General features: G+C 35.3%; 3 protein-coding genes across 4 annotated transcripts; all 3 read left to right on the top strand.

Annotated features, from left to right (window-relative positions):
• The first annotated feature begins 43,965 nt into the window (after nucleotides 1-43,965).
• Nucleotides 43,966-61,152, top strand: LOC131409670 (sulfotransferase 1E1-like). Its single transcript, XM_058547218.1, has 7 exons — nucleotides 43,966-44,116; nucleotides 45,944-46,069; nucleotides 46,872-46,969; nucleotides 50,824-50,950; nucleotides 52,577-52,671; nucleotides 58,704-58,884; nucleotides 61,040-61,152. Exons 1-7 carry the CDS (start codon nucleotides 43,966-43,968, stop codon nucleotides 61,150-61,152), a joined length of 891 nt encoding a protein of 296 aa, XP_058403201.1.
• A 7,017-nt stretch (nucleotides 61,153-68,169) lies between these two features.
• Nucleotides 68,170-101,778, top strand: LOC131409253 (sulfotransferase 1 family member D1-like). Its single transcript, XM_058546338.1, is given in 8 exon segments — nucleotides 68,170-68,248; nucleotides 82,752-82,910; nucleotides 85,777-85,902; nucleotides 86,734-86,831; nucleotides 92,334-92,460; nucleotides 95,537-95,631; nucleotides 98,936-99,114; nucleotides 101,442-101,778. Coding segments are annotated over 8 exon segments (978 nt in total). The 3' UTR covers nucleotides 101,557-101,778.
• Nucleotides 101,779-117,598: 15,820 nt separating this feature from the next.
• Nucleotides 117,599-137,163, top strand: SULT1B1 (sulfotransferase family 1B member 1). 2 transcript variants are annotated; one of them, XM_058547216.1, is made up of 8 exons: nucleotides 117,599-119,072; nucleotides 122,179-122,328; nucleotides 122,611-122,739; nucleotides 125,938-126,035; nucleotides 127,756-127,882; nucleotides 128,727-128,821; nucleotides 132,192-132,372; nucleotides 135,440-137,163. In XM_058547216.1, the coding sequence occupies exons 2-8, from the start codon at nucleotides 122,181-122,183 to the stop codon at nucleotides 135,550-135,552; spliced, it is 891 nt and encodes a 296-aa protein (XP_058403199.1). In that variant the 5' UTR covers nucleotides 117,599-119,072; nucleotides 122,179-122,180; the 3' UTR covers nucleotides 135,553-137,163. The 2 variants fall into 2 exon arrangements, with proteins under 2 accessions (XP_058403199.1, XP_058403198.1); XM_058547215.1 differs by having other exon boundaries at nucleotides 122,145-122,328.
• The last annotated feature ends 7,016 nt before the right edge of the window (nucleotides 137,164-144,179 follow it).

Below are 144,179 nucleotides of genomic sequence, written 5' to 3'. Positions count from 1 at the left end.
GATATATATGTAATTTCTGAGTCTATAAGTATTCATATTATAAAAAATACAAGTTTACATCAATACCTACAATTCCAAACCAAGACCTCAAGGATACTATCTAGCATTTTCATTTTCCAAATTTTTAAATTAGCTTCCATTATCCTTAATATACTTATTGTTTGCTTAATTCTGCTGTCACCGAAGTGTAACCAATCTCATGATCATGATGCTACCTGTTCTGCTCGGCCACCTACTTGACCCCTGTCCTCACTGCCACTTTCTCATCCCCCAGGCATGTTATTGAATGCTAGACTCCATAACTCTTTAGCCCTTAGTAATGCTACCACTTCCAAGGGAAAGAAAGGGAAAGGAAAAGGAAGAGGAATTTGCACTTGCTTCTAAGTTCTTCAGGGTTCAATTAACAACACAGGGGTTATTGAGCCTTTCCCTCTCCCATCACATCTTTTTCTGGCACCTGATAGCCGACTTTATCTATCCAAACCCCAAAGGCTCTCAAAAGCTCTGCTCAGCTCTCAGTCACCTTCCATGAAATCAGAAAATTCCCTCATGGGAAGAGCAGGGTTCAATTCTCTAGATTTCTTTTTCTTCTGGATTTTGACCAGACTGTTTTATAATTTTCTCATTAGTTCGTCAAAGTAAAATAAGCCCAAGAGAAATAAAAGGAAAGAAATGATAAAAATTAAAATCAGAAATAAATAAAATTGAATACAGGAAAACAATAGAGAAAATTAATGAAACCAAAAGCTAGTTCTTAAAATTATCAATAAAATTAATAAAATTGATAATTCTCTAGAGAGAATGACAGGGATGAAAAGATACAAGATATAAATCGCCCATATCAGGAATAAAAACAAGAGACATCACCATGGATTATATAGCCAATAAAAGAATAATAATGAAATTCTATACCCAATTTTATGCTTATAAATTTGACAACTTAGGAAAAAAATAAACCAATTACTTGAAAACAATAAACTTTCAAAAATTATACAAGACGAAATAGATAACCTGAATAGTCATGTAACCATTAAAAATTGAATTTTTAATTAAAATGCTCTTGAAAAATAAATGCCCATTCATAGAAGGCTTCAGTGTAGAATTTTACCAAACATTTAAAGAAAAGTTAAGACCAATTTTACGCAATCTCTTCCAGGATATAAAAGAGGAGAGAATATTTTCCAACTCATATTATGAAACCAGTATTACCCTGGTACCAAAACAAAGATTGTAGAATAAGAGAAACCACAGACAAATATCTCTCATGGATTTAGACACAAAAATCCTCAACTAAAGTATTAGCAAATTGAATCCAACAATATATGAAAAGAATTACACTCTATGACTAACTGGAATTTATTTCAGTTATGTGAGACTGTTTCAACATTTGAAAATCAATCAGTATAGTTCACCATATTAATAAGCTAAAGAAGAATTATCATATGATCATATCAATTGATTCAGGGAAAGCATTTAATACAATTCAATGCCCACTAATGATAAAAACTCTGCAATTTGGGAATAGAGGGGTACTACATCAACTTGATAGAGAATATCTGCAAAAAGTCTATAGCCAACACCATGCTTAATTGTGAAAGACCGAATTCTTTCACTTTATATCAGGAATAAGGCTAGAATGCCTGCTCTCATCACTCTTGTTAAACCTAGTAATGGAAGTTCTGGCCACTGCAATAGGGCAAGAAGAAGAAATAAAGGCACACAGATTGTGAAAGAGGAAATAAAGTTGCTATGTTACAAGTACACTCAGGAATCCTGTGGACATTTCTTTCTGGCAGAGAAAGGAGGTCATCCGTCAATGGTTACAATGAAATTGAGGCCTCCTTTCAACAGTGATGTAAGTCAAAGATCTTGGAATTTAATTCTCCAGTCCTAATCAGGCCTCCAGCTGATTGAAACCCCAACCAACAATTTGACTGTAACCTTGTGAGAGACTCTAAGCCAGAACTACACTGCTAAGTCATTCTCATATTCCTAACCTTCAGAAACTGTGTGAGATAATAAATGTTTGTTGCTTAAGGTATACCATTTTAGTGTAATTTGTTACATGGCAATATACAGTTAATCCAATATGGAGCTGGATATTGCAGATACTAAGTGTATCTCTCCAGAGAATACACATCAATTACAAAGAGGGATATGGTGACATTAAGATGTACAAAGCTGTCAGACTCCAGCTTGACCAAGTATCCAAGGATAACATTTATTTTGTCTCTCTCCAACCCCAATAAAATTAAATCCATGAAGGTAGGAAACTTGCTTCATTCACTAGTCAATACAAAGTGCATAGAACAGAGATTTGTATACAGTAGGTACTCACGAATATTTGATAAAGGAATGAATGAATGTCCACCCAGGTGCATATGTACATCTCTGTTATTAGCAAGAGTTTAAAAAAGAAATTCCTTTCTCATTTACCAAAAAAATTTATTTTTCATTTATATCAACTCTTGAAACAATTGAACATTAATTTTTAACTGAATTATCCAGTACTTTCATCCAAAACTTTGAATATCAAGACCAAATTTGCCTATAAAGGGATAGATATACTGTACATGTTTTAGAACAACTACTCATAGGAAAAATATTAAACCAGTCTCCAACTTAGCAGCTATCTTAGGGAAGGTCTGTGAAAAGTGATCGTGTTAATCAGCTTTACTAAAAACCAAAACAATCTCAAATCTCTCATTACCTACAACAACAAAGGTTATTCCTTGTTCATGTTACTTTTAGACTGCCACACAGTTCCAGTCTTTGGACAGGCTGTGACTCTGATACATGTGTTTTTCATTCTGGGACTCAGGCTGAATGAGCAGTCCCTTTGTGGGACACATTCATTCTCAAGGCAAACAAAAAAAAGAACAAGAAATCCATTGTAAAATACAATGTCTCTTAAAGCATCATTTGTGTGTCCTCACTTCTGCTCACATTTAATTGGCCGAAGATACCATGACCAAGTCCAAAGTTATTGGGCAAAAAAGTGTACTCCTTTCACAGGCAAAGTGGAGGTCAGTAAATATTTGCCAACATTAATGTCAACTCCCATGGTCTTCTCTTACCTTTTTATAGCCTTTCATAATCAGAACTGTTAGCCTCTATCTGATCTCCTGCAGGAAGAATTGCATTATCAAGAGTCCAAGCGCTTCCCAGCTTCACTCTTAACCCCCTGCCACCCCTAAAACTCAGTCAGTTATTCATTCTCTTGTTATGAAAATGCTGGTCATCACATAGTACTCACATTAAGGCCTCTGAGATTCCCAATATTTGGTCCAAGGTGTCAGAATCATTTGACACTCCCGGGCTATGGAAAAAACATCAAATTGATTCACATCTTAATGATTATCCACCATCCATACTGCCAAAGCTAGTGTAGTTATGAGAAACTGGAGATCTGTGCTTTGAGACATCTTGCCCTTAGGTTCTATCTTGTAATATCCAGGGTAGTGTTGATGAAATCTACTGATACCTACTGTGATATCCTCCTTCAAAAATTCATAGTCTTGTACTAGGTATAATCTATTCTTTAAAAATGTCTTTCCATCTTGATTTATGTCTCTTTTTGCTGTGTGGATAGTCACACCTATGAATATATATGTATATGCATAAATACACATAGGTTCTACAAATCTGTGAAATTTATTCTAGGGAATATTTATTTATAAAATGTGTCCCGATAGGAAAATATTTAAATATTGTTCATCAATCAAATTGGCAATGCTTTTTAGGAAAACAATAATTAGGGTTTGGTTAGAGTGTGCCCTCTGAAAAATAAGACAAGTTTACTCTGCTGGATATCTTTAGTTTATCCCTCCACATTCACTCCCCACCTTTTTCCATCCTGTTCTTTACCCTTGGAGGCCGATGTGTATGGATTATATTAACAGTATTCTGGGCCTTCTGGTTTCTACTTGGCAGGAGATCTGAGGGAGGGAGGAGAGTGGTCAACTTAAGTGGGTGGCATCCTTCAATCAAATTAACTGGAAGGGTCTTATCATTTAATTCCCTTGTTTTCATTATGGCACATTTTCCTCGGCTATATCTAGTGACCCTAAAGCCTGAATCCCTGTATTGCAATTTTTCCAGGACATAAATCTCAGTCTCCTGAAGAGGGAAGACATGGGGGCAGGCTAAGAGCCTGAGGATCATTTTCTAGTTGCAAGGCATGTGGGGAGACAAACTAGGAATACTTTTCCCTTGTTTTTCAGACTAATCTATAAAAGTATCTAATTGCCTCCAGTTGTTTTCCCTTTCCGTAACTCTATAGCAGCATGATGTTCAGGTTGTTTCTCCGTTTGTTCCCTGAAGCAGACTTGAAGAAAAAGTCTTAATCTAGATTTTCCCATTGGATTCGAAGATAATATTTGTTTGGGATGTTTACAGAGGATGATAATATAAAATATTTACATCTTCATAGTTTGTTGAATGAGAGGTTTTCACTTCAAATTCCATTATTGTACAGATCCATAAACTGACTGATTTAAAAAACTTTGCCCTTTGTCATCATTATGCTTTCAGGACCTAGAGACAAAAAGGAACCACGTCATAGAAAATATTTCGGTCACATGGAAAATGACAAGAGTCTCAAGCCAGATTTTTCTATTTTGAAACAGATATTTTTGCTGCAGTCGACACTATTACCAGCTGACTAATAAAGGTGGTATACCAACCTTCTTCTGGATAGACATCATTTAAGATGCGGAATATACTCCAACTTCCTTGGGCTGCATTTCTTTTTTCCTTTGCCCCTACGCAGAGAATATATTGTTGCATGTCTAACTTGCCCATGCAGTTCTAGAGGAGCAGATAAACCAACAGTTAGTGAGAGTTTCTAATGGGAGCCCTGAAGCCATGAAACAGCATCTGTGTTATGCTTGGCTTTGAAGGTGGAAATCAGAAGCATATGTAAAGGGCCTTCATTTACTGTAGGTGATAATTTGATGGCACTAATTCCAGATGCTAAACTCAGTAGATTTTCATGGGCTTTTTATTTCATTTTTCTGCCACCATGAGCAAGAACAAAAAGCCTTCTCTTAAGCCTTTAATGATTAAAACAAGAATAGACTCTGTACTGCTAAGTCATCAACCTCATTCAGCTCTACAGGCTTCATCTTTTGCCTTCCTAACACGTAAGACATATTATCTTGGTTGACTGAAATGACATGCAGAGTGGAACTTCCATTAATCATTAATCACTGTGGAAACAAAATCTAGGCCTACAGTTCCTCAAGACAGACATCTGGTAAAGGATTTATCAAGTGTGTCATTAAAGTGCCCATGTTTTGTATAAAACTAAATGCAACAATTGAAAAATTAGAGAATAAGAAATGGAAAATTGTAGTATGGATGTTTTTGCCATAAAAGGGGAAATACCAGGGAATTCTTAGGTCCAGATTTCCTATCATGAATTCACAGGATTATTTTTCACATTTAAAATTGTGCTGAAGTAACTTACTCTACTAAGTTTAGGTTCATAAGGTTAAAAGTAATTTTAAAGGCTACTAGTCTCTCACTTTCTCAGTATTTCTTTTTATTTCCAAGGAATATTCTTGCATGGTCCACTGCTAGTTTGAGTTCTTAAAACATTTGTGTGTGGGAATATGAAAATCAGATCTAGGCAAAGATACAGTTTTCTCAAGTCTAGTTACGTATACTTCTCAAGATTCACAAAGACAATATTATATAGATGCTAGATAAATACTTCTCCATTGACGACTGCTTTATTTCCTTGTTCAAAAATATTTTGACTGGTATATGGCGTATTTTTCACCACAATATATATGTGATCATTTTTATCATTAAATTAGAGAACCACTACAGTAATGTGTTCTTCAAATTTCTGGAAATGTATTACTTCCTAAAGAGTTTTGTAACAAGATTTAAGCTATTTTACTTTTTTCATATGCACCCTCTTTTTGTCATTTTAATGAATAACTACTTCAGTATGGTCTCATACCTCTCTTTGTCTTTTACCTTGAGTTTATTACCAAAGCAATATTCTAAAAATCTCACTTTAGCATAAAAAGTCCTGATAAATTGAGTCAACGTGATATTGTTTATTATAGCAATGAGAATATTTAACAACAAATGAAAACACCTAATACATTTGAAATCCAAATATTTTAAATTAAAACAATTATAGTAAGTCAGATTAATCTATTAAGACTAATGCCTGTGACCAGTCAATACAAATTTTTCTCCAATGGATTAATGTTTCACAATTACTATTTATTTAAAAAAGATCTGAATATTTTTCTCAGATACTTGAAAATTTAAATATTTGAAATTTATAAGCTACTGTTCTGAAAATGTTCCAAAATTACACTTCTATTTTTATGATATGCAGATTTGTTAGCTATCAACATGTATAAAACTATACTAGACTTTAAAATCACTACATCTGCTACCTAAAATGGGGATAATATAGTTGAAGTCTTATACTATCGTATGATAATATAAATTTCTGGATATATTGAAAAAGGTTTTATCTGATTAAAAAAAAAAACAGTTCATTTTGGGCCACATGATTCATTTAGTATTTCATGTGGTCTAGAGTATTTAGAGAGTTTTTTCCAATATCAATTAGATTCTTTGTTCTCCTTGGAATTTTAGCCAATTAATATCTTTGTTCATTGCATCTAAGAGCAACTTCGTCTTGTGTTTTGAAACTTGATGCAAGTAACCGTAAAAGAGTCTTTGAAATTGATTTCAAAAGTTGATAAGAAGTAGCTTTCAAAAGCCTTTATAAATTTGCAGGATACTTTCACAGACCTGTAGTCAGGCAGCAGAGGACTTGTAGCCAGGCCCATTTAAATGGTTCCAGTCTAATATAGGCAAGTGGATAAAGCAGGAAGTTACCTACTTCGCTGAAGAGTGGAAGGGAAGCTTTATTAAGCCTCATAATATGCACATCTCATCCCATCTCATATAACTCCATCTCAAGAATAGATTTTAGAGAGGAAAAAGAGTAGAGATAACTTTAATCTTTCCTAGAGAAGAGAAATTCATTGTTTGGGAAAAGGTTTTGTGATAAAGGTTCTGATATTGCTCAGTCAATTTTCTTTAGGTCTGATTTAGCCCACCATGGATCACTTTGCCCTTGAAAATGTTGATTTAAGGTGAACCCTAGCTCTAGTATTCTCAAGTTAGCAAAATATATCAATGCTCTTAGCCTATATAATTATCATTATTTCTCAAAGACACTGAATTTTGTATCCTATCCTCAGAAGAAGCTCAGGCTATAGAAGTTACCGTATGTGTACAAGTTGTAGATGGGCAAGGAAGAAGGAAATACATTTTAAAGGAGAATAAGAAAATACCTCTGTTAATAAAAGTACTCATATTGGTTTAAAAATCAAAACTGAATATATTTTTTTATATTTGTATATGTGTATGTATGTGTGTGTATGTTGCAGGAGATCAGAATTTGCCACCCCAAAATGTGTCTCTTTGGTTTGATTGTTTATAAGAACAAAAGACTCAGAAAGAAACTTTGCCTAAAAGAATTTAAAATAGAGAGCCTAAATTGCCTAAAAGGATTTAAAACAGAAGGCCTGTGCCGGGAAGGAGTTATCACCCCAGATAACTCTAGGTGTGGTAGATAGGAAGGCATCTAGCCAGGCCTATTTGATCAAAGTTCTTTCTAGGGTGCCATATCTATAGATGGCCCAATAAACGTTTGTTTACCAAATCCTGCCTTTCCATCTCCAGGTGAATTGCCTTCCTCGCCTTTGAAATCCCAAACCACTGCCCCTAACATTCTCCTTTGTCTTTAGCTGAAGATAGTATCTAAGATGGTGGCTTCAACCATTTTGGTGGGTTACTCAATTTTCCTGGGTCTTTCCCATGTTTACTTAATATAAAATTTGTTTGATTATCTCCTGTTATTCTGTTTCATGTCAATTTAATTCTTAGAGCAGCTAAAGGAACCTAGAGGGTAGAAGAATATTATTCCTCCCCTACAATTCAAAGGCTGAAAGAAAACCTAGGAAACTATTTGATTTAGCTATGAGTTAAAAGCCATGAATATTTTAAATCAAAGGCAAGTTAATCCTATCATCTTATACTCTTTATGATCAAGTTATAATTTTTAAGATAATACAGTCTTGGATTGAATATCAATTGAGCGAGAGAAAAAATATGTGTAGGAGGTATTGAGATAGGGTTGAACAATTTGAATCTTGGTATTTTCTGAGCTAGCCTGAGAAAAAACTAAGAAATCTTCTCATTTCCTCTTTTGGTAGCCTTTTTCTTCTTTATAGAGCATTGTCATCTCGTATTTCTTCACGTCCACATATCTTTTTATATATGTCTTAAACCCTTATGCTATCCTCAGTTGTCCTGATCTCTCTGTTTCTTTCCCTTCTTTCGAAGTGTCCTGAGATCAGAATGTGTCTTTTCTCCACTTTTCCAACCTCGATCTTCCCCAGTAATTTCCCACAGATATCTATCTACTAAATTAAGTAAAATGTCCTTAGTTAGGCAAAAGAGGCCCTTGCAATAAGCTTCCATTTATCTCTCAAACCCTATATCCTACTTAGTATTTTGTATTCTATTATACAGTACTGATTGTTGTTCTAAGAAAATGCCATTAATCGTTTTATTTCTACATTTGTCCATTGTGTTGTCTTTGGCTGTAATTACTTTTCCACTCTTCTTGGCCTGCTACAGTTCTACCCATCTTCCAAGGCCACTTCCAGTTTATTTTTTCACAAAAGCTTTTGCAATGTATGTCTTATTCCTATAACTCCCAGAACTCTGTTTTTTATTTCTGTTCTTGTTTTATACTTTTATATAGCAAAATATTTATGTAATTCACCTATATCTTCATTTATTAATTCATTCATTGATTATGGAGTAAATTGTAGTGCTAGGCAAAGTGAAGTTAAATGAATGTATCATGGATTATTTGTTGAACGTGGAATGGTTTAAAAATTATTCTTTAAGTCCTCTTATCAAAATTCTAAATAAAATAGACACCATAGGTAATCAGGCTGGAAACCTATATCTAAGTTATTTTGTTTTTCCTTTCAGTATGTTAGGGTGCCTGATATGACCATGTACAAGATTGTGGGGAGAAGAAGAATCATCCTGGCTTATTCTTCCTGATCTATGAGGGTATCCAACAGGTGAGAGTAATCCCTAAAACAAGAGAGAAAAAGACAGGAACCAGCAAAGGATTTTCCAAAAGTAAGAATAGAAACTGAATTCAATTTAGCTACTTGGTGAAACAGCGGAACCTGAAGCTACGAGCTGGGGAGGTGGAAGCTCTTCGACTTACAGAGTCTATAGTTTGAAGACTCTAGAGCAAGAAGCAAGAAGCAAGACCCAGAGCAAGAGGAAAGAGGTCAACATACATTACACATTAAAGTTTAATCAGATGCTTAAGGGATTGCAATTTCTACAGACATAGGCCAACAGACCAAATCCTCCAAAGGAAATCGAAACCAGCTGCATTATGCTCCTTCATCATATAGTCATAAGATTCTGTAACCAATAGGCCTCTTCACAAGGCTTTGACTCCAAGACTGAAGCTATTTTCTTTTAGGAATCCTCAGTCAGAACAAAGCTTTCCGTATTTTTTTTTTTTGGCTGGATGGATTCCGGTACCTGTAAAATTTATACTGGAAAATCTTCTTTGGTACATGATGATGAGTAAGGCAGTAGAGGTGAAAAACATCTACTGATTCAGTATTCTACCTGCTAAGCAATTCAATAATTATTCTTGTAAAAGTGGTTTTCTAAAAGACGTAGAGTAGTTCCTAGTTTATTGACTCCCTGATAAATCAGACTTTTATCTCTTTTTCTAAGATCCAAACCACAAATTGTTAAAATTTATGTAGTTCCTAGAAAAGGACATTTAAAGCAAAATTACAGATACAAGTATCCACAGCACTTCATTCAAGGTGATGAAAGATAATACACTGCCAAATTATACAACACTAGACTCTTTTGCACTGGACCATAAAGTTTTCCAATTTATGAGAAAGGGTGAGTTCTCATGTGTGACATTGATGCCACAGAGAAAGGAGCAATGCTAAGAAGGATTGCTTAATGTTATGTAAATTATTGGTAGAACAAGGAATTAGGAAACAATTTCAATATTATTTTGTATTTGCCTTAACATACAAAGTAATACTTAATTCTAGTCATATTCAGTACTTTTTTTTTTTGGTGAGGAAGATTGGCTCTGAGCTAACATCTGTGGCCCTCTTCTATTTTGTATGTGGGATGCAGCCACAGCATGGCTTGATGAGCTGTGTGTCGTTCCATACCCAGGATTCAAACCTGCAAACCCCAGGCCGCCGAAGCGGAGTACACAAACTCACCCACTACACCACTGGGCCAGCCTCTCATTTCAGTGCTTTTTAAAAACTGCATAAGACATTCTTAGACATAAGTGAAGGTGGACTTCACTCAGAGTGAAAGAGAGAAGGAAGACATAACTAATAAACAAGCAAATCACTTAAAAAGCAAATCACTTAAATGTGTCTTTAATGATAATTTCTAACAGCAATCTCAGAAGATTGGAAGAATCACTACCCCGTGGCTCAAAATGAAAGGTTTGATATGGACTATGTGGGAAAGATCCACACTGAAATTCTGAATTGATATTTGAAAAACCATGTTTTTATATCTTCTTAATATTCAGGTCCATGTTTTTGCCAACTATAAAGCTTAATTTCTTTCCTATATTTGAGCAGATTTTGCATTCTTTAGAACTCTTTTTTCCAAATATGTTATGGTCACTGAGGATTTAAAAGATTTGAATACATAATTTAGAATCTTCTCTTTAGATCTTTGGTATTAAAAGAATCACTTCTAATTCAGCTGAAGTTTAGCACAGAATTCCAGTCTCAGTATGGAGACTACAGAGGAAGATTTTTAATGTGGATTAGCACACTTCTGAAGTTAATGGAGAGGGATGTACTCACACAGTGAGTAAAGAAAAGGCTTTTCTGAGGAATAATCTTAAAATGAGCAAAAAAATTTAAAACTCTCTTCTCTACAACCCTATGAGATTTGGTTCAAGAAGTGATGGGAATGACATTGTAGACAACAATCTTTTATCTGAAATAGATCAAGGATAGAGAGAGTGAAAACATTTACTCTTCCTGTCTGCAATTCCTTTGTACTTTACCATTATGTTTAACGCCACTTCCTGGTAGTGTTATTATGATGTGAACTCCTTGAAAGTAAGATCTCCTTCTGATCTAACTATGAGTGCTCAGTGACTAACATAACATTGGCACTTACACGATGCTAAGAAATTGTTGTCGAATTGATTTTTAAATAATTATTTGAATTTCATCTTAAATGAGAGAAATGCATTCACTCTTACAGAACTTAAGAAAACAGCAGAAAATTAACAGCATTGACTATCTTTAAACTTTCTTATCATCTTTGATTTTTATTGTGCTCTAAGCCAGAAATTCAAAAATGAAATAATGTTGATAGTCAATGTAGCTACAGATATTGATAGGTGCCAGGAGAGAGCAGCATGATTCTGTTCTGCCAGTGACAAAGATATTCACATTGACCCAATTGTATTCAGGCTCTTCTGAGTCCTCTGCTAGACTAGGCCTGATCTTAGGCTTCATCTCTGTGTTTGTAGAGTCCAGTTTGGGCAAGAATCTTGCTAAGCCAGTTAAGCCAGAATCCCCCATGCTCAAGATCTGACCAAATTCTTCATCCCCTATCATTCCACGAGTAATATCTGATCACCCTGCCCTACCTTCAGAAAGAATCTTGTTAAGTCAATTTCACAAAGAATTATACCCTACCTTCTTAGTAATATTCCATCCATTGACAACTCCTCCCCTTCCCAATCTGCTCCTCGGCTATAAATCCCCACATTTCCTTGCTGTATTGGGAGCTGAGCCCAGTCTCTCTCCTCTACTGAAAAACTCCTATTGCAGTCATCCTTGTACACATTGCAGTAGTGCTGAATAAAGTCTGCTTTACTGTCTTAAACAAATGTCATGAATAATTTTTTCTACAACACTAACATATTTTAAAGCCTCAGAAAATTCTGGGGTTGACCAGACGGTACAAAGTCTTCAACAGTAAACTACTCTACTTCTTTATATAGAAATGTACCATACAGATAGACAAATAATTCAAAAAATTTAAAGATATAGTTTTTACATTCATAGAGCTAATATTTGTACAATTAATAATTGGCCTTTTCTTTTTGTATTGAAATTACCTCCATTTTGTTCAAACCCTTCCCAGATGGTGAGACTGAAATTAGAGACTTAAATATCAAAAATTTGAAAGTACTTATACGTATTTGTTTATATGCCTTCTTTTTCTACAATATATTTGAGGCTATTTAAATATATATATATACACACAGATGGCAAAAGAACAAAAATTAATTAGTGAGTGATTATTTCTAGGAAATGTAAAAAAGCTTACTTTTCATTTCATCTGTTACAATATTTTTGGTTTGTATTTTTTTGTACAATGACTATGCATGTCTTTATTAATTAAACATAATTGTGGGGAAAATGATTAAGATATTTTGTGTCATCTTGTTTGCTTGAGTTGAGGTTAGGTAAATCTGAAGTAAAGAAGGGAAAAGAATAAGGGCAGGAAGAATACTCACTGGTGATCACTTAGTAACCACCATGGAAGTTCTACATTCTGAAGGTAAAAGGCTCTTTCTGAAATACAACTATCAGTACAAGAGCTTGCAATTAATCAAGAAACTACCTGTTAGAAGAGATAATGGAGAAAACCAACAATTCACAAAAGCAACAGTAATAAAAGGAACAACAATAACAGCCACGAAGATGAAACACCCCTCTCCATACAGCTGGATTCCTGGGAGATTTACATGAAGAAAATTACAAAACCTACAGAAGGGTGCAAACTGAGACTTGAGTAATTGCAAGATTCTATGATTTTACATAGGAAGACTCAAATTCAAACATTGAACAATTCTTCCTAAGTTAGTTAATAAAACAGAAGCAATAAAAATACAGTGTTTGTTTTATATTTTAGCAAGGAATGTCATGACCTATACAATTCTAAGGAAAGTCGTATAGAAAAATCAACAAAAATGGCATGCTTAAGCTCTTGCAAGGTGGCGTCTTCTCCAGGTCTCACTGGGCTGTAGCAAAACCCTTTTTCCTCATCCCTTCAGGCCAGGAGTAGTGATAGCTTCCCACTGAAGCCATTTCTAGGTGCCTCGTTATTCCTTATCAGTTCCTCAATTTTCCCTACATCTTTAGAAATAATCTCTTCATTGAACTATTTTCATCCAAATTATCTTGAGTGGAATTATATTCTTGCTTAGCTCTGATCCAATTTTTTTAGTGATAGTAAATTGACTTTTTTTTGTTAAAGATTTTTCAATTTAGGGTTAAATTTGTGTTGATGAGTTTATGCTGGATGAGAACAAATCAAGCTATTGAGAAAATATTTTAATTTGGTAATAAGTGAGTAGGTCTTGATTTCCATTTAAGGGAATTCATTACTAAAGCAGCACAGGATGTAACTTATGCTGGTTTCATCAATAAAATACACTCCTTGCATGGATGCGTGAATAATACTTACAATCTCTCCTTTACATTTCATCTTATTCTGATTCAATTTTCCCTTCTAAAAATAAAAGAATAAATAATTGAAGCAGTTTATGTTATAGAAATATACAGCTTCTGAAACTAGACAAAGAGTTTTTCTGTGAGAGTACACATGGATCCTAAGTACAGGAGTGCTGTCTTCAGAAAGACATGGGAAACCAAAAAAAAAAAGCTACCAGGAATTTATCTTTTTCTGCTCTTTTCTTCTCTACCTGCTTGTCTCCTTTTTTTCCTCAATTCGCCACGTAAATGGATTTTGTTGCTCTGGTGCCCTAATTGCATTGCATGTTCAAGGGGCCAACTCAAAGTCATGTAGATCCTCTAGGTTCAGATTTCCCACTCATAATCTGGTTTGCCTCACCTGGGAGAATGTCTGCTTCCTACTTGATCATCTGTGGCCAAAGGGAAAGGCTTATTTTTACAAAATTGACTCATGAAGTTCTAAGCATGGAGACTTCAGAATATTATTTTTAATTGAAAACATATTCTAAAAGAGGTTTTTTCCTTCCAAATGTTGTGATAATCTTTTTGAATACATAATTTCATATAATCTTCCAGAAACTCTATGAGGAAGTTACTATTTATAGATAAAGCCCCAGAAGGTAAAATAAGTTACTCAAGGTCACAATGATTAAGTGTCAGAACAAGGATTTAAATTCAGGTCTGCCTTAAGTCTACAGTAAGAGCTCTAAACTTCCATCATACTGCTGTACAGAGACTTGGCTCAGTGGAAAGTATTCTATGAGGAGATAAAATAATTCAGTCTGGGTACATAGCACTTTGATGGTCTGCCTTAATCCAAGGGTAACATTTCAAATATCCAGCAGAACAGATACAATTCACTCCCTTCAAACAATTCTTCATATATATTGCTTACCATAACCCAGCTTTTGATAAGTACGGGATAGCAGAGAACTCAAAGTTACTATCTCTGGCAAGTTACACCTAATTTGTTCTTTCCTACTGGAGCAAGATGCAGAGGCAAACATGGGGCAGAGGAAACAGGATGTTCTGAAGAACTAGCAAAGAGGGAACATGATGCTCTTCATATCTCCTCATATCTCTGCACTAACTCATTTTTTTCAGCCAATGATCATTTCACACATATTAAAACAATGTGTGTGGTGTTTTGCGGTTTAAAACAATTTTAGTATTTTCCCCATTCCACATAGTAAGAAGAGATAAGCGTTATTATCTTTTATATTAGGCAATAGTAGCTAAAATAATTACCCTGCATGGCTCAGTTCATAATACGCAGATCAGCAGCCTCGCTATCAGATCTATTCTCATTCACTATCCTGTGCTGTTAGTACTCTGTGGAGGGCACCGTGACCTTCAAGGGGAACAGATAACTACCTTTGATTCCTCCTTTCAGTGTATTTGCAATTTTGTGACATTGCTAACAATGTTGAACTTTACCTGAGCCCCGCATTCATAGAAAACAGTGAAGGTTAAAGGAATCCTTTCACATTTTGTCTTCTGGAAAAGGCTTACTGCAAAGAAACACCGTTCCCTATATGACTTACATAAGACTCATGGATATCCCCCTGTTTACCTGTGTCAAGACCAGACACAGACCCTCCAAACTCTCAGTCTTTGTCTTGTAAATGATTAGTTGAACTGTCTGTCCCACTGACTAATGGGAACAAAATACTTGTTTATTAAACTTTGGTCAAGATTCTCTCTTTCGGGGCCGGCCTGGTGGCGCAGCAGTTAAGTGTGCGTGCTCTGCTCCGGCGGCCCAAGGTTTGCAGATTCGGATCCTGGGCATGCACCTATGCACTGCTTGTCAAGCCATGCTGTGGCAGCATCTCATATAAGGTAGAGGAAGATGAACACGGATGTTAGCCCAGGGCCAATCTTCCTCAGCAAAAAAAAAAAAAAAAGTTAGTAATATCAGATATAGTATAAACACTGGAGCTAGATCTTTCCATCATAATAGATTGCTTTAAAACTTTCCAATCTGTACCTTAAAAGGGAGAAACTCACCAAAGCAACCTGTATGTACTAGAAAGAGGAAGTTGGCCACGTGCCCAACAACTGGACTGATTTTTCTGTGCAGCAATGGAATGTGCTCACTGTAAAAGAACATTGCTATCTGAGGCCCATTCAGACGTGGGTTGGAAAAACAAACATACTATTAGGAAAATCTTAAATGGCATTTTGTGATTAATAGAAAGAGTTTTGCAATCAGGTTCTAATCTATCTTATAGAATTGGGAGGGAGTAAGATATTAGGGTAGGTAAAAAGGTAAGACAATCTACAAATTGATTATTGTAGCAATTATATAGGGTTTAAATGTTATGAGAATTAAGCAAGGAGATATAAGGTTAGGTATACAGGCCTGGTCTGGAGTCTTGGGACAGCTGTCTACAACAGATGCCATCTTCTTCTCATCCTGGTTTGGAGATATTCACATTGGCCGGTGGAAGTCAGGTGTCAGACAGGGAGTTGAAACCCACTCAGGTGGAGAAGCCTGCTATCTGGAGATCAGAAAGAGTTTCCTCAGTTTTTGTTGCTTTTTCTGAAAAGTAACTTAAGATCAGTTAGAGGTTCACAGGAATACTCTTGGGTGGAAATATTGGCCATAGTCCTTCATGGCCAACCGATGTTTGGATGATTCAGTCCTTCCCCTTCCTCTTGTTTGCGAAAGGCATTACCTGTTTGAGAATTATCAAGGAGATGAGGAAGGTCCTGACTTGAAATGGGTACTATTTTTACTCATGAGTGGTTTATACAAGGTTTAACTCCTTTTAATTTTACTGAAGAATTTATAACCAAAAGGACTTCATAGGGCCCATTCCACTTAAGTTGTAGTTGATCCTCAGGGTGTTGATTCTTCCAAGTCTTAAGGAGGACCCAATCCCCCAGGATTATGCAATGCAGGGGAATGTCTGCAGGAAACATTAATCAGCTAGAAGCATATTTATGAATAGCAGATATAGTAGCACCTAGAGATTGTACACATTTTATAGCATCTAATTCTTTTATAGTATGATGTTTTTCAAGATTGCAATACTACTTAGTCTTAAGGAAGGTTCTCCCATATAGCATTTCACAGGGGCTCAACTGTAGCTTACTTCTGGGGATACCCTAAGCAGGGCAACTGGCAAGACATTATTCCACGTTAAGTTGGTTTCCTGACATATTTTAGCAATTGTTTTCTTTAGAGTATGATTCATCTTTTCAGTCTTTGCTATAGAGTGAGGTCTCCACGGAGCATGTAACTTCCACTGTATTCTGAGCGCTCCAGGCAGTTCTTGTGTTACTTTGGCTATGAAAGCTCCTCTGTTGTTGCTTTGCATTGAAAGAGGCAGCCCAAAATGAGAGAATTTCTTTTAGTAAAGCTTTTATTACTTCAGAAGCATTTTCTGTCCTGCATGGAAGGCTTCAACCCATCCTGTGAAGCTGTTCACAAATACCAGCAAATATCTATAATTTCCCATGGCTCTTGGCATAACACTAAAGTCTATTTGCCAATCATCTCCTTGTTCTGTCCCTCAAGTTTTCATCCCTTTGATTATCAGTGGTGGCCCAGTTTTGGGATTATTTCTGGCAGAAATCTAACAGTTTTGTACTACATTTTGGATAGTCCTTTGCATTTGTGGACCAACAATAAGCTTTTGTAGCCAGTGATAGGCTGCATCTCTCCCGTAATTTGTTTCTTGATGTTGATGAGCAATGATTTTTTCCATCAAGTGCTTGGGTATAAGCACTTGTCCTTGTTCATTATAAATCCAGCCTCTTTTAGTTGTTTGGTACTGATCCCCATCTAAGCCTTGCAAGTCCATACGAAATCCCCATTTGTCTGCTCTGTCTAAATTCATTTCTGAATACCGAGGCTTAAACAGGGACAGATCCACACTCAGGATGAATGCTAAGGTTTTAGGATTTGGGTTTTTGGTTCTGGCTGCCTGCTTTGCAGCCTGATCAGACAAATTGTTTCCTTTAGCTATATAACTATCAGTCTTTTGGTGGCCCAGGCAATGTACTGTGGCCACTTCTTCCTACATCATGATAGAATCTAATAAGTCCAGTATTTCTTCCATATGTTTAATCTCTTTCCTTCCTGATGTTAATAGATCTCTCTCTTTCCATATAGCCCCATGTGCACGCACAATAGAGAAAGCATACTTAGAATCAGTATAAATAGTTACCCTTCTCTTAGCTGTAAGATGCAAAGCTCTCCTGGGGACTTTGAGTCCTGCTTTCTGGGCAGACATAACTGGAGGGGGACTTGGCTTCTAGGACTTTCTGAAGAGTCACTACCACATACCCAGCCTTTCCTAGTCCATGGCCCATGAAGCTGCTCCCATAAATAAATATTTCTATGTCTGGATTTTCCAAAGATTGGTCAGTCAGATTGGGTCTGCTAGAATGAACTTCTTCAATTATTTTTATACAATCATGGAAAAGTTCTCTTGTCATAGTGCAGAGCAGAGTGGCTAAGTTTAGCATGGATACCACCTTTAATTTTACATTCAAGTTGTCCAGTAGTATGGCCTGACATTTGCCCAGTCTCCCTGAAGTAAGCCAATATCCACCATTTTGTTCAAGTAGAGGTAGCACGCAGTGTGGAGTGTGCACAATAGTAGATTTACCCAGGGCAAGTTTTTCAGCCTCTTGTAAATGGTCACAGGTCACAGCTACAACTTGGGGGCAAACTGGCCACCCTTGGGTTATAACATCCAACTGTTTGAAAAAATAAGCTACTAGCCTTCTGGAAGCACCTAAATTCTGAATTAGCACCCCAAGGCTTACACTGTATCATTCATGTACAAAAAGGTTAAACGGCTTTCTAATGTCTGGGACACCAACTGCTGGGGCTGTTAAAAGTTTTTCCTTGAAAGCCTTATGGCATTCTGCAGTCCAGTTTAATGGTTCATTGTCATTTCCTATGAGACCCTCATATGGGGGCTGGCCATGAGTCCAAAGTTAGGAATACAAATATGACAAAATCCAGCCATTCTTAAAACTTCTCCCAGTTGTTTTGTGGTGGGGACAGCCACCCTGGCTAATGCCTCCCTTTGATCTGGCAGTAAGTTTCTTTGTCCTTTTGATAACTCAAATCCTAGGTATTTTACAGTTGGTTGAGAAATTTGTGCCATTCTCTTAGAGACTTTATATCCCCATTCTGCCAGAAAGTTTAAAGTACGGATTGTATTTTGGTCTGAAGCTTCCTTAGTTTTACTAGCGATCAATATATCATCCATATATTGAGTAAGACTCCCTTACTTAACTGAAGACCCCTTAAGTCCTTGGCTAAGGCTTCCCCAAAGATGGTGGGAGCATTTTTAAATCCTTATGGAAGTATCATCCAACAATATTGTCTTTGGGTCATCCCCTTCAAAGGCAAACAATTCCTGGGACTCAGGACTTAGGGATATGGAGTAAAAGGCATACTTTAAATCCAGAACTGTAAACCAGCAGAAGTCTCCAGATAAAGCTGCAAGCAAAGGATAAGGATTTGGTACCATTGGATGTATATCTTCTATAATTTGGTTAATGGCTCTCAAGTCCTGTACAAAATGACAGTCTCCAGTCCTGGGTTTTTGTATTGGCAGAATGGGGGTGTTAAATGGAGATTGACAAGGTCAGATTGACATTTAAGAAAGGTGGCTATCAGAGGCTTTATACCCTCTCTCGTATGTCTCCTTAAAGGGTATTGTTTCAAATTTGGAGTCTTGGCACTTGGGTGGAGTTTTAGTCTATTGGATCAGCTGTCTTGTCTCTCCCCACCCTCCCATCAGCCCAAACATCTGCTCTTACCTTTTATAGAATTTTTTCGGGGACTTCTGATTGAGCCTCGTGTCCCAGGTGCAACAGTGCTGCTTGGCAGGCACAGGCTTGATCTGGGAGGACTGTAATGTCTACATTTTCTGGTTAAAAGGTCACTTGGGCATTTAATTTTGTTAGTAGGTCTCATCCCAACAACGGAATAGGGGACTCGGGCATATATAGAAAACTGTGGTTTAGACATGTTTTCCCTATGTAACATTCGAGTGGTTTTAGGAAAGGCTTATGAGAGATTTCCCCGGATACACCAGTAATAGATGTATAGATGTGGTCTTGGGGGAGAGGGGGCCTTATCTGGTATTTAGTACAGAATAAGTAGCTCCAGTGTCAATTAGAACATCCATAAGTTTCTTTCCCACTGCTGTTGTTACCCAGGGTTCCTTGTGGGTAACGTTGATGGAGCTGGTGATGTCTGGAGGAGCACCCGGGCCCCATGATGCTTGGTCACTGTCAGTAAATTGGGGCATTTGGTGTTTAGGCACATTGGTTTCTTCCCTCAACTTCCAAGAATGGTTGGGACATTCCTTTTGTCAATGGTCTTCCTGCTTACAGTAAGCACATTGTCACGGCCCCAGGGTTGAGTGTCCATTGCAGTTATCAGATGGGGGCCCCGGGGTCTTATCCATGGCTGTCTTTTCTCATTGGCCTTGGTGGATAGTGACTGAGGGCTGTGGCAAGTAGGGCAGCTTGCTTTTGTACCTTCCGCTGTTTTTGTTTCTCTTGTTTCTGGTTGTGGCTATTAAACACTTTGAAAGCAATCTCAACAAACTGTGACATGGACATCCCTAATTACCCTTCCAATTTTTGCAATTTTCTGCTTATATTAGGGGCACTCTGTCTGATAAAAGTCATATTGATCAGCCTCATATTATCTGGATGCTCTGGGTCAATGTCAGTATAATTTCTGAAGGCTTCAAAGACTCTCTTGTGAAAGGTCAAAGGATTTTATTTTGGCCCTTGTTGTACCTTCTGAACCTTATTTAGGCTCTTCAGTTTTGGGACACCCCTCTGTCTTCCAGTTATTAAACATGCTGTATAATGGCTTAACCTTGCCTGGCCTCTGGGGTCATTGGGGTCCCAGTCTGGCCCAACTCCAGGTATGGCCTGTGTCACTGGAGCTCTGATTGAATTTTTAGGTTGTAACTCATGAAGTCTCTTGGCCTCCTGATGAGCTTTGTCCAGTACCATCCTATGCTCCTTGAAGGTGAGGAGGATGTTCATAATGGCCTGAATGTTGACCCAGTTGAGTCATGAGGAGCAAAGATGGATGTAAATAAACTTTCCATCATTTGGGGATCATCTCGATAAGTAGGCATGTTGTTTTTCCAGTTGTATAAATCTGAAGTTGAAAAGAGGGTATGCAGATACAAAATCCTCTGGGCTGGCTTTAGTCATCAAGTTCTGCAGGGACTTGTCAGCGGGAATTGCCCTGCCTGAGGTGGAGCATTCCATAGGTCAAATTGTGTACCCTGAGAGGTATGAGGAGGGGAGACCATTTCTGTCTGACCATTAGGTAAAGAAGGGTACAAAGCCTAGCCAGCAGCTTCAGAGGGGTCATTATTTCATTCCTTGTCATCTCCAACCACACCCCTGGCATATGGTGGAGGTGCTGTAGGGGACAGAAAATGAGGAAAGACAAGGTCATCATCTGACAAATTCTGGGAGAACAAGTTTTTTCTGTGTATTCTCCCTCTGAACCATGATCTTGCAACATTTTTCCAAATTCTTATGTTGAAGTAAATACATAAAAGACTACACATAAGGAATCTCATCCCATTTTTTTTTTCTCTTTTACAGAATAGGTCTAATAGTAAGATGATATTACGTTCAGAGACCCGTTCTGGGGCTACACTTCATCTGATCCCAATGAGTATCATTTTCTTTTTCTTCATGGGCTTATAACTGAATGTTGCCCAATTTTGAAGAATGCATCCTAGTGGGCTACATTCTGGCGTACCATTTTTGTTTCTCATTTTAGGAGGGGTTTATCAAGGCGGCTGCATCAAGGCCTTTCTTGGGAATAGTGTTTAAGGTTTGATAGTGTGTTTCTGGGAACAGCTCCCCCAAGAATAACCAAGGGGTCAGTGTTTTCCCTACATATTCTGACACCCACAAAATTCAGATGAGTAAACCGCAGATGAGCTGCTGTTGCCAGCTGCTTTACTATGAATAACAAGGGCCCAATAAGATATGTTCTTCAGGAGGGTGTCCTCTGAGGCAACTGCATATCATGGATAGATGCCCTCACACTTTTGTAAAATCCAGTTACCTGGGAATGTCCCAAAGGACCAGAGGGAAGAGTGCCTCTTTTCTTCAGAGTCAGAAGACTCTCGTAGAGTTAATTTCTAAAGGGAGTTTACGTGGTCACTGAGAAACTCAGCCCCCAAAGAGCCAATTCAAGTTAGATGAACATTAACACACAATACAATTCTACATATGACATACACCAGAATACTAGCTAGTTTGCCAGGAGTAGCTCAGAACCAGTGCCAGTAGCTACTCAGAACCAGATTGCCAGGAGGTGCCCAAAACCAGAAGCAACTGCACAAGTGAACCTTTTGTCCTGCCCTTAATTATCTTGGGTGGTTCAAGCCCATGGTTTGGGACTCAGCCTGCCACTATTCTCCAGAATACAAGCCAAACTTATATTTTCAGGAAATCAAACCAAAGAGGCAAGGTAAAGGACAGTTGCTTTCTTAAAGTTATTCACCAAGAGCCCAGAGACGTCTTGATCCAGAAGCTGTTTCTTCTCCCAAAGGGGAAAAATAATGCCTTGGGACATGAGTGCCACAGCAGGAAACAGGAATCTGATCAGCTGAGCCACTAGACAAAATTGTCCAGGTGACCACTTAGGTTTGACAGAGAGACCCTGCCCTCCACCGGGTGCTCCAGAGCCTCAGGTGGATGTTCACAGGACCTAGTCCCTTCACGGTTGCCTAAAATTGTTACTGAGCAAGGGCTCATCACCCCATCCACATAAATAGCCAATTATTACAGCTCCAGCCTTTGGGAAAAGAAAAATAGCTTTATTGCAAGATCAATCTGCATGGAGACAGAAGGCATGTGATCTCAGATCTGTCTCCCTGATTCAGGACTTTGGGACAAATTTAAGAGGTTAGGGAAAACTGGCTGGCACGTGGAAATGCTGGTGGGGCAGGTTTTGATTGAAGGGCTTTAAGTATTCATGGTAAAGTTTTAAACATTTATAGTAAGGTGGGGAAGGGGTTTTAACATCGGATCTTCCTGGATGATGGACCCTTCACCTCTGATGAGAGTCCAACTTTCAAGTAAGTTCTGGTCATGTCCTGGCCCTTTGGTTCTTTGGGAAGGAGAATCTTTAGTTTTACAGTCATTTCAGGACAAGATTTCCTCTTCTGTACATGTTCTGCCTATGTGACTTGGAAAATTTTCTGAAAAACAATTCGTAGTCACTCTGCTGGTAAGAGATGAGGTCAGTTCAAACTGGTCCTGGTGGGCCCATGATTACGAGCTGAGTTCAAGAAGATTTACTTTTACTAAGGTGAAATAAAGATGCTGAGTTTTGTAAATCATTTTAAAACTTCTGACATTCAAAATATCTGGCATTTCAAAGTACCTATATGCTCAAATAAATGCTCATAAAAAGGTAATGATTATGTCTTTCTTTTCTGATAAGACTCCCAGGGATTTTCATGAGTGAGAGAAAACTGTAGTCACTTTTACCTATTTAGGCAAATAGACTGTTAAAAACTAAAGCTATATAGATGCCTTAACATGCAGTCAGACTCCTGGTTTCAGCCCTGACATATAAAAAGCGTGTAAATAGTCACTCCCATCCTCACAACAAGAAAAAAACTAAACTAGAAATCAATAATTCTTCTTAGATTGATCAGAAAAAATGAGGTGACAGGGCAAACTGAGGCCCCCAAAATTGGATAGAGGGGAGAATACATAGAAAGAGCCAATGAGAGTGAAGCCACTGGAGCCAGAACCTGGTAGGAACAGTTAAATGGTAATCGATGAAATATTGGAGGCTGAGTGTGCAATAGAGTAAGAGTTAAAAACTCTTGGGGACCCAGTCTTAGAGAGTCCCATAATTTTGTGCGTTTTGCTTCCAAGGTTCTTATCAGGTTATCACTAATGTAGAAAAATCCTCTTGTGCTTCAAGCAGGGGGAGGCAGAAAAATAACCATTTAAAAATAAACCTAGAGTGTTCTCCACAACAAAAGCCTACTCACTAAGGAGAAAGACCTTACCAGACACTTATCTGACTTGGGGAAGGGAAATACCCAACTACAGCCCCCTCTGGCCTTACTGTTTCATAAAAGGTGGGGGAGACAGAGGAGACAAAACAAGGACACTAGAGGAAATTGAAGTCTGTGACACTATAGCTACAGCAAATATTAACCACAGCCTAATTCTTAGTAAGATAATATCGAAAATTTGATAGTACCTAATGCTGGCCAGGATGTGGAGCAACAGTAACTCGCATTCAATGCTGGTGGGAAAGCAAAATGGTACAGACACCGAGGCAGTTTCTTACAAAGCTAAACATCATTTTACTATACAATGCAGCAATTCCACTCATAAGTATTTACCCAAATGAGGTGAAAACTTATGTCCACACAAAAACCTGCACATGAATGTTAATAGAGGTTTTATTCATAATTGCAAAAATTGGAAGCACGTCCTTCAATATCTGAATGGATAAAGAAACTCTGGGACATTCAGACAATAGGTTATTATTCAGCAATAGAAAGAAATGAGCTATCAGGCCACCAAAAGACATAGAGGAATCTTGAATATATATTGCTAAGTCAAAGAAGCCAATCTGTAAAGTCTACACATTCTGGAATCTGACATTCTGGAAAAGGAAAAACTATAGAGACTAGAAAAGGATCAGTGGTTGTCAGGAGTTCAGAGGAGGGGAGGCAGGATGAATAGATAAAGCACAAGAGATTTTTAGGGAAGTAAAACTATTCTATATAATACCATAATGGTGGATGCATGATATTATGCATTTGTCAACACCCATAAACTGAACAATACAAAAAGTGGACCTTTGTGTAAACTATGTGCATTATTTAATATTTAGTATATCAATATTGGTTCCTTAATTCTAACAAATGTACCACACTAATGCAATATGTTAACAACGAGGGGAAACTGTACATCTCTATACTATCTGCTCAATTATTTTGTAAACCCAAAACTGTTCTAGAAAATAAAGTCTACTATGACAAACAAACAAAAACACATTCAGTCACACTGCCAATTATTTTTTCAATTTAATATTGAAATCTTGTTCATTTATGAAATAGATACTAGGATCCTCAAACTCAACCCAAAAGGAGTAAGCGTGTCATAGAGAAGGAAAAGAAAAACCTCAATGGTAACAAATAGGGGCAGCCATTGTCTTGGGAACACTTGTCACATGGACATGCCAGTCTCATTTTTGTATTCAATATTTTGGAGTATGAGAGCAGTGTGATATCAGATCTGCCCAAATTCTGAGTCAAGATAAACATTTTAAAAATAGATGCTTAGCTGGGATTTTTTTTCTAGGTTGAGTGGACAAAGGAGGAAAGGTTAGACCACAGACTCAAACATTTTATAACTTCGTTTGTACTCATTGCTTATGGAGAAGGATGAAGGTTAAGGGGGCCATTTTGTATATTGTTTTTATTTTTATCAGCAAGTGAATCTTCATCATTTGGAAGATTTTCTGAAGCTAAATGTTGCCAGCACCACATGATTTAGAAGCAATTGCAACATCTCTGCAGCCATTGCTTACAAGTGAAAGATAAGAGAGATGGCCTAAAGGTTAAAGCTCTATTCAGATGAGCTTGTGCTCATATCCTGACTTTTGGATGAAAGGCTATTTTTGGTAAACAGCAAAGGAAGCCTCCAAGATCCTTATCATTGAAAAGTAATGATAAAAAAATTAAGGTAAGCTATGCAACAGTGTTGAAAATTACATTCCATGTTAAATTTGTACATTTAACAATTAAATGTTTTAATACACTTTCTATTTAACTCAAATTAAAAAACAAAATGACTGACTACATAAAACCAAATAATATCAAATCTAAATTTGAACACCTAGTTACCACTGTTGTACCTTGATTTTCTATCATGAAACACCCCATTTCTCAGAAAGCATTTAACTACTCTCTCTTATCTTGGGTAGGGCTGGATATTAATGCCTTTGATAACTAAGAGCTATAAGTCCCTTAACTTAAACAGTCTGTGCTTTCCTCGAGACCTGGTTTAGTAGTTCCAAATTGTGACACCTTTTCTGTGCAAGGAACAACTCTTTCAAGGAGCAAATCATTTCTGTCACAGTTATGGGCATATGAGGCAATTTGACTAGATTCACAGACTGACTCTCCACAACACCAAAATATCCTCCCTTTTCTGAAGCTTGTATCCCAAGTGAGTACATTTCTGCTAAAACATTCTTTGACTTGTTCAGCTTAAAAATCTTGGCATCGTCCTTTACTTTCCTCTCCCACTGATTCCCAAATCCTGTCGGCCCTATGGCTACTTGTTACCAAATCCATCGCTGTCATTTTTGTGCAAGTCAGCCTGGTCCACTGCCTGGATAGCTGCAAAAGATCCCAACTGTGCTGTCTGCTTCTCCTCTCACCCCCACCTCCAACCTCACTTTGGTTTTCCACGTAGTCACCGGAGTAAATCTTTTAAAATAGAATTCAAATCTCTCCGTCCTCTGCTCAGATCCCTGTGATGAGTACTCCCAGAATAGCCAAAGAAGTTCTGCTAGGTTGGGAACGCCTCCGTCGTCTGGCTTCCCTTGTCTCTTACTTCATCTCCTCCTATTTACCCCTTTTTCTCCTCCACCTACAGTCACTTTCTTGTTCTTCCCCAACCACACTTGGCAAGCCCTTGTCTAGGAACATTTGTACTTGCTGTGATGCTTTTCTGGAATGCTCTTTCCCAAAATATCTTTATGGCTCACTCACTTATCTTATTCAGATCTCTGTTCAAAGGCTACCTCCTCAGAAAGAACTTTCTTATCTACCATATTGAAATAAACTACTCTCCCTCCTACCACCCTGCTTTAGGTTTTAGACAGTAATGATAATCACTAAGTGGCTTTCTAAATGTTTCACTTGTTTGTTTTGTTTACAGTCTCTCTCATTCCAATAGATTGTGGGGATTTAGGTCTATTGTTATCTACTGCTGTACCTTGGTGACTACTGGGTCCTCAATACATATTGTGGAATGAATGAAGAAAAACTAATTCCCTGAATTTGTGTTCTGAAAATGATGAGATTTAAAAAAAAAAAAAAAACTGTTAAGAGGCAGCCACCTTCAACCTTGCCACAAAAGCATTACTCTCAATGAAATGAATATTTGTGCTGCGATAAGTTTTTAATACCTACAGTTGTTCACATTACCTGAAAGTAAACATGAAATTTCTAGAGCGGAGATCAGAGGTATTAATACTTATAGTGATAACCCTACCGATTCCTCTTTGCCCTAATTCTTTCTCTTTCTGAAGCAATGTGATAAGATCCAGATAGACAGACCTACAAGTACAAAGGCAGTTTTTGCTCTACAGGAGAGGAACCCCAAAGATATGAATTTGGGAGTTTATATACCTGTTGCCCTCTTCCAGTCCTGAGAGACAAAGAGAAGCTTAGTCTCTCTAATCTAAACAAATTATAATTGGGAAATGAAGGAAAGGGCATCACTGTTCTTATCCTTTGAACATAAATAATTGTCTCCAGAGGGAAATAGGCCAAGTTCCTCCAGCTTTGAAGTCCAGGAAAGTTTCCTGCATTCCAGATTTTATTCCCTTTGAAATGTAAACACACACCTCCAGGAGAGAAAATTTCAGTTCTCACTATCTATTCAGCCATCTTTCTGTTTCTGAATCTTGTTTATTAGCCTAGGTCCCAGATTTCTTTGTTCAGAAAGCCTGAACCATACAATAATATAAATATATTTTCTCTACAGGCCTTCAGTCCAGTCATCTTTTTATCTAGTTTAGTCATCTTTTATCTATGATCTTTTCATCTATGGAGTATTTCTATTCTTTCTTCTCTACAAGTTGTTTTCAATTTCCCAAGTAATACACTAATACACACACACACAGGTACACAAATCCTACACCATCACATTGTATAAATTCAAACAATTAAGTAAAGCAAAGTTACTGTTTGGTGCCACCCAATTTCATATCCTTTTTCAGAGATGCTTCCAGATCAATTTGTAAGCATTTGTCTGTATGTATACATATACATATATTAAGAAATACATTTTTTTGTTTTGTTCATTTTAGATTGAGGAGATCACACTCATGAATTGTTTTTTCCCCAGTTGTCACTCAAGAGTATGTTAGAGATCATTTTATATCAGCATATAAACATCATTATTTTTAAGTACTATATGATTAGATGTCTTGTATCTGTTCTTCTCTCTAATTAGTGAAACCAGCAAACGGTTAGCCATCCATGATTAAGTAACTAGGAACTAAATTTATTTTCCTTTTTGCAGTTACTGATTGTAGCTTTTAGTTGTTCCCTTGCCCATTGTTAACTGTGCTGTTTAGGCAAAATGTTATCTGACTCCCACTAGATAACATCTCCCTGAAGCCTGGGTCACCATGGTAATGGGTAGTTGAGCTGGTTTTTTCTTGTTTGGTTTTTTTTTTTTTTGTGAGAAAGACCTGCCCTGAGCTAACATCTAATGCCAATCCTCCTCTTTTTTGCTGAGGGAGACTGGCCCTGGGCTAACATCTGTACCCATCTTCCTCTATTTTATAGAGGACACCGCCACAGCATGGCTTGCCAAGCAGTGCGTCTGTGCGCGCCCGGGATCTGAACCAGCAAACCCCCAGCCGCCGCAGCGGAGCGCGAGCACTTAACTGCTTGCGCCACCGGACCGGCCCCCTAGAAGTATATATAATTAAAGAAATTTCTGTAAAAAATATACAGCTCCTGATACTAGACACACAGTTTTCCCGTGAGAGTACTGTTAGATCCTAAGAGCAGGGGAGCAGCCTTCAGATGGCACTGGAGACTGAAGAGAAAAGCTGCCAGGAATTAATCTTTTTCTCACATCTGTTTTTTTCCTCTCTCCCTGTGTGGCTTCCTCTACTCTTCAATTTGCAATGCAGATGCAATTTGGCTACTCTGGTGCCCTAATGGAATTGCATGTTCAAGAGACCAACCCAAAATGATCTAGAACCTCTAGTTCAGATTTCCCACTCATAATCTGATTCACTCTGCCTAGGGAAATGCCTACTATGTCCTTAATCATCTGTGGCCAAAGGGAAAGGGTCACTTTTACAAAATTGACTGTTGAAGTTCTAAGCCTGGAGAGTTCAGATCATCATTTTTAGCTGGAAACATACTCTAAAAGAGGCTTATTATCCCCAAATATTGTGACAATCTTTTCGAATATATAGTTTCAAATAATCTTCCAGAAGCCCTATGAAGAAGTTAATATATGAACTCCATTTATAGATAAAGCCCAAGAAGGTTAAATAAACTGCTCAAGTCACAATGATTAAGTAACAGAACTGGGATTTAAATTCAGGTCTGCCCTAAGCCTAGAGTCAGAGCTCTAAACCACTCCATCACACTGCTCCTTTTATCTTAAATATTTTTAAGCAGTTAGAGGGAAAGTCAAAGTTTCTTCCTGACTCCTTGTTCTTTAAAATAATTAAGCCAAAGAGGCACATCTTGGGGTAGCATATCCTGTTCCCATCCACTTCCATATGATAAATGTGAAGATCACAAATAAATATACATAAACTGGGCAGGACATAGTAGCTGTTCTATAAATTTCACTATGTCTTCTTATTGTCAATGTCAATTGACTATGTCAATTATTGTCAATGTTGCTGCTGCAGATGCATGAGTTAAGAACGAGCCTAGTCACTAGATACAGGTTAACAAGGTACCCATAATAAGGCAGACTTACTATGAAATAAATATACTATTAATATTTTTTAAAAATAGTTTTTAATTTGCCAAAGATTGGGAGTAGAGAGTTTAGGAAGAGGTAAAATGAGAAAACTTGATCCTGCATATTGGTATCATCTTTGAGAACTAGATCCACTGAGGAGGGAAGGAATCAAAACCGTAAGGGAAAAATGTGGTTTCACAATCTTCCTGGCAGCTGATACGTGCTTGAACTCAAGGAAAAAATCCTCACAAAATAAATGAAACCACAGAAAATAAAATCATAATGTGAGGATTTTCAAAAGTATTTACAAAATTATCAGTGCCACTTTTTAAAGTATAGAAATACTACACTAATTATGTGCTGATCCATGCAGTAAAAGAATACATATGATAGTCTATTCTACATGTAGTTTATTACTTTCAAATACACAAGGTTGTTAAAATAATTAGATAAGGCTAATTTGGAACTAACAGTACAATTTATAGGCCAACAACTCCTGTGTTGAGCTTTAAAGCTAACTGTAACAATTGAATAGCAGGAATATACCTGATAGGAATGATAATTAAAAGATAAAGTACTAAATTTGGCATTGACAAAATCTGAATTCAAGAAGATTTACTTTTACTAAGATGAAATAAAGATGATGACTTTTGTAATTCATTTAAAAATTCCTGAGAAAGCATCTGGCATTTCAAAATACCCATATGCTCAAATAAATGCTAATAAAAAGTTAATGCTTATCTTTCTGATAAGACTTCTAGGGATTTTCTTGAGTGAGCGAAGACTGTAGACACTTCTTTTCTTAAGGTTATAGAATATTACAAAGTAAAGCTACATAGATGCATTAATGTGCAGTCAGAAATTTGGTTTGAATACTCATTGGTTTATTGATCCTTCTTCTCCCAGAGATAGTCATCTTTTTTCCTTCTCTCTTTTTTTTGTCATTTGTCATAAAAAGAAAAAAACATAGGGCAAGATGCAGGCATCTCTATAAGCCTATTGTCCTGGCTGGTCCTGCTGTAAACTTTATGTGGGTTAATATGCATATGGTGTAAAAGCAGTTGCCAAAGGGGACCTTGGAAGCCAAAGAGCTTGGCAATTTGGTGGGCACCAGTGGAGCAGTTAAGAGCCATTAGGGCACTTGCCAAGTCAGGAAGACCATTGTGATAAGATAACTGGGTCAGAGAATGGGGTATGTGGCACAAGTCCCCTGCCAAACCTCAAGAAAATTTCTGTGTAATGAGGTATTTTATAAAACATACACAATCCCCCACCCCATGGCACATCCTTCTTAGGTAGTTTGACTTCGAAAATGGAAGACTTAACTAAAGCTGTTAATGTGCATAGAAGATGAGGTTTTTTCTTTTGTCTTGTTCTATGTCAGGAGAGCTTGGCCTTGTGAACTCTCTGGTCTCTCCCATTGGGAGGATGCATGTACCAGTGTGCATCTTGGCAGCCAGTCAAATAGATTAGAGTTCTGAGATGCACTTTCTTTGTCTGGCTTTATTAGCTCTCAGGAGAATTTGTCATAAGGGGCCCCAGTTTCTTTCATAAAGGGCCTTTGTCATCTCAACTTCCATTACTTGTTAATGCCGGCACTATGCCCTCCTTACTGCTTGTGCAACAAAGACCTTTGCTTTTTTAGACTATTTTTGGGAGTGAACTTTCTGGATCTTGTGAGAGCTGCTTCTTCTGCACTCTTTTTTGGGGACACCTCTTGCATCCATGGTTAAGCCATAAAAGGCTTTTTTGCTTGAATCAGTATTAAGATCCTACTCCTCAATGATTGTACGATGGGCCACTTAAATTAAAAATATTTCTAAATTGGAAAAATTTTTAGACAGTTCTCATAAACAGCTATTTTATTGGTACTTATAGAAAGACTAAATTAAAAAAAGGAAATATAAAGAAATAACAACTAGCCTCAAGAACCTAATTAAATTTGGAGTCTCAGCTTCCTCTTATGGTCTTAGAGATGCTTATGAAAGCATCAAGCTGAGGGAAAGTCAAGGGACTCTTCCACCAGGTAAAAATTTTTAAAGGGATTTTTAGGAAATAAAGTAGATAAAACAAATATTAAAAGGGGAAACAAAGAGGAATCAGAAAGGGAAGAGTCACAAGACTTAGCCTGGCAGGATGGAAATCTTAAGATAGTTATTAAACAAAATGGAATAAATAAAATGGACATTAATGGGGTTAGAACAAAAGTTTGATACAGCACTGCCTGAAGTTGGTGGGCCAAAGAGACTCCTTTCTGGTCCCCCAGCATTAAAGGGCCTAAAACAAGTCTGCTCTATTTAAAAAGCCAGAAGACAGAGATCCAACAAAAAAAACCTGTTCTTGAGACAACAGTTAGTCCACTTAACCAAGGTAAAGATTAACAAAACGGCCAGGATCCCTTGGCTAGGCCTCTCTCTGGCAACTCTAAAAGCCTTTTGCACTGAAATGAGTGAAATAACCAGGAAATGGAAAAGAGAAATTTCCAAGACTCCCCGATGCAGGAACCCTACAAGCTGTGATACCAAAACCCTATTGGTGGGACTCTGACTCAGGTTACAATTAGATTTTAAAAAACTGGAATATCAGTCAAAAGGTAAGGGTTAATAAAATTATAAAGGTTAGAAGTTTTGAGCTAATATTACATGAAGAGGTTATATCAACTTTGTCTGAGTGTTTTTTATTTTTTTGAAAATGGGTGTTTCATCTGGCTGAGAATGCTTCCCTTACCCAATGTTGTAAGACTAAGACTTGTTGATGAAGTCCTAATAGAAGCTTTGATTAGACGTATGTGAGTTGATGAAATTAAGATAAAATTTTGTAGGAAAATTGGTATACTTAAATGGGATTTATATGAAGTGTTTGTATCTCTTTTGCATAATTGTATTATAAATTGTATTGTGGGGCTAGACATTGTGTCTCACTGGGGAATATTTTCCCTGATACTGTAAAATACTCTATAAATCTGCCCTTGAGACAATGTTAATTAAACATAGTAAAGGGAAGTCAATAGGGTTGCCTGAGCCCACATAGTATGAGATAAAAACTAGAGGCTAATATGAGGTGCTAATAAAAAAGCTAACAAAAGCCTCCCCAAGGTAAATTGGTCTAGTGTTAAATTGTGTACTTAGAAAGAGGGCCTTTGTTAAATGCTTTGTGCAGACTTTTTAAAGGTATGATACATTGTCCTCAAGTTTCAGAACATAAAAATCTTTTGATTTACTTCTTAGTTAAAAATTTTCCCTGATATAAAGAGGCAAATTAAAGAAAATGTAATTAAATGAACACATCAGCCTTTTGATATCATTTAGGCTAAAAATATTTGAGAAATGTAAAGCAACTATCTTTGTCTTACAAAAAGGGGGAGAAAATATTTAAAAGTTAAAAAAAAAATCTTAAATGTCCTCTTCACAAATATTAGTAAAAAAATTTAGCAAGTGAACTAAGATTGGAACTCTTTCCAATTGCTAAAACAAAATTTGGACCCAACTCTACTTTTATAAACTAGTGAGTTTTGTATTGACCTGATTCATAGCAAAAATTTATCAGAAGCTATAAGGGGTACATCGATGTCTGTGCATTCATGTATGTCTATATATATATATACATATGTTGTAAATGTGAGATAGTTTTCTACCTCTGGATGGTGTGGCCCAAAATTAAGAGCTATATTTAATTGGGTTAAAGTAAGCATTTATATAAATTATTTCCAAATGTAATAGAAACTAACCCAAATGTTTTTGAAGTTAACATGATATGAAATAATCTTTGGTAAATAAAAGCTTATTTAAGTTTGTTGGTTTGATTGAAATAGCCATGTCCTCAGAGTTATCAGCATTGGATGTGTTGCAGACATGCAGCCTGGGTTTACTAGTCAAATAAGCTCATGTTATATCTCTTACAAATTTGTGAGCAAAATAATAGCTTAGAATGATAGCTGATTTTGTCTAATGTCTCCTAAAGTTTTTGTAGGGAATATAAACATAACTATTGGAAACAAGTAAACTAAACGGCTGTAAGCAAGATAAAAATTTTGGGGTGAAATTTTTAACAATAATTATATGTTATGGTATATGTACTTAAAATAATTTCCAACACTTTTGGTGACTTGAAACTTCAGAATTTTATTAAATTAAGTTAAATGAAAAAAATTGTTGAATAACTAGGTAATTTCCAAATAAGATAAAATATTAGACATTAATTATTGAATATAAGTTTATCTATTTTTGGCTTCTTATTACAGAGAACCCAAAAGATATTTGGGTCTGTTAGTAAACACAACTTATGATTTATTAAAAGATTGTACTATGAAGTAAAATGTTTCTAAAAATTATACAAAGTGTGTATAAACTTGCCAAGCCACAGAATGTTAATGTAAAAGACAGTTTATAATTACTTACTTCTTAGTTCACTAAAAGTTGTCTATAAGGGTTAAGAATTCTAATTAACATAAATGATTAAAGCTACTAAAACTAATAAAGGAAACATCTTTTTATTCAAAGAAAGTGAGATGTATATTTTCAGTAAAAAAAAAAGAGGTACAAAAGGTTTATGGAAGAGGAACTCTAAAAAAAGAGTGCTGTTCATGGTCAAGTTAGCTAAGTTTGAAATGAATTTAATTAAGTAAATGAGTTTTAATATCAAAAGTAAGCTGGTGCAAAATTAGAATTTTGTTTTCTCTCTCTTAAAAGGATAATTAAACTTTTAGCCTACTCTTGATAAGGAAATTATAAAAGGTTTTTCTTTATCTTTGAGTAAATCTACATGAAACACAGAAATTCTATGTTTTGTGAAAATAATTTCCTATGTTCAAAAAGGCTGAGGTTTCTTTATTAGGAAAACTAAGGTCCTTTTTTTTTTAACTGTTTAACTCTCTGTTTGCATTTTACATTTTCTGTTGTCACTTTGGTTAAATGGATAACTAAGTATTGTTTCATAAGGACCTATGATATTGTATGGGTAAATGTTATTGATATAACTGTTTTAAAAATTAAAAATCATCCTTAAAATTCTGATCTGTTCTGGTTATCAGTCATAATTCCAGTTAGTATCTTAAAATATTGTATGTCACAAAAGTAACAATTTCTTTGTGAATTGCCGTTTTTGTCTCTTGTCATTTACAGATAGTTTTGTTTTACTCTACTTTTGCAAATGCTTCATCTTCAGAGACATTCATGAAAAAGACTCTGACATTTACTCTAGAATAAAAGATTCTGATAAACTTTCAGATCATAAAACTGGACTGGGTAAGAAATTACAGAACTCTAAGACAGAAACTGATGACTTTGTGAAACTGCTAACAGAAGACCAAGATCAAGAGTTGATTGCATGGGACTGAATGAACTGATGAGAATGACTATAATTTTTATGACTTTTGCTTGAAATATTGCTGATTTTTTAATATTTTGTTTTTCCAGATTTAAGAAAAACTTTTTCTCTTAAGTTAGCTATGGCTTATAAGAATTTGGTAAATTATACTTTTGTAAGCAGAATTAAAACATTTATCTTTTTCTCCCTACCTGATTCCTTCAGAATATGGAAACTCTTAGTGTGTGAGTATTGTTATTTTCATGGCTACATAGTTATTTGCATAAGTTCAATAAGAATCAGTTCTCCTTACAACAAGACACAATTGAAAACATTGGTTATATTACCAAAGCTTTGACCGAAATGTCATATTTGAGAGAAACAAACAGACATAGACTCAGATATGACCAAACAGCCTTAGGGAACAAAGATTGAATTTATGAAGCAAATAAAGCCACTTGGAAATATTGATGTGGTACCTTGCTTACAGTGTTCTCAGCAACCTTACCTTGTGAGTAAAGAAGTTCACTTCCCTAGCAGGTGCAAAAAAGACTCAGGATATTTTAGGGACTTCGAGAAGAGAGGAATTCACCTACATCTAAGGTATTGCAGGCAGAGTCTGATGACAAGTCCTTGGCTTGGATTTTGTGTCCTTGGGAGGCCTATAAAGTCCAATCTGAGATTCCTTATGAAAAGTTACAGCAAATTGGATTTAAAAGAGCCTATAGGATTGATTGCTATTCTTGCTGTACTTATGTAAATAACTGGGCCAAGTTTATTAAAACTAGACTTATCTTGGAAACCAGTTAGTCTTAATTTGGCTATCTTTGGTAAAAGTGAGGGTGATTTTAGAGAGAAAAATTATGTTTCTGTAGAAACTATAAAACAAAATTGTGGACATTAGATTCTAGTTCTATTAATTGTCTTGGAGGTTTTTGTTTCCTACGTATAAACTGGATTGGAACCTGAATTCTTCTGGTCTCTTGAACTATCTTGCTACAAATCTCCAAACTAACTTTTTCAATTTTTTCCATGCTTTTCATTTGGTATCACTGAGAACAGAAACACTCTTTTTCTTGAGGCCCTGCAAACTGAAGCTAGATAATTTAATACAAACTTGAGAGAGATCATCATGACAGCCCATGTTTAGACAATCTTCATGTCTGTTGCTGCAACAGGCACTCAAAAAGATACCTGAACACCCAATGACATCATCAGAGACATTTCAAACTGCACAGATGCTTCAAAACTGACATCGAGAAATCTTCTTGACTGGCTGTCCCCTGGACTCAGAAACTGGTTTATAATTTGCTCCAATGATTAACCTTGTTTTTCTTTTGTTTTCATAGAAATGCCTCTTATTAAATACCTGATTGCTTGCTTACACACTATAGGCCTACATTTAGGAGTGACCTACATCACTGTCTTCTGAAATGAATTTAGTGGACTGATCTATTAGGACTAAGAGACATGTTCAATGAGATGGAACAATCTACCAATATAGCTTCTCGACTGTTTAACTTCTTGAAGTTTCAAAGGTAGGATCAGAATTTGCCACCCCAAAATGTATCTCTTTGGTTTAATTATTTTTAAGAACAAAAGACTCTGAAAGAAACTGACCTTCCCCCTAACTGCCTAAAAGAATTTAAGATAGAAGGCCTGTTCCAGGAAGGAGCTAATACCAAAATATAACTATAGTATAATATAAACTAGGTGTGGTAGACAGGAAAGCACTAGCAAGCTCATTTTTATCAAAGTTCTTTCTTGGGTCTCATTGTCTATAGATGTCCCAAACCACTACCCTCAACCTCTTTTGTCCTTAGCTGAAGATGGTATTTGAGGTAGTGGCTTCTGCCATTTTGGTGAGTTAGATTTCCTGGGTTTCTCTTAACAAATGTTATTAAAGTCTGTTTGATTTTCTCCTGTTATTCTGTCTTATGTCAATTTAATTCTTAGATCAGCCAGAAGGACCTAGAGGGTAGAGGAATAGTTCTTCCTCCCCTACAAAAGCAGCATGATATCAGATCAACCCAAATTCCAAGAGTCAATATAAACATTTTAAAAATAGGTGCTTACCTGGATATTTTTTTCTGGTTGAGTGTACAAAGGAGGAGAGGTCAGAATATGGACTCAGGGTCCGGCCCAGTGGTATAGTGGTTAAGTGCACACACTCTGCTTCAGCGGCCCAGGATTTACAGGTTCAGATCCTGGTCACACACTGACACACTGCTTGTCAAGCCATGCCGTGGCAACATCCCATATAAAACAGAGGAAGATGGGCACAGATGTTAGCCCAGGGCCAATCTTCCTCAGCAAAAAGAGGAGGATTGGCATTGGATGTTAGCTCAGGGCTAATCTTCCTCACATACATACAAAAAAAAGAATATGGACTCAAACATTTTATAACTTCCTTTGTACTCATTGCTCATAGACAAAGATGAAGGTTAAGGTGGTCATTTTGCTTATTGTTTTTATTTTATTAGCAAGTGAATCCTCATCATTTGGAAGATTTTCTGAGGCTAACTGTGTTTTGAACTTTGCTGGTTGCCAGTATCACACTATTTAGAAGCATTTGTGGCATCCCTGGGGTCAATTGCTTGCCAGTGAAAGACAAGAGAGATGGCCTGAAGCGTAAACCTGTTCAGACGAGCTTGAGCTCATATCTTGACTTTTTGGATGAAAGAATATTTTTGGTAAACAATACAAAAGGCCTCACAGAACCTTATCATTAGAAAATAATAATAAAAAAATTAAAGTAAGCTATGTAACAGCATTAAAAATTACAGTCCATATTAAATTTGTATATTTAATGATTAAATGTTTTTAACACATTCTATTTAACTCAAATAAATACAAAAAATAAAAAGTCTGACTACTTAAAACCAAATAACATAAAATATAAATTTGAGTCCCTGGTTACTCCTGCTCTACCTTGATTTTCTATCATGAAAAGCTCCATACTCAGAAACCACTTTGCTATTCTCTTTCACTTTGGGTAGGGCTGGATATTACTGCCTTCAAAAATTAACAATAATAGATCTCTTAACTTCTTATCTTTCTTGAAGAGATTAGCCATTTTCAGTCAGTCAGTATGTATTCAATGCCCAGCCTTCTAGCTGCCATGCAGTGTGCTAACTACAGACTAAAGCCTTGTTTTTAAGCTATATACATTGTTATGAGGATATTGAATGAGAAAATTTTAGTTACAGCACAGTGGAAGACTATGCCCTAACTAGGAGAAAGTACAGGGTTTGAAGGTCACTCGAGGGGATAGTCAGTCTTGCAAGAGTCAGGGAAGGCCTTTCAAAGGAAGCACAATCTAATTAGAATTGAGAAACAAATGAGAACTAATCAGTTCTAACTAGGTTAGAGATATTGATGGTGATGGTGGGGTGACAGCAAGAGAGAATTTTCTCAACTTAAGACAGAGAGGGTGTAGAGACATGAAAAGAAGAAAGGTGGAGGATTCATGGGTTCCACAAATCCTTAGCCTTTTATTTTTCTCATTCTCTTATCTGAGTTTCAATGGTGCCAATGGTGAACTTTACCTGGAAATTCCACACTATATCATGAAGAATGTGTTTGGGGGCATAAAGAAGTGAGAGTTTTAAAATCATAATCCAAAGGTAAGTGGTGTTTGCATTTTTTCTTCAGCAGTCATCTGTTTTTGATTTTCAGGAAACCTTAAGAGTTAAAGGCAAGGATTTTAAATAGAAGGTGTTTTCCACTTGACTTGTTAGGACACAACCACATGCGGCAAAGCCTTCTTGGACAGGTCTCAGTAAACTGAGCCAGGTCTCCTGATCCAGGGTCCTTGCTGCCCTTCTGTTTCTTCCCTGTCATTTTCTTCTCTCCTCTCACTCCTCTAGCAAGTTTATTCTCTTGAAGGTATCCTCACCCATTTTATTATTCATCAGTGACTAAGGGACTCTCCCTTTCTAAGCTCTCTTATATTTTGCTCCAAACCTCTTCTCCCTCATTGTCCCCTGAGCTTCCTCTCCTTATCTCTTCTCAACACACTGATAGCTGTTGGCAAATTTAGGAATTTGATTAGGAGCCAATAATGAAAATAACAGCAGAGGCTTTCGACATCTTTGTAAGAATGAGCATGACTCTGTGTTGCTAAACATATCCGCAGGTATGTACCCATATTTGTTTTACTCCATTCCATCACAGGCTCCAGAAAGCCACGCCCCTCAGATTAATCTCCACCTCCTTCTCTGAATTCAGAATAAAACTCACCAGAAACATTCCAAATGCACAGGTGGCTCTTATACTTGTTTGCAGTTTACAACCTGAGTGGGAATTTGAAGAAAACTAAACCGGATCACCCAGTTTCTTTCACAGGATCATCTGGACAGGTTGAATTTTTATCATTATTGTTGATATTAATATTTAAATTATAGATATAAGAAATATAGAGTGCAAATTGTATATCATAAAGCTGTTATAAGAGGAAATACAGAGAGAATAAAGTCTTTATCAATACTTTGTAACTTTAGTTACTTAATAATGTAAAGCATTTAAAGCCCTTTTAAATCACTTGTTTGTCATTAAAAATAATATCTTGCATTTATATAGTGCTTTGCTGTTTAAAGAATGTTAACATAAATTGACAATATGATAGCTGCTTGTAAATCCTGCATGCTGGGCATGTTCTCCACTTTACTGATGAGGAAACAAGGCAAGCAGGGTGGAAAGAGTGAGAGTGTAGACTGGCTTCTAGGCTGGTGTTCGCTTTTGTAAAATATATCGGGAGCAGTCTATACCACCAGGGGCCTTGCGAGTATTACTGTTACTTTTACATGAGAGACATCAGGTAAACAAGAGCAAAAATCCAAGTGCTATTGACAGGGAGGTCATTGACAGCATAGTCCCTATTTTATTGAAGACTCCTTAGTAGAAACTAGAGAGTCCAGAGGGATTTGATTTAACAATTAAACTTAATGATTATTTGTGAGCCTCTACCGTGTGACACAGTGCTGAGGCCTGGGATAGAAAGATGCACAAAATGATGTTCTCTGCTTTCAGCTGGTTTATCCAAATCCAGGTAAGTCCAAGACAGTGAGGACTAAATGAGCCCTATGCATCTTTACTCACATGGTATCCCGGCACTTAACACGGTGCCTGGGAACAAGGTAGGCACTCACCTAGAGAGTATTTGCTGGATGAAAGGCAAAATTGGCAGTGGAGTAGGAGAGAATGGAGAAAGATAGAGAAAAAAGGAAAGGAAGAAGAAATAAAGAGAAAAAAAAAGAAGAAAAAAATATTTGTTAATTCAATTGAATTTATGAATCACAGGTTTAAGAATTTTTTGTTGGTGTTTCCAGACAACAGTCACCCATACACTCAGGAAATGAAATTAACAATTTCTAACTGAAATGCATCTTTTGAGAAAGAAGAGAGCAGCTAAAGTGTGAATCTATACATGTGATATGAGATAATTTACCAAAAGAAGTTAAAGAAAGAGACTTTACCATATGCCACCTCGCTTAACTCTGAGATCGAAATTGACCTTGAAGGGGCAGCCAGAAGTCAGCCAACTGTTTAATGATAAATCAGCTACTCCTAATTGACTTTAAACCAATTCTTACAAACTTGCCAGAACATCAAGAAAGTTGTACTGAATTAAAAAAATCAGTAGTCAGGGCAAGTGATGCCTTTCATACACCTTGCTTCTAGTGAAAGATCTATTTTCTGAGAACAAGGAGAAAGTTTGGGGAACAAGCTAATTTATTAACAAGACTGATTTCTAATCAAAATCTCATAATTTTGGTGAGATTACATCCGATACACCTGAGAGGGAGGTTTAGAAAGTGTTGAGTTGGTCCTTAGGGACTGGAATTCTTTTCCATTTTGGTAAGAACATCCATGACTAGTGTGGTCTGTGGTTTCCAACACACATGTTAAGACATTCTTTTGTTAAAAACAAACAAACAAATTAAAAACTCTCTCATTGTGCCTCCCTTCTGGTCTGCAATCTGGGGCCAAAATCAATGAATGTCATGCTGGGTTGTCCCAGAGAACCTTAGAGAAACAAACAAACAGGAGCAGAAGTCTTATTGGACATGTGTACATTTTACCATCTCCAGTGAGAACACAGATTATTGACTATGTTTCCCCAGATACTTTTATATTTATGAAATTCACTTTTTGGAATTTTTGAGGATAAATATTTTCCTTCTTTGAACAGAAATATTGCTGTATAATGCATACTCTTACTGAGACAGTGCAAACTGTCTGGTTCCTCTACATTATCATGTAGACTTGGCATAATAACAATATAAGCTCACATTTATTAAGCATTTATAATTGCCAGGCTTATCCTCTCATTTACATCCCAATAATTGTCTTTTATAAGAATTATAATTATTCTCATCCTCAATTTGTAGATGAGAAAGTGGAGCTCAGTTGAGCTAAAAGAATTTGCCAAAATCATACAACTTCAAATAGCAGAGCTAGAATTTATACCAAAGTGGGCTACTATAGACCCCATACTCTTAAAAACTATATTGTCTGCCTTGTACACATTAATTATATAAATTAATATGAATTATAAACTTTTAACCCATATGTATTTCTCATTATATGTGCACATTTAAATATTTAGGTAACCATATCAATTGTCAAATGTGCAAAAATTTGACACATTTGATTACATGGACAGTAAACTTCTTTACAACACCATTAAAAAATTAAAAGATAACTGGTAATATAAGACAGAAAAACTACTAGTATCTTCAACATATAAATCAATAATAAATTACTGGCTGTAAATCAGTCGGGAAAAAGCAACACTCCTGATGGGCAAAGAGGATCAAAAGGACTAAAATAGCCGATAAACTTAAAAGGCATGAAAACATGCATGAAAAATTACAAAATATCTGTGAAATAACATAAATAAATATATTTTTAATTATGAAAGATTGCATTAAACAATTTCCAGTTCTAGTGTGGATGTGAGAATATAGGCAATTTCATATTCTGTGGACACAGGTACAATCTTCAGTGACTTGTTAAAAAAATATTTATCAATACCTTACACGTGCATACATTTTATTTTGGCTGTTCTATTGTCGCTGCAAGGATAAGTGTGAAAACATATATGCTCAAAGGCACTCATTGCAGTGCTACTTATATCAAAAAAAATTTGAGAAAAAAAGAATTTCCATCAATAAAGAATTGTATCAACTATGTTCCATCCATAATATGGACTGCTATGTGTCATTTATAAGAATAAAGACAGAATTTACATATCAACACCAAAGTATGTTCACATTATATATTTCAGCGAAAAAATATAGGAAAAATGAATGTAAAATGTGAAACAAGTTAAATTACATACACAAGTGTATAGATTTTACATACATTTAAATATTTGGAAGCATAAATAGAATACTGTTAGGAATGATTGTCTCTTGAGAGTAGAATAAAGAGGGCATTTTCATTTTCTCTATGTTGTTTAACTGTTCCGACAGTTATCTGTCAAAAATAAGGATGTTTGTATGTACGTGTTCACACGTATGCATAAATGTGTGCATATTTATCCTTTCTTAAGATAAATATGGTTTCTCAAGAAGTCTGGAGCAGACAAAGTTAACCTAATTGATAATGTGTGCTTTTCACCGAATTTTATTACATATAAATAAGATTTTAAAATAAAACTAGTCAAGTCTGGCACAAAGTAAGTGCCTAGTAAATAACATCCATTTTTATTCTTCTGATGGTTGTAGAAAGAGGAGAAATGCACTTTTTACAAGAAGACCAGTTGGAAGGCTATTTTCATGTTCAATCAACAGTTGGAGAGGTTCTGAACTAGGTCAGTGGCCATAAAAATAGAGAAGAGAGGAAAATAATGGAGAAGGAACCAATGGGATTTAGTTCCACACGATGGTGAGGGAGAGTTAGGAGGCAACATCTGAAAGTTTTCATCTGTAATGTGCCACCTAAAAAATACAGTGGGGAAGACACTACCAGAAGAAGCCTTCTGTATAAGTCAATGGTCTAATTATTTGATTTGATTTGTACGACACTTATCTTCCTAAAATTTTACTGTCAGATATTTCTTCCTTTGGGTTACAGTATCTACTAATTTCATTTGATTAACTCTACGAATCCTTATTTAACTACATTCAATTAAATTTAATTTAATATAAGTTAATACTAATTTAATTCTACTAATTTGTTACAGTATCTACTAATTTCATTTCCTCTCTTTGGAGCATCTATCAGGGATTGGTATTGTGTGTATTAAAGGACACACATTAGGTGGCTAAAAGAACTATTGCCTCCAAGAGGCTCCTGTTATAATACAAATTCTCTGAAAAAGACAATAAAAGCCACAGTAGTCACAAATGTGTGAGAGTATCACAGCTTACCAGACAGCATTTTCGGCAAGGATGAATAAAAGGGAGATCTAGAAAGGCTAATATCAAAGAAGGACAAAATTTGTTGAGATGCTTTATCACAAACTCAGAATGGGGTAAGTTTGGGGAAAAAAAGGTAGTGAAAGAAGTTGAAAGCCAATGAAGGAAAGCTTGCTTAATTAAAAATTCCTGAACTTGAAATGGGTTGTCACGGGATTGGGAGTTGAATTATCAAGTGATAACTATCTTGTTTACCTTTACAATTTTCAGACAAATCACTCAATGGAAGTGTCCACTACTTTATTGATCAAGTGAGAGAGAGAAGTAAAGGAAATGCCAGATGTCACAGAAGAACCTTCTGTACTCAAGAATCTGTGTCTTAGATACATCCATTACAGTGTTATTAATTCCATCCTCTTAAGAATACACTCACCAAGCATTTGAATTTTTTTCAGTAAACGAAATATAGTTAGGAACTAAGGAAGCTCTAACTTTGAGATCTGGCAATAGCTATCAAATGTGGCCATCAGTTTTTATTGTTATTTAATGTATACATAATTAATCAGTGATTCTTTGTCAAAATATTGTTGTGTTTCTGAACCTCTTAGTCTTTTTATATGCCACATCAATTCTGACAGAGAAATTGAAGGCTCTGTTTTCATTCATCATAGAATTTATTATGTATAAATATGATAATATAAATGTATCACATTTTGTACATAGTTTCAAATTTACTTTGTAGTATCTTGTACTTTCTTATTCTTTTATATGTTAGACTTATCTCCTTAATAGGAATAGAAACTCTTAAAGCATCAGGACTATGATAGATACTTTAATACGCCTTTACCCTAAATGCTCAACAGCTGAGAAATGCTAGACTCTCAAGATAACCTCATTTATACAGAGCTATATATAATATATATAACTCCAATATACAACATGGAAAACATAGCTTTTTTCTTTCAGTGTGCCACTTTATGATGGATTCTTCCAAACTTGACCATTCTGCATACTTTGGCAGAATCCATGGAATTCTAATGTATAAACCTTTTATTGAATTTTGGGATGACGTGGAGGCATTCGAGGCAAGACCAGATGACATTGTCATTGCCGCCTATCCCAAATCTGGTAAGTCTCCTTGTTATGTAAAACTTGTTCCCTTTTCACCTAAAATGGCAAACCCACCTTGAATGCTAAATATTAAGCTGTTTGCTTCTTCCACACTCATTCTCCATATTAAATAAATACATATGTAGTAGTTTTAATCCAGACATAGAAAAAGTGTTGTAGTATAGCTCTAGCCTAAGACCACAATCTGTACCTATAACTTGAGTAGCACATTGACAAATGGATATTGTTGGCCACTTCAGAAAATTATGTAACATAGATGGATGAATATAGAACCATAACTAAAACTTGAAACTATCAACTCTGTTTACCTTATGTCACTATCACGATTATTATATAAACAGAGTATGAGCAATTTTCACAGATTTAAAAAACTGTCTTCAACTGACTAGTTCCACTTCAAGTCCATCTGCCAAACTCCATTTTTAAGCAACATCTTTTTTCCTGAGGTTAGCTTAACTGTATATCATACTTCCGGTGTCTTACAATCATAGATCTTTAGAAATTAGAAAGGTCCAATCCAGACTACTCTATCTGGTTGTGCCATTTAGCACTTAAATTTCTCAAACACTGCATATACCCTTGGCTACTCTGACTCGGAAGCTGTTCCTCCACTTCTTTTCCCTGTCTGGGTCGGTGTCAGCATGACCAGTCATCTGCAGGGAAACCTGAGAACTCTTCCAGATTCAATTCCTCTTGGTTCTTCGTTTCCCATGTTCAATCAATCAAAATGTTTTGCCCATTTAGTCTCATAGATATGTCTCACAATCAGTCTCTGACAGGTCTCTTGTCTCCCTTCCTATTGACCCCCTCAGGCCATTGTTTTATTTACTCTTCCACTAGAAAAATTCTTCCAAAACATAACCCTGGTAATCTTGCTCTTTTGTCTAAAGTATGTCAATGCCTTTCTAAAAATTTTAGAAAACAACCCAAACTCTTTAGAATGAACTACAAGGCATTTTATCCTTGCCCTCTGCTTGCGCCTATAGCCTTATCCCCAAACATCTCTTCAGGTAGACTCTTTAAGCTTTATAATCTATTTGCAATTCTTTTCCTCAGAACTATACTATTCTTAAATATCTGACCTTTGATTTAAAAAAAAAGACATTTCTTCTTCCTGGTAGAATCCTTCTCTATCTCACAAATTTGGAGAACTTGTGCTAGTAATTTGTAAAATCTAAGCTCAGTTATGTTCTCTTGATATTTCTGTTTGGAATGCAGAACAGCATTCCAGCAGCAACAGCGCACTGAGTTAAATGGTCCTCCTTTGCAGTCCCTTAGATCCCTGTGCCTACCTGTATTATAAAATCTTAAGAATTAAGAAGTGTTGTAATCATTGAGCATTGTTTCTGACTCTTCAAAAGACCTTAGGGCAAAACCACCATAGGGCAAGGACCAGTTTATTCTTTTCTGTTTCCTCTGAACTGGGGCTCAAATTGAGGCATAAGAAGCTATATCAGTAAAGTCTGTAGTTGAAAGCATGCTTGAGTGTATCCACTATTATTCAAGTCTCCTTACTTTTAGATGTAAAAATTTAGATCAAAAACTGTTAACAGCTTGCACAATGTCACAATTCATCATGGACAAATTTGGACTCGTACCACAGGTGTGTCTTACCATAATATTCATCCTTATTTATCGAGACTATTTTGGGGTCCTATAAGATTAAATATTAGAGGAAATATTTCTTGAGTCCTTGGGTTATTCTGACATCTTTCAAATAATATTGTATTGATTTCTTCCTACTTTATCCAGCTACAAATCCACCACTCCTGTCATCAGCCCTGCACGGTCAGTGGGAGACTCAGGTTTCTTTAACTTTTACAGGCATAACCTGGGTTAGTGAAATCATAGACATGATCCATAAAGAGGGTGATGTGGAAAAGTGCAAAGAAGATGCCATTTTTAATCGAGTACCTTACCTGGAATGCAGAAAAGACGGAGTAATGAATGGTAATGTTAAAGTTGATTTAAAAAGCTATCTATGTATATTTTAAGTTGTGGGTGTACATGGTGCCAAGAAAGAGACTGTAAGCAAGAGTGGCAATTAGTATTATGTCTTCTACACAGTAAAGCATGTAAATTTAAATTTAAATCTTGACAGGGTTTATGTTATAGGATGTGTCTGGAATACAGTAAATAAGAATGGCACTTATATGCCTTCAGCAGAGCCTAGTAACATGTGACCATTTATTTCTCTATGGGATGAATATGATAATACTTTAAAAACTAGGAAAATATCCATGACATTTTCAAGGACGTACGCAAAAGGGTATTTGTCATAGATTCTTTTAATGTTGTGAAAAATTGGAAACAATATAAATGTTAACCAACAAAAGAATTGTTAAAAGTGATATAATAACACTATGAAACCATTAAAATTTTTAGAATGTCACGTTTCTTGAGATTGTGGTTTGAGTATAATATATTAAGAAAAAAGGCAATTAGATGATATTAAAAATTTCATCTGCGTGTGTGGCATTTGAATGGCTGTGATTCTGGGCACATAGATATATTTATATAGAAACTTGCTTCCAAAATGTTAATAATGATTTTTCCAAAGTGGTGAGATTTTATTTGATCTTATTTTTTCTGTATACTTTTCTGCATCTAAACTTCTGTCATAGTGAGTATGTATTATTACTATGAATACAATACAGAATCTTAAATTTACTTTTATTTTTAAAATATTTATAAAATCCACACAGATATTTATAATTTTCAGTTGTCTAACCTTGAATTTTCTAAAACTAAGGAATAAAACAACTAAAACAGATGGCATCTCCTAGAAGAGTGAAGACTCATCTGTCACCTGAACTTCTTCCAGCCTCATTTTGGGAAAAGAACTGTAAGGTAACCAGAACCAAGTATTCTCAGAACATCATCCAACTCAAAGAAATTTTAGAATGATCACGTCAGGTAACATCCTAACTGCACATTATACACATGTTTAATTATTCTTTCATTGAATCTATAGACACTTAAATGTGGATTATAGTATAGTCAGAGAGTCTAGATTTCAATTCCAACTCTAGAGGTAATTCTGGAAAAACAAGTAAACTCTCTAACTTGCAGTTTCCTCGTCTATAAAAGAAGGATGGTAATACAATCTTCATCTTGTTGTTGCAAGGATTAAATGAAATAATGCTTGTAACATGCTTTATATAATTCCTATCATATTGTAAACGCTCAATAAATAGTAGCTACATTTGTATTTCTTATTATTACTGATTGTATTCAATATACTCCTTTTGCAAACTATTGTGCTTGGCATTGTGAGGAATGCAAATGAATTAGACAGGGACCAATCAGACAAGTATCTCATAATAATTATTTACCGAATGCCTATTATTTGTCAGCAACATAACAATTAACAAGACACATCCAATCCTTGTCTTCATGGACACATGGGCCACTGGGAGAAAGGGACAAATAAAAATAACAATGAAGGAGGTGCCATAGATCAAGTAAGAGAAGAATTCTAGCCCAGACATTGAGGGCAGGGAAGACATCCAGAAGAAAGTAACATCTCAGCTTATTTTTGATGGATGCATAGGAGTTAGTCTATACAATCTCAGATGCAACCCCAGGGGGGATCTGAAACCAGTTCAGTTTAGCTGGGAGGTTGAGTGTATATATTGGCTGGATGAGTGAAGAGAGAGGAGCTGTGTTTGATTACAACAGACACTGAATCCAAGTTAAGGAATTTGGACTTATTTGATGATAATGAGGAGTTAGTGACATATTAAGCTGCTTATTGACGTGATCAGTTTTGCTTTTTAGAAAGAATGATACATGTAACCCTAAAGTAAAGGCAAAACATTGTCTTGGACCAATGATGGTGTTCCTCAAGACCTTTATAGCATTTTTAGGGCACGCTATGACTCACACTACACCTAAGAGACATTAAAGTACTATGTGCAGCCATTGCTAACAAAAAAGGGGGTTTATCACAGTCATGAAACATTTTCGTTTTGTACTCTGATGTTACATGGTGTATTTGACATTTTCTGAGGAACCATCGTCCAAAATTCTGAAGATTCCAATGTTTCTTATTTGTTTGTTTTGTTTTTATCATAAGCAATCCTAGATAGACCACATACATCCTGATGAAATCCATACATAAGTATGGATTTACATACCTAAAGTAAATACCATTTACTCATTAGTAAATACCATTCATGTATTTTACAGGACATGTGTCAATGCTGTTTTTTCAAGAAATTGGACCAAGTCACCTTATTTCCTTTGGAGAATAGGTAGTAGCCTTGGTACCCCTTTACTTCCAAAACAAAATTAAATACTATACATTTACATATTCTCAGTCCTCACAAAACTGGTTATCATCTCAGAGATCATCAAAGAGTAGAAAAACAGTCAGATGGATTCATGTCCTGAGTATTTCCAAGGTGATTCACTAAGGGACAAGAAGACAGATGGACTGAGATTATTAGTAAGAGTGTGCTTGGAGTGGTGGGCCAGAAACTATAAGTGATAAAAAAGAAGAAATTGCAAAAAAAAAAAAAAAAAGGAAAAGCCTAATAGATGAGGAAGAAGTGAGGCCCATAGATTTGAGGTCTTGGATTGTTTGCAGGAGAGGTTTATTGGGAATAATTGATAAGGAAGAAGAGAGGAGCAGGATTTTCTTGGAAGAAAACATGATGCTCCAGGATAAGGCTTCAAAAGTGAAACCTTTAGGGTACTGACAAGATTTGCAATTTGATTATAAAAGTGTTTGGCTGAAGTAAACTAGAGATAATAATCAATGAGTACAAGAACCTAGAAAATCAGATGGATCTTGCATACAGATACTAAAATTACAGAAGATGATGACAGGATTTGGAATGGAGAGTAATACTATGAGGCAAGTGTTCAAATCTTCTATTAAAACCAGGGAATGACCACAAGCTTAGAAATTCATCTGGGAGACGTATGGGTTGAGTATCACAGGAACAGGGGTCTTTCAAGTGTTGGATTTTTAAGATGGATTATGATTCCAAGTGAATTGTGGGTAAACTAGCAACTTTGACTTGCGAGAGCTGCAGGGAAAGTCATATCGTCAAGAAAGACCTAGATTTTCCTCGAAGGCAGGGAGTGCATGTGTCGTAAGAAGTTTGGGATACAGAATAGGATCTGCCAAAATGGAGATAAGATAAACTAATGGGAGTTTAGGGGAACAGGGATTGCTTTTGCTCCCTGCTATTTGGAAGAATAAAAATCTTCATGGAAGACCTGGAGTCAACCTTTAAATATGGATAGTATTATGAGATGCAGAGAATATTCAGGACAGAGAGAATAGCGTGAAGAAATACAAGGGATGAAAATTCTGAAGTAAATTCATGAATATATTAGCAAAGAATTCCATTCAGCTAATAGGCAAAAAGAACCAGGGAGAGTTGCAAATAAGATTAGAAAAATTCAACATGGCTAATTATAGCTTTGATAAGAACAGAAATATCATTTTCATTCTGTAAGAATTAGAAGTTTTTACAGCAGGACCTTAAAAACGAGAGCCATACTTTTTAGAGTAAACTGGAATATTTCTTTAAAATTGTTTGAAAATGTCAAGACTTGAGAAAGAGAAGTTAGTGAGCCTAGTCGTATCCAGTAAACAGTGGAGAAGTGAGAGCAGCCTTCTCTGATGGCATCGTTGCTGTGCCTGTGGCCAGAATGGAAAACCACTGGGATATCGGAGTTTACTTTTGCAGGTCTTTTCCTGCAACATTGACTACTAGACCTAAAGGAGACCATACAGACCTGACCCAACTCACTTGTTTAGTAGGTAAAAATCCTAAGTCCAAAATGATTGGTGCTTTACACAATATGATAGTACTTCTTAGTGATAGGACCAGCAACTAAAATCAAGGCCTCCTGATTGCTAATTTATTGGTGTTTCCTCTGTGTGTTAAACGGAAACTCAGCAAGGTGTTGGTGAAGATTACATTTTCACTGAGATTCATGTGCATTTACATAGACTCTCATAAACATTTTTCTTTCTGTAAGATTGGGAGTGAGGAAACAGCAGGACATTTTTTCTTTAGTATGCAGGATAGTGGTATAGTGTAAATACCAGAGGACTTTATTATTGACTGAATGATTTACCAAATCATTTACTCTCATTGATTTATTCTCAATGATGTATTCTGACTCAGCTTCAGTTTAGTTTCCTCATTTATAAATTGGGGATAATAACCTATCTGGTCCAATTTATATCAGTGGAACCTGTGACACTCAAATGAAGTGTTACACGCGAAAATAGCATAAAAATGAAAAGTGGTAACTAACATTGAACAACACCACAGAAGATGCTTTTATGTCAGGTTATTGAATACTTTTTTCTTTATAATTTTATATATTTTATATGCTGTCTACAATAAATATGTATTATTAGAGCTGAAAACATAATTATTTCCTTTTTTTTCATAATTTTATTTATTTATTTATTTTTTCCCCCAACGCCCCAGTAGATAGTTGTATGTCATAGCTGCACATCCTTCTAGTTGCTGTATGTGGGATGCGGCCTCAGCATGGCCCGAGAGGCGGTACGTCGGTGCGTGCCCGGGATCTGAACCCCGGGCCGCCAGCAGCAGAGCGCGCGCGCTTAACCGCTAAGCCATGGGGCCGGCCCTAATTATTTCCTTTTTAAATCTTGATGAGACTATGTTTCAAAAAATTAAGTGATTTGATATATGATTTCATCCTCCTAGATGATCTATCTTTGCCGGAATGCCAAGGATGTGGTGGTTTCTTTTTATTATTTCTTTCTAATGGTAGATGGGCATCCACATCCTGGATCTTTTCAAGAGTTTGCGGAGAAATTCATGGATGGACAAGGTGAGAACAGCTTCTTTTCTTTAAATTCTTTCAGGGTAAATGATACAAGACGAATGGAATCTCTGAGCAAAAATACTTGTTGTCTGTCCTGGTCTAGTTCTTTCCCTGATGCTCAATTAAAACACAGAAGTTCTCAAAGCCCTTGAACTTTACAGCAAGCATAGGTTTTCTGGATGTGGATGGCAAATGGCAAAAACTGGACACTCTAGTTCAATGCCTACAAATAAATACATAATTGTGTTTGAGGATTGGAAGTAATGATTTTCCTCTCTGAGACTAAAACTCAGTGTCCAATTCTCTCTCTTCTCTCTTTTTATTAGAAAAGAATTTCACAGCACGTTATTACAACTCCATTTAACAAGGGGGATAGGGAAGAGAGACAGACAATGCCTATTTGTTTCTATGAAAAATTTCAGGTGCTGCATGGGACCAGAATTCACAAAGAAGTTTGAATATATAACAAGTTCTTACTCATTCTACCCAGTGTACAGTCTGAATCATTCAACTAGATTTTTCAGAACATTACAGAGTTACTTGAGCAGAAATTCTTGGAAATGTTGCCTTTTTATTTAACTCCAGACTAAAGCATTTAGACTTGAGGAAGAAATGGTTCAGAGAGTCTATTATTAACTAAAGAAGGCCACTCTGATCTTGTGGTAATAATTGTAAGGAAAATTGATAATAATGCCATTTCTATGTCTATATAAGATAATTTGACTCAACAAAAGTAGGATATATGTGCTTTATGAGTGCTATGTTGGAAAAATTTATGCTAAATCATCATGAATAAATTATATTCCTCAAGATCATCAAAACCCACATTGTAAGGCAGAGAAAGATAAGGTTGCGCCTCTAGAAAATCGGTGAATAAGACCACTATAAATATCATTATATAACTTTTTCTGTAAAAAAAAAATTGTCAATAAGTTCAAAGAACAGAAGAGATACAAATTTATTTAATACAAAGCAGAATACTTTGACTCACACATTATTATGTTATTCTGTCAGCTTTTTATTGGGTGAAACACTTGAACATACATGAGAGAAGAGAAAGGAAGAGACAGCGCTTGGTCAGATCACATCATCTCCAAAATCTTCTAATTTTTTAGAGTGAGAATGACACCAAGGGTTTCTAACAGAATACCCATTACCACATAAACTGCAGGTAGTTTAGTAAAAAATTGTATAGTTACTAGCTTCAGTTGCCAAAGCTAGTTTGTAAATGGTAAATCTGAGATTTGGACTGAATTCTAATGATAGGAAAGTTAATAGATTTCACACACACACACACACACACATACATACACACACACACTGACATACACACCAGTTTCAAAAATGAGCTCTGAATCAAACTGATGGGAAGGGGACTTCCTTCACTTTTTCCCTGTGTCATAAACCATGTCATAATGATGAAAGTTGAGAATATGTTCCTGTAACTGGATTATTTAACATAGTTTGCCTCTCTTGCTGCATAGAAATTTGTTCAAGTGTGTGGGTAATACCTAGTTTTCATTCTATGATCATTTATTTCTATGTATTGTTGCTACTTTTGTGTGAACACTCATTTTCAAGCTATAGAAGGATGATACCATGCCTGTACATTGTTTTTATCTCTAATTTTAGTTCCTTACGGTTCCTGGTATAAACATGCAAAATCTTGGTGGGAAAAGAGAAAGAATCCACATGTGCTATTTCTTTTCTATGAAGACATGCAGGAGGTAAGAAATAGAAAACATATGGGCAACTTAGCAATTTCTAAAATGTTAACATTTGACGACATTCTAGATCCAAAAATCTGCCTTTAAAGAAATGATGAAGCCCCCTCCAAAAGTTACAGTAATCCAGATACTTTAGCACAGATTTGAAGCTAGTAAATAAAACTCTTATTGTGAATTAATACATTTCAACTCAAGTCTCAAAAAATTACCAAACATAAAATTTGAAAGAACTTGAGTTCATAAAATAATTAAACATAACAACAACAACAAACACACACACACACACACAGGCACATACAAACAAGGAATCACGATGGGCAAGAAGAGTCAACTGAACTCTATATTTATAGATGTTGGAATTATCAGAGAAGAACCGTAAAATAACTATGCTTAACACATTTAAGGAAATAAAAGAAGAAATAAAAAATTTTTACAAAGAAACAAGATATGCAAATTTGAAAAAATTAGCAAAATAGAATTTCTAAAATAGTAAGAAATTAAAATTAGAAAATCAAGAGATGGTTTGCATAATAAATAAGACGTGGCTAAATAGTAAATTAGTGATGTAGAAGATGGAGCTGAAGAAATTTCATAAAATGTACCACATGAGATAAATAGACTACTTTGAAAAGAGATTAGTGGATATGTAGTATAGAGTGATAAGGTCCCACATATATTGACTTAAATTTCCAGAAGGAAAGAGTAAAGAGAATGCTGGAACTGCAATACGCAAAAGTATAATGGCCTCAAAATTTCCTCATAATTTAGTTTTTCTCCAGCTTCATTAGTAATCAGAGTCATTCAAAATAAAAATCACTATGAGTTGTCATTTCACACCCACCAGACTGAAAACAATTAAAAAGTCTGACAGTAATAAACGTTAGTCAGGATGTGGATCAGTGAGAAGTAACACACTGAGTTAAAAATACAAAAAAGAGAGCAAAAAAATACAAAATTATGGAAGCAGCTTGTCATTATTTAGGAAGGGCAAACTTAACACCTAGGAATTCTACTAGTAGCTATATATTCTTGAGAAACTCTGGCTGTGTACATTATATTATATGTACAACAGTCTTCATAGCAGCATTCTCTATAATCATAAAAATTGGAACCAACCCAAATATACATAGACTCAAGAATCAATATATGATGTATATTATTGTTACACAATTACATATTATATCGAAATGAAAAAGAGTAAAGTTCAAATATGCACATCAATTGGGTAAAACCAAACTATATATTGTCTAGGGATACATACTTAAGTTTGAAAAGTATAAAGTAAAGCACAATTTGATTAGATCAATTTCAGTATAGCAGGGTGCTTTTTGTTGTTAATGTTGTTGATTGCGGGAATTGAAATGGAGAGTTAAAGGAATATAGTTAGAAACTTGCAAATGGAAGAAATCAACAAACTTTGAATGTTCTCTTCTGTAAGGTGGATAGTAGGTAATGGGTGCTGTGTTCATTTTTATTCTTTAAAGCACATATGTACACATAACAAATAATTTTTAAAAGATAGCCAAAATACTGGTTCTCTTCATTAAGAGAGGAGAAATGTCCTCTCAATTCTCATTCTTTTTATTTGTTTGTTTGTTTTTGGTGAGGAAGATTGGCCTTGAGCTAACATCTGTGCCAATCTTCCTCTATTTTGTATGTGGGATGCCGCCATAGCATGGCTTGATGAGCAATGTGTAGGTACATGCCCGGGATGTGAACCCATGAACCCCAGGTCCCTGAAGCAGAGCGCACAAACTTAAATACTATGCCACCAGGCAGGCCCTCAATTCTCATTCTTTATTAGCACCAGGAAAGCAATTTATATCCATGTCTTGTTCACATTTTTGCACAATTATTAAAATTCATGTTGCAGTAATTTTATAATTGTTTTGGTGAGGACATTTAAAATAAAATAGTTAATGATGTTTTAGAAATTAAACTATAATTTATTTATAGAATTTTCACTGGACGAATCTGAATGAGAAGCAGCCACAATCTGTAGTTTATTATATTACCTAACATTGTTCTGTAACTAGAATATTGAAGACTGTAAATTTAAAAGGCACGCAAACAAAATTCATTAGTTAATTTAACCGTCTCACTCCCTCAAATTGTCCATGTCCATTTACTCCCTATTTTGGTTGATAATGGCCATGTTCAGGTTCCCTCTAGAGTTCAATCAATAAGGAGCCTAGCAATGAATAAATTAATTTTCTCTTGTGTCTACAATGTATCAAGTAGAAAGAGAATAATGCATATTAATGTTGTATGTAGGAAGACATCATCATGGTGGCGTGAGAGGATCCTTTTGTCCCTCTCCTTCCACCTACAGTAAAACATCCACGACCCGACAAAGGCTACATTGCACAACACACTAGGATACCAGAAAGATCCACACATTGGTACATACAAAGGCGGGTGAATTGGAGAACATAGAAGAGGCTAAATGGTGGAACAGCGGAGTCAGAACCCAGGATCCTGTATCCCTGGCCACAGCAGCTGAGCCAGCCAGCCTCATTCCCAGAGAATTCAGTGGGCAGCAGCAGAGGCACGTGTGTCATTCTAGCTGGTCAGCCAGGGAGACACCTGCGACAGGAAGTGGAACAACAGAAGAGTCAGAGCCCCATGATCACAGCCCTCAGTCTTGGCTCAGAGCCTGATAACAGTGGTGGAGGTGCACACAAGACTTCTACACCCCAATGGCAGCTGCACCTGTGACCAGGAGATAACAAGCAAAAGCTGAAATGGTGCCCCATGTACCAGGCTCCCTCCCAAACCCTCCCTGTCCTACCACAGTAGTGAAACCCCGGATCCAGGTGACCTGGATGCTGCTGAGACATCAGCCATCCTTGAGCCCCAGTGGCAAAGCCGGCAACTGCAGCAACACCAGCAATAGCAAGGCATCAGTGACCCCCAAAAGTGCAGGTGGCTAGGAAGAGAGTACTGGTGACACCCCAAATAGAGGCTGTGCAGGGTGGAATATGAAGATTCTCAAATATGGCCAGAGGTAGCTCAGGTAAGAGAAACTAAAAGCTAGCACTATAGTGTCACCTACTGAAAAACAAATGAAAGACTTCTAATCTCCTAGCAGTTGAAAAGTTTGAATCAAAAGAAAGCAATACCTAAATAAAAAACGTGTATGCTACAGCAAATGTGACCTCAGAGGAATTAACTCAGCGAGCAACACAAAATCCACAGTACATGGCATTACAGAAAGAAAACGATTCTCCAGAAACCAAACATAAAATCATGGAAGACTGGGATCTAACTGATAAAGAATTCAAAATAACTGTCATGAAGAAACTCAACAAGGTATAAGAAAACTGAGAAAGGCAGTTCAATGAGCTCAGGAATAAAATCAATGAACAGAAGAAATACTTTACCAAAGAGATTGAAACTTTAAATAAAGTACCAAACAAATTCTGGAACTGAGCAACGAATAAATGAGATGAAGAATGTATCAGAAAGCATCAGAAATGGAGCATATTATATGGAAGAGAGAATTAGCAAGCTCAAAGACAGAAACCTGGAAATGATGCAGTCAGAAGATGAGCGGGAACTAAGACTTAAAAAAAATGTAGAAATTCTATGAGACTTATCTCACTCCATTAGAAAGGGCAACACATAAGGGTAATAGGTATCCCTGAAGGAAAAGAGATAGAGAATGGAGCAGAGAGCTTAGTTAAAGAAATAATAGGGCCGGCCCTGTGGCTTAGTGGTTAAGTGCGCACGCTCCACTGCTGGTGGCCCGGGTTCGGATCCCAGGTGTGCACCGACACACCTCTTCTCTGGCCATGCTGAGGCCGCGTCCCACATACAGCAACTAGAAGGATGTGCAGCTATGACATACAACTATCTGCTGGGGCTTTGTGGGAAAAAAATAAATAAATAAAATTAAAAAAAAAAATAAATAAATAAAAGAAATAATAGCTGAGAACTTCCCAAACCTGGGGAAGGAACTGGATATAAAAATCCATGAAGGTGATATAGCACTTAATTATCTCAACACAAAAATACTTTCTCCAAGATACATGATAATAAAACTGTGAAATATAAATGACAAGGAAATAATATTAAAAGAAGCCAGGGAGAAAAAGAAAATAATCTAGAAAGGAATACTCATTAGGCTATCAGCAGATTTCTCAGCAGGAACCCTACAAGCCAGGAGAGAGTGGAAAGATACATTTAAAATGTCGAAAGACAAAAACTGTTAGCCAAGAATAGTTTATCCAGCTAAGCTATCTTGCAGGTATGGAAAAATAAAGTCTTTCCCAGACAAACAAGAGCTGAAGGAGTTCACCACTAGAATGGCCTTGCAAGAAATGTTAAAAGGAGTCCTCCTATCTGAAAGAAAAAGGCAAGGGTATACAAAGCTTTGAGTGAGGTGTTAAATAGATAGACAGAATCAGAAAACAGCAAATCTGTATCAGAATTGTATAGTACACACTTACTTATAAAATACAAGTTAAAAGGAAAGAAGATTAATACTTACCCTTGTCAAATTCTTCCCAAAAAATTGAAGAGAAGAGGATGCTCCCTAACTCATTTTACAAGGCCAACATTACCCTGATATCAAAACCAGATAAGAATTATACAAAAAAAGAAAATTATAGGCCAATATCACTGATAAACATAGATGCAAAAATCCTCAACAGAACATTAGAAAATTGAATACAATGATACGTTAAAAGGAATCCTACACCACAATCAAGTGAGATTTATTCCAGGGATGCAAGGATGGTTCAACATCCACAAATCAATCATTGTGATACACCACATTAACAAAATGAAGAATAAAAATTATGTGATCATCTCAATAGATGTAGAGAAAGTATATGACAAGATTGAGCATCCATTTATGATAAAAACTCTCAATAAAATGGGCATACAAAGAAGTACTTCAACATAATAAAGACCATATATGACAAACACATAGCAAACATCAAACAGCGAAAAAAGTCAGAGAAAGACAAATACCATATGATTTCATTCATATGTGGAAGATACACAAGCAAAAATAAACACGTATTACAGAGAACAGATTGATGGTTACCAGGAGGAAGCGGGTGGGGGGAGGGCAAAAGGGGTAAAGGGGCACATGTGTATGGTGATAGATGGCAACTAAACTTTTGGTGGGGAACACAAAGATGTACACTTAAAATTTATGTAATGTTGTAAATCAATGTTACCTCAATTAAAAAAGTTATATGTAGAGTAATGATCTTTTTTCTGGAAGACAGACAATAAAATTAATAAATTTATGAGAATAAAGATATGGCACAGTAGATTTATATGGGAATGAAAATTGGGAATAAAAATAGGGTCATGTAATCAAATTGGAATAATCAAGGAAATCAATGCAAAGAAGGTGATACTTAAGCTGAGGTCTGACAGACAAGCTGTAATTTGTAGGACAGAGAATTTGAGAACAGCATTCTGTGTAGAGGGAACTACATATCAGAATAAGCATTATAGTTGGTATTGTGAATAGTTGCACCGAACGATTTAGCTGGATTATAGGATACACTATTGGAGTGACATAGATATGAGGATCTTTGTAGCTATGGTTCACATGCATCTGATGTTCTATGTTGAGTATTTGCTTTTTGGAGGCACATTTTCTTAATCTTTCTGGTTCCTTTGCTTCTTACTAGTTACATCAATAAATTAGGAGAAAAATGAAAGCTGTCTGCATATTTTCAACCCCAAACTTGATTTGTCACTGGGGACTGTAGTTGTTCAATGTGTATATTCATATTCACAGATTATATTTATTGAGCATATACTATGCATCAAGGACTACAAAGTGTATTTTATAAACATAAGATCCTTTCTTGTTCTAACAATCTTCGAAGTATCTTTTATGTGCATTTTATGGATGAGGAAAATTATACTTAGAGACGTGTAATTCAAATATCAGTGGGTGAAAAAAGAGAAAAATTTTCCTTTCTCTCTCTCCTTTTTTTTTTAAATCCAAATAGTAATGTATTCAATTTTAGTAATTGAGTCTTCAAAATATTTTTTCTCCCTAGGATATCAAAAGAGAGGTGATAAAATTGATACAATTTCTGGGAAAGAAGCCATCGGAGGAGCTTGTGGACAAGATTGTACAACATACTTCATTCCAGGAGATGAAGAACAATCCATCCACCAATTACACAATACTACCAGACGAAGTCATGAACCAAAAAATATCTCCCTTCATGAGAAAAGGTGAGATAGTCATGTCATTTGCCTCTATTGTTAGAGGAATTTGCAAGTAGAAATAGTTACAGGCAAACATCCATTGAGATCTGTTCATGCCTGTGGACCCAGCTTGTTTTCTTCAGAGCTGTTTCACATTTGAGCACTCTTTTTATTGAGTTAACAGTTCTGCAAAGGCACAGAACATTAGTACTACTACTACTGCTAATAATGAATTGTTATTACTTGTTGATTATTTAATATATGCAGCACATTATATTAAGAATGACCAGCAGCCACCGCAACCTGAGCACCGGCACTGATGCTACACTCTACTAGCTACCATTTACTAAGCCTCTGTGCCTTGGTGCTGCACCATGTACATTATATAAATATAGATAATTATAAAATTCTAATTTTCTTTAAATTCTAATCAGAGACTCAGGAGAAAATTCCTATTATTATGTCATTTCGAGATGAGGAAACAAGCTTAGAACACTTAGCTTTTCCTTGACCAAGCAGCAGACACTTTTCAAGACTAAGTGAAAAATGTCCAAACTCATCAAATTGTACACATTAAATATGCACAGTAGTTTGTATATCAATTATATCTCAATAAACCTGTTGCAAAAAAAGACTAAGTTTCAAAACACCCAGTGGCAAATATAGGTCTGTTTCGCAAAAATATCGAAGTACAATGAGGTGATGTTCTCCTAGGAGGAGGCAGGGTCTGATGAGGTATAACCGGTTTATAAATCCAAAGGCATGGAGCATATGCAGAGTATTGGGACATCCAGGCTTACTGATATGTGAAGCAGAGATAGAACAAAGAAAATCTTGTTCTTTGAACCAAATTGTCAGTGGGAGGGTCAGGGATTTTGAAATAATAGGAGTAACAAACCTGACACTGGGCGAAAATAGGGAGCCCCTGAACAAAGAGTTAACATGCAGATTATATTTTAGTTATTTACTCCTCAGATTATCTCAGTCTCCTTTTCTATAATGTCCACACATTTTTTTTTTTTTTTTCCTGAGGAAGAGTCACTCTGAGCCAACATCTGTTGCCAATCTTCCTCCTTTTGCTTGAGGAAGATTCACCCTGAGCTAACATCTGTGCCAATCTTCCTCTATTTTGTATGTGGGTTGCCCCCACATCATGGCCACTGATGAGTGGTGTAGGCCCATGCCTGGGAACTGAACCCGTGCCGCCAAAGCAAAGCAGGCCGAACTTAACCACTAGGCCACAGGGCCAGCCTCTCCACACATATTTTGAAGATGAAACAATAAACTTAAAATAATTGTCATGCTTGTAAAGGGCTGCTAACTGCTATATGCTCAGAGTCTATCCAATCCTCAGGACACACATTTTCTCTCTTCTGCGTTTTGGATTATTTCATTGGGAAAGCTGAGAGCTCCTTGAGCTAAGGAGGCAAGTGAACTGCTAACTAATTTAAAGTACAGAGTGACTGCCTTCTGACCAGTGGAGGGTTGAATGTGATGGAAAGCAAAAGATATTAGCACAGGCGGGAAACACTGAGGAGCTTCTAGCTTCTCTGTCAGGGGCAGCAGAAATGGAAGGAGGCAATGGATATGAAGGAAGTCTGAGTATGTATAAGGAATTAGATGTTGTGGTTGAGGCAGACCTTCAAATTTATGCCTCAGATACCTGGTGTTGTGATTAGCCAGATTATGGAAAATTTCACCAAGAAAACACAATTTGGTGGGGAAGAAAATGAATTTATTTTTGAACTAGTTGAATTTGAGATACTTGGATGGAATTCAGGTGGCAATGTCATGTAGACCGTTGGATATGGAGCCATAAGTCTGGATTTAAGTGTTATCAGCATGAAGATGATATTTAATATTTTGGAAGTGAGTAAAACATGGATCTCATCTTAGAAGCCCCAACATTTTAGAGGAAATTGGAGAAGAAAAATTAAGTGAAGTATAGTATGTGGAAAGAGTCAGAGAAAGAAATTTGCTTTGTTTTTGTTTTTTAACAATTAGAATAAATCCTTCTTTGCAAGCTCAAATATAAATATCGTTTATGATATACATTTTATTTCTATAATTGAAGATTACAAGAATAAAATTTGATTAGGTTAACGAAAGTGATGAATATTAGAAAACTTCATGATTCTGGCTGGAAGACATTGTATTTACTATTTTTATTCTTCTGTTACAGGGATTGTAGGAGATTGGAAGAATCACTTTACAGTAGCCTTGAATGAGAAATTTGACACACACTACGAGGAGGAAATGAAGGGGTCTACACTGAATTTACGAACTGAGATCTAATGAGGGATTTCTTAACATATCTGAGACGAAAGCTTTCTTCTAATCATTCCTCATCATTTTCATATTTTAGATTGGTAGAGAAGGAGTCATGTGAATGATTATGGTCAGATTCACATGGTTTTTGAGATCTTCAAATAAGAAGTAGGAAGAATTTTTTCCCTGCTATCATCTTTTTTATTTTGTTTTCTTTCTTTTTCTTCTTCTTTTTTTTAAATATGACACGAATCTATAATCTACAGCAATGGTGTAGGAACACACAGATAGTTCAAGTTGTTAAAGACTCATTAAAAATATTCAAGCACTTCAAATTCTTTATTTTTGTGGTTACTTTTTTTTATTTAGTAGTACATCAAATATATACATACACATACTTATACATATATGCATAAATGTATATACGTATTAATAACTGCACATGGACTTTGAAAACCTTAAAAGAGAAACTAAAGGGTAAAAAACTTAAGGAACATAACTATACTTATAATTTCCTTCTTAATTTTCTTTCACTTTTTGAAAAGTGGCTTAATTTAGAATTTATCTTAGCTTTATGTCAATTTTGGGGATGACAAAACTGATTTCAAGATGTTTATAAATAATCTCAATAAGTGTAATTTATGCTTGAATGTCTTCAGCTAATTTGAAACATTTAAGCTCTAGAGTTCCTTCTGTTCGATATACAATATAATACATGTAAACTAAAGTTTTAAAAAATAATATTTACCTGTAAAACAAAATAAAAACAAAAATAAAAGAAGAAGAATTATTCTTCTTTATTTACACAATGTTGTTTTGGCTTATGTCTCCTATGTTTTGTATTCTATTGATTTTTTCTTTCTATGCTATGTTTACTGTAGCAATCAATGCTTCTTTTCTGCAAATCAGAAGACAAACAGGATCCTGAAAAATTCACTAGGGTCTTAACAGACTATTGCATTCTTAATTCCTAAAGTAAAAAGTCAAATCTAGGGAGAAGTTGATGTGATTTGTTTTCTTACTCTTTACAAAAAGGTCTAGGGATTTCTCAGCACCCTGTTTAATAATTATAATTTTTCAGAATCAGTTATTTTTTTTTTAAAGTGTAACATAGTTATGCATTATACGAAAATTGGAAGAGTCTTGAAAACGGTTAAGACTTCGTTGGGGTGAGGATGGGAAGCAGAATCTCAAGCTCTGAAGGCAACAATTGTTATTTACTTTTTCAACACTCACTTTGTCATTTTTTTTGATTTAACATTATAATGTATAATAACAGCTTTTTAATTTTATACTTTGTAAAACTCATAGTTGATGTGGCCCACATATAACTAAACAAGAATAAATCGAGGTAGCTTTCTGACTTTGGTACTTAGTAAACAAACATATTCGAAGTTGGCCTGACTAAAATTTGGACCAATCACTTTTCCCCATAGCTTGTCCAGAAATTTCTGTAACTTCCTTGGAGAAGGAAGGGAGCTGGGATCTAGCTTAAAATTCAAATACAATTTCAAACCCTCTGTGATTCTCTGGCATCTTCCCTGAGCTGGGCTTAAGTCTGTGTGGGCTGGAGGCAATGAGGGCCTTGGACAGCATCATGTGGTGGGGTACGCAGGAGTAGCCACTGTAGCTTTGGTTCTGTGCTGTCAGGAAAGCTAGAGATTTCTGGTTACCTTAGTGTTTAAGATTCCCCAATAATTACACATCTAGAACAATGCCTTTAGGACAAATGCTAGATACTTAGCAGCACTCAAAGGCTTATTAACTTACTGATTGATGGATAGCATGTTAAGACTAGAAAGTGCTCAGTAAGCATTTATTTGTGAGGGTTGTAATTGCACAGAATTTGAACCATGCAATAGAGTTCCTTTATATGACTAAAATATCTGAGAATTCAATTTGGACAACAAAATAAATAAAATAATGTTGGATTATAAACCCATCGTATAAAAGAAATATTCATGAATTCATGCTGATAAAAATCAATGACTGAATAAATTATTAAGAGGGAAGAATATATAAATATCTCATACAGAAGAATTCCAAAGAAATATGTATAACTCCCCATTCCATCCCTTACGTGTGGGATTCACATAGCGCTTTCCTTCTAAAGAGTATGGAAAGGGTGACAGGTAGGGTGAGGAGGGAAGAGTGACTTTACAGTGGAGAAACTTGGCAAACACTATCTTAGCCAGGTGATCACGTTAACATCTTCAGTGATGAGACATGGTAATAGAAAATACCCTTGATATTGATGATAATGGCTCTTTACCTCTCAGTTCTTTCTCCCAAAAACCTATAACCATTGCATAACCAGGGAAAAAACACCAAATAAACCCAAATGGAATGAAAATCTACAAAATACCTCACCAGTACTCCTCAGTTTTGTCAAGGTCATCAAAAATAGGGAAAATCTGAGAAACTGTCACAGTAGAGAGGAATCTAAAGAGAAATGACCCTTCAAAGTAATGTGGCACCCTGGATGTGACCCTGGGACAGAAAAAGGAATTAGATAAAAACTCATAAAATTCTAATAAAGTATGGACTTTCATTAATAATAAGTGTTAACATTGGTTCATTAGTATGTAACAAATGTACCATCAGAGTGTAAGAACTTAATAATATGGGAAAATGGATGCTGAACATACAGAAATTCTTTGTAATATTCTTGCAATGATTGTTTTTCTGTAAACGGCCAGATACTAAACATTTCCAACTTTACCAACTATATGGTCACTGTTGCAACTATTCAACTCTGTCATTGTAGCTTGAAAACAGCCACAGAAAACAACGTAGAAAGGAATGAGCACATAAATTTTTTAAAATATAATTGTATTTACAAAAACAAATGGAAATGTAGATTTGGCCTGAGGGTTGTAGTTTGCCAGCCCCTCCTCTAGATAATAATTTTTCTTTCTTCCATTTTTAAAATGTAGAGATGTCTTTCATTTTTAGAAAGCCTATGAATGCTCCAAAAGATATGTTTTATCCAGAACTTAATTACTCTTTGTTGGTTGTCTTTCAGAATATCTAGACAGCCACATTGCTAGAAGGAAGTGTCTTATAGCTTATATCAAGTGTCTCCTATAGGAGATGAGTGTTGGAAGTCAAAATCTTTATCTAGGATTAATCTGTACCTCAAATGAAACATCACATTTTTTCATTCAAGTACTAGAGTAAGAATTGGTACTACAGGGATTTCCTATCCCCTTTAATCATAAATAAAAGAAAAATAGCTCCTCTACCACCAACAACAAATGTGTATCTCTTTCCTTCAATTCTGAATTTTCTCTTACAACAGATGAACAGTCTTCGATATCTGTGTAATGCCAACCTCTCTACATGTGCACTGAATACTTCAACTGTCGTCTACTCTAGCAACGGATACTTCTCCGTATCTTCATTTTTTTCTCTTCCCAAATGATCAATTCCCATCAGCAAATACATCATGATATCTCACAACTTAAAACAAAGCAAAACAAATCTTTGAGTCAAATCTCCTCTAGATATTCCTGCATTTTCTCTGTTCTCTTTTACATTAGAAGTCATTCAAGACTTGTCTCGACTCACTGTATCCAATTTTTCACTTTACTCTTTTCCTACTGTATCGTTTTCTGAATTAGTTTTATTAAATTATTTTATTAAATAAGTATAAGTACAAGAACATATATGTTCATACACAAAAGTATGTGTATACGTATATGATATGAAGAATAAGCACAAAAGAAACACCACTGTACCACCATCAACCTAAGAAATGGAGTATTATCCCTACCAGTGAAGTACCTCTGTGCTTCTTCTCAGTCCCATCTCTTTACATATCCTGCCTACAGGTAACATAATCACTACCCTGAATTTTGTATTTATAATTCCCTGGATTTCCCTCTTAGATTAACACATTTACTTGTTTACTCACACAGTTTATTCCTTTCATTGGCATGTCTTAATCACATATAAAGACAATCATATGTAATGTGTTCTTTTGTGACTTACTTTTATCCTGGCTCAAGGTTATGTTTCTAAAATTTACTTATGTTGATTTTTGAAGCTTTGGAACATTTATTTGCACTACATTTATAAGACTATATTTGTTTGTTCCTTTTAATGTTGATAGATATTTGAGTAGCAGAAAAATTTCTATTATAGGCAATGAAACTATGACAATTCATGTACGTATGTTCTGAAGAAAATGCCCAAGAGTTTCTCTACATACAAGTCAAAGTACTGGGTTGTCACGTCAGTGCATTTTCAATTTTCTTGATGTATAAGACTATATTTGTTTATTCATTTTAATGTTGAAGGCTGTCGAGAGGTAGAAAATTTTCTTTTATAAGCCACGATACTTTGAATATTCATGTACAAGTGTTGAAGAAAATGTCCAAGAGTTTCTCTATATACAAGTCAAATTACTGGGTTGTGAGGTCTGTGAATTTTGAATTTTCTTGATATTGTCTTATTTTTCACATAGATGATAACACTTATTATTGTCATATTTTTAATATTTGCTATCTTGGGTATAAAATTGCATCTCACTATGGCAGTTTTATTTTATATTCCTCTAACTAATAATGGCTTGCTCCAGAACACAAGTTGAAGGAGCAAACTATACATCAGACATGACTGGTGTCATGGGACAGGTAAATGAGGTGGCAGGACAATGAGTTCTCAAAGCTTTGTACAGAAGTCAGATCTATCATTTTTATTCACATTTATTGGCCTGAGCTTGTGATATATCCAAGTGTGATGTCAATGGGATGGGGAGATACAATCTTCCATAAGATGAGGCAGGGACTATTGGAGAACAATATCGTAGTTAATTCATGTTGTCTTGTCTTATGCTTGGTTATTTTTTATTGCATGTTGGAGATTGTATTTGAAAATCTGTTTCTAGACATAATTTAAAGCCTGTGACAATGTTTTCTTCTTCCAGGGAAAAATATTCATTTATTACTGCCATATGTTGAAGGAAACTACTGGAAATTAGAACCTCTTAATCAATTTTTAGGGATTAAGATGATTCAAACATTTAAAAAATGGTCTATTTCCAATTTACTCTTACTTCTTTTTAATAATAATTTATTATAAAATAATCTCAAACTTAGAGAACTTGTAATAGTAGTACAAAATATCCTGTATCTGCTTCACCCATTTTCCCCAATTGTTAGCATTACATCATAATTATTCTCTCTCTCTATTTATATATATACATACACACGTGCATATACATATATACACACATTCACATTCATTCATTATCATTATTCTTCTTCTGAGCCATCTGAGATCAAGCTGTAGATATAATCATTCTTAAAACATACCAGTGTGTATTTCTCCAAAATAAGGCACATTCTTACGTAACCACAACTACCCAAATCAGAAAATCAGCATTGATATAATACTACTATCCAACTCATCTATCACAATCATATTCACCACAACTATTTCATCAAAAGCTTTTTGTTTTTTCCTTCTGGTCCAGAATCCTGTCAGAGATTATATGTTGCATTTAATTGTCATATCGTTTTGTTTCCTTCAATCTCTACCATTACTCAGCATTTTCTGTGTCTCATGATTTTTGCAGTTTTAGAGTATAAACTTCTAATTTTGTAGAATGTCTTTCAACCCCGCCCACCTGCCCATCTCAACAGTCAGGACATACATTCCAGGCAGGGATAGAACAGAAAAGATGTTGTGGCTCTGTCAGTGCACCACATCAAAGGGCATGGACTATCGGCCTGTTCCGCCACTGGTGGGTGCTGCCAGACTTGATCACTTGGTTAAATTGGTGCCTGCGCCGTTTCTCTACCACAATGTTACCTTTTTAATCTTCGTAATTAATTGATATTTTGTGGTGAGATAATCTGAGAATATAACCCACTCCCCTGCATTTAACACCCATTGATCATTTAGCCTGAATTTTTCAGCATTAAAATGGTTGCCATTCTATCAATGGTTTTTATTTCTATCATTCTTAATTTATTAAATAGCATTATATTATAAGAAAGAACTTTTCTTTCCCCATCATTTATTCATTTATATCAATATGAATGCATGACTTTCTATTTAATTCAAAAGCTATATATATCCTATCATAACTTATTTTGATACTTAAATTATCCCAGATGGCCAATGGGAGTTCTGTCAAATTAACTCTATGTTTTTTTTCACATTCCCCTATCACCTTTTGAGAAATTCTTGATTTTCTGATTTATTGTATATTTTCCTTGCCTCACCCCTGGAGCCAGCTATTTTTCTAAGATTTTTGAGTTTCTTTAGTAGAGGATAACATTTAGAAATCAGGACCTGAGCACTTTGTGTGCTCATTGTTACTAGGCTATCATCATTGCTTCCAGCCATCTTAGTGCACGGTTATCCCACACTTTGTTTCTCAATATTTCACAATAGATGATGATGATGATGATAGATAGATAGATAGATAGACAGATAGATAGATAGATAGATGAGATAAATAGATATAGACAGATTTATGTAGATCTCCATCTATAGATATATATGTAATTTCTGAATAATAATAATAATTTTTCTAGAATGTAAATCTCCTTCTCCTGCAAGGGAAAGAAAGGAGGCATGCTAAGCTCCTGGGGATCATATTCTGGTTAAAATGAAATTAAAATGAAATGTTGAAATCACATTTCATTAATTCAGAGAACCACTACCGTAATGTGTTCTTCAAATTTCTGGCATGTGGGGAGACAAACTAGGAATACTTGTGCCTTGTTTTTCTGACTAATCTGTAAAAGTACCTAATTGCCTCCAATTGTTTTGCCTCCCTGTACCTCTATAGCAGCATGATGCTCAGGTTCTCTCAGTTTCTTCCCTGAAGCAGACTTCAAGAAAAAATCTTAATCTATATTTTCCCATTTGATTCAAAGAAAATATTTGTTTGGGATGTTTACAGAGGACAATAAAATAAAATATTTATGTCTTCATATTTTGTTGAATGATAGGTTTTCACTTCAAATTCCATTCTTTTTCAGATCGAAAAACTGACCCATTTAAAAAACTTGGCCCTTTGTCAGCATTATGATTTCAGGACCTAGAGACAAGAAGGAACCAAGTCGTAGAAAACACTTTGGTCATACGGAAAATGAGAAGATCTCAAGTAAGATTTTTCTGTTTTGAAACAGACGTTTTTACTACAGTCACCACTATTACCAGCTGGCTAATAAAGTTTATTTACAGACCTGCCTCTGGATGGTACAGGCATCATTTAAGATGCAGAATATGCTCCAACTATTTTTGGCTGCATTTCTTTTTCTCTTTGCTCCTATGCAGAGAATATATTATTGTATGTCTAACTTGCCCATGCAGTTCTAGAGGAGCAGATAAATCAACTGTTAGTGAGGGTTTCTAATAGGAGCCCTGGAGCCATGACACAGCATCTGTGTTATGCTTGGTTTTTACAGTGGAAATCAGAAGCAACAGTAAAAGTAAAGTGAAGGGCCTTAATTAACTATATGTGATAATATGATGGCACTAATTCCAGATGCTAAGCTTAGTAGATTTCCATGGGCTCTTTGTTTCATTCTGTCTACCACCACAAGTGATAACAGAAAGCCTTTTCTTAAGCCTTTAATCCTTAAAAGAACAACAGACGTTGTACAGTTAAATCATCACCCTCATACAGCTCTTTAGACTTCATCTTTTGCCTTCCTAACACGTAGGACATATTATCTTGGGGGACTGAAACAACATAGAGAGTGGAACTTGCATTAACCCATTACCATGGAAACAAAATCTGGACGTCCAGTTCCTCAAGACAGTCAGCTGGTAAGTGATTTATCAAGTCTGTCTGTAAAGTGCCTATGTTTTGTATAAAACTAAATGCAGCAATTGAAAAATGAGAGAATGAGAAATGGATAATTCTAGTATGGATGTTTTTGCCATAAAAGGGGAAATATTGGGGAATTCTTAGGTCCAGATTTCCTATCATAAATTCACAGGATTATTTTTCACATTTAATATTGTGGTGAGGTAGTCTACTAATTTTAGGTTCATAAGGCTAAAAATAATTTTAAAGGCTATTAGTCTTTCACCTTCTCAGTATTTGTATTTACTTCAAAGGAATACTTTTGTATGGTCCACCGCTACTTTGAGTTCTTAAAAAATCTGAGTGTGGGAATATGAAAATCACATCTAGGCAAAGATAATGTTTTCACAAGTCTAATTTTGTATACTTCTCAGGATTCACAAAGACAATATTATATAGATGCTAGAAAAATGCATTTTCCATTGATGACCGCTTTATTTCCTTTTTCAAAAGTACTTTGACTGGTACGTGGCATATTTTTCATCACAATATATATGTCATCTTTTTTTATCATTAAATCAGAGAACCACTATGGTGATGTGTTCTTCAAATTTCTGGAAATGTATTACTTTCTAAAGGGTTTTAAACAAGATTTGAACTATTTTACTTTTTTCACATACACCCTCCTATTGTCACTTTAATGAACAACCACTTCAGTATGGTCTGTTATACATCCCTTTGTCTTTTACCTTGGGTTTATTACCAAAGCCATATTTTAAAAACCCCCCTCCAGCATAAAAAGTCCTTATAAATGAGGAGTCATGTGATGTCATTGTTTATTGTAGTAATGAGAATATTTAACATTATATTTTAACAAACAATGGAAAAGGCTTAATATATTTTCAATCCAAACATTTTAAATCAGAACAATTCTAGTAAGTCCAATTAATCTATTTAGGTTAACGCCCGTGACCAGTCAATGCAAGTTTTTTCCCAACAAATTAATACTTCACAATTACTATTTTTTAAAAAAAGATCTAAATATTTTTCTCTGATACATGAAAATTTAAATATTTGAAATTTCTAAGCCAATGTTCGGAAAATGTTCCAAAATTATATTTTTATTTTTAATGATATGTAGATTTATTAGCTATCAGCATGTATAATTTTTATTTATTTAATTTTCCCCCCAAAGCCCCAGTAGATAGTTGTATGTCATAGTTGCACATCCTTCTAGTTGCTGTATGTGGGACCGGCCTCAGCATGGCCGGAGAAGCGGTGCGTGGGTGCGCGCCCAGGATCCGAACCCGGGCGGCCAGCAGCGTAGCGCTCGCGCTTAACTGCTAAGCCACCGGCGGGCCTGCTATCAGCATGTATAAAACTATACTGGACTTTAAAATCACTATCTCCCCAGCTTAAAATGGGGATTAAATAGCTGAATTCTTATTCTATAATATGATAATCTAAATTTCCAGATGTACTGAAAGAGGTTTTTAGGTGATTAAAAAAAACAGTTCATTTTGGGTCACAAGATTCATTTACTATTTCATGATGGCTTAGAGTATTTAGAGGGTGTTTTTCAACATCAATTAGATTATTTGTTCTCCCTGGAATTTTACCCAATTTATATCTTTCTTCATTGCCTCTAAGAGCAACTTCCTCTTGCGTGCTAAAACTTGGTACAAATAACCGTGACAGAGTCTTTGAAATTGATTTCAAAGGAAGTAGCTTTCAAAAGTGTTTATAAATTTGCAGAATACTTTCACAGACCTATAGTCAGACAGCAGAGGACTTGTGACCAGGCAGATCTAAAATGTTCCAGTCTAAGATATGCAAGTGGGATAAAGCAGGAAGTTAGGTACTTCCCTGAAGAATTGAAGGGAAGCTTTATTAAGCCTCATAATGTACACATCTCATCCCTTCTCATATAACTCCATCCTGAGAACAGATTTTAGAGAGGAATAAGAATGAAAATAACATTAATCTTTCCTAGAGAAGATAAATTCATTGTTTGGGAATAGGTTTGATGATAAGGGATCTGACATTGCTCAATTTTCTTTAGGTCTAATTTAGCCCACCGTGGATCACTTTGCCCTTGGAACTGTGGATTTAAGGCTAACCCTAGCTCTAGTATTCTCAAGTTAAGAGAAATTATCAATGCTTTTAGCCTATATAAATATCATTGTTTCTCAAAGACACCGAGTTTTGTATGCTATCCTCAAAAGAAACTCATGCTATAAAAGTTACAGTATACATAGAAGTTGTAGATGGGCAAGAAAGAAGGAAATATATTTTAAAAGAGTATAATGAAATGCCTGTTAATAAAAGTATTCATATTGGTTTAAAAATCAAAACTGAATAAATATATTTTTATATATGTATATATGTACGTTTATATATGTACATTTCCATATGTGTATACATACCCATATATATATGGATTTTTTAAAGGATGAGCTGAGAAACAGATAACAGATATGGGCCTCCTGAAAAAAATTACTAATACTGTTGTCTTATAATATAGGATTCAAAACAAAAAGGATTATGTTGTAGAAAGGTGAATCTATAATAGTAAATATTGTATTCCATAATAAATACAAGACAATCAAAATGTTATACTTCAAATAACATACTTTCAAAGTAAAAAGAAAACTCATATGCTGTGTGTTAAATGTTTTGGGAGAAATTGGTAGAAACATATGTGCAGAGGGAGATTTTACACAATATTAATCTATCCAACATATTAAATTTTCAAAAAGATTTTCAAGATTTAAAAATATATTGATATTGAATTGATTTGTATGTGCATATATATAAATACATGTATTTATGCTCATACTACCAATGAGTAATATAACTGCAACAAAATGATATTTACTGGCACCGGAAAACCACAATCAAATCTAAAATGTAGAATTTATGTTTGCATTCTCTAGACCAGAAAATTAACATAGAGAACCTAATTAAAAATTGTTGTAATATGCAATTGATTAAATATTTAAAGCCAAACCATGTTTTCTTTAAAATAATCTATTGGGTCGACAGTCATCATATAATTAAATACAAATCATGTAGTAAATAATAAAAACTGAAAATATTAAAATCTCTGAGATTTTGCTGAAGCTGTGATCTTTGGCAAATTCAAAACTTAAACGCTTTCATATCAGGTTAATAAAAAGAAAAGTGATCTAATTATTCAACTGAAAAAAAAAAGGAGCAGGATGATCTCCAAAATCTATAAAACTGATGATGATTTTTTTTTAATGACATCTGTGTTGTTTGACTTTGGGAAATGTTCATAACATCTTGAAGCCTCAGTTTCTTTTTCTGTAAGATAGGGGTAACTAAAATCCATCTCAGAAATTGCTATAAGGCTAAATTATTACTATAGTTATTTTTGTTGTTTATATTTTATTATTGTTTGAAGTACTTTACTCATTTAATTCTCACAACTATCCAATGCAATGGGACATAAAATATATATAATAATTCCCATTTTACAGATGAGGACATTATTGCAAAGAAAATTTACATGAATTATGCAAAATCACACTTGAAGAGTTCTTTTGAAAACTTGGTCCCAATCCATAGATGCTCCATAAATGTTTTTTTCTCCACTTATCTACCCTTGCAGACTCTTGATTTTATAAAATAGGGGAAACTTTTCCTCAACCTGTCTTACAACCAACTCTGTAGGATATTGTCTGTTTCTCAATATCCTACTTAAAACCTCAGGTAAAATCATACAACACCATGGTGACAGGAAAAGGAAATCATTAAAGAAAGAAACGAAGACAAAATAAAGTTAAAGAAACCCGAAAACCCACATGTACAAACACACAGATACACAATTATGTTTTTAATGAAGATACATGTTATCCCATTTCTAACATGTATTTCGTTTTGGCTGACATACAAACAAGACCTATTATAAAACAGAGTTGTTTGTGCTTTCAGGAACTGAGATGATGATCTCATCAAGCTCTTTCATTGCTATGATAATACAAAGCTGTTTTCTGGATTTTATTAGGCCCCAGGGCTCCAGAATATAGAAGAGCGTAATTAACTCTTCACCATCAAATATCTTTGTTAAAAGACCCTGACAGTAAACAAATACCTGACAGCAAATGGCATTCAGTACTTCCTGACTATGTAAAATTAATTCCCTGAGGATATCAAATAATAAGGTGTATTTAACTTTAGAATATCTGTATGAGATGGAAGAGATAAGTAAGTGCAATTATCTCCACTTAAAGGCTAGAGTTGCCAAGCACTTACAGAGTTAATGACTTGCTCAAGTCTGATTTTAAGGCAAAGCTTACATATGAAAATTTAGACCCATTATCTCTTTCTGTGGAACTGAGTGAAGGATAGAGAATAGTTCTCTAAGTGAAGGAGAATGCATTTTTCTTCTGATTTGAGGCAGTGTTGAAATTTAACGAGAGTGAACTTCGAGATTCTGTTGGTATAAATGGTGGTAACATGATAATTTTAGTGATACTTAAGCTATATTGAGCAATTTGTACATGCCAGAGAGCATGTTCCATCTTTATATGCATTAAATTATTTCATTTATGAGCTTATAACAATAACAACGATTCTATGAATTGGATACTATCTGCTAGGATGATCAAAAAAAAGTTCACTTGTCCAAATCTTCATAGTTGCTAAGTTTTACATTTTTCTAACAGTGGCCTTTCCAGCAACAAAGCTAAGTGCTCTTACCATTAGATGTGTTACTTCTGGTAGTGCTCAGGGCAAGCTACCCCAGGAAGCACCACTCTGGTATGCGGATTATTTGGAGCTGAAGACAATAAGGACTCAGAGAACTCAGGAAGAATATTTGAGTTTCCCCTCCCAAACTGCCTAAAGAATTTAAAACAAAAGATCTGTTTCAGGAAGGAGTTATTATCATGACTGTCATAAAGATAATGTAGGATAGAGGTTACAATAGAAAAGGCACCAACAAGCCCATCTTATCGGAAGTTCTGTCTCTCTGGCCACATACTCTGGATGTCCCTGCGAGGACTTACCAGACAATCACTTACAAGGGAAGTCTCCATTTGTAAAGGTATATCTCCCTCTCTGTATTGGGAAGAGGAGGGTTGACCTCATTTCTAGAGACTTATCAATGTGGAAGGTGAGGCCTTAAAACTGCATAATAAACTTACTCTTATCTACAGTGCTTTAGTGATAATCTCCTATAACTGACACCCCCACCCCCAACATCCTCCTTGTCTTTGGTTAGACATGGTATTTAAGACGAGAATTTCTGCTATTGTGTGGAGAAACGCAGTGTCCCTGCTTTCTCCCATGTATACATGTTATTAAACTTGGTATTATTTTCTCCTGCTAACCTGTCTTGTTAATTATTTGGCCAGCCATAAGAACCTTAAGGAAAAGGGCAGAGGGAGATTCTTCCTCTTCCCCTGACACTTCCCAGGATATGCAACTTGATTTTACCATTTATAATTACAAGATTTGTGTAGTGGGGCAAGTTTCATAAACTATGAAAATTTCTAATTATAATATGAATTTTAAAGCTATTATTATTAAGTTGAAGTGGAAATATATGATGGAAATTATAGTGCCTATATGTTCATAAGTATTAATCTTCACAGCCCGTGACTTAATGTTGATCCATGTTGTTTTAGTCAATGAAATTTGATAATCTTGATATAAACTAAGATTGTTTATAACATACAGTGTATGGGAAAAGAACATGGTCTCACTTCTAGGTATACAACAAATAAAGATATAAACAAAAAACAACAGTCAAAAGCCATGCAATTGGATCATTTATTGCATAGATAAACTGTCAAAGGTCACGTGAAAAATACAGAGTAGTATTTGTATTACTTTTGAGTTTTCATAAGTGAGAAGCTTCTATAAATACGGACTTTGAGTTTATATAAAAGTAAAGCAGCATTTTAATCAGTAGTATCCTAATGGAATTTTTCAGCAATAAAAGAGTGTTCTATTAAACAGTTCATTCCTTTTTTGTTTCTACTGTCGCAACTTAAAGCATATGGTTTGGTCTTCAGAGAATATTAATTTTACTTAGAATTGTATAATGTTAGAGGTGAAACAAACTAGAGTGATCTTTTTGTACATTTCCTATATATTTTTAGACAGGTAAAACGTGGCTCAGAAATCCAGGTAAGTCGCTCAGGTTTATACTCTGGTTTGCGGAAAAGCAGTACTCAAATGCCTCTCTTCAGGTTCCCAATGCTGTGCTTAGAAGACCCCCATAAATACAGCATTCCTATGGTTAAAATATTTTATCTTTTACATATTTAAAAAGGAACTAATAGAATTTGTCCTGTTTAGGTCAAGGATCTGTTGAATATCAAAATGTCACTTTCTGGGAGAATAATGTATTAACTAATATCAGTTTAATATTCAGTTTTTTATGATTAAGGCATATCATATCCTTAGGTCCAGTATTTCAATATTTTAACTCACTAATGGACTTGAGAGTCAATAGTTTTGCTCAGGTAAACATGGACTAACATTGACTTTCATCAGCATGAAGAATTTTAAATTGTTTCCAAAGGTTTATAGTGAATCTCCAGCGGAAGTTATTTTGCAATGGACATTTTCAGAGAAGTAAACAAAAGAGGACTTAAGGGAAGCAATCATCTTCTTTCAACATTTCCTGAACTTTTACCAACATAATTTTTCTCACATAGTAAGTTATACGCAACTTCAGGATATTACCTTTTTAATGATTTTTTGGCTCTGATTCTTAATTTTAGGATTAAGCTTATTTAAAGCTCTCAGGGGGCCGGCCCCGTGGCTTAGCGGTTAAGTGCACGCGCTCCGCTACTGGCGGCCCTAGTTCGGATCCTGGGCGCGCACCGACGCACCGCTTCTCCGGCCAGGCTGAGGCCACGTCCCACATAGAGCAACTAGAAGGATGTGCAACTATGACATACAACTATCTACTGGGGCTTTGGGGGAAAAAAAGCAGGAGGATTGGCAATGGATGTTAGCTCAGAGCCGGTCTTCCTCAGCAAAAAGAGGAGGATTAGCACGGATGTCAGCTCAGGGCTGATCTTCCTCACAAAAAAACAAAAGCTCTCAGGAGTATAAAGGTAAGTTAAATTTGACTACATTTCTTCCATGAATACTTTTGTTTGGGGTTTTTTAGGAGTCATAATGCTAATTTAGAATATTGAACTCATGCAAAATTTGAATCAGAACCAAGAAATATTAAAATACACTGATGTGATTAGTTCACCTTCAAGGTATGATCTGTAATAACCAAATATTGGCAAAAACAGATATTCCAAAAAACTGTGTATAAATTAAATTATTTCATTTATAGTTTTCACTCATGAAACAGGTTAAAAATGTACAATTTTTCCCTTTAGAAACAGTTACAAATAAAATTTTATATAATCAGGTAAAATATATGAGTATTAGATGAAGATAAATATTATTAAAACAAGTCGTTAATGTGATTCAGTTTTTCTGAAAGTCATTGCATATGCACTTTAGTAGATTAAATTTCCATATATTTATAAGGTACTTTAGTGTGTGCGATATAGAGCAAAACTCTATCTTTTGTACCTAGAATTTTCTTCTGTATCTCTAATTAGCCAAACTTCATGGTCAAAATCAAATCACACCACCAGTGCTGCAGATGTACTGAATACCTCACCATAATTTACCACTTCTCTTATGTCATCATGTGTTAAGATTGATCTCTTCAATGTTTATATTTAGAAGGGAATATAGAATAGTGATTAAGGTTGCCGGTCCTGTAGTCAAACCATCTGGGTTCAAATCCAGTCCTTCCACTTACTGACAGTGTGACCTGGGCAAATTACTTAAGCTTTCTCTATGTTAATTTCCCCCCTGGTAAAATGAGGATAATAGGACTTAACATAGAAGATTTTTTTTAATGAAAATTAAATAACTGAAATCAGAGTTGGCTCTGTGGCAGTGGAAGCTAGAACTGGAGGGTGGAGGAAAGATTTTACATCTCCCACAGCCCATCAGCCAGAATTTGGTCACATGCTTCCAATCTAACTGCAAGAGTGATGGAAAAATGGTCTGCTCAGAAAGAGGTAAAGGTGTTTTCCTAAAGGTGTGAAGCATTTCCTCTGCCCCAGCCCCTGTCTATCACCAGTGCCTGGGATAGTGTTTGGTATCCAGTAATTCCCAGAAAATAATATTAAAAAAAATCAGAATTTGTTACTTAGGAAGAGGGAGAAAAATGTCTGTGAAATTTTTAAATTTTACACTTCTTATGCTTTATTTTCACAGGCAGATATCCATGAAAATTAGCAAATATTAGCGGGAAATATTGCAGTACCAATACAATTGAATAATAGTACAAATGTTGTCATAAATTTACTTTGGAGGTGTAACAAACACAAGAATCATCTTAATATTACCTACTGGTAGTGAATCTCAATTTGGTAAAAGCAAAAAAAAAAAAAAAAACCCACTAATATCTAATTATATACTCCTTCCCAGTGATGCTCAAGAATATCCTAGAACCACTTGCATATCATCATCCTCGTATGTTAGAAGAGAACTACTGTTGAAACTGTGCATAACGGTGGGTCAGAGGACAACCCTGTTCTGGTGGAGACTAGCCAGAAACCTAGTACATCCCAGACACTCTTAATTATCCAGAAATAACCCTGTAACTTCTAGTTTCTTACCATAGAATTTGGCAATGTATTCACATGCTTTTCCTTACTTTCTGCACTCCAGGCACCCAGGCCTTATTTCTCTCTCCCATCTTATGGTCTTTGCACATACTATTTCCTGGCTAGAAAGCTCTCTTCCCAATCGACTCTTACTCAATCCTCAGGGGAAATATTTCTAAGCCACTTGACTCTGTTAATTTCTCTCTATTTATGGCTATACCTCTGCTTCATACCACTTACCACCACCGAAAATTTTAATTTATTGGTATTGTTTGATCAGTATCTATCTTTCCCAGTTACTTCTAAGCACCATGAAGATAGCCGCAAGTTTTTTCCCTTATTATATTCTCCAGGGCACAGTATGTGCCAGATATTAAATAGTAGCATTCAAAGAATATTTTTGAATTAATTAATTTGTTTTGATTTCACAACATTGTCCTTTATGTCAGTATACATGAATGTAGTGAAAAAAAAAACACAACAAAACAGATAACAAGAACAACAACAACATCACCTGGTTCTAGAAAACAAATGAACAAGAAAACCTAGTAGCTAGCCAAAGACTTGCTATACATTTTGCCTTTTGCTCTCTGATGTACTTGACACAGTGGAAAACCTGGATGGCTGGGAAGGCTGTTACTATTTCACCTGCGAGAAAGGCTAACCTTTGCAAAAGCTGCAAGGTTGAGACTAGATCTGTTAATATTAAGTGAGGCAAGGGTAGTGAGAATCTGGTAAACAATAATGGTCTGAATATATATTGAAAGAATTTCTCAAAACCTTTTCCCAGGAAGATTACATAATCTCTTCTAGAAATCCTCCATCAGCATAAGTACAGGTAATGTAAGTGGTCATGTTACAAAGTACAAAGAGCCTGAAACTCCTAGGATGAATTGAAAAACAGGTCAGTTTTGATGGGGCAGGCACGGGGCAGGGTTGAGAAGGGATGGTCAAAATCTCGCTGGATGAAAGGGATGATTAGGCATATGTGTGTGGAGATGGATTGTAATTAGTATTTGGGTGGTAAACGTGATGTAATCTATGCAGAAATAGAAGTATAATGATATACACCTGAAATTTATACAATGTTATAAACTAATGTTACTGGAATAAAAAAAATTATGATTATTCTACTAGGCATAATAATGGTATTGTGATTATGAAGGAAAATGTGTTCAGATTTTTAGGGATACAAACTTAAGTATTTAGGAGTGAAATGTCATGATGTCTGTAACTTGAAAATATTTCAACAGTAAAAAAAAATAGATGAAGCAGATACGTAGCAAATTGTTAACAACTGCCAAATCTAGGTGATGGATATGTGGGTGTCCGTTATACTAATCTACCACTTTTCTGTATACATGAAAAATTTGTATAATAAAAATTAGAAATAAAAGGAAAAAAAGATAAAAAAAATCTTACTAGGCTTTTACGTATTGATTTCAGAAGTGCTGATTACATACTCTGCAGCAATAATACCCTAAACCATTTCTCATTTTGATAGTTTTTAAGGTATTAGAGAAAAACAAAAAATAATTAAAGAACTTGATTTGTAATAAAGAAGCCTGAGTTTTAGTATCAGCCTGCCCACTATTTCTTGTGGAAGGAACAAGCTTTGGGTAACTGGGAAGAAACATGGTAAAGCAATTGGAAAGCTGAGATGAAGTTTAATAGAAATACAAAAAAAAAAGAAAGGCAGTGAACAAGATATGAGAAATATAGGTAGTTGCTCAAAGATTAGCTACTTTGAAAAGTTAATCTATGGGGAAAGCAATCAGATCATGAATTAAATTTAACAAGTATTAAATTTTTTTTTCTCTATATGGCTACTCCTCCCAAAATCTTACTTTGGAAAGGGGGAGAGGATAAAAAGGTTAGGGGAACATGAAAGTATCTGAAGGCTATCGTATAAATTTATCGACTTTCTGTGTTACAAAGCTGAGTTACTTAGGCTAAAGTTCCAAATCTTTTATGAAATTTTTGTATTGTAAAATGAATTGGATTTTAATCAGAAAATAATTGTTAAATACATTGTTCGAACCATACCTTTTGCAAACAAGTGCAAATGCATTTAATTTGAGGAATTAGTATTGTTTTCTTTTTTTATTGAGGTATAACAGACATATAACATTATAACATTATATTAACTTCAGATATACAACATAATGATTTGATATTTGTATATATTACAAAACGATCATCACAATAAATCTAGTTAACATCCATCACCATACATAATTACAGTTTTATTTCTTGTAATGAGAACTTTCAAGATTTTTCTCTCACTAACTTTCAAATATGCAACACAGTATTATTAACTATAGTCACCATGCTGTACATTACATTCCAATTACTTATTTATCTTATAACTGAAAATTTGTACCTTTGACTCCCTTCACCCATTTTACCCATCCCCCCACACCCTGCCCCTGGCAACAATCAATCGGTTCTCTGTATCTCATTTTTCGTGGTTTGTTTTTTTCTTTTAGATTCCATAAGTAAGTGAGATCATATGGTATTTGTCTTTCTCTGTCTGACTTATTTCTCTTAGCACAATGCCCTCAGAGTTCATCCATGTCATTGCAAAAGGCAAGATTTCATTCTTTTTTATGGTTGAATAATATTCCATTATATATATTTGGGTATATATGTATATATATATATCTCACGTCTTCTTTGTCCATTCACCCATCAATGTACACTTAGGTTGTTTCCATGTCTTGGATATCATAAATAATGCTGCAATTAATGTAGAGGTGCATACATCTTTTCAAATTAATGTTTTAATTTTCTTCAGATAAATATCTAGCTGTAGAATTGCTGGTTCATATGGTAGTTCTGTTTTTAATTTTCTGAGAAACCTCCATATTCTTTTCTATAGCATTGCATCAATTTACATTCCCACCAACAGTGCACAAGGATTCTCTTTTCTCTACATCCTTACCCACACTTATTTCTTATCTTTTTGTTGATAGCCATTCTAATAGGTGTGAGGTAGTTATGTCATTGTGGTTTTGATTTGCATTGCTGTGATGATTGCTGATGTTAAGCACCTTTTCATGTACCTGTTGGCCAAGTGTATGTAGTCTTTGGAAAAATGTCTATTCGGATCCTCTACCCATTTTTAAATAAGATTCTTTTTTTGCTATTGAGTTGCATGAGTTCTTTTTATATTTTGGATATTAACCCCATATCTGATATATGATTTGCAAATATTTTTCCTATTCACTAGGTTATCTTTTCATTTTGTTGATGGTTTCCTTTGCTGTGCAGAAGCATTTTAATTTGATGTAGTCCCAGTTGTTTATTTTTATTTTTGCTGCCTTTGCTTTCGGTGTCAAATCGAAAGAATCATCACCAAGACTGATGTCAAGGAGCTTACTGCCTATGTTTTCTTCTAGGAACTTCATGGTTTCAGATCTTAATTCAAATCTTTAACTCAGTTTATTTTTGTGTATGGTGTAAGATAGTGGTCCAGTTTCATTCCTTTGCATGTGGCTGTCCAGTTTTCCCAATACCATTTATTAAAGAGACTGTCCTTTCCCTGTTGTATATTCTTGGCTCCTTTGTCATAGATTCATTGGCCATACATGCCTTGGTTTCATTTCTGCGTGTTCTATTCTGTTTCATTGATCTACGAGTCTGTTTCTATGCCAATACCATACTGTATTTATTACTATAGCTTTGTAACATAGTTTGGAATTAGGGAGCATGATGCCTTCAGCTTTGTTCTTCCTTCTCAAGATTGCTTTAGCTTTTTGAGGTCTTTTGTGTTTCCATTCAAGTGTTAGCATTTTTTGTTCTATTTCTGTGAAAAATGCAAGTGGAATTTTGATAGGGATTGCATTGCATCTGTACATTACTTTGGGTAGTATGGGTATTTTAATATTAATTTTTCTAATCTGTAAGCATGGAATATCTTTACATTTATTTGTGTCTTCTTCATTGTCTTTCATTAATGTCCTATAGCTTTCAGAGTACAGGTCTTTTGTCTCTGTTTAAATTCATTCCTAGTGATTTTATTCTTTTTGATGCAATTGTTAAGTGGGATTGTTTTCTTAATTTTTCTTTCTGATAGTTTTTTAGTGTATAGAAAAACAACAGATTTTGTACATTGATTTTGCATCCTACAACTTCATAATCTTTTAAAATGAAAAATGTTTGGATTAGGTAGAGTAGGGGTCAAGTTGGGAGGACTTGAAAAAAGAAAAAGAAGATAAATTGCACTTCAGAGAAGGTACAGGTTAGACTATATCCATTTGACTCCAGAGACTTCTGATTTTAATTTTTGAAGAGAAGTTCAGCTGCTGATAGAGGGCCTCAGTAAGCCTTATAAACCTGAGTTTGTTACATAGTCTCTGTTTTTCTAGAACTTAAAAGAAAGAAAAATAATCACTCAGCTCGTGCTAAATTGGGAAAGCAACAACAACATGTTTTGTTGTTGGGGGTAGGACTTGGGATATATTTTAAGCTCTTCTACTTCTTTTATATGATGACCTAAAGAGGAATTAAGAGTATCTTCATTACAGCCTTGCTCAGAATAAAATGACGTAATAATGTCACTAGTATTAAAAAGTTCGCCAGAGCAATGTATCTCCAATGTTACATTTACTCAGGCTTGTTTCTTTTACCCTTTAGTTCTTCTTCTTGACCCTCCCGCCACACATACCTTCATTCCTGGGCCTGTTATAAATCATTTAGAAAGAGTAATTTACCAGTCTACTGTGTAATTTAAGGGAGGGAAGTACTAATTTAGACCATTACTGATTTTGCAGTTAAGAAGGTCCACTGTTAATTATGGGGCTTGTTCAAATTTCCACTACAGTAAATTGGCAGTGCTGTGTTTAAGCCATTTTCTCCTGACTCCAAAGCTCAGTAACTCTATTACGTATCTCAAAAATCTTTGCCTGAGGAAATGCTGTATAAATCGGTACACAAATGTCAAGTATTGATGCTATATAACATATAAACAGCGTATATGGAATAAATTGTGCAAGACCTTGTTAGTTCTTATAACTTCTCTTTTTCCACTGATTTGTAATGCACGGTACTGTGATCTGATACCGCCGGACCTAGAGTAATGGAAAATTAATATATTAATTTAATAAAATATTAACTTATTTTAAAATTTGATTGGTAATATTAAAACAAACTTTTTTTTAATATGCTCTGCTTTGTTTAAAATCTAGTTTGTCAAAAAATAGACAACAAGCTGGATGTCTTCAGGAGGGAGTTAGTGGATGTTCAGGATGTATTTCTCTTCTGGAGCATTGCTGAGAAGTGGTCCCAGGTTGAGTCATTTGAGACTCAACCAGATGACCTTCTGGTCTCCACCTACCCTAAATCTGGTAAGATCTTTTCATTTATTTGTACTTACTGATTAGCTATTGGTTCATACGTATAAGCCCACTGATCTGCAGATCACTAGTCAAGGAAACACTGTGGCAATTGCTGGGACAGTTTTGTCTTAAATTAGAAAAACTTACTTCCTATTCCAAAAAGCCTGCAATTGAATGGAGGCTATATCTGAGGGGAAATTAATGCTATTTTCTTGTTTTCCTTTTTAAGTTCAAATAAAAATTATTAAAACTGAATATATAAATGATTTGGGTGTGTTAAGTTCGGTATGTTGGGTTGGGTATACCCAACCCAAATGAGTTGGGTATGTTGGGTATATAAATGGTAGGTATGTATAAAACATACATCTTTTTTTATACATCTTAACATTTAAATATTTTGTTTATTTTAATATTTTAAACACATTTGTAAATATGCTTAGAAATAGTTTGTTATAAATTTAAACAACTGCTGACCCCTCACTGTATGACCTCAGAAAAGAGAATTTAAGATGACTCAATAAGAATCAACACATTTTTTTATGACAATCTTCGGATTTACCCAGTGATAGATATACAGAGATAGAGACATGAGGCTCTCTTTTGCCTTTTATCCAATTAATTCACTTGAGCTCATAATCAATCAACTGTTCTAATGACTAAACTCTCAAAAGTCAACTTTCCTTTATATTCCTGTCTCATTTCTTAAAGGAATGGAGGAAAAGAAGTTTTAATAAGTATGTTGACTACTGATCTTCTTTTTAGATTATAAATATTAAAATTACTTCAAAGAAATATGTACCAAATCCTGGGAGGAATGTCCTGATTTTGGGGGATTCTAACGTGCCAAAATGACACACACTGCCTGAGAACAAAGGACTCCTACTAGGAAGTAAACAAATGTACAATATAGCCTTTTGTAGATATAAAAAACTGCTTTTGCTTTTGGGCAAAAGTAGTTCACCAAACTCAAATTGTTTAGGACCAAAACTACTTTGCACTTCCTTGCAGAGATAAAAGTTTAGAAAAGGGAGGGCAGTCACTGAGACTGTGCGTGCTCTTTTGTTTTTGTGAGGTTTCGGTATATTCACAAGCAAGAAACCATTAAGATAATCTTTGGAAGGTACTATGACACAAATAGGTCATCTGCAAAGGTGCTCTTTGAAGCTGAATTTTTTCTGACATAGTGAAACTAGATGGCTACCCATAAATCAATCATATACTCTTTGGTCTTTTTTTGTTTTTTTCTTTTCTTTTCTTTTGTTCCCTTTACAAGCTGTTCAATGGGGCTGGCCCAATGGCGCAAGCGGTTAAGTGTGCGCGCTCCACTTCGGCGGCACGGGGTTTGCAGGTTTGGATCCCTGGCACGCACCAACGCATCGCTTGGTAAACCAGGCTGTGGCGGTGTCCCATATAAAGTAGAGGAAGATGGGCACGGATGTTAGCTCAGGGCCACTCTTCCTCAAGAAAAAAGGGGAGGATTGGCATCGGATGTTAGCTCAGGGCTAGTCCTCTTCACAAAAAAAAAAAAAGACAAGCTGTTGAAAACATGTCTTAAAGTTATTAATATATCAGTGCCCTGTTAATTTTGTTATAAAAGATCCAAGTTAACGAACTTCTTATATGAGCTGAACCATGTGATTTTTTTCCCCCCAAAATCATGGAAAGATAAACATTTCCAATTCAAAGCATAGCTAAATTGGCATTTCTTTCTGTCAGATTTCATTGGCCACAATTTGAACCACCCACTGATAGTAAATGAAATGTGTTCTATTGTACTTTGGAATTTAAGTCTCTTTTTTTCCATGAATCATTGCTTAAGCCTAAGCCAGATCAGGCCACAAAATAATTCAAGGGTAGTATTGATTTGGCTCACCTTTTTCTTAGCACTGTAATTGTCTCTTAGAAGGATGGGATAAATAGTCTCAGACTCATGATTTAGGAACAAGAAGGAAGAAGAGTTGTTCACAAGAAAGGATTAAAAAGGAGACTAAAAGTCCTCTAACATCTGGAACCAATCCAAAGGTACATCCATGTGCAGATCATTCTTCAAAAATGTTGCTATGCACATAGATTAATTAATTTAATTTCTTAGTTTACACTTATGATTATTCAATTTAGAGAATATCATTGCACATTTGGCAAAGAGGAAGGGGATGGGGACAGTTAAGAATCTATCTTTCTCCTATGTCTTATAATTGCTTTTTTAGCAGTGCCTTGATAACCCGATTGCTGAGTGCCATAGACAATTAAGTAGACCACATTCTCATGTATTTTAGTTCCATTTCTCAAAAGACTGATGAAACACAATCTCATAATGATCAGAGTGACTTGAGCCACTCTGCTCCATCAGGATCTACAGTCTTGTTTGCGAGTGACACATTGGTCACCACAGATGCAATCGCAAAGTTCTCTTTGTTTCCCTTCTTCACCCCTCCACCAAATGTTGAACATTTGCATATGAAGTACTCTTCAGTCTCAAAGCCTAATAATCTTTTTGATATTAACAGAAAATGTACAAATTACTGGTCAGACTCATTGAAATTGACTTCCCCCATCCATTCCACCCAGGAGGGTGCGCAATCATTACTTAAATACTCTCTAATAACCCATGTTTTACTTACTTTTCAAGTCTTACTTTTGTGACTATTTTAATCAGATTTTACACACACACACACACACACACACACACACACACTATGTATGCATATGTTTAAGATAGATAAGAATGTCTCCTAGGAAAAGGGAGAAGAGAGAGGAAACAAAAATGAAAAGCACATTTTTGTTATTGATGTTACACAACTTCTCTACCTCTATTGACCCTCTCATACTCTTTTTGACACAAAAGTTTAGAGTTCCTTTAATTTTTTTTCCTTAGGAACAACCTGGATCAGTGAAATATTGGACTTGATCTATAACAATGAGAATGTGGAGAAATGTAAATGGAATGCAATATACAAACGAGTGCCATTCATGGAATTGATAATTCCTGGATTCACAAATGGTATTTTCTCTTAATGTTTCTTTTCACCACAGTAATAAATCCTCCTATATTTTTGTGGTGACTGGAGGAGTCGTGATGGAAACTGATACAGACAGAGCTTGGATGGTTGAACGATAAGTGTCTATAATAGAAGAATAAGAATTAGTTTTTGTTAATAACCATATTTTACATCTCCTCCACCCAAAGAAAATATCTACATAAGAGATTTGGCGTAGGGTATTTTTTCTTAATAAGACTGGTAGAATTCTTCAACATTTAGATATTGTGTGGTCATTATATACAGAAAATTCAGTGTTTGATTCAGTATCGAATCACGTCTACTGATAGTCAGCTGATGTTCACAGACTCAAGAAAAAGGATCACGGGAATATATGGTTTTGCATTATTAAAATTTTTAAAAATTACGTGAGCCTCGTGGCTTAATTTGACCTTAGAATTGGAATATGAGAAAGCTGGAAAGGGATTTTTGAAATCCTCTCGTTCAGTTTCCTCATGTTGTAAATGAGAAAAAGAGGAAAGTAAATAAAGGAAAAATTTGGACATCTTGACTCTTGACTCTTAACTGCTGTTTCTGCCTGAAGGTGTTATATCTGAGGATTTTTATAGATACTTATGAGGAAAATAAACCCTGCAATAAAATATAAACAAAAAAGCAGTCTAACTAACCAGAATTTATCTTTTTTGATGTCATTGTAGGTTTTAGAAGTATATGACGCCATATAGCCATTTCAAGCCACATAGTGGGATTAATGTTTAGAAAGTCTTAAATTACATTGTTATTAACATTTATGATTCCACATTTATAATGTAGTTTAACTTTTGTGCTTGTAGGCGTTGAGGAGTTGAAAAACATGTGGTCTCCTCGATTAGTGAAAACACACCTATGTGTTCAACTTCTCTCTTGTTCATTTTGGAAGAATAACTACAAGGTAACAAATTAAAAAAAAAAATCCTTATTTGTGTTGTAATTTCTTTTACTAGTTATGAAGAAATTAAGATGAGGGATTGCAACCCGTGGATAAGTCATTGCAAAAATAACAATGTGAGGGGCCGGCCCGGTGGTGCAAGCAGTTAAGTGTGCACGGCCCGCTGCGGCAGCCCGCGGTTCGCCAGTTCGGATCCTGGGTGCGCACCGACGCACCACTTGTCAAGCCATGCTGTAGCGGCCTCCTATATAAAGTGGAGGAAGATGGGTATGGATGTTGGCCCAGGGCCAGTCTTCCTCAGCAAAAAAAAGAGGAGGATTGGCAGATGTTAGCTCAGTGCTGATCTTCCTCACACAAACACACAAAAAATGTGGGCCTTATATCTCAAGGGTCAAAATAACACCAGTGGACACCAGTGTTGTAGATAGAGATTGCACTCAGTGCACAAGCATTGAGAATCTGTCAGATTTTCTGTTCTCTAAAATGCCTGTCATTCTGTCTAAATCCCTTCACCTACTGTCTACTTTTAAATGGTAGATATTTAAATAATCCCAGAATTACTTCTTCATGAATTCAGCATAACCATGTATACCAGATATTGTGACTGTCGTTATAAATGCAAATGCAAATAAGACATTGTCTGCCATCTAAGAGCATGTTATTTTATTTAATTTCTGCGAATACCATAGGGCTTTGTCTGCTTGCCAGTCACTTTTCTATGCCCATATTACGTGATGGTTTCAAGTCAGTGACGTCTGCCCTATATAACATATGATTCTATAGAATACCTAAGTAGTCAAAAAAAGACAGCTATATGTGAAAAATAAGTACATATCAGTAAAATAAGTGCAAATACATGAAGTCAAAAAAGATTCTATGGGGCAAAGACATCTCATAGATGAAGAAAACTTTGATCAGCATCCTAAAGAAAGAGTAAGTTTTTTCAGATGTACAAGAACATTATACAGAGAGAAAATTGCATGTATATAGGCTAACAGATGTAAAAAAGCAAAGCATGTGTCAAATTTTACAAGTAATTCAGTGTGGCTGAAAAATAAATCTGGGAATGTTGGCAGTCACCAACCCTAGATTTGAGAAAGGTGTTTAGAGTATGCCTTAACCCCAGCACCTTTAACATAGTGAGCAAAATAGCTGTTGTTTTTCCTTTGAAAAATTGGCTGATTATACTCTCAATCTTAACATAGAAAAAGTCTTTGTATATGGGTTTATATATGACTTCCTTTTTCTTTCAAAGTCTAACTAAAAACAAAAGTAATAAGGAAGTAGGAATATAGTTTATCATCTTAATTCCAGAAGTAAAAATCCATGGGAGCCCCAGAAACACATGGCCTTGCTATTAAGAGAACTGGGGGATATCTTCAGGATAGCCTTCTATCTACACTGAGGAAAGCAGAACAGACCTCACTGAGAAACTTAGAGGTAATAATGACAGGAAAAGAAAACAGTTGATTCTTTACCACAGTCTCTTGATATTGAAATAGAAACAATAGAATGTTTATAAGGTTTAGTATTTTCTCAAGAAATTACATCAGCAACAGAGTCTTAAGCCTTAGAACTCTATACTCAATCTTTTGAAAAACTCCTTTCCAGCCATTCCCTTCCTCTCCCCATCCTTGTCCCAGAATATGAGAACTACTACCAGTGACTTGGGAATATAAAATTTCTCATTCTCTTTTCTCATCAATTGGAAGAGAAGAATGAAGCTCTAATTCTAGTTAGATGAAAGGTTTCTTCCCAAATGCATTTTTCCTTAGAAATATATTTGCTGCATTGGTGGCTGAAACCTCGGTATTTATTAGATGTACTTCAGGGGACAAGTAGACTTAATGGATTTCAGTGAACTTGCCTGAAAATCTAATTTCCAATGAAGCATAACAATGTCATTTCTTTTGGGAAATATGTTCAAAATTTCTGCCTTCAAGTGTACTTGAGGATTTCATACATAAAATAAATTTTAATCTCACACCAATCATTATAAACATCAATGATGTTTATAATGTTATGTAGCCATGACGATGGACAGAATGAAGAATGTTTAATCTTTATTGACTAAATTTACCCAAATAATAATTTACTTTCAATGAAAAATATGGCATTTTTCATCTTTAAAAAAATTGCTTCTTCTTTTTATTAGTTTTAATAAGTGATACAGAAGAATATTCTAAACTTAAGAACAATATTAGTTAATTTTTGTTAATTTCATATTTACTGTAATTCTTATTATACTTGGTGTTCTATGTTTCAAGAGATATTTTTCTTTTCAAAGGCTAAAGAGAAAGCAGGGATGTGAGAGATGAGAAGTCTTTGTTTTAAAACCATATGTAGTTGTGAATATTCTAAGTCAGGACATAGATATAAACACCTAGATGAGGAAATAGGAAAGAGAAATTAAGCATTCTGACAATATAAGCAAAAGTTTACAAGTTACAGTCATGGTGGCATATAAGGACATCTCGGTCAACAACAGACCACATATACAATGGTGGTCCCATAAGATTATAATGGAACTAAAAAATTCCTATGGCCTAGTGACGTCATAGCATTTGTAACATCGTAGCACAATTCATTACTCATGTGTTTGTAGTGATGCTGGTGTAAACAAACCTGCTGCACTGCCAGTTACATAAAAGTATAGCACAGTCAATAATGTATAGCACATAATACTTGATAATGATAATAAGTGACTATATTACTGGTTTGTGTATTTACTAGACTATACTTTTATCCTTATTTTAGAGTGTACTCTTTCGACTTAAAAAAAAAGTTACTGTAAGACAGTAAAAAAAAAAAGTTACTGTAAGACAGTATGCCATGTTATGCCAGCAGCCTCATACATCTTGTGTTTACTGCATCTCTTGATTGCATCATTTTCTCTTGTGCTTGGCTTAATCTTGTGTTGTTCTGTTCATCATTGCCCTTAAGCATACAAAATCCACTGTCAACGTGGCCAGTAAAAGGCCACATTGAGTGATTGACCTAGAAATAAAATTAAAAGTGATTAAAAACAACAAAGGTGAAAAGTCAGTGATGGTTATTGTTCACCAGTCAGGCATGTCCCATTCCACTGTAGCTACAATCTTGAAGAACAAGAAGAAAAGTGATAGTAGCTGTTAAAAGATCTGCTTCATTGGAGGCAATGAAACTAGCAACAGCAAAAAAATTCAAGATGGATTATATCACACATGTAGAAACTTCTAATGATCTGGATTGAATATCAGACACAGAAGTGTATCCCTCTCAACACTATGATGATCATGGCCAAGTAAAAATTTGTTTGTGATGTTGAAAGAAAAGGCTGGACCCAACTACGATGTTGAATTTATTGCTAGCTCTGGGTCATTTAAATGATTCAAGAATCATTATTCATTACATAATGTGAAAGTGAGTGGTGAGGCTGTGAACGCTGATGTGAAGGCAGCTGAAGAATTTTTGGAAACTCTAGGTAAGCTGAATGTGAAGGGAAATTACTTGCCAGAGTAAATATTCAGTATGGATGAAACTGCCTTATTCTGGAAACAGATGCCTGAAAGGACATCATCCGTAAGAAGGCCAAGTCAATGCCAGGTTTCAAGTCTCTTAAGGACAGGATATCTTATCAGTCTTGTTTGGGGGCAATGTTGCAGGATACAGAATTGAAACACTTTGTGATCTGGCACAGTGAGAAACCCAGGGCCTTCAAGCATGTCAATAAACACACACTGCCAGTGTACTATAGGAGCAATAAGAAGTCATGCATGACCCAGCTCCTCTTCCAAGTTGCCCTCCTGAATTGCTGTGCCAGCAAACTGGAAAAGTACTATTTGGAGAATAACATATTTTCAAGATTTTGTTTATTACTGATAATGCTTCTAGACATCCTCCTTTTATTAGTGATCTTCATCCCAGATGCTTCAGTACCAAAGCAGTGTTTCTCCCTCCAACCAATGGATCAAAGAATTACAGCAGCTTTTAAGGCCTACTACCTGAGAAGGACATTTGCTAACCTATTGCTGCAATTGAGAAAGACACTGAGAAGAAACTAATGCAATTTTGGAAGGATTACTGTATCTATGACTGCATCAAGAACGTTTCTTGGGCTTGAGATGATGCCACCAAGAATTGTATGATTGGTATCTGAAAGAAGACACTCAAGAGGGTTGTCCATGACTTCAAAGGATTTTCTAAAGGTGGGGAGGTTGCAAAAATTAACAAGGCTGTGGTTGAGATGTCAAATAACTTTAACCTGGATGTGGATGAGGATGACACTGAGGAGCTCTTAGAGGTGGTTCCTGAGGAAATGGCTAAGCAAGAGTTAGAACTGGAACAGGAATGCATAGATGAAGAAGAGGCAAGAGAAAAGGAAACTGCAGGAGAAGAAAAAGAAGAACTTTCAAATAAATTCACAGTGAAGGGTTTAGCAGAAAGTTTTGCAGATCTCAACAAACTCCTTAAAACGTGGACCCTAACACCAAAAGTTTTCATTAATAGAGAAGAATGTTCACGGTGCATTATCTGTTTTCATGCAAATCTATGATGAAAAAAAGGAACAAATCAAGCTAAAAACCGTGGCCATATTTCTGAGAAGAGTGACACTTCCTCAAGAAGAGCTTCAGGGAAGTCCTCAGGAGATATTCCAGAAGAAGGTATTGTTATCACAGGAGATGACAGCTCCGTGCATGTTATTGCCCCTGAAGACCTTCCAATGGGACAAGATGTGGAGGTGGAAGACAGTGATATTGATGACCCTGACCCCACGTAGGCCTAGGCTAAAGTGTGTGCTTGTGTCTTAGTTTTTAACCAAAAATTTTAAAAGGTAAAAAAAATTAAAAATTATAGTAAAAATCTTGTAAATAAGGTTATAAAGAAACAACATATCTTTGTACAGCTGTACAATATGTTCATGTTTTAAGCTAAGTGTTATTACAAAAGAGTTAAAAAATTAAAAAGTTTATAAAGTATACAAGTTACAGGAGCCTAAGGTTAATTTCTTATTGAAGAAAAAAATATTTTTTTATAAATTTAGCATAGCCTAAGTGTTTATAAAGTCTACAGTGGTGTACAGTAATGTTTTAGGCCTTCACATTCACTTACCACTCACTCACTGACTCACCCAGAGCAACTCTGAGTCCTGAAAGCTCCGTTCACGGTAAGCGACCTAAACAGGTACACCTTTTTTTGATCTTTTATACTATATTTTTACTGTACCTTTTCTATGTTTAGTTATATTTAGATACAGAAAAACACCATTGTGTTACAATTGCCTACAGCATTTAGTACAGTAACACACTATGCAGGTTTGTAGTCTAAGAGCAATAGGCTATAACATATAGCCTATATATGTGTAGTAGGCTTTGCCATCTAGGTTTGTGTAAGGGCACTCTGATGTTTGCACAACAATGAAATGGCCTAATGATGCATTTCTCAGAACTGATCCCCAACATTAAGTGACACATGATTGTATTAAAGAATAGAAACAAAACGATGATTTCCCATATCTCCCCACAGATGGTCTATGTGGCACGGAATGCTAAAGATGTGGCTGTGTCTTATTATTATTTCTACCAGGCGGCAAAGATGCACCCAGAGCCTGGCACCTGGGGGGAGTTCCTGGATAAATTCTCTACAGGGAAGTGTGGGTCCGACTCTTACTTTAATCATGCAGTTTCATAATGAAAAGTCTTTTTTTGCAAGGAAACATAAAATTCAAATATAAATCTTGTGTTTATTATAAACCTAACATGTGCCCAAAACTATACTAATGCATTAGGAAGACTATAGTAGAGGCAGAACACACAGCCATCTCTCCTCTTTAAGGACTTTTGGGGAATATGTGACACACAGATTTTTCAGTCCTTAGTCTTATTGTTTCATTAGTGCTTAGTGACACTGATAAACGCTTTCTTCTCTTGCCGTCCATGCCATTGTATTGTCTTGATTTTATGCATATTTCTTGGGCTCTTTTTTTCCTACCATTTCTTTATTTTTGTTATATAAACTGAAAATTCTTGAGTGAAGATTTTATTCTCAAGGCTCTATTTTTCTACCTGTGTATTCTCTCTTTCAGGGAAACATATTTATACCTATGGTAATAACTCTACTTATAATTCTCATAGAAACATTCTCCTATAAAAACTCTTTTTCTAAGGCAAATACATCTCAATGGGATCTTGCAAATTTTTACTCCTGCTATTGCTTGGATCATTCTCTGTCCATGTCTACTCATTTGTATCATTATTAAAGTCTAACTCTTCTTCTTAGAATCAAATATACTCTACTTCCTTCACAGCCCTTTCTTAACCTCTCCATCCCAAGGATTTTCTCTTCTTCTTTCGCTCTTCTAGGAACTTCCGTACCACTTATTGTCTGAATTACTCAGTATCTGCCATCTTGCTCTTGTAGTTTTATTTATTAGAAGTTATATTTGTTTGCTAGGACTACCACAACAAAGTACCACAGACTGAGTGGCTTAAACAACATAAATTTATTTTCTTACGGCTCTGGAGGCTAGAAGTCCAAGATCAAAGTGTCTTCAGAATTGACTTTTTCTGAGACCTTTTTCCTTGGCTTGTAGATGGCCATCTTCTCTCTATGTCTTCACATGGTCTTCTCTCTGTGCATGTCTGCATTGTAATTTCCTCTTCATATAAGGAGACCAATCATATTGGATTAGGACCCATCCTAGTGATCTCATTTTAATCTAATTACCACTTTAAAGACACTATCTTTAAATATAGTCACATTCTGAGGTATTGAGTTTGGGACCTTAACACATGAATTTTGGGGTGGACACAATTCAGCTCATAACACTCTTCCTTCTGGCCCCCCAAAATTCGTGCCCTTCTTACATGCAAAATGCATTCACTCCATCTCAACAGCTCCTACAGTCTTAATTTATTCCAGCATCAACTCTGAGCCTAAAATCTCATCTAAATATCATGTAAATCAAGTATGGGTGAGAATAAGGTATGATTCATCCTGAGACAAAATTCCTCTCCAGCTGTGAACCTGTGCAACCAGATAACAAATTATCTTCTTCCTAAACACAGTAGTGGGACAGGAATAGGATAGCCATTCCCGTATGAAAAGAGACATCAGAAAGAAGAAAGCCTGAAACCTAACTGGGCAAAGACCATCAGATTTCAAGGCTTGAGAATAGTCACCTTTGGCTTCATGTGCTGTCATCCAGGCCTCCTGGGATGGCCCTGCCCTCTGGGCCTGTGCCCTCTGGGGCTGTGGTGGTGGTGGGAGGCCTGCTGAGCTCTAAACGTTCTTTGGGGTCATTCTTCTCTTTCTTTGAAAGACAAAACATGTTTGCAGCCAGATAGCTCTATTGGCCCATTTCTTACCTGCAGAATCCCATAAGTCCAACAATCTTCCTGCGTTTTGTCCTGCCTCTTATCCCCTTCAGTCCCAACTGACGGTGTTTCTGCTGAGATAGTTGATTGGATCCAAAAGTCACACACCTAATCTCTTCAGTATAAATTGTCCAGCTACACCCTCAGTGTTCTCTCCAGAGCATACTTTCTCATTTTTTTGGAATATGGATAAGCTGAGAATTTTATAAATCTTTACATTCCAGTTCTTTTTTGCTTAATAATTTCTTCTTCAACTTATCTCTCTCAGCTCACATTTTACTGTAAGCAGCAGGGAGAAACCAGGCAATGCCTTCAACACTTTGCTTAGAAATCTCCTCAGCTAAATATCCAAGTTCATTGCTTACAAATTCTACTTTCCACAAAAAGCTAGAATACAATTTTACCAAGTTCTTTGCCACTTTATAACAAGAATTATCTTTCCTCCAGTTTCCAATAACATATTTCTTATTTCTGAGGCCTCACCAGAAACACCTTTAATGTTCATGTTTCTATCAACATTCTGTTCATGATTATATATGTTTCATAAGACAGTAGAAACTTTGTCTCTGAGTCTTCTCTTTTTCTGAGCCCTCACTAAAATTACCTTTAGTATCCATAATTCCACTAACCATCTCTTCAAGGCAATCTAGGCGTTTTTCTAACAAGCACCTAAAAGCTCTTCCAGCCTCTACCCATTATCCAGTTCCAAAGTCATTTCCACATTTTTAGATATTTGTTACAGCAGAACCCACTTACCAAAATTTGTATTAGTTTGCTGCACTGCCATAACAAAGTTCCACAGACTGGGTGTCTTAAACAACATAAATTTATTTTCTCATAGTTTTGGAGGTTAGAAGTCCAAGATAAAGTGTCTTCAGGGTTAGTTTCTTCTGAAGCCTTTCTGCTTGTCTTATAGATGGTCGTCTTGAATCTGTATCTTTACATGGTCTTTCCTCTGCGCATCATCTGTGTTGTGATTTCCTCTTCTCATAAGGATGTCATTCATATTGGATTAGGGCCCACCCTAACGACCTCATTTTAACTTAATTACCTCTTTAAAGGTCCTATCTCCAAATTCAGTCATATTCTAATGTACTAGGTGTTAGGACATTAACATAAGAATTTCAAAGGGACACAATTCATCCCATAAGAGAAATATTTCAACCTTTCTAAGTAGATTATGAATTCAATGAGAACAGAGGTTATTATTCTCTTATCTTACCATCTTTTGTTCTTGAATTAATAAGTAATCAATGTGAATGTATTGATAATGGTGACTTGGAATAACGTTTAACAATTCTTTACTTCACGTAAACAGTTTTAATTTTGCAAACATTTTTTCTTTCAATTTAGCGGCTTTTGGTTCCTGGTGTGACCATGTGAAGGGCTGGTAGGAGAAGAGGAAAGATTATTGTATCCTTTACCTATTCTATGAAGACATGACAGAGGTAAAAGGCAACTTCGATTTCTTCTTTATTTTTTAAGGAAATCTTTCCTTTCCTCTTGATCTGTAAATATTACTAATCTACTATCCTGTTAATTCTGCCTTGAAAATTGATCTTTCACTCAATCCACTTCTTTCTATCACTGCTGCTCCCTATTCTAGTTCAGGCAACTATCTGGACTTACTTGAACTACCTCATTTTGCTTCTATTATCCACTCAAGAGAGAATGATCTTGAAATCCAAATCAGAGTATGTCCACTCTCTTCTTCAAATCTCTCAATGGCTTCTGTCCTTATGTGAAATATAGAATTATTAAGCTAATTTATACAGTTCGGCATTATTTCACCCCTATCTCTCCAACCTCTTCTGGTTTCACCTTTCCCTTTCTCACTAAGTGAGCCTACTTGAAACATTTTTTCCCACTATTTTCAGATGCACCTCTTCTCATCCTTTATGTCTTAACTTAAATGTTACCTCTCCACAGAGTTCTTTCATGTCCGGAATGTCAAATAATCCACCTTGTTATTATCCATTAAAGTCTCTTTTGCTGCTATTGTTGTTTTCATAGTATCTACCACCATTTCTAATTATTTTATGTATCTATCTCTTCACTTATATTTTGTTGATTGCCTTTACTATAATGTAAGCTCTTTGAATGTATCAACTAAAATTATCTTGTCTATGATTGTTCCCCCAAGTGTAAGCACAGTAGGGCAACAATGTAATTTTCTTATTCAATCTATAAAAACATCTAGCTTTATTTTCTCATCTTCCATCTTATTGTTAGCATGGAATATAATTCACTGATTTGATCAAAACATTACGTTGATCTGATTGTTTAAACGGTTCATTTAAGAAATATTCCACATCTATTATATTGAATGTCTCTCAGCATGTTTACACCTCCTCTTTTCTCTTCAAAATAGTGTCTAGGTGTGTGGGGCAGAGGGTAAATTATACAAGACGTTATAAGAATGATAATGATTTGGAATCCCTGCAAGCAATGTCTACTGATTCCTACCCCAAAGTCCTTAGAATGATTTCCTTTATCACCTGAATTCTGGAGCCACACTGGCATTCAAAACTGAAATCTGTAACAGGTGAATCTCTTACTCTGGTTTATCTACCTCAATTTTCTCAGGGTCTAGTAGCCTTGACTCAACTTCATCTTGGTCCTTTAGGTTTCCCTAAATTCCTTTAGACAACTATGACTACCATTCATCTCTTATTTGGGAAATCTATTCTACAACCTCTAAGGAAGCCACCAGCTAAGGTGACCTCATCTGGAAGATTCCTTAGTCAAATTCTTAGCTTCTGCTGCATCCTGTTTAAACCACTTTGCACCTGTCACTCTGGATTATGGTGATATATTACCCTAGTTATGGATCTAGAATCAACAGGTAGTGGTTGGACGGGTCTTGAAGAGGATAGATATTATCTTGAAAGGAAACTTCCTACATTAGGTCGTAATAAGGTCTTCAAGCAAAAGAAGTTTAGTTTTCTCAAACATGGGAGAAGAATCTGCATCTGCTGGCAAAAAAGGCTCAAAATGACTCAAGGATTGCAGAGTGTCTGTGTCATCAGATCCACCCAAATAGTCTCATTCCAAGCTTGAGCAGTCCACCCTTTCCCCGTTATTCTTCCAATTAACTTTCACCTGATAGACTTAGCACAATTTCTTAGCACAAGAAAGAAATTCTTTTAGAACCAGCACATAAATTTTTTCTGGTTCTGTTTCCACGAATTGAGATGGATAGCTGAGGAAATCTAAACCTTAGATTGCTTTTCTGCCCAATCTCACCAGATCACTAAGATTATGGGTCTCTACCTCAGTTTGGTTTGGACCACCGAGAAGAAGAACAACTCCCCAGTGGGTAGAAGGGCACAAACTCATTGGCCTGAATGCCACCCTTTCATTCTATCTAATGTGGTGTCCTATGTACACTCTGAAGCACAGAGAAGGGAAATCAGAAGAAATACATGAAAGGATCTCTCCTTTTCATTGTTGACTCTTTCTCCTCCCCCTCATTCCTTAGGCTAGAAAGTGGATAGAATTTTATTTTACTTTCCTCCTTATATACTCATATTAACAAAAAATCTATGTAGGTGTGAGAAGTAGAAAGAGTATTTTTTTTTTCTGCTATAAGAGAACTCTTTGAGATGGGTAATCTATTCTTTTTTTTATTGAGATATAATTGAATCTAACACAATATTAGTTTTAGGTGTACAACATAATGATTCAATATATGTATATATTGTGAAATGATCACCATATTGTCTAGTTGACACCCATCAGCACACATAGTTACAAATTGTTTTTTTCTTGAGGTGAGAATTTTTAAGAGCTGCTCTCTTAGTTACCTTCCAATATACAATGCAGTATTATTAACTATCATCAACAATTTTTCTGATCTAAGAGGAAAAACTTTTAGCTTTTCACCATTGGGTATGTTAGCTGTGGGCTTGTCCTATGTGGTCTTTATTGTATTGAGGCATGTTCTCTCTGTACCCCCTTTATTAAGAGTTTTTATCACAAATGGATGTTGGATTTTGTCAAATGCTTTTTCTACATTACTGAGATGATCATATAATTTTTAACCTTCATTTTGTTGATGTGGTATATCACATTGATTGATTTGCAGATGTTGAAATTATCCTTGCAACCCTGGAATAAATCCCACTTGATCATGGTGTATGATCCTTTTAGTGTGCTGTTGAATTTTCTTCCCTAGTATTTTGTTCAGGATTTTTGCATCAATGTTCATCAGGGATGTTGGATCGTAATTTTCTTTTCTTGTAGTGCCCTTGTCTGGCTTTGGTATCAGGGTAATACTGGCCTCGTAAAATGAGTTTGGAAGTATTCCCTCTTCTGCTTTTTGGAAGAGTTTGAAAAGGATAGGTATTAATTCTTCTTTAAATGTTTGGTAGGTAATCTATTCTTGATGTTAGATATGCTAAAAAAAAAAAAAAGGATCAAGGGATTTTGAAAATTATAGCTTGTGATAGTAGCAGCTTGCTTTATCACCATCTGTTATTTTACAGCTTAATTCTGTTTTTGAAAGATTCAATATTAACCCAATCTTTTTCTTTGCTTTTTTTGGAAAAAATTTAATCTTCCTTCTAGCAGATGGTTCCCTGGTATAACCTAGAATAAGATATGTACTTGGAGAGCAAAATGAAATGTGCACATAAAAATGTAAAATTACTTCCTCTACCTCATTGAGATATGTAGAACCTTATTAAATGTATTGCCTATTTCATGACTAAATCTACCAGAAATAATCCTTTTTCTTTATATTTTCTTTAGGATCTAAAGTGAGAAATTCAGAAGTTGCCAAAGCTTTTAGATAAAGACCTGCCAGAAGAAACTGTGGATAAAATTCTCTATCATAGCTTTTTCAAAGTGATGAGGCAGAATCCTAGTGCAAATTATACGACTGTACCAAAATGTCACATGGATCATTCTGTATCTCCCTTCATGAGAAAGGATGAGAACATTATATACTAGATTCTGTAGAGCTTGCTAGTCACATCATGGAGAGTGTAGGGTTGCACATAAGAGTGATATTATAGGAAATGCTGGGGAGAGAAAAATTTAGAAAAAAAAAAAACCTTAGAGGAAATAGTTTGTGGCAAAGAAACTATCACCGCTGTAAGCCTAACCTGTTAGACAATTCCTCTAATGAGAAATGTTTACTCAAAAGCCTATGCGTCGATAAGCATGAGCCTTGGCACCCATTGCTATATCAGAAGAATGCCTCTCATTTGTCTGAATTATCTAGGTATTCTTCGTATTCCTTAGAAATTTTTGCTGTGGTAGGTAGTTAGCTTAAATGATGTTAGAAGTATTAAATTAATAAGAGAAAGTGTCAACTCCTTTAGGTTATTGCTATGGTTATGGTAAGTCATTGCATCTTCAGCATTGAACTCAATAGCAAGCATCTTGCACCAAATAGTCCTTTAATAAAAATGTGTTGAGTTGAATTGCTTGTGTGTGTATGAGTGTGAGAGAGAGAGAAATTGATTCTGTTAGTTGTGCATGTATTAGTCAGCTTTGCTACAAAAAAATACAAAAAACTCCAATAATCTCAGTGGCTTAAAACCACAAGAAGCATTTTTCATTCAACGTTGGTGGATGTTGGCCACCTGTGGCTGCTGCACTTTTGCTCAACTCTTTTTGACTGATCGGTTTTGTTTGGCTCCCATAGGCTCAGCCTCTGATGTCTTTTTTTTCTGAAACCCAGCTAAAAGAGCTGCCCATTTGTGGGATATGCCCAATATCATGGTAGAGAGGAAGAGCAAGAAAGGTGGTGAAAACTTGCAATGCCTTTTAAAGTTTCTGTTCAGATGTGGTATATATTGTACTTATTCAAATTCCATCGGCCAAAGCTTATCAAAAACCCAAGCCTAAAGTTAATGAGGCAAGAAGGAATCACACAACATGTGACAATGGACAGAGATGTAAAATCTTCTTACAGTAAAGGAGAGAGAGAATCATTAGTATAATCTAAGACTGTTTTGGAGAAACAAGTGTTTTGATGAGAGCCTATAAAGGGACTATTGTGGGTAATTTTAATTAGAAATGTGTCTTCATGCATCTTAGAGATGTTTTTTAGAAAGTTAGGAAGTATGCCATAGATAAGTCTTGCTGGGAATTTCCGGATCTCAACCAGGTATGATTTTGCCTGCAAGGGGATGTTTGGCAACATCTGGAGACATTTTTAATGGTCATATATAGGGGTATGCTATTGGCATCTAATGTGTAGAGGCCAAGGATGCTGGCAAACATCCTACAATGCACAGGGGAACTCCCATATCCCCCCAACAAAGAATTGTCTGGCTTCAAATGTCAACAGTAGAGATCTAAGTAAATAAAATAAAATGTCAAAGTTGAGAAATCCTGGGCCAGATTGACGAAGTTATTTTGACATGTTTTCTTCCCTTTTTTTTTCTCTAAAACTTGGCTTCCAAATGTGTCTTCTGGGTTATCCTGTGAGATAGTCTATGAAAATGGCATTATTTTTTATAAGATATTCGTTTCAAATGCTGTTCTGTATCCTTTCTTCAAGGTTTTAGATATGGTTAGTGTTTTGAAGATTGAATAATCCTATAATAAAGAAATATGGTTAATTATATTTAACCCAGTAACTTCCAAATGTTACTTGATCATAGATCTTTTTTCATAAATTATCATTTGACATTGGAAAATGTAGTTTTAAAATGACTAAAAACTTCTCTGTAGACTTTATTAAGAAAGCTCTTGAATCCAAAGAGTAAAGATTTTGAGATATTGGATTTTCTCCCAGTGTCATTTATTGAAGCTATTTAAGGGACTATTTCTTTACATAAGGTACTGAAAAAAATCCCTGGAGATTTTTGGAAAACTAAGAAGGCCTTGGGGGCCGGCCTGGTGGCGCAACAGGTTAGGTGCGCATGCTCCTCTGTGGCAGCCCAGGGTTCGCCGGTTCGGATCCCGGGCGTGCACTGATGCACCGCTTGTCAGGCCATGCTGTGGTGGCATCCCATATAAAGTAGAGGAAGATGGGCATAGATGTTAGCCGGGGGCCGGTCTTCCTCGGCAAGAAGAGGAGGCTTGGCAGATGTTAGCTCAGGGCCAATCTTTCTCACACACACAAAAAAAGAAAAAGGCCTAGGAGTCTGGGAGCGGCAGTAGGAGGTGAGGAATATAGTTATGGAGTAGACATGACATTCTAAAGTTAAAGGTTTAAAAATACAAGTATGGTAATTCAAATTAAAATTGATCTTAGAAGGAAATTTTACAGTAGTGTCAAATTTACCATTTCTTTCTTTTCAGGTATTTCAGGAGACTGGGAGAATCAGTTCACTGTAGCCCAGTATGAGAGATTTGAAAAAGATTATGAAAAGAAAATGAAAGGGTCCACACTGCAGTTTCGTTCAGAGATCTAAGAAATACCTGTTCTTTGACCAACTCATTTAGTTTGCACTTAAATTAAAAGAAAAAAATCCCTTCAAACATTTGGTGAAAGGAAATTCTGTATGTGATGTTCCTTATGTACTAATATTAGTGGTTTGTAATAGAATATTCAAAGAATTTCAAAGTCTATATTTGAAAAGTTAATACTGTCTGTATGATTTTAACTACCTTCTGCAATGTTTTTACTATTCTTAAAGAAGAATAATAAAATTAAATTTAAAATCTATAAATTTACCTGCTTTATTTTTTAAACACAAGTTCTGGGCCATTGAACTGGCAAAGAAGATATTTAGGGAAGTCTTCAATATGGATAGAATAGAACCAAAATATCTCCTTAAAAAGGCTTTAATTTCTCTTTGTTATATGCTCAGGATGACACCAGTGTAATAAAAGATCAATGACAATTTTGTGAAAGAAGTTCACTGAAATGTATTGCCCTAGAATGCTTTACTATAGATTAAATTTTGGCTAGTTTATTAATCATAGTCTTCTACTGTTATAGTTTATATGTTAATGATCTAAACTAGCACCAAGAAAGTAAACAATAAATATATGTTATGGAAGTATTGTTTGCATAATAATGCATTAGCTCCTGTCAGACAGAATAATCAATAGTTATCATTATATAAACTAATCAAAATTTATTAAATACCTCCTATGTATAATATGCCTTAGAGATAACAATAAATAAAATACGAATCCTGAATTCAAAGAACTTTAAGCCAGGTTAGGAATAACAAGAAATAATTTTAAGAAGAACACAAGAAACCGCCACAATACTAATAGCTGACATTTATTGAGGGCTTGCTAGATACCAAGCGCTCTGCTGTGCAATTTACATGGCTTTACTTCAACTGCTCTTCATTCAATTCTTTAAAATAGGTATTCTATTTTTTTCCCGATTTTCCTGGTTAGTAAACTGGCAGAGAAAGAACAATAATGCACCCAACCACATGTCAAATATTCAGTAAAAGCTTAGAGAAAGGACAGTTTGATTTTTGATACTTTTTCTTTTTAACAGTCTCAGTTATTCCCTCTTATCCTCATATTCCCTCACTAGCCTATCCTGTACTCACCCTCTTTCTCATGTTCTCAGGTTCCTGCCACTGCATGTCAATCAGACCTCTTGACTTTCAGCTAATCCAGATGTGGTTACATTTACAAAGATCACTGAAAATCTTCCCTGATGTGGAAAATAGCATATGTTCTCAAATTTTATTCTTTGTGAACAGTTGATGTTCTAATCTAGCAGTCTTCAAATCTTTCTAAACATTTATTATTGCAATAAAAAGTTTGGAGTACACTCCAGTAATACATAGACATCTATTTCTTTGTAAATTATACACATGTATGTTGTACAAATATATTATGCACACTCTAAAATGAACAGAAATACAAATTAAAAGGAGAGGAAGACGGAATAACCTAGAATATTTTATTTTATTTATTAATTATACGAAGTACATTTGCTGTCAAAAAATTATTTTTTTAGTGACACTTTAGAATGAGAAAAACGTGATTGAAATGGTTTTATGATTTTTTAAATCTTGGTTTAACACTCTGATTTGGCATATTGGCCTAAATTCAGGTTATTTCAATACTTGATTGCAGTGATTATAAAGGTAAAAAAAATAAGTTTCTAAAACAAAAGTTCTAAATGGAAAAAATGTAAGTTTTCCTGTGCTTACTAAATCAGGTATTCGGTTTTTAATCTTATCCATCATTTAGGGAAAGAATTCTGCTGAAATTTGGTAATAGATTTGTATCTTCATGCAACATGAGGTGTCATTCGTGTTGCATTTTTATGTTTGTAACAAAGAAGTTCAAAACCTATTAAAGGTCTTTGGAAATATTTTAAATAAGTTAAAATATCCTGTTTCCCAGTTTTTTAAGTGTGCTGATATGAATTTCCCTAAGTGATTCATTTACATCATTTTTACCAATAAAATCTTATAACCATGAAAGTATTTTCAAAAGGCCCTCTCCTTAGTTCACTTTTGATGTATGTGTCAGAAAACCCTTACCTTCTCGCTCGTTTTTAACATTAAATTTCTCTGAAATCATACAACCCATAGTCATTTTTTTATCATAGAAAGTCAGCAATTTGAAAAAACATCTTTAAAGACATATAAAAGTATAACAAATTTTTTAATTCTACAACTCACTTAATTACCTTTTTGTGAGACAATGGGAAAACCTCTGTGTGTTTAAGGATTTTTATGATTGATCCTCAGCTCCTTAAAAAGTAATATTTGTTCCTATTTAAAGGTCTTGTCTTTACAAAATTAATTATGTAAACGTCATCCTATAGCTCACAAACTGTAATCTATTGTAATGCACAGAAACTAAAAGAAACCAGAACAATTATTAACTATAGTTAATACTGTATTGTATATTTGAAAGTTGCTGAGAGAGTAGATCTTAAAAGTTCTGATTACAAGAAAAAAATCGTAACTATATATGGTGATGGATGTTAACTAGACTTACTGTGGTGATCATTTAGCAATATATACAAATATCGTATCATTATGTTGTACACCTAAAACTAATGTTATGTTATATGTCAATTATATCTCAATTAAAAAAAAATTGAGAGTGCCACTGCCAACTCCTCTGTTTTCCTAGAATTCCTCTGTTTCCTCAGAACATTTGTGGTACTACCATATGTGACTCATGGTCATCCGACATAAGGACAAAGTGAGGACGCCAGTGTGAATCTACAAATTGTATGGTAGTAAAGCTCAATTTCTCTTCTTATTTTTGTCCTATATATATAATTATACATAATCACTATATATATATATATACACACACATTATATATATGAATAACATATGCCTTATGCACACGTATATATTTATAGAAAAATAAGTTAATGTTTCCTCTGGAATCACATTTCGACTTCAGTGCTCTATGGAGTACATGCATACCACTCTGTAGACCAATTTCATAAATCACATATAATACTCCTTTTCTGTTTTCTGCCTTAGAGGAAGAGTTGTTAACCAGTCTTCTCCTCACTTCTTTACCATCAATTTAATACTATTTTCAGAGGCTCCATATTAACCTACCTTTCACTGGCAAAGAGTTTCCCATAACTCTGTACTTAGTCTCTCATGCTCTCAAAACTCAGGTTTCTGAATGATATCATTTGACTGCAGCATTCAGGTCACCACCTAGACAATGATTACAATTAACTCATCAAGTTAGTCTGAAGTTATTTTATATCTTGAGACCTCATGAGTTAGACATATGCAATTTAATCAAGCTCATGATGTCAGACTTCATTTCCCCTTTATGGCTAGTTCAGATACATTACATTTCAACAGATTGGGCCAACATTACTAATTCTGTAGCATCTAAAGCAAGGAAGGTTAGAAGAATCCAATCATTTTTATTCTTCATGTTGAATATTGAAGCTATTGTGAAATTCTATTGCTGCAGCTGGTGATATTTGCTCAAAATACTCCCATCAGTGACCATCTTTTATCTACAGTATTAGGTCAGACTTGGATCACTTCTGTCAGGATCTCCACGTCCAATGAGTCACCTTTCAGTCGGACTCTTCTCTTCTCTTGGCTTCTGGCTCACATCAGTGTACTCTTGCTATAGCATTGCTCCCTCTGGCATTAACCATTCGTAGTTGTGGGACAAAGCCTTTTATCCAAGCTTCACTACTGAACAATAAAAAGAAACAAGCTATTGATACACAAAACAACTTGAAATAACCTCCAGGGGTTTATTCAGAGTAAAAAAAGCTAATTTCAAAAGGTCAAATACATATAAATCCATTTACACAAAATTCTTGAAATGATAAAGTTACTGAAATGGAGAACTGATGAGTGGTTGCCAGGATTCAAGGAAGGGACTGGAGTGAAGTAGATGACTATCAAAGGACAACCTGAGAGATCCTGTGTTAATAGAAATAAATAGTCTGTATCTTATCTGTATCAATATCCTGGTTTTGATATTATACTACGGTTTTGCAAGATGTTACTATTGGGGAAAACTAGCTAAAGGGATTTAAGATCTTTATATTATTTCTTGTAATTTTGTGTGAGTCTACTTTTATCTTAAAATTTAAAAAAAGGAAAGTTTTAAGAAAGTGATGGTAACTACAGCCTGAAATAAAACCTAGTCAAAGAAAATCAATTACATATAGTGCAGTTTTAGCGGGTTCTAAGGCTTATAAAGGGGTTTGATGAGGGAACGCTCCAAAATGGAAGGCACTTGCTAGTTACTGGGTGTCTGGCTACCTGTTCATAGGGCTCACTTAGCTCTGAGCCCTGGGGATAGAGATGAATATGCCCTCCTCTTAAAAGATTAATAGTCTTGTGGAATCAACAGACAAGTACTAAAAATAAACATAGAAATTTGCTGAGCTGCTGTGATGACTTTGACAGGAAGAAGGTTCAGTCAAATATTTTTCTTGATAGTTTGACTTTTCAGTTATAGTTTGTAGAATAGCAAATACAGGAAAACAGTACCTATTAGCATTCTGGTTGTCTTTTTGTGTGTGTGTGTGAGGAAGATCAGCCATGAGCCAATAACCGTTTCCAATCCTCCTCTTTTTGCTGAGGAAGATTGGCCCTGGGCTAACATCCGTGGCCCCCTTCCTCTACTTTATATGGGACACCACCACAATGTGGCTTGACAAGTAGTGCGTTGATCCGCACCGGGATCTGGGCCTGCGAACCCGGGGCCACCGAAGAAGAGCACGTGAATTAACTGCTACGCCGCCACTGGGCTGGCCCCCTGGTCACATTTTATTAATGACCTCACGTTATTCAATTATATGAGAAGTAGTGATTGAATGATTTGTCGATTAATCTCTTATCAGAAAGGCAGTTTAATGTAAGCCGATTAAAGAGATTCCGTTCCTAAGAAGAAAAAAAAAATCTATACTCAGATTGTTCCAAAAAGAAAAAGAATATATCCATGCTGTGGAATTGAGCTGAGTCTTTTAAGCCAGAGGGGGTAAATTTTTTTCTTTTTTCCTGGGGCAAGGTTCATTGTTTATTTGTTCTTCTCAATTACCTACATCTTTCCCCTACATTAGACAAATGCTTCTCGGGCTCTTAAGGCATTTTCCAACGTGGAATCAAATATTCTACCTATTTCAAAAGTGTTGTTTTTGCATCATATTCTAAAATTTTAGAATGCCGTATTTTAAGCATGAAGTTCCAAAAATAATTTAGACTTGTTCCTTATCTATGTTAACACTATAATTACATCCATTGTATTTTTTCATTGTCTTTGATTTGTTAAACCGCGTTCATCTACTCACATGAAATATACAAATAGGAAATTTCTTCTTCTGAGATAGGAAAAAAACAACATTTTGAAATGAGAAATCTATCTTTGTGTTTTTTGGCAAAAAGGAAATTTCACAACCAATTAGTGAACACATTAATATGCTTAATTGTACAATGATTTAATAAAGTCTAGGATTTACTTAATGGTTAAATGAAAGTTCACATTTAAATATGTGAAAACGCCAGCACATTGTTTGGCTGAAAGACCTTTCTTTGATATTGGGCTGTAATTTGTGCTTTTGTTCTTAAAACGTCTTTGGTAATGAGCCAGCACTAAACCCTATATTTGCTCCAGCTGACAGGTGAGAAGGATTATTTATATTGCTGTTTTCTTACTAAGAAAATGGATTTCTTGTAGAACACATGCATTTTAAAACATTAAAAAAAAACTTCTTTGTTTTAAAAATCTATAAATCAAACTAAATAATAACCATTCTTGGATTTGGGCCTTTTTTTTTTTTCACTATGATAAATACACATAGTAGAGATTTAATATTAAAGGAATCCATATTAGATGTTATAAACTGAATTTTCAAACTTCTTTTAATCTATATTTATTTCTTATTTTGACACCTTGGATCTTGAAGTATCCCTCACTTTTCTTCACATTATAGACATTCTTAAAATTACAAGCATTTTACGAATAGAGAACATGCATCAGAAAGAATTTAAATCATTTTTCTCAAATCATACATTTAGAAAGTAATGAGATTTGTTTTATAATACAAATAACTGACACTTGCTTTTCCAATACAAGTCATTGAAAAAAAAACAGTGATCATCCCAAATTTTCTGCCGATGTCCTCTATGTGCTGTCTCTTTCTTTATTCAATGAAGATTTAAAATAGTACTTTGACTACATGAAGATATTATTTTTGGCTCAAAATATGCTAGCTTTAGGGGTTTTCTTGTTTTGTTTTGTTTTTATACAATTACAATGGAGAATCAATTTCAAATTTATAGAAAATATAGCCAACATGCAACTATGGACAAAACATAACTCCCATTCAGTATGAGTGCTATAGCTGTAAACACAGCGTGCTCCAACAAGGAACACAAAACCATGAACTACAGTAATCACACCCCCTGGATTTTCCATAACAGCTCTCAGATATTTCAGATATTTGGTCTTCTTTTTCCGTATATATGCAGGTAATTTTCAGATCACGTCGCCAGTATTTTGATTCAGAAAACATTGGCACCACACTTGTAATTCTTGACTTAATCGATATAAAAATAACACCTTGTGCATTAAAAATATTAAATATTACCTATTAACAGCACTTGGTTGAAATGGAAGAGCTCAAATGGACTTATCTAAAACATACATTTGATGTAAAACATTTGATGTATGAATTATGTAAAGGGACTTTTAGTGATAAATACTGTAATCTCATGTGATCTCAACAACTAGGTCCTTTTCAACTCTCAACTATTCTAATTTTATAATAACCATCAAGAGCTCTAGTTTGAGAAGAGGAAATCTCAATTTATTGAAATTAAGACGAGCTTGGCATGTTCCTGCTCTCTGTTAGGAAATGTGGTAGTTTAACAGAGTATCTTGCATTGACCTAAAACAAATGATAGGACAGTTTTTCAGATACCATTCTAAATACAGCCACATGACACTTAAAACTAAATGAAGATGTAGAGAATAGATATTCAAGATTAAGACTGTAGGTGGTTGCTCAAAGCAACAGTCCTGTTATGTTGCAGTGAATGATATGTAGTCACTTTCCTTGTGATATTAATTAATTTAGCAAATAACCTACTGATTCATAATTTTAAATGGCCCCTTTCTAGTTTATTAAATAACTTTATAAAGTGTGAAAATGTTTCATAATTTCAGTAGCCATACAATATTATATTTATATACACACACACACACACACACACACACACAAGTAAATCAACTCTAAATAATTTCATAGGCTGTTTCTTGCCTATACAGAACTCAAAGAAAGAAAAGCAAAAATTGAAGTTGCTCCTGGGGAAGAAGAATAAGACAAAAAAATATGTATGATTTAAGTTCATACATATTCTATACAGGTAGCAACATTTAGAAAAATTAAAGCAATATAAATAAACAAAATTCTTAAGGAATCATTAAAAGAGACTGGTCTTCTAAACCATACTTTCCTATACTTGATTTTCACTTGTTCCATCAACCAATTAAAGAACATACGGATCTATGTTTCTGTCACTACACTAGCCAATGTTGGAAAGAAAAAAAATGCAGAGTACATGGCTCTTGTCTGTCTTTGGGGAGCTGACAAATGACTAGATCAAAGAGAAATGTGGAACTGCATATTAAGTGTTAAACTCTCTGTTCAGACATTAAATGCCGCTGGAATTCTGATATGGTATTTATTTCATGTGGAAGAGACAAAGTACATATTGCCTTTTGATATCGCCTTTTGTCTCTAGAAGGAAACTCATTAGGAGCTTATAAATTAGAACTTTCTAAATAATCAAACTCTCACTGCTCTATAACTTCAAAAGATGGGAGCTGGGAAGATGTGGGGAGAAGTATTAGAATCAAAACAGTAACTAGATATAGATCAGAATTTCTATATTAAGTATTAAATGGCAAAAATGGAAGAAAGCTAAAAAATAATTTTAAAGAATGAGTAAGATAGATAGAATGAGAGAGAGAAAGAGGGGGGAAAGAGAGAGAGAGAGAGAATTCCATTTTATAGATGAGGTTTCTCTCCCACAAGACTACTGCATCAGAAATGGAAAGAGAAACATATTCCTTTGCTTCCAATTCTTTATCTTCCTTAGGGAGATACAATTTATCAATACTAGAAATTAGCATTTTTCTGTCTAAATCTTTTTAACAAGTATAGAATTATACGTGAGTCCTTGAACAGTTTAAACCAAAAATAAACTAACTTTATGAATCCGACTCACTAGTATGGCCTGTGGGTCTATTTTTTCAAAGTGGAAAAAACATAAGACTACTACACTTAAGAAAATGAAAAAATATTTAACATTTTTTACCTCAAGCAAAGACTTTAAGAAAGGTCTTATTTATGTAAATATCAGGGTTTATAAGTTCAAATCCCTAAAAAATTTTAAGCAATATAGTCATGGCCAGATTTATTTTCTTTGAGATAATTTACAAAACAATGAATTGCATCTTATACATAAACATGGTATAATGACTTTTACGTATGTAATATATATAACACACATTGAATATGCATATAATGTATACGTGTGTGTGTGGTGTGTGTGTATAATGTGTCCACCATTATAGTATCATACAGAGTAGCATCACTGCCCTAAAAATATTCTGTTTCACCTATTCATCCCTTCTTCCCCTCAGCCTCTAGCAACCACTCATCTTTTTACTTTCTCTCTAGTTTTGCCTTTTGCAGAATGTCCTATAGTTGGAATCATATAGTATGTAACCTTTCCAGATTGTCTCCTTTCACTTAGTAATAAGCATTTAAGTTTCCTCCATGTCTTTTCATGGCTTGGTAGCTCATTTCTTTTTAGCACTGTATAATATTCCATTGTCTGGAGTTTATTTATCCATTCACTTATCTAAGGACATCTTAGTTATTTCCAGTTTTTGGCAATTATGAATAAAGCTGCTATTAAACATTCTTGTACACTTTTTGTGTGGACATAAGTTTTCAACTTATTTGGGTAAATACCAAGGAGTGCTATTGCTGGATTATATGGTAAGAGTATGTTTAGTTTTTTAATTAACTGCCAAACTGTCTTCCAAAGTAGCTATACCATTTTGCTTTCCCATCCTTCAGCAATGAATTAGAGTTTCTGTTGCTCCACACCTTGTCAGCATTTATGTTGTCAGTGTTCCAAATTTTAGTCATTCTAATGAGTGAGTAGTGGTATTCTATTGATGTTTTAATTTGCATTTCCCTAATGTATGATATGGAACATCTTTTCGTATACTTATTTGCCATCTGAATATCTTCTTTGATGAGGTGTATGTTAAGATCTTTTGCCCATTTTTTAATTAGGTTGTTTGTTTACTTATTGTTGAGTTTTTAGAGGCTTGCATATTTTGTTAGAAATGGTAGGTGTCTGTTTTATCTGATCGTAATGTGCCTAATAATTTTTTGTGATTAGTATTTTGCAGGTATATCTTTAACATTCTTTTACTGCTAGTCTTACTCTTTCTTTTTGTTTTAGATATTTTCTGGTACAAGAATTTTACTGCATTTTTTCCTGATCTAGTATTCTGTATTGTAGATGGTACATTTAATCCTTTTTTATTACAATTACAGATACATTTAGATTTATTTCTACCATTTTATATTTTAATTTATATTTGTCCTGGTTTTATTACACTCTTTCTCCTCCTCTTCCTCTCTCTCCTTTCTCCTTTTTCTCATGTCTTGCCTTCTTTCAGATTGATTTTTCCCTATTCATATTTCTACTTCTGCTTTTTTGGAAGTTACAGGCTTTATTATTATTAATTTTTAGTAACTCCTCTCAAAATTTTCCATGTATAATTAACAAGGTTTAAAAATAATCAAAATCTTTGACTTTCTCCTCTGAGTAACATAAAGGACTGACAATCCTTTATAACGGTCCACAGATTTCTTCAAGTAATATGTTCATTTTGCCTTGTATTTAAGTTTTGCCATGTATTATTAATCCCATAATTCACAGATTGGTTTTAGTTTCATATAATCATAATTTTTTTATGTTTACCATCATGCTTTCTCAACATTCCTTCTTGAACCTCAGAACTTCCTACTAAGATTGATATTTCTCCTCTTAAAGTTTATTCTTTAAATTTTCTTGTGATGAAGTTCTACTGGTAGTAAACTCTTAGCTTTTGTTTAAAGAATATAATGTCTTTAATTTGTCCTTGCTCTTAAAAAATAATTTTGCTACACACAATTCAAATTTCACAGACATTTTCTCACAGCCCTTTAGTTTGTTAATCTACAGTTTTCTGGCTTCCATTGTGGCTTGTGAAATCTATTGGCAGCTCACTTGTTATTCTTTCACAGATCAAATCTCTCTTACTTTTAAAACATTTTCTTAATTTTTGTTGTTTTCAGTTTCACAGCCATGTGTCTGCCTGTGAAATTTTCTTAAATGTATATCCTGTTTGCGATGTATTATGCATCTTGATCTTGGGAAGTCACATATTTGATCATTTCTGGAAAGTTCCCATTCATAATTTCTTTAAATAATTATCTCCCTATTTCTTTCTGCTCTCTTTTTCCAGAACTTCAATTACATATATGTTAGAATTTCTCATTTTATCTTATTTTCTGCACATTACTCTTCTCTTTCATATTCTCTCTTGCTGTAGTGCTTTCTAATTTTTTTAATGTTGTTCACTTTTACTGTTTTTCTGCTTACTCATCTATGGAATTTTTTTATTTCAATGATTTTAATCTTTAAAATTTTGTTTTACTGTTTTCTTACAGCTGAATGGTCATTTTGATAGTTCAATTTTTATCGATATTTTATTTCTTAAATATTTTATACATAATTAACTTAAATTCTCTATCTGATAAATCCAACACTTAATATATTGGAAGATTTATATCCATTATGTTTGTTTCTACATTCTCTATTTTCTAGTGGATTATTTCCTCCTCTGCTATGTAATTTTACTGTGAGGTAATAATTGTGTGAACTTTACATGTTGGAATCCTGAGTGACCCAGATTTAAGATAATTTTCTTCAGAACATTTGTATTTGTATCTCTCAGGCATCAGTGGCCACTACCACCCTGGAATAATTTTATCACAGCTTTGATATTTGGGCTCCAATTTTCAGGCCGAGGTAAGTAGTACATATTTAATTGCAGACCCATATGCCGGCAGGCTTATGATTACAAATTCTATTGCAATAGTATTAGTAGTATTATCAACTCAGAGCCTTGTCAGGGAGAGGCTGTTCTCATTGTGGGGTTTCCCTGATTTCATTAGCTCTGCAATATTTGTAGTAATAAATTCTATCTTATTGTGGAAAGATTTTCTGAACGTTTTGTTTGCCATTCTAAAAAATCCTGTTTTTGTGTTTTTACTTTTTCCTTCTGATTTCTAAGAACTGTTGGTGACAGGAAGTTACTACATAATGGCACAAAATAAAAGATTTTATGCATATTTTACCAAAAAATTTAAAAGCAGAGATCACATAAAAATTTAGGAATGAAATTTGAAACAACACCGGCTTCAGCGTCACAGAGCTTACAGATGAATGGTGGTGGCTTTTACTGCAAGCCACACTCTCAAAAATATGCCATGAAACCAGACTCCCATTCATATTCAGCTGAATCAAAACTGGAAAAAGAAAAGACACAGTTTTGTATTAAGCAAGCTATGATAACTATGAATTCTTTCTAATAATTATGAAGCCATGTGTTCTGCCTCACTCTCGGACCACAACACTCCTCATTTAAGACAATGTCGGAAGTGAATAACATCTGTGCCTGTGTGGTTCCGACAGTCAAACGATTTGCACTGATGTGTGTGTCCTACTTACATCCCCTTGTAAGAATATCTGCTAAAGATGATAACATGAGGCCTAATAAATTAAAACCATACCTTAATTCAGTAGGCCATGGTATACTTTTCTTTGGAAAGTAAATAAATTCTCAATAAAACAGAAGTTACAATTCCTACAGCTGTGTCTATAGCAAGAGCTTCCATGTCCAAGCCACTGTGACGGCTTCAAAAATCTTGAGAGAAAATTTGATAAGAGCAAATGTAAACAATTTAGGGAGCAGTGGAGCCTGTGGATCCTCATAGTGTGTGGGTTTGAGGGGTTGAGGTGCTGTAAGAAAAGAGGATAGTAAGAAAACTAGAGAAGGGGAAGAAAGCAGACATACACTGGAATTTTATATGCACACGTTGGTATGTAGTAGAAGTAGTGGACTTCTACTATGTTGTAGGGACTGCCCTACAAACAAAAGTGGATTTAGCATAGTTGAGGGGAAAGCCAGCTACGGATGGCAGTTCCACGGGGATAAAGTCACTACCGTTGTGGACAAAACTGTTTGTGAGCATAACGGCATCTGGCTCATTAAGAATTCAGTTACTTGCCGGCCGGGTGGTGCAAGTGGTTGGGTGCGCGTGCTCAGCTGCAGGGGCCTGGGGTTCACCGGTTCGGATCCTGGGCGCACATGGACTCACTGCTTGGCAAGCCATGCTGTGGCGGCGTCCCATATAAAGTGGAGGAAGATGGGCACAGATGTGGGCCCAGGGCCAGTCTTCCTCAGCAAAAAAAAAGATGAGGATTGGCAGATGTTAGCACAGGGCTGATCTCCTCACAAAAAAAAAAAAAAAAAGAATTCAGTTAAATAGTTCATTTCTGCCTAGTCACTGTTCATAAGCCATGTCCATTGCTCTAGCCTACCCTGCTATTGAATCAGAAAATGAATGCAGGAATAATATTGATAAAAGTTCACACTTGCATAATGCTGACTATAGGTGGAGCGTTGTATTAAATGTTTCACAAACACCTTTTTAAATTTGCATAATGTCTGTATGAATTTGGCACAGTATTATCCCCATTTTATGTAGGATAAAACTGAAATACAGAGATAGTATGTAGCTTTGGCAATGTCCAGCAGAACTGGGATTTGAATCCAGGCAATTCTGCTTTGCTGCAAAATCTTACCTCATCCTGACCAAAGTCAGTGCTTTATAAATTAGAAAGTTGACACTGGAGAAATTAAGAAATATTTCTCAGGATGTACTGATAGTAAAGTGGCAGAGACCAGGTTAGAAAGTATCTTCAGTTCTGACCTTCCTAAATCTCTAACATAATTGGCTAAAATGGTACAGATTAGAAAGTGAAGAGAATTTAAAAATAAAGTAATGACAAAACAAAACAGAGTTAATTACACCCTGGGTGTAGGATACACGAACAGTGTGTATGAGGTAGGGATGTGAGTTATAATACAATTCTGTGCTTTCTATACATTTACTCCTTACGGATTTTCAGTCTACTTAGCCTGTCTCAGAAAGTCACAGTTCTTCAGGAAAAGTTAAAAATGATTCCAAGAACAGCAAATGCATGAGCCACCTATATTTACAGAAGTCTGAATCACCATTCTGTGTTTATTTCCTGCTTAAAGTTCTTTGTTATCTTATGAGTATATTGAGGTATAGAGTGTGTGTTCAACCAACTATGTCAAAGAAAATACTATAGTCAGGTTACATGAAATTAACCCTAGACTCTTTATTTCTTTAAAAATATGCAAAACCTTAAATGGTCTCACAGATCTCAAGTTAATAAAACTTTGGAAAGTTCAACAGCTATAAAGTATAATATCACCTTAATTTTACTAAAACCAAAATGAAAACATTATTATTACACCTTTTAAAAGAAAAAGAACCATTTTATTCTTTGTAAGTAAAATAAAAGTAATTGTTTGTTTTGTATTTCAAACAGTCATAAAACAACCATTTAGACTAGTCACTCTTTGATATGTATTTACCTCATCCATCTATTAAAGTCAAAATTCTCCAAAGCATTTAGAATATAACTTCTTCTAAATAAGCAAATGATGGCAATTATCTGCAAAAGCATTGGGGTAAAAATCTAGAAGGTAGGTGGTTAAAAGACAGCAGAAAACTCTTCTAAGGACTTGCTCTGCTATGAAATCATAATTTCTAAAGAAATTTAAAAAATTGATTATATAATATTTTGACTCAGTTGTTGACATATGTAAAGAACTACTGCTCAATCTAAAACACAAACCTTTAAATATTCATTTTCTAAAACTCATACCAAACAAGGTATTCAACAGGGACTCCTGCCCAATCGTACACTTCATCAGGCTGAGAGTGGATGAGGTTCACATCCAGGGCAAGTGTCTCCACAGCTGTAGAGGGCAGAGAGGGGGGAGTAATGGGGTGAAGCTTGGGATACTAAAGTGCAAATTACATGTTAATAGAAAATATCATTTTTACATTTTGTTGAGGCAGCTTGTGAGGTCTCAGACCAAAGGCACACTTCCTTAGGAGAGCTGTTGTGGTTGTTTTCCTTGTTTTTTTCAGGAAATGGAATTCTAGGCAGAAGTATGGGCACTAGAGGCAGCTGCTCCCCTTTCCCAGGACTACTAAAGAAAAGAAAGAGCCAACTTGTGTTTCTACTTGCTTCTTCCCTCACTTTGTAAAAGAGAAGAGAAGGTCTTAAACTCAAGCCCTTTAACTCTATGGTGAGCAAGAGTTGGGTCACCCTCTTTGTACTTTTGTGAGCCAGAGGGTGTGTGTTGGTCTGGTTCTCAGGAAAGCAATTCTCTTGTCTTTTCCTTCTAGAAAGGATGTGTGTGAGTGTGTGCGTGTGCGCGCCTGTGCGTGTTGAGGGTGGGGTAGGGTGTGCATAAATGGGAAGGGGACTGGATATCAGGTAGCAGACTTTGTTATTTCCTTTCCCAGGGGCGAGATAAAGTCAGGAGTATATATGGAAACCACAGCTGTCAAACAGGGCTTTTCTCTCCGGAGCTAAGAAAGTTAAGTACTTCTGTATCACCCAAGATTACAACTTGGGTGCCAAGACATTCACTGTCCATTGTTCTGTAAACTCACTTTTATTAACAATGAGAAAGAAATAGAAAAGAATACATACCCATACTCATAGCACTAAGGACCTTGTCTTGCCTAACCAAAGAAACCTTCCTTTCTTGAGGAAGAAGAGAATATATTTGGTTAGTGGTAGTTGTATATGAGAATTTACTCTTGTGTTCATTTTGATTTCAATAGTGTTTACCCACCAAGGAACAAGTGACAGAATCTGGGTTTAAACTCAAGTTTATCTTCCAGATACTGAAGTTCATGATCTCATCACTGTACTATGTTCTCACTGAAGGCTGATTACTTGGACTTTGGGTCAAATTGATAATTAGAGATAAAATCATGTGAGATTAATTGCATGCTAGTATTTACCAAGCACAACTGACTAAATAAAATTAATCTATTTTCTATATCTAGGACTAAAATGTCTTATTAATATATCATGTAATTCTAGATTATTAACATAAATCTAAAAGCCTTTCATTCATCAAAACATTTACGAAGTGCATTATAAGGGTCAAGATCATTGCTGGTCTTTAGCACTAGCAAGTACAGTTGTGCATGTTGTGCACTTCACAATTCCAGGAGGTACCATTCATATTGCACAATTCTTAATACATAGAGAGCTCTTAAAATTATAACAGCACAAATATTTTAATGGAAAGATAAGAAAAGACTAATAACAGTTTACCTACCTTCTAAAAAAAACGTTAAAGCAGAATAGCTTAAAAAAGTCAAGCTCTGATGTAATTAAAGAAATGTCAATTAAAATAATGAGATGACAGTTTTTGCCTATAACATTATACAACACCACAAAGATTTACCGTATCAAATGTTATTCACTAGGATGGATAAAAGTTGCATTGATATTTCTGCTAAAGAAAATTTGAATTAGTACAAACTTCACAAAGTGCATACTCTTGATTTAGCAATTCTGTGGGCCTACTGCTGTTTTGCATAGCTTCACTAATGTGGCTGGGATGGCACAATCATCTAGCTCACTGATACGTTTATTTAGGAGAGACTGAGGTATAATTCCATGAGTCCTCAAACATTGCCTGATTGCAGGCTGCCTGGATGTTCATTATTGTCTTCCCTATTAACTGGTTTTTAACTAGCACTGCAAAAGCTAATTTCCAATCAGAAATCTGTAAACCCAACTGAAAATTTGTTTTTGGTGCTCCACTGCTGCAGGTGGTGGAACTCTACTGACCCTGTGTCTTTGGAACATGTCATTTGATAGCATGAAGTTTGGCAGGAAGAGGAAGTGATTTGTGGGAGCTAATGACTTTATGTGTTATCAAAAACAAACAAACAAAAATAAACCTTAGTTTATAGAGCCACAAAACCATACAAAAAAATGAACAAACTGGCTTAGAAAACACTTTAGAAAAACCAGATGTTCCAGATTCTCAATCAAAGAAAGCCAGAATATGATGGATCTCAATGCTCTCCAGATTTGTGTACCTGATGCACTGAGAAGGATTATGGATTCCCATGACAGCAATAAAATACAACTATACTAGGTGCATGTAAATGCCTTTTCCCTGTGTTCTCTCTCTCAACACTTGTACCCACCACACACACACAAACACACACACATAACCACTGGCTGGCAAAGAAAATTAGGAATCTGTTGGCAACATCTTTTAAAAACACAAATATGTTCTTTTTAAAATTTCCTTAAAAATCTGTAGGTAAAATGGAGAGTCTAAAAGAGTGTGATAGTTTCTTTCTGGACTATTTGACTTCCTCAGGCCTATATAGGTAGAATCACCAGGGCAAGGGCTTGGCGGTTATAACTGTATCTAAATTTGAGACAAGTGCCCTTAACAAAAGGATTGATTTTAGCAACTAGAGCATAAGAGAATCTTATAGGTTGGTTGAGGTAGTGGAGAACAGAAGCATATTTCTGGGCCAAAATTTCTTCCCCTTCACACGCAAGCTTCTTGTTTACTCCTTTTCTGTGTATATGTGACTCAGAATACAAAAAAAAAAAAAAAAACCTGAGAGGTTGTAGAAATGGTTAGAGTGACAGAAAGCAAGTGCATTCTGAAAACATTAGTTTGCCCTCTCTGTTTCTGCTGTCAAAATTATTTCATCTTCGGTATATGTTTGCTCTTTCCGTGATGTTGGAAACTCCAGTTTCTTCCAGATGAAAACATACATGTACACACACACACACACACAAATGACTTTTCATCATGAGCAAAATTATTAGACGACATTCTTATAAGTTGTAGAGAAGGAACAGTGTTCCATGCACCCACCTGTCAGGTTCTTTCGCTGTGCCTTTCTCTCAGGCCCTTTGAGGCCTTATGGGAACCTTCAAATCTAGGCAATCTCTGACTTTGCTTACTTCTGGGCGCCGACTGATCCATTTCCTTCTCAGTGCTTCCTGGCTCCTTCCAGCTAGTGAAACAGCAGGGCCTGACTTTGTGTGTATGTAGTTCAAACTTTTTATATTTTTACTGCCCGTAAAGTCAATGATTACTACATTCAGATCATATCCTTGGACTTATTTTTCTTCCCAGAGACAGGAGTGAGCCTCCCCTGTTTCTCCTTGCCATACCCATTCAGGACTACCGCCGGCTCCCAGCAGCACCACTGACTGAAAATGAAAACTGGAAAAAGGGATTAAGTAATGAGGTAAAATTTAGTTTTTTAAATCTCTTTACTTGAAGTTTTTATCTTGCATCCACAGGGTACTGTGCTCCTTGAATGATTTCTGTTCTGAACACGTGTTTGTAATTTGAATGTTTTTGCCTAATTCCAGTTTTCCCACAGGAAACTCATTGCTGTTGTTTATGCTGTGCAGAATGTCTCAGGCTTGCAGTGACTTTTCTGGGTTCAGTGGGACTCTTCTGAAGCATGCCAGGATTTGGGCTCTTCTCGTGAGACTGTAGACATCATAAGGGAAAAAGGAATCCACTTCAAGTCCTTACTTTTGTGCTCCCACCTTCTCTCCACCCCTACACACACACACACACACACACACACACACACACACGCACACAAATCACTTTAAGGCACTTTCCAAAATATAGAATATGTGATTTATCACATTTATTTCAGTAGCTGGTGTTTGATGTGGACTAAATAGAGTTGGACTTTGTGAAGGTGGGACAAATAGAAAAAAATATTCTTTTCTCACTAAAACAACCATTCAGTTTTAATGTCAAATGACTTAGTTTCTCCTAAGAGGGGCATTGTTTTTCATTTTTTTTCCATTAATCTCTTTGAAAGCCAATTTTAGACAGTTTAATTTTCAGCCTGTGGCTCCGCTTAAATAGGAAGACTAGTGGTGTCATGTAGACTATAGAATATAACCACATAAAATTGTTTGTTACTTTTTGGTAGGATTTAAAAGTTTTTTATGAAGTAATTTGTATATTTTAAAGTAAATATCATTTATAAACCAACTTCCAGAGTCTGACTCAACAACATTAGTTATCTTCTGTCTTCCAGGCCACACCCCTGCACCCATCTACCCATATAATTCTGAACTCATCATCACCCACTGGTCATGATGAGGCAATGCTAGCTAATTCAGAACTAACACTCCTAGGTTCCTGAGTTGGTTACACCCACTTTCCAGATGTGACTCGTATATATTGAGAATCAAATGCCTTATTTTCATCTTGTTACTCATATCCATCCTTCTCTGACAACATTTTTGCAGCTGGAGGAGCTTGAGTTTTTTGTCAGAGGGAAGTTTGCGTTGTCAAAGGAAAATTTCCTTACAAACTGTGAACACCCTTATTTGAATGAGATAAACCAGAGAAATTTTTTAACTCTGGATTGGGCCCACTCACGGTAGATTTGCAGTAAGGCCAAGTGAGCAGAGCTGAGAAAATTGAAGACTATTTCTGAGTTGCCACTCACTTCTTGTGTGCCTTTGAGCAGACTTCCTGAAGCTCAGCTTCCTAATCTCAACTACAAAATGAAAGTAAGATTTATCTTCAAGGTGGGTATTGATTAGAGACAATATATATTAAGCACAATCAATACAATTTATTTTGTAGAAGACACAATTCATTTTGATAAATCATTTTTATACACCCTATATTGTATAGAATAGATTAAATGTGGTTTAAGGTCATGCTTTCTAAATTTTCTTGTGCATGCATGTTACTTGAGGATTTTATTAAACTATAGTCTCTGATTCTGGATTGGGGCCTGAGATTCTGTATTTCTAACACTCTCTCAGGTGATGCCAACAGTACATGATGCTGGTACATGGACTGTATTTGATAGCTATTATGAATCAATTACATAAATATAAAACAATAGTACAAATTAAATTAAAACAAATAAATAAAAAAATGAAAAAAGATGAGCTAAGACATGAAATGGAACCAGGAATGGTGTTATAAGTTTGTAACATAATGTTAATCACTTATTATGTGGGGAACAGATTTGTCTATATGATTTGTAGTAGACAGTATGAAAATAGAATCTGTGTCCTCAATATTTATTTACTTTCCCATAATAATCTATATGCATAACAACCGTCGGTAAGTGGAGTTATATTGCTACAAAATTTTACATTCTGGAGCCAAAAAAGAAAAAGAGAGCCTCGTTTATTTTCCTCAATTAATTCAGAATATATAAGTGTTCAAATGAGTTTGGGATTGATATTTACCTTTACATAATCTGGGAAGAAATAATTTGCTAACAAATTAATAGAATAAATTGTTTCAGGGAGAACTATTCCATTTATTATGTGAAACTCAAGTCTAATATCTGAATATACTATGTTGACTTCTGCTGTCACTCATTCCTTTATACACCAACTGGGAAATAATGCTATCCCCAAGATCTTCTGAGTTTCTGGATGACAAGTACAGGTCTCATCATTCATTCACCCCAAAATGGTCTTCTAGAGATGAAAACTGCAATGTCTGAGATACAAATGCATTGGATAGGATTAACATCAGATTACATATTGCAGAAGAAAAGATTAGCAAACATGAAGGCATAGCAATAAATGTTATCCAAAATGAAACATACAAAGATTGAAAAAGATTTTAAAAAATTATTAGAGCATCAGTGAGCCGTGGACAACTTCATGTGTCCTGGAGTCTCAGAAGGAAGAGGAAGAAACAGAAAATATTATTTAAAGAAATAATGACTGTAAACTCACAATTCCAGGAAGCTCAATAAACCTGAAGCACACATGCACACGTGCACAAACACACACACACACACACACACACACAAAACCCATGAAAATAACCACATCAAGGAACATCATAATTCAATTACTCCATACTAGTGATAAAGAAAAAAAATCTTATAAGCAGGAAGAGAAAACAGGCATTATGTACAAAAGAACACAGGTAAGAAAGACAACAGATTTCTTGTAAGGAAAAACGAGATACAACTGAAGTGTAATGATGAGTGATAGATTTATTTTACCTTAGGTCCAGATATTTTTTAGCCTATTTCTGTGAAAAGTGGTTTTTAATTCAAAGTAAGACGTGCAGTTCCATTTCTTTCCGAAGCTTCCACTAAAGACCTTTGCTCTGCTTGTCACTGAACCAGTTGCTGCGCTTGCCGTCTACAGCTTTATAGCCACAAAAACGCCCTTTGTAGTTAGATCAGTGTGTTAAAGGTCAATTTTACTTTGTGTCAAGTTGCAGTGTTTTAAGAGTAACGTTAGTTACTCTGGTTCTGATTTTTATCCTCTTTATTTCTCCACGATTTGATTGTCAGCAGATATTCTAACAAGTATTTGTACAACCTGGTACAGAAATGATTCCCCTAAAAGACGTACTGAGAAAAGACCTGAAGATGGTCCATGGCTATCCCATGGTCTATGCTTTTGCAAAAAACTGGGAAAAAACTAAACAGTTCCGCAGCAGGCCAGATGACATCGTGATAGTCACTTATCCCAAATCAGGTGAGTTTTGTGGTCTGACAAAGGTGAGTCTGACTTCAACCTTTATTGCCTAAAAATCAACTTCTCTATAAAATTGTTATCATCCTAAATAAAATTAATATTCCTATCAGTCAATCTAGCCATCTACTTTGATTATATTAAAATGGGTATTTGGGGCACAGAAAGGGAAATTCTGTAGAATTAACTTTCTAATAGAATGTATTAAGATGACAGGCTTCCAACAGATATTTTTTTCCCCCAGATTTAGATGATTGTTATAAAAAATGTTGCTTTTTGCCACAGGTACCACTTGGGTTAGTGAAATTGCGGACATGGTTCTAAATGGTGGAGATGTTGAAAAATGTAAGCGAGATTTTATAACTGCTAAAGTTCCAATGTTGGAAATGGCTCTCTCTGAACTAAGAACTTCAGGTAATTTTGAATCACCTGGAAATTATAATTTTGTAATATTATATACATAGCATATTAATTATTGTATTTGTGACTTCCATTCAAAGAAAATGGAGTAGACTTTGTAACATAAAATGAAAATTTGCAAGCAGTACAATAACCAAGGCCTATAGAGAAACTGTAGTTTGGTCCATTGCATATCCAAGTACGATAACCAAAGATGAAAGAGTTTTGTTCTAGAAAATAACTAAAAATTTTGTTGATAACATAAAAAATGTTCTTTATCTTTTATTGACTTTTATTGTGTAGAATTTGGCAGATTAGATCAATAAGCTCCTAATTTAGGACATTGCTGTAGTTAAATTAGTAAAGAAGTACCAATGCCTCTTAAAATGTAAAATTTATTATTAATATAATTCATTTTTTACTCCAACAATATTTATTGAGTGTTTCTAAAGAATTATGCACCATGCTGCAGGCTACATAAAATAATCAATAAATTAGATTGGATATTTAGGGATATCTACTCTGAATTGAGACCTAAAGCCATGCACATAGTTGGTGAAATCATATTTCAAGAAGGTGAAGTATTATGTATGAAGATCTAGATGCAGAAAAGATCTTGATGTAGTCCAGGGACTGAAAAACAATAACAACCACCACCACCACCACCAACAGCAATGAAAAAAAGGAAAAGTGAAATGCAGAACAATTGGAGATTAGACAGGGATAGATTATGTAGGGCTTGTAATTAATTCTTAAGAAATATTCAGTGAGCTAAGAGAGAATCAGAAGAGTATGATGTCCTGTAGGTAAGTGAGAAGGGTTCAAGAAGTGAGGCGTGGCTCTCAAATGCTGCTGGAAATCTGGGATAGGAAGACAGAAGTATGGTGGTGAGTGTGTATATCAATTTAAAGAGCAGAATCCAAATTCTCTCTCATACTAGTTACTTCCATCGGCAGAGAAAGATCAACTAGGAAGGCGTCATTCCTTCTGTGTGGTTGCCTGAAGTCAGAGAGCAAATACTAAAGCTTGGAACTAAAGAATTATTCTGAGACAAGCAACCAAAATAAGTGCAAGAGTGAGTTAAGACTCCAGAGCCATAGAAAAGTGTGAAACGAAAAAGTGATAGAATCAAAGTAATCAGGGACAAGGAGTGAGGGATTGCTGGTGGGAGACAAGGGTTGAGGTTGGAGATTGAGGCTGTGTTGCATCACCACAGTGCATAGGTCAGATTCAGCAGGTGAAGGAGGGTAAACTACCACTCAGGTTTACTCTGGAGCCTGAATGTGGATACTTGTGATGTTATTACACATTCCCAACGTTCATACTTGTGTATAAGAAGGGTTCATTTAAAGGACCTCACATAGCAAAATAATTACAAGACAGAAGACATTGTGAAATCTTTCAATGAAGTTGAGGGAGAAAAGAGGAACAACAGATCTGGGAAAAACTTTATAAAACAACAGATATAAAAGTTCATGTCATGGGCATAGAGGAAGAGTGAGTTGTGGAAGATTACATTTCTCATTTCTATATGCTGGGTAAAGAGGCTGTCGGTACCAGGTCAGTAGAAGCATAATGAAATACCTGGTGGAATTTTAAGTGTATATAGTTAGCGTTTCCAGATAAAATTCAGGATACTCAATTAAATTTGAAATTCGGATAGGTGGCTGTTTTATTTAGTATAAGTACTTCCCAAATATTGCATGAGAAATACTTATACTAAAATGATTCTGTTGTTTATCTGGAACTCAAATTTAACTGGAATGCTTGTATCTTTATTCCCTAAGTTTACCAACCCTATCTGCTTTGATATTAAGGGGTTCTTCTGAATACAACATGTGTTATGCACTCTTCTCTGCAAAACAATCATTGGTGAACAGAACAAACTATATCCCTGCTCTTATGGAATCTCCATTCTAATGTGTATGTTTAGGGGTGGGGATGGGGAAGGGGCATAGGAAATAACAATAAACAAACAAATAATTAAACTATTAAACGAAAATAAGTGTTACATAGAACACTTAAAAATGATGTTTTAATAGAGAGAGACTGAGTGGCTTCTTAGCATATGTCATAAATTATTGTAAATGAAGCATAAGATTTCTTCGAATGAGTGAGTCAGATACAATTTTGTGTAGGTGTGCCTTTGTATGCAAAAGTGGGAAGATAATGTAGGATTAATAGGTAATCTAGAGGTTAGACTGGATATAAATTTATTGTGAAAAAATGCATAGGACTTTAAGATTTATTGGATGTGAAACTTGAAGGAGGAAACAACAATAATTGAGATTTTAGGTCTTGGCGACTCTAAAGGAGGTGGCATCATTAACAGATATATCTGGGATAAGATAAAGGGTGTTGAGTCTATTAAAAGAATAGTAAGATAAAAGTGTTAGCCCAGCTCACCCTAGTCTATGTCAGAAGTTCTCTCTCTGAGTATGCCTTTACCGCAAAAATACCTTCAGATTGGCCAAGTCACTTACATGGTGAGTTTCAGGCCACTAGGATCTTCCTAGTTTTGAATGTAGAAAATAAATAGATACTTTCCTCCTCAAGGAAGTTCATATATCCCTTATCCAAAGACTTAATTTGAAACCAAGTTCTACCACCTATTTGTCATACGACTTTGGAGAGTTTAGCTAACAAAAATTACACAGCATTTTCGTTTTGCATGTATATGTATATATTGAATATATATTACACATAAAGGAAATAATGAAAATGCAGATACAACAGTTGATGCTATACAGAAATAACAGCATCTAATACTACAATAGCTGATGCAAAACAGTAGCCCATGCAAGAATTACTAGTTATCGATATCTCTTTGACATGCAGAAAATATTTTTATAATTATTTATAACAATGCACAGATATGATAAAACCCCAAATTGCTAAGGTTGATATTATTCCTCCTTGTTTTGGAGGTGGAGAAAGTGAAGCATAGAGATTGGAATACTTTCAAATATCTCACGATGAGTAAGTGATAGAGTTAGAATTTGAACCTGAGGAGGCTAACCTCAGAATTTATGCCCTTGACCATTACACAATATTGCCTCTTAGAATCGAGATGAATAATGTCTGTGATTGATTCAAAATTTAGCAGCATTATGTACTGCTCAAAAATATTTTGAAATGTTGGTTGAGAAAATAAGGAAACACAGGCTCCTTGGAGACTCTAATATCTCTATATACCAAACTAAATTTTCCCAGGTATAGAACAATTAGAGAAGAATCCATCACCCCGCCTTGTGAAGACACATCTACCAATTGATCTCCTTCCTAAGTCTTTCTGGGAGAACAACTGCAAGGTACACTCTAGACCGCAAGTCAGTTTTCTAATGTCGCCCTATCCCTTTACTCACACACATAGGGAGTAATTGCTTAAATGTTTCATTTACTTACTTATAAGTAAGTACTATAACTTACTTATTATCAATGAGTCTAAACCTACATACTCAAATTTTCCAAAGTTGTGTAGCAATAGGATCCTTATCTCAGTACAATATTGCTACTATTATTCCACTACTGTCCCTAATAGTCTGGCCTCCTCTGAAAACTCAACATAACGATGTCAGTTTTTATTTGATCGTTTGGTAAAATTCTCCAGTGAAACATTTGTGCCTGAATATTGGCTTTTGGAAACTTTTAAATGTGAAATTCAATTTCTTCAATAATTATGGGGCTATTCAAATTATTTCATCTTAGCTGATTTTTGCTAGTTTGTGGTGTGTTGAGGCATTCTAAGTTATTCAATTTTGTAATGAAAAATTATTCATACTATTCCCTTCTTATTCTTTCTTTTAACAGACTTTATTTTTTACAGAAATTTTATTTATTTTTAGAGCAATTTTAGGTTCACAGCAAAATTGCGAGAAAGGTAAAGAGATTTCCCACATATCCCTTGCCACTACACGCACATAGACTCCCCATTATCAATATTTCCCCCTAGAGTGGTACATTTGTTACAACTTATGAACCTACATTGCCACATCATTATCATTCAAAGTCCATAATTTATATGAGTTCACTTTTGGTGTTCTACATTCTATGAGTTTGGACCACTGTATGATGACATATATATACGATTACGTATCATACAGTGTAGTTTCACTGCCCTAAAAATCCTCTGTACTTCACTTGTTCATCCCTCCCAACCCCCAACCCTGGTAACCACTGATCTTTTTACTGCCTGCATAGTTTTGCCTTTTCCAGAATGTCATATAATTAGAATCATACAGTATGTAGCCTTTTCAGATTGTATTCTTTCACTTAGTAATATGTGTTTAAGATTCTCCCATATCTTTTTATAGCTTGATAGCTCATTTCTTTTTAGTGCTGAATAATATTCCATTGTCTGGAGGTACCACAGTTTATTCATCTATTCATCTACTGAAGGACACCTTGGTTACTTCCAAGTTTTGGCAATTATGAATAAAGCTGCTATAAACATCCATTTGCGGGTTTTTGGGTGAACTTTATTTTTCAACTTCTTTGGGTAAATACTAAGTAGTGCAATTGTTGATCGTATGGTAAGAGTACGTTAAGTTTTGTAAGAAACTATCAAAGTGTCTTCCAAAGTAGCTGTACCATTTTGCATTCCCACCAACAACGAATGAGAGTTTCTGTTGCTCCACATCCTCATTGGCATTTGATGTTGTCAGTGTTCTGGATTTTGGTCATTCTAAGTGTGGAGTGTTGTCTCGTTTTTTTAATTTGCATTTCCCAGATAACATATGATGTAGAGCATCTTTTCATACTCATTATTATTTTAATAGATGTAATATTTCTTGTGATGCCACCTGTTTTTTTCCTTGATATTAGTTTTTTGTATCTTCTCTCTTTTGTCAGTCATGCTAGATGTTTTATTGATTTTTTTTATAAAGAGTCAGTTTTTTGTTTCATTAATTTTCTCTGTTTTCTTGTTTTTAATTTCACAGATTTCAAATCTGTTGTTTTACTTGCCTATATGTTAATTTTTTTCTTAAATCAAATACCATCCATTTAATTTTCTTCTTCCTCCCCCTGCAGATGATTTATCTGGCTCGAAATGCCAAGGATGTTGCAGTCTCATATTACCACTTTGACTTAATGAATAATATGGAACCTTTTCCTGGCACCTGGGAAGACTATCTCGAGAGATTCTTGACTGGAAATGGTAGGTGGGCCTTGGCTTAAAATTAATAAATAATTTTTCATTTCTTTGTTTTTTTATTTTTTTCCCCCCCAAAGCCCCAGTAGATAGTTGTATATCATAGCTGCACATCCTTCTAATTGCTGTATGTGGGACGTGGCCTCAGCATGGCCAGAGAAGCGGTGCTTTGGTGCGCGCCCGGGATCTGAACCCGGGCCGCCAGCAGTGGAGCGCACGCACTTAACCGCTAAGCCACGGAGCTGGCCCAATAATTTTTTATTTCTAATAACACTATTAACCATTACTGGTATGACTTTTCCTTTCAAAACACTTATTTTTCCAAGTCGGTAACAAGTGTATTCAAATACTATTTAAAAAATTAAATCAAATGCATGTAATATTTTACTATGAACCTGGTATTAAACATTGGCTTAATAAAAATATTCTCAAATCTCTTTTCAACTGCTAGAAATCCATTCTTAGTTCCTGCTCACAATAGAAATTGTTTAACTTGCCCAAATTATTAGTTATATCTGTTAGATGTATATTTATAGTACTCAGATAAACAGTTGATATGAGTACTTCATAAGTACTTCATGAGTATTTCCTCACATGTGAGGCTAAGTAGAACCTATTGGAGGTCAATGTATTTTCATTTAGAATGCTTCCTTTGTACTTTACATTTTTTTAATCTGATTCTTTGTACATCCATAAATGGCTGATTTTATTTTTTTTTTAATTGGCCTTATATTCTCAGTTCCCTTGATTACTAAATTTCTGTAAATGTTTTTACAATTTGACTTATTGTTCAGAAACAAACCTCTAATTTTATGAATGCTATGGAAATAGACTGTTTCTCTGGTTTTAGTGGCCTATGGTTCCTGGTTTAATCATGTTAAGAGCTGGTGGAAGAAAAAGGAAGAACATCCAATACTTTTCTTGCACTATGAAGATATGAAAGAGGTAAAATGGTAGAAATTCATTCTGGATAATTCCTTCACTACATCCCGGGGTAAAGGGATTAATATATATTTTTCTTAACTTAATCTATGGAGTCCAAAATGATATGATTGCTTTGCCGGTTCTCCATGACTGCTTACCCAAATCTTGCCAAGATCTGACGACTTTCTAATTGTGAAATCAATGGCATTTTTATTCCTCTAATCTTTTTTAACCATTGTGTGTATTTTGAGTACTTTTTCTTTTTGAAATTCTCTCCTACATTTATCAGGTTGTCACACTCTCATGGTTTTCCTCTGGATCTCTAACTTCTCTATCTATCACTTAGTCTTTTTTCTTTTTGAGCTGTTTGCTGTATTTTGGTGATCGCGTCCATGCCCACTGTCATCAAATCTGTTTATGTGCTAATGACTCCCCAAAAACTCCATTTTAACTTCTACCCTGAATTCAAACCCATGCTTTTATTAAAATGACCCTGAAATTTTGTATGTTCAAACTAAACTCAGCTTTGTTCTCTTTCTCCAGCAAGTAACCTTTTTCTTCTTTTATTCTCTCTTTTGGTTAATGATGTTATTTGTCCATTCAGTTTTCAAAGATTGAGAGTAAATTGTTCTCTTTGGCTTCCATATAGCGGATATGGTTCCAATATATCCTGAACATCCCATCGGTTCACATGACCTACCTGTTACTTCTTTCAAATGTGTCCCCCACCTTTACCTTTTTACTACCTCCCTCTTAGTTCAGGGACTCATAAAAGCATTCATCTAATCTCTTGTATGAACTAGTATTCATTCAAATACTACTGCAATACTATTCGGGGCTATTTTACTTAAATTAGCCAACCACACACACCTGGAAACTATGTGGAAACTGTGTTCCTCTAGTTGTAAAAGCCTAAGCATACAAATGAAGATACATTTTAGACTTTCAGATTCACGATAGAAGGTACAATATCTATCATTTTTGTAACTGTATTTGCAGTACCTAATATAGTACCTACCGCATAAACAGGGGCTCAATGGTCACTTTTCCAAATAATTAATTGCTTGAATGAATGAGTGAGCAGTAATAATAAACACTTTAGTGACATCAATCCTACTTTGCATAACAGAAATCATGCCCCATGTAAATTCTCCTTTGCTCCAAGTATTTCTGAGAACCCCCCAGGGTATTTCTCACATCTTATCAAAAAGAGAGTTTTTCTGCTCTGCCCAGGCCTCCACCCTCCATCATACTTGTTTGCAGCCTAAAGGAATCTGCTGTCTAAACCTTAACATTGCTCCTTTATTCAGGGCTTGAGGCAATCAATGTCAAGTTACTGGTGATACATGGCTGCAAAACTAAAGTGGTTTTATAAAATCACTTTTAAAAAGTGATGATATCCCTTGAGTGTTTAATTAGCCAGAGTTAAGTTATGAATTCTTCATAAGAGAAAAAATTGTCGTTCTGTACCAACTATCTCTCTTTGCGTCCTGGACACCAGAGTAGCACTCATTAGTTTTATGAAAAGAGCAATTTTAGCTTCTGAATATAGTCCCTTATCTCCATAAGATGAAGAAGTACATTTCCTGGGCTAGTATCCAAATTCTGAGTCACAAATGATGCTGTCTCCCACCTCACACTCTTGGGTCAACAATTTCTCTCCTTATTCAGCTAAAGTATTTTATTCAAATCAACTCATTCATATTGATTTATGGTCTGACCCAATCAGTTTTATAAGCATATCCACATATTTTGAATCCCACCCAAATCTGCAACATACATCATACTTAATAGACAATGTTTTTCTCCTGTCTTACAGTCATTTTTAGACAATGTTTTGTAAAGAAGACTAATATAATAACAAAAAAACAAAATTATAATTACATATCAAGAAAAAAATTCAGAAAGAAGTTTAATTTACATCAGGTTTATGAGTATCTGCATAAATTCTTAATCAATGAGGTGAAAGAGAAATAAAGTACAAGAAGATACAGTTGGAGCCAGCACTCTCTGCTTGAACTTCCACGGGTCTATAAACTAACATCATCATTGATACTTTGGCAGTGGCCAGATTATTCTCCAAACACTTTGAGTGGCTAACAGAAGTTACTGTCTATTTGCCTGTCCATCTATGTGTTTTCCGAGTATCACTACTAACTTTTCTTTTGGCCTTTTCTCCCCTATCATCATTTCTGACATTTTGCTCATTCTAACCACTGACATCCCTAAATAGCTATGTCATTCTACCCTCACAGTGGTCTGATACATGAAAATACTGCCAAAACTTCCCTTGCAGGGAATTCCCTGCCTGCCAAAACATACACATATGCGTACATGCACACACACCTACACACAGCTAATGGGACGCGAACTTAAATGCTGTTTCTTCCCTACTGCATAACAGATACAGTACAAACTCTTCAACAGGACATCCAAGGATGTTCTCAATTTTCTCTCAATTCATATTCCCAGTTTTATAGTCTCTCTCACTCCTATGAACAACTCAAACCTAACTCCAACCACTTTGCTTTTTTTCTCCCTTGAACACACTGTGAGATCTTATACCTCCAAGAGTTTTAACTATTTTCTCTACTGGAAATTCACCCTCCAAAACCCCAGCAGACCACACATCTTGGTAAATTCTGACTGATCTTTTGCAAATCGGTTTAGATATCACCTCCTCAAAATCTCTGTACACATATCCATGCAAATTTTAGTTTAGCTTCTTAAAAATTTACAGTATTAAATTTATGTCACTGAAATCTAAAAGATGACACATTTCTCAGATTTTGTTCTTTTTATCCTCAAAGGGTAGTGAATAATTTAGGTCTTGATATTTTTACAACTTCATTGGAGTCTACTTTTAATTATTTATGTCCAAGAGGGTCTAATCAGTATTTACTTTAAGGTAAATATACTTGAAGTTGTCCATGAATTTATTATTTTTGTTTTTAAATATTGTTTTTTAAAAAAAGAAAGAAACTTTGATTAAGAGCAGAAAAACAAAGGCAGGAAGAATAAAAAGATGCTAGGTGCCTAAAACATTCACAGCTCAAATCTGATTACAAATTAAGCTTAAAATAGCTGTTATGATATTTTTCTCTAAATGTTGTTTCTATTTAGCCCAAGGCTTGTTCTTACTGTACTTTGAATGTAAACTAAAAATATAAGATTTAGAATAAACAAAACATTTTAACTCTATTTTTCCTCAATATAAATTGATTTTTTTAATTTTTATGATTAATTTTTAAAAAAATTATTAATAGACCCAACCAAATATGGATTCAATATTCAGAGTCAACTTTAAGAAATAATATTATAGTTTTTCACATTATGTTAATAATTTACTGGTTTACCATTTTCTTGGGTGTATCTCTTTACCCACTGATAGAATCCAAAGCAGGAAATCAAGAAGATTGTTAGATTTCTAGAGAAGGATCTGAATGATGACATTTTGGATAAGATCATCCACCATACCTCATTTGAAATGATGAAGGACAACCCTCTGGTGAATTATACACATCTACCAACTACAGTGATGGATCACAGCAAATCCTCCTTTATGCGCAAAGGTGAATATTTTGCTGAGTTTAATTTCTCTTTTCCCTTTCTTATAATTACCCTGAAATGAGGATTAGCTTTGTGGTCTCTACCAAGTTACTTAGCCAGTTTTAGCATCAATTTTTTTCCTCTGTAAAATAGGGACACTAAAAATACCTACCACAAGAACTTGCTGAATTAGCTTAGGGATTATTAAAGGAAAAAATGTGTGTAACCCTGTTATCAGAATACTTTGAATATTTGATACATATTTCTCTTCTTATTTACTACTCTGCTAAATGGGAGTGGTTTTGTCAATTCTGATGTTATTCCAAATTTGTTTTTAAATCTTTGTGTAAATCGGCGTATGCCTGTTTCTCCTTCTCAGTAATAAACTAATGTCACTCAGTATCGTACTATCTTCTTTAAAGACCCCATATCATTTAGAAAACAGTGGTCACTTTGTTTAGAGGGATTCACCAAGAGAAAGGACTTTTTTTTTTATCCTATGGGAAGATTTTTCTCCCTAAAAACATTATCTGAATTATAGGAAACATGGAATCTAAATTTCACTTAGAAAGATGACAATAGAGGAATATGGCATTCACTATTGAAATACAGCTTTACTTCCACTGAAAAAAATCCTGTATAGTGTGGCTTATTGTATGTGATTTGTGTCAAACATGTTTTATTAATGATAAAAATAATAGATTTATCAAATTATTAACTTAAACAAATTTAAGAAGTTATCCATCTAATAATGCCACTCTCTGTTTTCAATATTCTTTATTGAATTGGAGAGAAAGGGGTAGAATTTCAGTTGGTGTGCTACAAAGTAAACATAACCCTAGGAATGTATTTTGCTTATGAACATGTGGATGAAAATCCTCAATTTTGATGGAGTTACATGGTTAAATTTTTCTCTAAATCATTTTCCCCTGTAACTTATTAAAATAGCAAATAGTCCTAGTGTTTTCAAATTTTATTTTTTATTTTCAAAAACACTACATTTAACTTTTCAAAAATAATCTCTAGTGTAAGAGGGCAAAGCAAATTTTTTATTGTAAATGGTCCATTATAAATTTGAACAAAGAAGACTAATATACACATACACACCCACACATACACTGTCTCCTGGTGGAAGAATCAGGGGAAAAAATCTCCTTTATTAAACAAGGCAAATTCTCAATATGCCAGATTATTGAATGTACTTCCAGGAGAGTTTTATCCCCAGTCATATGAAATTGACACCATCTTATGATATTTCATTAGGGTATAGAGGTAGAGGTATAAGCTCAGGATCTTGATTCTATGGTTTCACCAACTTCAACAGAAAAGAGTGCATGCTGGTCTAATAAGAGAAAGAGTCTTTGCATCCCCTCTGGAAGTGGTAAAGAACATATCCTTTGTGGTCCGATTGATCTGGAGTTTATCCAGGCTATGCTGCTTCTTGAATCTATGACTTTGAATACATTAATTAATCTAACAAAGCTCTGGTGACATCACTGGTAATATGAAGAAAGTGATAACACCTAGGACACATGGTTTTGGGAAGGATTATGGTAAATAATATGTAAGCATTTGGAATATTTTCCTGACCACAAATAATACATACAAAAATAGGAAGTCTTATTAGTTTAAATGGTTCAAGATTTATCTATCCATTTATTCACTTATGCATTCAATAAACATTTAAAGAATACTCATTCATTCATTAATTCACGTATAGGAAAAGCTCTTCATGAACACCTATATGCAGCACATATTCTCTAGAACATGCAAGGATGAATGACACATGCATCTGCCTCAAGAAGCTCGTAATGTAATGCAAGGGGCATGCATGTGAACGGGTGCTGAAGAGGGCTCAAAGTGAAGTATCAACAAAGGGCCAGGCACACTCAGACTTGAACGATGCCGTGTTGGGTAAATTGATGTCATAATTTAGTAACACAATAGTAAAGGTAGTAGGGAGAGAAAAGATGATGTCCAATGTTTATACGAAACAGAAAAATCTGGGCTTTGACCAGCATTTGTTTTTTCAAAAAAAAATTTATATTTCCTTACTTTTGTGAAGCAAATGTGTTTGTGTATGTTATATAATTTATACTCAAAAGAGAAGATCATTGGAATACTTTATATAGGACTCTTTATTTTTAAAATCTGTGTCCTCTGTTTTTAATGACATCTTTACAGATATATTATCCCAAATATACACTACCCCCAAATACATTCCAAAGAGCTCTTGCCATCTGGTGAACATAGAACAAAGTATGATAACCAAGGGAACAAACTTGCTTATGGGAGTGTTTTTCATTAAACGATTTGAAATCTTCATCAAGACATCATGGGTTAATATAGCTTGCAATTCAGTAAGATATATTTAATATTTCATAAAATATCAAAAGTAAATGTTTTTCTCCTAGCACATTGGCTGGCCATTAAAAATTTATTTATTTTTCAAATAAATATTTAGAAGCATCCACATATAAGAGATTAAATGTAAATTTATAACCCCAAAGTTTTACTCTTATAAAGATGGTTCAGGGATGTTATATGTTTGATTTTAATGCTAGTCTTCTTATCTAAAATGCAAACACAGTATAACTGTAGTAGACTCAGGGAAAACAAGTAACCTCCAAATATTCTACTATTCTCACTTATAAATTCTGGGAAATCAGCTTTCTGTTTCACTGTTTTGTCGCGCTGATAACCAGCCCTTGTACAGTTTCCAAAAGCAACTCATGAAATAAACTATGCCCTGACCATTGATCCAGTGTCCGGTAGTAAATTCATGACCCAAGACAATTAGAAACACTAAAAGAATCTCTTTCAGGAAACTACTGTACCAGCTCATATATTTAGACAAGAAAATTAACCCTTCTCAGAATGCATCTTTAAAAGTCAGACTCTGTTCAGTTATAAGCCACCTTTCTAAATGGGAAGAATTAACAATAAAAGAAAAATGACATTTTAAAATATTCAAATAAAAGAGAAGTTTTTCTTTAACTCTTCTAACCTTTTATTTTGGTATATATTAGCTTTTCCCTCATAACGGAAATATTTTATTCCTTCAGATGTTTTCTTACTTGTTATTTTTAGGGATTGCGGGTGACTGGAAGAATCACTTCACAGTGGCCCAAAATGAGAAATTTGATGCCATTTATAAGAAGGAAATGTCTGGAATTGCACTTCAGTTCCGCACAGAGATCTAAAGAGCCTAAGCTGCAAATCTGAAGACAGAAGAACTCATCTGTAATTTTTTGAAACAGGGCAGTTGTGACTTGACTTGGGCAATCAAATGGATTCATAAAGGAGAAAATCTGCTTTTAAAACTTTGATTTTTTTGGTGTCGTTAATTTAGGTGCCAGTTTTGCTCCTGACTCTGAGCTTCCAAATTCCCTAAAGTTGGGGCCAATTGCTACCCTTTTGTAGGTTATTCCTGCCGTTTCCTAGACAAGAGAGAAAGTATTTATCCTACTCAATCTCCATATATTACGACTTAAAATTAAGTTCCCCTCCCTATTAACATGGCCCAAGAAATACTGTTCTCACACTGACAATGTGTTTCCTAGCTCTGCCCAGTTTCCATTGGCTAAAATCTTGACCCAGGACACTCTGTTCCACCACTGTCTCTTGGGTTTCATGTTGCTCCCTGAGTCATAGCTCATCTTCTTGCAGTGTTTCTACTTGGATAACGTGGTTCATGTTCCAGATCATGTGGTTCAGGTTTTAGAAATGTTGTTTCTATGCCTAATTTTGAGAATATCCAAATTTTTCGTTGCTGAGTATATAATTTCTGAGTCTCCAAAGGTGAAAGGCCTACATTAATCTCTCTCCAGCTCTTCCCTGGGAACTGGAGCTCTGCTCTGAGAGCCTGGACTGAGGGCTGGAACCTGTTTCCTGTGAAGAGTCCTTCCAGATCTCAACAGCCTCTTCTGAACTTCGGAGAATCGCCTATTGCCATGCTCTGGTCACCATTTGGGAACTTCAGTTACTTCATCTTGTGTCTAAACAGATTTGTATCTCCTAACAGCACCTTCAATACCCCAGATAAGATCATGGTTGCTGCTAAAATTTCCCAATCTGGTGCCTAAGGGAGACTCTCTGGGATGAATCCCCTCGATGCCCTCCAGACCCAAGGTCCCTTCTATCTGCTGTTCCACATGCATGCCTACCAACCTGGGCTCTTTGATTAATGTTTCCTTGGAACATTTGTTTCTCAACTCCAGCTTTGCCTTACATGTGATTATTTATATCTCCATGTGCAGCCACATCTTGTGCCTGCAGATCATATTGGCCTGTGCCAAGTTACATGCCAAGCCTAAGTTTGCAAACTCAAGGTTTGTTAGAATGTCCTGGGCCCTTACTTGTTCTAGAGAAGAGTTCTGACACATTATAGACCCCCTGAGCCATAACTGAGATAGCTATGATAATTTGGGGTACAATATTTTGCCGTCTCAGATGAATTTCTGCTGTCCCCCTCTGCAGCTGGAATAGCTCCTCAAGCCTGTAATGTCTCTCTTCCCCAACCCCAGAAGGGGATTGATCTGATGCCAACTGCAAATCTCCTAGCAGTGGTATATCTATGATTCTGAGATAGTTGTTTTGATAGGTTTATTGTAATATGTATTATACATTATTTCAGAGTATGAAACTTGTGTGTATGTCCCTTAGAAAATATTTAGTAATAGTTAATCTTGAATATTTAGGGATATTGTGAACTAGTTCCAGCTTTCTAGAATATTCTTACCAATAGGGAAGTAAAGGCAATCATGTATCTATTTGCTTTATTGTCTTTATTTATAATAAATTAATGTGGTATGGACTTCTAATAGTATGGTCTATTTTTGAAAAAAAATTAAATATCTCTGAACTAGTCTTTAATCTGTGTAATAGATGGCTGCATTTACTGCCTTCACTAGCAGGATGAAATAATTTCACTTTGGCTAGTTTTCCTTTGTGAGAATAAGACTCTGCAACTGGACTTTATTCAAAAAATTTGAGTAAGTTTTAACAATGCCCCAGGTATTTTTCTAGATACTGGAGATAGAATGGAGAAAAAAGTAGAATTTAGATTTTCCTTTACCTTTCTTACAGGTTGTCTTATACCTTCTTTATTCTCTGATTCAAAAGCCAACACCCTGGTTCGATCTCTCATCAGCTCACACTTCACACCACACAGTAGTACTCCTATTAGAATTCCAGCTTCAAAAGTACCTGAAATCCTTTGAAATCATTCAGAAAACTGTCACCAAATTAATTTTCCTAAAACAATGATTTTATCATTATTTCTCTTATTCAACAGTCATCAGTATAATTTTCAAACAAAAAAATAGAATAATCTCATTCTATTTTTCTCTACCTGAAGCATATGATGTAAGGAAAGTGATGGCAAATATCTGGCAATGATATGATTACTCCTTCATCTATGGCACCTCAATAACCACACTTTAAATATAAATATTTGGAATTTTAACAACACACTTCTAAACAACACAGGAGGCAAAGAAGTCTCAAGAAAAATATAAAACAATTTTAAACTAAATGAAAATGAAAATACAACTTATCAAAATTTGTGAGATTCAGTGAAAGCAATGCTTAGAGGGAAATCTATAGCATTGAATGCGTATATGTATAGAAGAAAGATTGAAAATCAATAATCGACGCTTCCACTCAGGAAAATAGATAAAGAAGAGCAAATTAAATCCAAAATAAGCAGAAGAAAAGAAATAATAAAAATTAGTGCTGTTAAAATTCCAAATGTTTGAAGATTTTGCAGCTATCTTTCTCATTGATTTTTGGCTTAGCTCCACTGTTATCTAAGAACACACTTTGTTTAATTTCTAGCCTTTAAAATTCGTTCAGATCTGTTTTTTGCCTCAGAATGTAATCTACCTTGGGGGATATTCCATGTAAGCTTGAGAAGAATATTTATTCTGTTCTCGCTGGATGAAGCAATCTATAAATGTTGATTATACCAAGTTGATTGACAGTGCTGTTCTTGTCAACTATATTCTTACTAATTTTCTGCCTGCTCGATCTATCCATTACTGATGGAAGAATGTTAAAGACTCCAAGTGTAATAAATTAGTCTATATCTCTTTGTAATTCTATCAATTTTTGCCTCACAAAATTTGATGTTCTATAGTTAGATGTATATATGTTTATGATTGTTATATCTTCCTGGGAAGTTGATCCTTTTATGATTATGCAATGACTCCCTTTATCTCTGATAATTTTTCTTGTTCTTAAGAATGCTTTGTCTGAAATTAATATAACAATCTTAGTTTTATTTTTGTTAGTGTTAGAATAGTATATCCTTCTTCATCCATTTTCTTTTAACCTTTCAGGGTCTTTATATTTCAAGTGTGTGTGTACGTTTTGTAGAAAATATATATATTCTCTCTATATTCTATACACACACACACTTTAACAATCTGTCATTTAATTGGTGTGTTTAGACCATGCTTATGTAAAGTATTGCCGATGTTTCTTTTGCATCTTTCTCTGATTTTAATTAAGTATTTTACATGATTCCATTTTATCTCCTTTCTTAGCATATCAATTATACTTATAAAAAAAGTTCTTTTTTTTATGTCACCCTAGAGTTTACAGTACAGTTTACATTTTTAACTGATCAAAATCCACTTTAAAGTAACACTATTCCAATTCACATGTAGTTCAGTTAGTTTATAACAGAATATTCCCAATTCTTCCCTCCCATCCTTTGTGACATTGCTGTTATTCATTTCACTTATCTCTATGCTCTAACCACCCAATACAGTGTTACTATTATTATTTTAAGAAATGGTCATCTTTTAGATCAATTAACAATAAGAAAAATGTAAGATTTTATTTTACCTTCACTGATTCTTTTTGTGGTGCTCTGTCTGTCTCTATATAGACCCAAGTTTCTGACATATACCATTTTTCTTATATCTGAAGATAGTCTTTGAACGTTTTTATCAAAGCAGGTCTATTGAAAATGAATTCCGTCAGTTTTTCTTTGTCTTGGAAAGTACTTCTTCATTTTTGAAAGATAGCTTTTCTGGATATAGAATTCTAGGTTGATGGGTTTTTTCTTTCAACTCTAAATATTTCACTTCACTCTCTTCTTCTTTCCATGGTTTTTATGGGAAATCTACTGTAATTTTTATCCTTGTCATTGATATTTTTTATTGAAAAAAAGTTAGTCTTTAGTTTTTCATCTAGATAACACACTCAGACTTTTGCATGAGATTTTTGGACTTGAATGTTACGTCCAGTGAAAATATGCTAAATCTGTTGCTACCTCAGGAGTAACAATGGCTAACTTCTATCATATTTTCTCAAATGTGGGCATGGAGGTAAGAGAAAAGGCAAACATTCTAAAGGTTTCCGTAGTTTATAAACTCTCAAGGACTCAGGCACAGCCAGTGCTCTCCATGTTGCCAACCAAAAACAAAACTAGGACTGTTTGTTACCCCTGTGACCGCTGGCTCATTCCACCAGGTTAACCTGTGCAACACTTATCACTACAAGCACAAAGGCCAAAACAATTTTTAAACTTCTGGAGAGGATACATGTGTTGATTTAAACTTTTACATATTTAAGTCCACAAATTTATAGGAGTCATTTCAAATTATACTTTGTGTTTCTTTCTTTTACTTAAGGCAGTTCCAGAAGATGATTCCATGGTAGGAAATGTCATCTATTCCCTCTCACTCCACCCTATTCTGATGTGTTCTGCAGCTAACTTGTGTCTATCTATGCCCTTTACTCCCCTTTCCCACTGCTCCTTTTTTCTCTCTGATAAAATCTTTTGAAAGTTTTGAGGGTTGAGTGCTGTTTCATTTCACCATTAATCAGCATAGCACTCTCCTTCATATTTTATAATCCTTTTCATAAGCAGAAAAGAAAGTGGTAAAGTCTATTCAAAATGTTTAATATTAGAAAGCTATAGAAACACAATTATTTTGCTCAGAGATCTAGTAACTGGGAAAGGCCAGAAGGAAAAAGAGAAATGCTGATGGACGTCAATGGACCCATGTACAGGTTTTTTAAAACAAGCTATATGCACAGATGTCTCATTTATCATTTATGATCATTGGAAATGTTATATATAAGTAAAATTTCCACATTATTGAGATGCTACTTTCAGCAGCAAGGTAATCCTTTTTAGCTGCCACTTAATAACTATAATATAATTTATTTTATTTTGCTATAGTAAATTTATTGGTGACTATTTGGTGGCTGTTTGTATCTTCCATTAAGAGTTTTAACTGGTTTACTATTATTATTATTATTATTTTTGTGAGGAAGATCAGCCCTGAGCTAACATTCATGCCACTCCTCCTTTTTTTGCTGAGGAAGACTGGCTCTGAGCTAACATCTATTGCCAATCCTCCTCCCTTTTTTTTTCCCCAAAGCCCCAGTAGACAGTTGTATGCCATAGTTGCACATCCTTCTAGTTGCTGTATGTGGGATGCGGCCTCAGCATGGCTGGACAAGCGGTGCATCTGTGCACGCCCGGGATCCGAATCCGGGCCGCCAGTAGTGGAGTGCGCGAACTTAACTGCTAAGCCACGGGCCAGCCCCCTTAACTGGTTTATATTTTGACCTCTTATATCTGCTTTTTTTTTTTTTTTGTGTGAGGAGATCAGCCCTGTGCTAACATCCGCCAATCCTCCTCTTTTTTTTTGCTGAGGAAGACGGCCCTGGGCTAACATCTGTGCCCATCTTCCTCCACTTTATATGGGACGCCGCCACAGCATGGCTTGCCAAGCAGTGCGTCGGTGCGCGCCCGGGATCCGAACCAGCGAACCCCGGGCCGCCGCAGCGGAGCACGCGCACTTAACCGCTTGCGCCACCGGGCCGGCCCCTCTTATATCTGCTTTTTGTGGATATGTTAACTTTCTACCTTCAAAACATAGGGAGGGGCCGGCCCGGTGGCGCAAGCGGTTAAGTGCGCGTGCTCCGCTGCGGCGGCCTGGGGTTCGCTGGTTCGGATCCTGGGCGCGCACCGACGCACTGCTTGGTAAGCCATGCTGTGGCGGCGTCCCATATAAAGTGGAGGAAGATGGGCACGGATGTTAGCCCAGGGCCGTCTTCCTCAGCAAAAAAAAAAAGAGGAGGATTGGCGGATGTTAGCTCAGGGCTGATCTCCTCACAAAAAAAAAAAAAAAAAAAAAAAAAAAAAAAAAACATAGGGAATTGAATATCTCTAGAAAATGAAACATCAAAATTCAACTTTTGCCTCACCAGCTAATAACCATACATATTGCTTTTTGGGGGCATGGAAAAGTAGCTAAATAAGGAGAGGATTGAAAGCAACACTGCATCACAAGTAACACAGCACTGAAGGGAAGAGCACAGACAGGAGTAGTAAAGCCTTTTTGGAATCTGGTCTCTGTCACTTCCTAACCATGAGATGTTGAGTAAGTAAATTAACTTTCCTCTGCTTCAATCCCTTATCTGTAAATTTTAATAAAATCTTGACAAAATTTTATTTACCTAAATTGCAATGAGACATTGCATTTTCTGTTCCGTACTGTTAACTGACTTCAAAATGTACATATGTTTTGCAAGTTATTGAGCAGCAAAGAGGTTTCTGACTTCATTATTGTTACCATTGTTCTTTTGCTGTTTACAATCAAGTCGAATTTTCCATGTCTCGACTACTCCCATGTAAGACATTACTGTCCAGTATGCCACATTTTCAATGGGTGATAATAATTATCATTCCATGGAGAAGCACAAGAAGGCTATACAGATTGAAATAACTCTGCAAATGACAGTATAGGTTATAAAAATCCCAGACTTTAAAAAAGTATGATGGAAAGTTAGATACAGTCTGATAGGTGGATTGAAATTTCTCAGTGAGAGTTCTATTACACGGGAAAGTCTATATTGTTAAACTTAGTGTTTAGGACATTATGTATACTTGCACACATTCTGATAATAATGCTTTCTAATCAAATAGATAGCAATTAGGAAATGTCATGACTTAGCATTTTTCAGAAAATGTTAGTGAATACATAGAATCTAATTTCTACATGTGTTTGAAAGTTTTAACTGCAAATTATCTTGGCTCCGTGATTTCATAAGTTTAGGATTTGGGATTTGCTAAGGATTTGGGAAATGGTTAACACAAATAGGACCTCTCACTTGGTTTACCATCTTCTCTAAGAATAATGGTCATATCTCTTGTTGACCACAGCCTATTTTCATTAGTTTACAAGAAGAAATAATTTTCTTAATAATATAGAATGTGATAATAAAATAATATATATATATCAATTCTATATTTTATTACGATTTTTATTGACCATTTCTTAGATGTCAGAAAAGCTTGTAGAAGTATTAGTATACCCATTTTATTTATTTGTTTGTTTGTTTATTTATTTTGTGTGTGTGAGGAAGATCAGCCCTGTGCTAACATCTGCCAATCCTCCTCTTATTTACTGAGGAAGACTGGCCCTGGGCTAACCTCCGTGCCCATCTTCCTCCACTTTATATGGGACACCGCCACAGCATGGCTTGCCAAGCGGTGCATCAGTTCTCTTCCGGGATCCGAACCGGCGAACCCCGGAGCGCGGGTACTTAACTGCTTGCGCCACCAGGCGAGCCCCAGTATACCCATTTTAAAGAAAGGAAACTGAAATTTGGAAATAGGATTCAAATCTAAGTCTGCTTAACTCTACAATGTCATTCTTAACCACTATATGGCACTATATAGACTTATATATAAATAATCTCTAATCTCCTTAAGATATTACATGTTAGACTACCTCTCAAAATATTATCTTAAACATAATTAGGTAATGGTGCCCAAGCTGACAATGTAAAAGTTCCAAGCTCTGTCCACTCTCAGAACCCTACTGTTGCAGGGACATTGCCTGCAAACCTGTGAATGTTCTTCTTCTATAAACTATTTCATAATTGGTACTTGTTTATTGTTTAAATAAAGATGACAGTAGCATAGTTCAAGCTCATCTAGGTTAATGTACATTTTGAATGTTGATGTGAAAACTTACTAATTAGAAAGGAATGTCTCTGGTAAAATGCATGAAGTCTAAATAAATGACAGTTTTTGTAATGCAGCCTGTTCATTAAGGTGGGACTGACCGTACCCTGTCCTGTTCTCTTCTATTCAGGGAGGAAGAGAACAAGCTGTCATAAATCTTATGGAGAAACTTCCAGTGCAACTTTGAAAATGGGAGACAAAGGAGGAGAAAGAACAAAATATTTCCTTACACACTGTGTCCTCTCTATCTGCTTCCTTCCTTTTGTCCTGTTAGCAGGAGTACCAAAATTCCTCAGCTTATTGGAAGCATTTGTAAGGAAAGAACGATTCTTGCAGTTCTCCCTGGAGATTCTGATAAAATAGCCTGGTTGGGGGCGCTGGATTATGCATTTCATATAAACACCAAAGTTGATTTAATGGCTGTATTATCTATTGTTATTTCTAAGTGATGAAGATTAACTATTCTTATTTTCCAAGTAACTGCCAGATAGATAGATAAATATAACAGCTATCAAGATATTCCTTTTGTACTGATTAAATTCCTATTTGGAAATGCAAAAAATTAAGCAAATAAAACTTAAAACCAGTGGTTTAACATAATTTGAAAGGAAGTTCAGTGAATTATACAGCTCAATCCTGGGCCTTGAGCCAAATGGGCACTGTGTTTCAAAATAAAAGAAACGGGTAAATTTTCCAGTACAGTTTGTTCATTGAGTATTCGTTAGCTTAAACAATTGGTGTAGATTCAGTTTCACTGAGAACATTTTTGCTCACTCCCTGGGTAATTATTCCTTCCATTAGATAAAAGCTAAATTTCTAAACAGATTAGTATGT

Source organism: Diceros bicornis, chromosome 8, assembly GCF_020826845.1.
Source record: "Diceros bicornis minor isolate mBicDic1 chromosome 8, mDicBic1.mat.cur, whole genome shotgun sequence".
Classification (NCBI taxonomy): domain Eukaryota; kingdom Metazoa; phylum Chordata; class Mammalia; order Perissodactyla; family Rhinocerotidae; genus Diceros; species Diceros bicornis.
This window is presented reverse-complemented; position numbering and strand designations above follow the sequence as displayed.

What these genes read in the sequence shown, in the direction of transcription:
- LOC131409670 (XM_058547218.1), top strand. Translation starts at nt 43,966, where the DNA reads ATGATGGATTCTTCCAAACTTGACCATTCTGCATACTTTGGCAGAATC. An exon ending in AAAAGACGGAGTAATGAATG is followed by an intron (nt 46,070 to 46,871) that starts GTAATGTTAAAG and finishes TCTAAAACTAAG; the next exon opens with GAATAAAACAACTAAAACAG. An exon ending in TTTGGGAAAAGAACTGTAAG is followed by an intron (nt 46,970 to 50,823) that starts GTAACCAGAACC and finishes TCATCCTCCTAG; the next exon opens with ATGATCTATCTTTGCCGGAA.
- SULT1B1 (XM_058547216.1), top strand. Translation starts at nt 122,181, where the DNA reads ATGATTCCCCTAAAAGACGTACTGAGAAAAGACCTGAAGATGGTCCAT. An exon ending in ACTATGAAGATATGAAAGAG is followed by an intron (nt 128,822 to 132,191) that starts GTAAAATGGTAG and finishes ACCCACTGATAG; the next exon opens with AATCCAAAGCAGGAAATCAA. An exon ending in ATCCTCCTTTATGCGCAAAG is followed by an intron (nt 132,373 to 135,439) that starts GTGAATATTTTG and finishes TGTTATTTTTAG; the next exon opens with GGATTGCGGGTGACTGGAAG.